At 38.0% G+C, this 135,640-nt stretch overlaps 1 protein-coding gene across 1 annotated transcript; it reads right to left on the bottom strand.

The window, feature by feature from the left end:
- Positions 1-19,985: 19,985 nt before the first annotated feature.
- On the bottom strand, positions 19,986-132,218 carry LOC128742960 (neuronal acetylcholine receptor subunit alpha-7-like). The gene is made up of 14 exons (XM_053839460.1): positions 132,125-132,218; positions 98,300-98,439; positions 83,608-83,652; positions 74,142-74,251; positions 58,711-58,891; positions 56,496-56,571; positions 35,898-36,092; positions 35,153-35,239; positions 34,730-34,839; positions 27,236-27,381; positions 27,055-27,177; positions 27,019-27,021; positions 26,805-26,943; positions 19,986-20,138 (listed from the first exon to the last, which is right to left on the bottom strand). The coding sequence occupies exons 1-14, from the start codon at positions 132,216-132,218 to the stop codon at positions 19,986-19,988; spliced, it is 1,602 nt and encodes a 533-aa protein (XP_053695435.1).
- Between the last annotated feature and the right edge of the window lie 3,422 nt (positions 132,219-135,640).

The following is a 135,640-nucleotide window of genomic DNA, read 5'->3' as shown; positions in this document are numbered from 1 at the left end:
TACACGAAGATCTCATTTTACGTCCACCATTATGGGACGTAAGAACAATCGGTCGTAAAAAGGGTGGACGTTAATTTTCAAATTTAATTTTTTTCAAATTTTAGACGTAAAAAAGACGACATTAATTCAAGTTCCGTACGTAAAAATATTGACGCACAACGAAATCACGTAAAATAAATAGACGTAAAAAGAGATTCTAGTGTACCTTCGCCGCTCTCCGCTTCCAGCTTTTGCTCCGTTAAATATCGTTCGCAAGTGCGGGCATGTCCTCCGTGAGTATCGTCAAATCCATAAAAAATACCGGTCTAATAAGGGCTATGTACTTTGTCAGCCAGCATCGTACGGTGGCTATCGTTTTCTAGCGGATGAAAGCGTTTTTCGAAGGGCAAAGTAGGCTCGATATTCTGCTTAAATGCGCCGCAAGATCTCCTTATTTGTGTTAACCGCGGCCGCCAGCGATCCCAACGTCCACCGTCCACGAAAAATGCACGTTCGTCTCTTTGAGCCTCTACTAATTATGTATTTGGTCTGCGACGCATTTACTTTTAGCCCAATCCTACTAGCCTCCGCTTTCAGTCTACCGCAGGTAGCCTCCGCCGTTGCGAAGTTTCGGCCTACAATATCAAAGTCATCTGCGTAGCCAAGAAGTTTGCTACCTTCACTGAAAATTGAGTCTCTCGTTTCGTTTTTACTCGCCGGATCATCTTCTCAAGGGCGATGTGGAAAAGCATGCAGGATAAGGTGTAACTTGTCTCGACTTTTGCCGTGCCTGGAAGGGACTCGACCCTATTGACTCTAATAATCTCTCCCAGTCAAGATTAGAATATACAACGTGCATGTCAACTGTGAGGCGAGTGGCGAATGAACTTCCAGGTTTAAAACCACTCTCTAAAAAAATCAATACCAACCAACCAACTGTGAGGCGAATTTCAACATTTTGACTTTTTTGTCAAATGAAGAACCCGGTGTATAAACCAAAATAGCTTATGATGATTGAAAATAATTCCCCATTTTCAGAATAAACTCCTTAAAGGTAGGCTATGTCATTTTTTTTGCAAACCCCCCCCCCCCCCCTAAGAAAAATTCCTGGCTGAGCCCCTGTGTAGCACTCAGAAACCTCTTCAATAATCCGTGCAATAACTCAGACCACTTGCAGTATAAACACTACCCAGAAGTCTTCTGTTACTGCTCAGTATTGCAGAATTGTTCGACAACATTCTGGTTAAGACCATAATAACTATCGCCGCCTTCTCGCAGGCATAATCAACGTGATTATTGAAGCTTAATCGGTCGTCGATAATTACGCCTAAGTGCTTTACCTCACGCTTCGAGTCGATGGTCAATTGGTGTTTATCTGTATCCAAAACACGAAAAGCGAATCTCGAATCGATCTACACAGGCGAGAAAGCAGCCTTTTGTCATGTGGTCCACGATTTTGTTTTGTTCATAGTTAAACAGAAAAAATTAGAATGGCTAAGGTAATTTCTTTGGTTTTCTATTGGACTAGGACTAGACAGCGCACAGTCGAGCCAATTCTACAACAGGTCTGGTGTCCCACAAGGAAGCTATCAAGGACCAGTGATTTTGTCACTATTCTTCATTGATGTATGCGCAACGTTACCTCGAGAACTCAAACATCTGTATGCAAATGATCGAATCTCGGCTGGGTGGTGCTGCTAAATCAGTAGGATCATTGCACTAGTCCCGTAAGTGTTCTGTACTCTAAAAACGGGCAGCGAAGTCTGTCGATAAAGAATGGTTATGTCTTGAAGCACGGTTATACCCAAGGCTTTGCTTTGAATGCATTGAATGAATGCATGATTTGAAGCTCTGAACCATTCTCAAGCACATTGAAGACTGCCGCTAACTCTAGCATTTACTCAATATCCTCGTCAACTAGTACAAAAAAACGAGCACATCATACGTAAATATTTAGTCACCCTATTTAACCACAAAATAACCCGATCATAAACAAACTACATTGATGAGTATCTAAATAAACTTTCCGTCCTGAAAAATGCACCATACTATCTGCGAGCTCTCCACTAAAAGGTATTGCGATCAACATTTTCAATTGTAAAATTTTTCTTTAAAAAAATTCATCTATGCTTCTGGTTGACCGAAACCGAATTGCCATTTGTTTAACTCCTGTTATTAGATTCTACACCGCCCTCGTCCACTTTATTCGCCACAGAACGCGTGTTTGTCTTAAACTTGCCCGCACGATCGTGTTGCTCCAAAAAAGGTAGCAGAGGTGTATTCAGTCACTCGTTTTACCTGGTTGACGGTCCCAGTTGCAATGAAAATGAGTGTTGCTTTTCGAGCCGCTGGATACAGATAACCAGCCAAACCAGATATTTCGTAGCGAACTTCCACAGTTTCATATACTTGAAAATATTTGCCACCTTTCCTTCCGGTTACTGTTTGAAGTCTACCTTACCACGGGTTTCATAGTCGATTACCTCGTCAGCATCATCCTGTACAGCTTCCGGGATCGTGTTTTAGACCAACTTTGTGATTTTTTCTTGACCTTTGTAATGAAGTTAAGCATTCATTTTTTTATAATAGCAACTTTTTACAATCGACGAAGGGAACGCTAGAAGAAAGTAATGAAACAAAGGTGTTGATAGTATCTCAAGGGAGATAAGGCGTGAAGGAGAGGGTCATTGAAGCAATTCTATAGCGGTTCTCTGTACACAACCTGCGGAATTGTATTTTCTTTTTCATGTCCTGTCTCCACTGAGATACTATCAACCCATCGATTATATAAAAAAAACTACCGTTGTAAAAAAAGTTTTATTTTGTTTAATGTCGCAATTTGGAGTAGCTACCCTCTTATAAGTCGACATTGCAGCTTATTTTTCATTAACTCGATGCACGGTTGCAGGCGATAATCCCAACTATTTTTGATGCAGAATTGATACCCTCCCCTCTTGGAATTTTTTAGCGCACTTTTTTGAAATACAGGTACAAGTAGGGTGATTTATCTATTTTGGACATGCGTTACGCGTACTCTGTATTGGACATTTCCGTTTGATTTTGCCGTAAATGTCCAAAATAGAGGACGCGTAACACCTGTTCAAAATAAATAAATCTCCCACATCCGGCTGTTTCTTGCTGTTTGTTCTACTGATGGATTACTTGCTGTTTCACAGTTCCACTGACATTCCAAGAGTAGAATCCTTGGACGCATATTTATCAAAGCTTCAGAATTGTTCGAATAATTCACTAACAAGAAGATATTTTGGCGTAGTTTCATACATCGTACAAAATTGTCAATATGTTACCAAAGAACCACTATAATCGATTTCTTAGGTTTAACCAATCATCTGGTAAATCGTTAAATTTTTGGATTAAAATCTACGCACGTTTTGATAATACATTGGCAGATAAGACTCGTAAAAGATGTTCTAGTATTAAGTGACAAATTTTACAAAATAAGCAAAATGCGAGAACAATTGATTCAGATTGACAATGGAAACTATAGAGTATTGTCGCTTTCAATTCCCTGTTTCTACCATGACACTCAACAGATTCATCACAATCTCAGGGAATGAGTAAATGTTCCATACGTTTTAGGGGGCGTAATTTTTGGATTTTTGCCTGGTCATTTTGGATATCTAATTGCTTATTTTTTACAAAAATATTTCAAACATTGTGCCAATCCTGTCTCAATAGAAAGAACGAATTGTTTTCCGAACGAAAATAAAAGCAAACCTGAAATATTTTTCATCTTTTCAATATCTTTCAGTAATTATTACTCTGGTAAAACAATTTAAATTTGAAATTCATGTGAATTTCAATTTTCAGTAAACGATTTTTATTTTTGAAGTATCTGACTTTCAATATATTCAAAGGGATATAACAAAGTTCAGAAACATGTTTTAGATAAGCCTTCAGAAATAGAAACTTACAATCGATTTTCGATGAAATCAATCATCAGTCACTTTCTACCATTCGACATTTCGTTGTCATACATGTCATTATCCACTTTGAAGTGAATTCAAAACACCTAATTCGTAGCCCACGAACAGTCTACCAGTAATTTATCACATGGCTCATGTACACGGACCCAAACCGATCATCACTCAAGCAATCATTGGCACGTTCAATTATGTTACACTTCTCCAGTTCCTCCCTGGTATAGGACAATCCGTCTGTGTGGGAGGAACTGTTATCAACCATCTTCGAGCGACGATGAGCTAACCTCCCGAAACCGGCAGACGGACTGGTTCAACACAATCAACCAGTGAAAGAATTGTTTGTTTGGCCGGCCAAAAGTAACCGTCCGGTTTGCCGAAAACATTATCTGCTCTAATTATAGCCGATAGCAAATTGACTCTAATAGGAGTTCTGGACCGACCGGCTTGGCTGGCGAGAAATGAGACAACCGATGCCACACCAAAGAGAGGGAAGGGGACTGTTTCTCAAAATGATTTCCAGAACTTATTTTTTTCGATTTTCATTATATTTTCGTTAATTGTTCCTCTGCTTTATTAATTACAAAATTTGTCAAAATTAAGTCCTAAATAGAATTTGGCTAGTTTTGCTCCATTTTTGTTTTTATTTTCTTTTATTTATTATTATTAAATACAACGTGTGTGTTCTGCATTTTATCTCTCAATGTTCGATTGGTTTGAAGTATTCACAAAAGAACCTAAAACAACGGTGCGCGTGATTGATGGGAAAATCCACATCCGCTTCACGGATGTAAAACGTTCGGCGAACGAGATTGCTACGGAGCCTCAATCAATGACAGGTAGGGGACAAGGTAGGGAAAGAGGGGGCTCGATTGCAGTTCTAAAGAGTTTGACTGAAATTCGCTAGTTTTTTGTTATTGAGCGGTAACCGATAATTTGTTAGATCAGATTATCTATTTTATGCTTCTTGCCTGTTTCTTGATTTGAGCTGAGAAAAGAGAGAAAAAGAAGTTTTCTCTCGTGGGAGGGGAGTGCACGGGTTCTTAAGTGGCTTTCGCGCCTCGTTTATTTTTTTGCTGATAATTTCCTAGGGCCGCCTTTTGCTTACGCTTACGCTCCTGTTTTGATACTTTTTTTCTCGTTTTGTCTATGAATTTTTCATTAATGTATTCTATTTGATACTTTATTAGCGAAAAATGATTTGTTTGTATTATGGAACAGACCACTTCTAGTGTTTTTTCATTATTTTCTTCTCTATTTTTTTGCTAGTTATTTTATTTTTCTTCTGAGGAACAGTACAAATCAGTTTGAGGCTTTGCTGTGAGAGAACACTAAACATCCGAAAACCAATCGAGGTGAAAAGTTGGAAGATGATGAAATTCTACTCGCTGGATGAGCATGTCAGGAAATTAAGCCACGTTTTTCGCGCTACGATTTGCTTCTCTTTCCGTCTAAGTTTTCTCATTTTTTTTATCAAGTGCTCCGATTTGTTTCCTAACATTAGTTATTTTTTAATATGTACAAAATCACAATTCTTGAGACTAAGTCTTCTCAGCTAGAGTTCGGAAAATTGCCATCAGTATTATAGCCCTTTAACTCTACACCAGAAGCGAGTTTGGTTTTATTCTTTAGTTTTAAATCTGTCTTCTTTTACTTTTATTAGGTAGAATTTTGAAATGGAGGAAAAGTTTCAGAATGAAACACGTTTTGCCTTTTTTTATCGTCAATTTTTTTTTTTGCGCTGCCGTTTTGGTTCAAAAAGTATTCAAAGGGGCTCTGCTAGAGGCTCGGTCGCTTTGAGGCCCGCTCCAAGTACTATGCGGCCCCTCTTCGTTAGTGCTTAGATAAAAGTTTGAAGGTAGGTTGTTTAATCGCTATGTTTTTTTCCATTATTGATGTATTTTGCTTCATCTAAATTTGATAAATGTCATATCTACAAATGTGTGTGTGTTCGTGTTTGTGTGGTTTTGGCTACGAGAAATTTAGCCATTTATGGCCGAAAATGATCTGCTAATGAGCTGCTGGTGAGGACTATCGTTGTGTGTGTTAGTCTTGAGCTGATTTATGAAGATGAGTTCGCTGCTGGGTGTATCCCAAGTAACAATCTGGGTTTTATTGAACTCTTATGATGGCATTTAAGACCAAAATTGGTCATTAAAACCGCCATAAGATTATAATGAAACTTACATTGTTGCTTGGGATGCTAGTATTGCTTGATGAGATTTTGAGAGAAATCGAAGGAGGCGAGGGAGGACAAAAGATAAATAATTGAGAAAGGCATAACTAAAACCTACAAATATTTTACTCTTTATTTTCATTACCGAAAACAGGTTTTCAATTTGCAAATTAAACCAATGTTACACTATAAGCGCCTTATATTATCTGTAACCAAAACCAGGTCCTTGACAGTTCCTCATGTTTTGGTAGCAAGAATTGCAGCTTACTGCCTAAATGCTTTACCCAAAGCTGAGACGAATGCATGTGCACCTAAACTATAGCTGGATCGAGCACTTCACGAACACTCTCTTGTCCGGAGGATGATTTCCTCTGGGCCCGAAAAACAACCAGAAAATTGTACTATTTTGGTTATGGAGGTTATGAGATGGGGAGAGTACGTCAACATTGCTCTGGCTCTCTCAAGCCCCTGCCTAGAGCATCCTCAAAAACCTAAGTCAAACGATGGCAATCGATGGCCATGCCTGGAAATGCCTCACGTACATAGTGGAGCAGCCAACCAAAGGCTGCCAGGTTAGGGGCGGCTCAAACAGCGTCTGTCTCGGAGCGAGTAGCTGAATATGAAAAACTATATCCCGCACACTACGCTGGCTGGCTTGCTTGTTCGAGAGCTACATCAACTCGGAGTTCGCTGCTATTCAGAAAGTTCGGTGACCAAATTCCGGAAAAAAGAGATTTCGTGCAGGCACTTCTTTCCACTACTACAGTGATGGTAGAAAAGCAAAACATTGAAACGGTTTCGTAGTGTTGGAAAAGCAAATGCGACGATTTATCCAGTGAATTCGTAGATGACCGCCCAACAAAAATTTTTGCTGCATAATTGCTTCTTAAGCGTTTATTCAGCTTCTATTCAAATAAAATGTTTGTTGGGCGTGAGTGTTGAGAATCAAGAGTAAATTCTTTAACTACTACCTGCTAAGGACGCGCTCTGTGACACGCTAGAAAGGACCTATGTAGTGTGCCCAAAACTTAACGAAAAAATCTTCATCGGAGATACAAATGCGCAGATCGGGTGGGAGGAACTTTTCCGTCCAGTCATTGAAAGACTGCCCTCATTTGTCGACCAATGATAATGGTCTGAGGCTCATACATTTCGCCGTGGCCAGAGGAATGGCCATCTGCCACCTACTTTCCACGTTTGAATATTCGAAAACACACCTCGAGGCTTCCAAATGGAGACTTTAGTTTTCAGATCAATCATGTCTTGATTGACGGTCGACACTTTTCAAATGCCATCGATGTACGGTCTTTTCGGAGACCAAATATCAACTCTGACCAGTATCTCGTAGTGTGTAAGATTCGCGCAAGGTTGTCGAACGCGGCGAAGACTCGTCCTTAAAAAATAGTTTTTCATTTTCCCATATGTTTGAAATAAAATTTCAAGCTTTCAAAAACGGCCAAGTTTGATTTTTTTCCGTTTGGCTCCCTTCTGAGATATTCTATTCTGAAAAAGGCTAAATCCACAGGAAAAACGTTAGAACTCATTAAAAGTATGAGTTTTCAACATACAGTGTTCTACAAAAATATGTCTTTTGATAAGAGAAACAACTTTGTGAAACATTATGATCCAATAAAACCAATAAATTTGAAGTAATAAGCGAAAAAGCGATTTTGGGGAGGTCTTTATATAAAACACCTTGTCAGCCAATAACTATAAAAAATACGCCTACTATGTCTTTGGCAAAGTTAATTATATATTTTTTAGCTACAACTTTGTCGAAGAAATTATTCTTCTATCTCTTTTCTACAAAAAGTTATTAAGTGTTAGGTGTTTACAAGCCAAACTGGAACTTGCTGAACATTGTGGGAAGCTATTTTGAACCACAAAACACTTTCCACTTAAGTTTCGCTTCTGGACCACTGTGCAGTGATTGACGGCAAATGGCCTTAGCAGCAGAATACGCCAGAAAATTTTATCAAAGAATCGTAGAACAGCTGGAAAAAAGGGAAGAAGCTATAAGTGGGCTAAGGAGGAGCCTCCATGGTGCGATTAAAACAACTGCGATAGAGGTGATAGGCATAACGCGTGCAAAACAGCGTAACAGCTGGTTTGAAGCCGAATCCCAGAAAGTGACAGCTGAGAAGAAACAGGCTAGCTAGGAGTCGCATGCTCACTGCGGCTACACGTCAGAACAGAGAAAGGTATGGACAGACTAATGCTGTGGAAAAAAGCCCACCGTCTTAAAAAACGCGAATACGACGAGTACGTGCTCGCCGACGCAAAAGAGAGATTCGCCAGCAACGGCATGCAGAGTTTCTACAAAACGGTGAGACGGAGGAAAGGTACTCTCCCGTTTCTTTTTCTGTGGGCTGAGACCGTTAGCGGCGAGCACCAAGCTAGTTTTCGTGAGGTTCGCTCATCGACGGATCAGGTGTTTACCCTGCGTCAGTTACTAGACAAGTGCTCTGCTTGTGGACTTTAAGGCGGTGTACGATTCTGTCAAACGAAATGAGCTGTGGCACATATGCTAGAACGCGACTTTCCGATGAAACAGTGGACCGAGCACGTGGCCAGAATTTCTCCAATTTTCAGGGGCGTGTCGGAATTTTGAAATGAATATTTTAAAGACTTTGGTTTCAAGTATGTACAAATTCCATATTCAGGATTATCGAGCAAGCTGGAGGGAAGAATTGCAAGTTTTCCGAATGAAATAATTTTAAGTTTTGGGGGAACGAAAAAACGACGCACTCCAACGGATTTCTCACATCCTCTCTCTTTCTTATTGTTTCTCGGGTGGGGAAATGTCTGACGCATTCAATGTTTGTTCACTATGTAGTCCTAGTTTAGTAATAGTAGTCTTAGTGACGTGAGTGTCTGTGTGAGTGAAGTTTATCGTAGTAGCGCTCTTTTCGCATAAATGACTTTCATGCTCAATTTTAATAGGAATTCTATTCAGTGTTATTAACTTGTTATTTAACCTTTCTTTTTTCATCTTCTTCTTGGTTTTGCTATTTGACTGGTTGCTTTTGCTTTACTAATTAAAATATTCACATTTATCAAATTGATGTAAATTGCGTAGAAAATTTTTCATTCCCGTTTTAAGTTCATTCATTTAATGTACTTTTTTTAACTGGTTCAAGGATGATTTGCACAAAAAAGTATGAATGAAAGTGGGGGCATAGCTCAAACAGATCTCGTTTAGCATATTCGTTAGGGAATTTTTACTCAATGTTTTTTTTTCATTCTGTGGCTAAGCAGAAAGAGGGCGGGTGTGTGTGTGGGTTTTGTGTGGTTGGTAAAATGTCCTGTAATGCCATATTTGTAAAAATTCGTAAATTGAACGTTCAGGTTTCGTTCGGACTAAACTAACAGATATAAAACCGGTGACCATCGGCGGATTGTTTCAATCAATCAATAATAGTAGTAAACTTTTTCTCTCTAACTTGGTAGGACAGTAAAGTGGGATCAGGTTACAAACGTTTTTTTTTTTGGTGTAAAATTAGACTACCTATAACGTATCTCTTTTGAATAAACTTTGATTGTTCGTTGGGTGTAAATTAGCGGTGTTTTGATGCTTTTCACACAATTCGAAAGTTAAATAGTAAATATATAGAACAAGCTTGAGCTTTCCATCTCTTCTAAAGTTCTAAGCTAGCTTTCACCTTTCCCATTCCGTTCGAATAATATCAAACATCAACTCAAGATTCTTAAGGATAGGCAAAAACCAGTGCGCGAAGCAAATTTGACCTTCAATTAGTTATTTTTGTTTTCCTTTTGTTTAATACTGATATGGTACATTTTATTATCTCTCCGCGTTTGCCGCAGAGAATGATTCAATTTTTGGTTTTATTTTGTTTTTTATCTTTCATTATCGGTGATTTTTTTATTATTTTACGTTGCCTATCGTGGCATCCTTTTTTTTACGCATTTAATCGCTGGATTATTCGCTTGCTGAACCTTTTCGGGGGTGTGTGAAGCTTTCGTCCTCTCCGTTTGCTGGCACAGAATCACGTGTGATTCGTATATGGTTTGGTCTTGGCTTCCCGCAGGAAAACGCCATCGCAGTTTCGTAATTTCGTCGACGCAAAAATCGCTCACTCAATAACGTTCGTGTGGTTTTTTTTTTTGGTTTGCTGTTCTGTGATCATAATTGATTTTATTTTTATTTTAAAGATTTATTTAATTTACCCCTTAAAGTATAATCAACTTTACAATTTGGTTTACTGTACTATTTGAAAATTCATAGAATTTCGTAAATACTCCATCAGCGACACTTTTTTGCGGGAAACCATCCGTGTGGGTCGACACTGGCGACTCTAGTCGGCACTTTTTATTCGCTGCTCATGCACTATTTCCGTTTTTGTTCCTTCCATTCCGGGTTCCGGTTCCAGTTCCGGTGCGGGTACTTTCTCGGTTCCCCCCGCCCCACCTTCGGTTCCTTGGACTCCAGGGGTCTCCCGGATGAAAAAGTATTACTTTCGCTGATTTGTTTTTGTTCGGTTTGTTTGAAATGTGTCAAAATATTATCTCTTTTTTTTCTTCTTGTTTTATCTAATCACTTACGGTCTTATTTGTTTTCAATTAACTACGACTTAATTATTAATTGATTTAAATTGTATCTCCTTTTTGTGCTTTCAAGTTCGTGATTTAATGCTTCAATTTAGTCAACACTTTCCTACTGCGCCTTTTCTCCAATGATCTCCGCACTCTCTCTCTCTCTCTTTCTGTCTTTTTCACCGTGCAGCGAGAGGTTTCAGTGTTTTTCGAAGATTTCAGCTAGAGTTTCTCTCACTACTTTTCTTGTGAACTATCGAAACGGGAAGATAAACATATTAACGAACCACCAAACAATGCTGCAAAATCTGTCTTTTATATTATTTTTTTTTACTAATCCGATAAACTTCTTTTTTACTGCACACAATAGGAAAACGGTTCAGTACATCTCTCTGGTTCATGGCTTCCAACGTAAAACCGATGAAGAAACAATAAAGCATAGCGTTTATAGGACCCTTCGGGATGCTTCCAGCACTTGGGTGAAAAAAGAAAAACTACTCGGTGACCACGACGACCGTCTGATAACTGATATTTTGATAAATTTTGAACTCGATTTTTCACTGCCGTGCTTTTTGTTTCTTTCCAACCTTTTCTGCAAGGAATTTAGTTCGTTTACTTTTTTTTAATAAGAAATGCGACTGATTTTTTTTAGGTTTGTTGTTCTTGTAGCTGCTTTCTTTACATTTTGCTGGGCTGCTTGGCGTTACTTGAGCTTGGCTGGAATGCGTGCGTTTTGCGTTGTCCAATAGCTTGAATTAAGGTTGGACGAGAAAAAACTTCTGCGAAATATTCATGTATTAGGAAAAAATTTTCCTCTATTATGCTCTTGTTACTCGAATTTCAAGTGCTAAGCAAAGAAGATTATATGAGAATGTTGTTGTTTAAGTTGCCAACAGACGCTTACGAAAATGTCTAATAGAAATCTGGTAGCCATTTGGTCTGATAAAGAGGGGCAGTTTTTGGGAATCGCTTTGGTGGTTTTGCTCACGGCAGATGTAAAATTTTTCTTGAAACGAAAGTTGATGGCTAAAGGCTGGAAAATCCAAACAGATTTGGGAGCTTTTTTTTTTTTTTTTTTTTTCCTGTATGGACTCATCACTGCGACCATTATGGTTAGATCTATTGTGATATCGCCCGGGTGTTTGTTGTATAACCCGCACTGCATTTATTTTGGCTATAGTCGCTATTGAGTGAGCGATATGCTTATTGATTTTTTTTTTTTTTATGCGTGCTTGTGTGTAATTGGGTACCCTTCTATCAATACTTTACTCTACTTTACCCACCTCGTTCCACATGACAGCGCACAGTCCCCAATTATAGTCATCCCTGGCGTAGCAAACCAGTGCATTTTTACTATAAGGGTCTCATTTTTGCACTGTCAATAGGCCATATCGGGATAATATAGAACTCAGCATGAAGGAAGGGCGATGAGGGGCCTGAGAATAAACCCATGCTAAAGTCACTTTGACATCGAATGGCCTGATTCTACTAAGATTCGAACCCATGACCATTCGCTTGTCAAAGCAGACTCGGTAACCTTGCGGCTACAGAGCCCCTCAGATTTGGGAGCTTGGCAATGCTGATTGAGGAAGACACGATGTCGAAAAAATATATCATTTCGTACAGTGAGCTCAAAACTGTCAGTGATAAAGCCTGCAAATGGGAGGCGAAGTACGTATCTGTCAGAATAAGGAATAAAAGCAGAATTAGAAACAAATACGTGTCATATCATTTGCCTCAATTATTAGATTCTACTAAGTCGCTCTTACTCGGTAACCATGATTTTTTTCTGTTCAAAATCTTTAAAGAATGTTACATGAAATGAAAAAAAAAATAAGTTCATATATTTTCATATATATAATAACTGTCAAACCCTTATCCGCAACTATAAAAATTCAATTCCAAAATTTCTTATTGCATTGCTAGCTAAACTTTCCGATATTCTTTTGTATTAACCTTATCAAGCAACAAAAACAGCCGATCGCAAACTTGGTTTTGAACGTCAATGAGATGATTTGTTTTTTGAAGGAAAGGTAAACGAACAGATATTTTTTAAGCGTATTTTTAATAGTGAGAAGCTGGTTGAGCGTAAGGTCAACTCAAAGCTTCCGAAGTTCTTCCAAACCATCATACCCTCTCTGCTCAAAAAAACCCAAAACCCCCACTCCGGCAGTCAAACCTCAGTAAAACCAACACGATAGAACTTGCCAATAGCATTCCGTACATTATTGTTTGATTCAGACAAAAAACGACGACCCCGACGTCGCAGAAATTATTGCTCGAACTGCCTTCCATTGAGCCCAAATGGACCGCAGTTGCGCACTTGATAATGACTCTTCCTTCCAAGTTGAGTTGTGCCCCTTAAAAACTACTATTTACAATAGGTCCAAGCTTAGCCGTTCAAAATTGTAAATCAATCAATTCAAGCATGCCGCAGGTGAGGCTGCACGGAGTGTGAAGTTTCGGAGCAGACAAGCTCCCGAGTTGATGGTTTGAAAGCTTTTTATTAATCATTTTATTCCACTTTCAAAACTCCACTCTGCTTCAACCGTGGCATTTTTATACCTATGGTTGACTCAAACAATTTTTCAAATGCAGCTTGTGATGTGTGTGCTCAAACTGGAAATACTCGGGTGGAACGTGGAACGATGATATGCCTTCCCAAAGCATTACTTTCAAGTAAGTTGAAAGTGAAAGACAAAAATAAACTAATGGTTTTCAGTTTGATGATTGTTGTATCAAGGTAGATGATTTGTGTTTCAAGGTAGATGATAATAAATAATTAAATAAGTTGCAAATAAAAATTTTAAGATGAAAGTCACCTTTGCTCAATAATCCAACTTAATCACACTTTACATAAAATAAGAGTTATCAGAAAAGTTTAAACTTTTCCTGAATTATAGTATGAACCCTCTAATTCCATGAAACATACATTAAAAACATTACAACATACATATAATCTCAACTGTAAAAGATTTCTTAAGGAAGCAAGAATAATTTTACTGTGTTACCTCATTCTTTGTTAATGCGGAGGGTGTATTATCCTACTATAATCAAATAAAATGCGTTCGCATAATTATCTTCAATAATCCTCAAGCGCAGTAGAAAGTCTTCATCGTCATACAATTTCTCACGTTCAAACAATAATCGCGTACAAACATGCGCATAGATCTTTTCTATAATTCACACCAAAACCTAAACTTCTCAGGTGAAGCAGAATAGTTCCTACGAACCCCCATTACGTTAACCATTTCTGGGTTAACCTAAGTTCTTCACACATTAACGCGGATGGTAAGCGTTCTTAACCCACAGCGATACTTGGTCGTCGCGTTGTTATTAAACAAATGCTACGACGACTAAAATACGTATGGTAAGTAGCATGAAGCCAAACTTCGGCTGATTGATTGTTCTTATGAACAACACCATTCTAAGTACTCTGTTTAAGAATGAGGCCAAATTACCAGCTCTTTTTGGCTAAGACACTTAATGTGTAGAGTTTAAGTTGGGTGTAAGTATACGAAATAAACACAAATTATTCTAGTGGGTCAAGTCAAAGTGTAAGCACTCAAAATTTATTCTTCATTAAACGTCGACGTTGAGGTCGACAATCGTAATATTTCAAATGTCGTTACAAACAGGAAACGTTTACCGTTATGAACTAGAAGTTATTTTTTGGGGAATTCATTTCTTCCAGGTGTATGCTTCGAGTCATGTGTCATTTTCTCAATAAAAAGACTGACATGCAAACAAAGATTATTAAACTCATTAAACTTTTTTATAAAATGATCAGCTCGGTTAAATATGTGTTTCGCAAGCTACGCCCATTTTCAGGTCGTCATAGTTTAGGATGACGTCTGACGTGACATCTCGGAACTTACGAGACAGTCCAGACTTTGACGACTCCTCGCGGATGACCCAGTGTCCCGAAAAGTCTCTTGCATTGATTGATTTCATTATCGTGCCATTTGAATGTTGAAACGTTCAGAGAAATATTACAGGTGAGACAGAATTCTTCTTACAATTGCGAAGAGTATTTCAACAAGTATTTTATTAACAAAGTCAGGTTTAAAATATATACATCAGCTTTTAAAAAACATTCTTTCTTAACAATCAAGGTTATATTCCCGGACCACATGGAGTAGTTTACGAAAAGTTCTTGGCCGACATGAAATCGTATAAACTCGTTTGAGAACAGAAGCCGAATGACCTGCCACAGTGTTAAAGTTTAACGAAAAATTTTATTCAACGGCAAAACTCTTTTTTGATTGTTTGAATGGGTGCATTAGCGATGATCGCATTTGGTGTGATGAACAGCCACAGGCAACACAGTTTATGGGCTGACGTAATCCACATTACAGTCAATAGATAACGCTATTGGTCATTAAGTATTGCATCTGGCAGATAAGTGAGTTCAACAAGATGGCGCTACTAACCACATAGTGCGCAATTTAGAGGCGAGTTTGGTAAGCATTTATTCCCTCGTTTTGAAATTGCAAATTGGTGGCCTAGAAGGTGTGATTTAAATAACTGTCAGCTTGCGTAAATTACACAAGCTACACACACACACACACACACACACACACACACACACACACACACACACACACACACACACACACACACACACACACACACACACACACACACACACACACACACACACACACACACACACACACACACACACACACACACACACACACACACACACACACACACACACACACACACACACACACACACACACACACACACACACACACACACACACACACACACACACACACACACACACACACACACACACACACACACACACACACACACACACACACACACACACACACACACACACACACACACACACACACACACACACACACACACACACACACACACACACACACACACACACACACACACACACACACACACACACACACACACACACACACACACACACACACACACACACACACACACACACACACACACACACACACACACACACACACACACACACACACACACACACACACACACACACACACACACACACACACACACACACACACACACACACACACACACACACACACACACACACACACACACACACACACACACACACACACACACACACACACACACACACACAGATTACAATTCGAGTCTTTGAAAAACAACTCTACAAGGGTCATTGGTGATGGTCAGCCGAAAGAAATGTTCGACAAAATGGTGCAAAATTGGATCATTGGCATAAACCATCTCTAGCGTAGTTTTGCGGAGAAACTGCAGTGTCAGTTGTCACTTTAATCGAAATTTATCAAGTATGGGTTTAATTCCCAATCGAATTGTTATTATTTATTGATCTTTTTTTCTGAAAAGCATTATTTTCTGAAATTCATAAATAACATACTTCGAATCAAGTGTACTACTTTGCACTTGTGGATTAACTTTCAAATGTCAAATAATTTCACAGGTCTTCTGTCGAAAAATTCCAGGCAACACCACTTGTTGACTAATTCTGATGTAAGGAATAACAGCAAAATTCAAACTTCTATTCCAAAATCCAAGATTTCATACATCAACAGTGTTGCCACTGCAGTTTCTACAATGTTCAAATCGCAATAGCATTTTCTATCTCTCTCTAATCTCTCCAGACTCTAATTTACTCATGACAAGGATTTACTTTATTCCGACAGAACGAATTTGACCTGCGACCTGCAGGCTTCATCAATGACAGAAGTAAGACTGAAACAACGGTCTTACAATAAGTATAAAACCCAGTAATGCACATTTTTTCATTGGAGAATGAAAAATAAAGTGCATAATTTCATTCTAACAAGATTTCCGTGTTGAAATTATTTTTCAGTTGAACTTTTTAGTAAAGGCAACAACAGGAAGCGAATTCCCTAAATCCGAATTGGTTTGGGACAGTTGTCTCCTCTCAAACAGCAGTCTCACTCACCTTAGTGAGAAGAAGCGGTGGATCACTATTCACTGAATTGTTACGTTCCTCACGTATGAATGCAAGCGAGCATAACATTATTTACATCTTGAGAGCATGTATTCTGTAGTGTGCCGGCAGAAAAAGGAAGATGAATTAAAATCGATGCTCATTGGAAGGTGGAGTAAAGCTGCAAAGTATTGCAAAAGAAAAAATTCTCCTCACTTTTTGAAAGAGGTAACATCCTCCTTCTGTCGGAGCAAATCAATTCCTCTTCTGCGCTATGCAGTGAAATGCTGAGAATTGAGATTATTTTCAGAACGCGGTAAACTGGCAAGCATGGCCAGTCAAATGCAGTGAATTAAAATCCATATCAGACATCAACGTTGATCAATCAAACATATTTAAAATCTGCAATTATTTAACCCTCTCGCGCCCAAGAATCGTGCCATACCATTGATGTGCAATGATAGGGCTGGCAACTTGCTTACTGACACAACGGCAGTAGCTCGAGATGTTGTTGAATAAAGAGGTAAACACGGAGATCAGCAGAAACAGGATAAGAATTGTGAGCAATGACCAATCTGTGGAACCACCAACACAGAAGGAGGTTAAGAACGCAATGGTCCTATTTTTATAAAAGGGCATCAACTCGAGTGCTAAAGCTATCGAAGCATTACATTGCTCAATTCTGCTTATAAGGTGCTTTCACGTATCCTGTTCTGCAGACTGAAACCGTTAGCGCAGTCCTTCGTCGACGAGTACTAACCTGGTTTCGTGAGGGTCGGTCCACGACGGATCACATGTTTACCCTGTGTCAGTTACTAGACAAGCTCCGGGAGTACAACTTGCAGACTCATCACCTATTTGTGGGCTTTAAGACGACGTACGATTCAGTCAAACAAATTGAGCTGTGGTAGATAATGCTAGAACATGGTTTTCAGACGAAAGTAATTACGCTGATTCGTGTGATGCTGGATGGGTCAAAATCATGCATCATGCGAACCGCTTTCGTGACGTTGAATGGAATGAAGTAAGGGGATGCACTCTCTAGCCTGCTATTCAACATTGTCTTGGACGGTGCAATACGAAGAGCAAACGTGGAAAGAAACGTCGATATCATCGCAATCAACTGAAAAGGCCTTTAGGCCTTTTAAACGGGAAGCAGCGAGATTAGAACCATTCACCATTGACACCGCCAAAACGAAATACATGAACAAATACTCGGCAGTGGCCATCTCAGTCAACAGCTTTTTTTATTTTCTAGAACAGTATATGAATGATTCCGGAACCAAAATAGGTTCTACCGAAATCGGTTCTAAAACCTATCTCACAGATAGAGTATGTATATTAAGTTCGCCAGATCCATCAATTTTTGACAACTAATTCACTGGTGTCCACAGAGGTTTCTCAAAAGAGTTGTTGGTGCAAATTTTAGGTCTTCCAGTTCCGGCTCTTAGAATGATTCTAAACCGGTTTCATACCTAGCAAACACTCACAAATTATGTGGCATACCAAATTCACCACCTCTAAAACTTTGGAACTCCGCAAGGTAGTCACCTGGGATCGTTGTTTTCTATTGTGTTCATGATCAATCTAGCTGACATTATCGACTAGTAAGTATAATGAGAATATCTATTATCTGATGAAGATTTGTGCTTATCGGGACTCCCGATTAAACAGAAGTGATACACGTTCCTTTGTATACTGAGAGCCACTCATTCTCACGCTTTTTACCTTTGTTTTAATATTTGCTCTGCTTTTGCGCTTGAGAAAATTAAGGACTGCGCGTAGTGACTTCCTCAATAAAGTAGTAATCTTACTTTTTCATTATTTTGAGTTAATTTTTTAAGTCCACCTCCTAACCAAGAAGTACAGCCAAGCTCCAAGCCCAGTCTCAGTGTGTATTGCCAATTGCGTGATCCTTTTACGTAACTCTCGCTCTTCTCGTTAATCAATAATTACAGTATTTTAATTAATAATTAATAATAATAATTTAAATATACTTTTTTATTATATATCACAGTCGTGCCGCTGTTGATAAATTTCTTCTGCTCTCCTTTTGCGCTTTCTCTCGTTCTCGTCTCACATGTTCGGCCTTATTAATACCCCGTTTATTTCTCTCTCTAATTTGTGCCACTTTGTTTTGCGTCTTCATCCAGTTTTTCACTATTCTGTACACAAGCTCGATCGAAGCTTCCGCGACGTATCTCCGGTGTTCATTGCCTTCACTCGTCGCTTTTTTTCTCGTCAATCAAACACGCACAATTCATCATTGTACGGACCGCGTTTATTTCGCCATCTTTTAAACATCCGAACTGCATGCCGCCAACAATGTGTGTGTCCAGCATCATCAACCAGTAGCTCCGTCAACAGCCGTCATCCGTCATTTCATCCGTCTGCTCCATCCTGGTAATGATGATTCCTACCACTTGACGACGCTCAATGAATAATTTAGAAATTTCACTTTACTCGCTTGCGACCTTTTGGGTTAGCCCTTCGGGGCGACCCCGGAATTTCCGAGATCGACGGGCTCCAAAAGGCTGCAATTCAATAATAATCGCTCGAACTGAAGGAATAAAGAGTTTACATTATTATTAAATACGGTTTCGTATGATTACTTTTTTGCATGCTTGCTTGCTTGCTTTTGCACTACAAACAATAGTCGAAAAAGATTATATTGTTCAATTTCTTGACTTGTTCTTAAGCTTAGATTGGTTGTGTCTCTGTTTTTGTTTTTGTTTTTTTTTTTATTCTTTGTCTTCGCTTGCTTTCGTTTCGGTGCACAGATTATTGCGAAAAATTAAATCGTTCTAGTTGTCAACTGTTTGAGCAATATGCGTCTTCACCTAGCGACTGAAAAATTAGATTTTATCAGATTGAATGGTGAAATTTTTTTTACTGTTAAATGCATTATTTTTTACTAAACTATCGAATTTCAAAGACACCTTACGATGAAACAAACGCTCACATCGAACCAAAACGGTGTGGTGAAATTTATTTGATGACAACTATCCAATTCGAAAAAACTAGTTTTCAACCTTTCAACTTAAAGGTTATTTGCAATAATCGTCTAAAATGTGTTCCCCTCTTTTGTTTCGTTTTTTTTTTTGTTTTTTTTTTGGTTTTCATTTTTTTCCTAGCGCTTTTCTTTTCGGCTAAACATTCGTGCTTAATCTTTTCCGAATCTTACCGATTCGTTTCAGGCCCCGTATGTCCTTTTTGCTTACCGACTGAATGTTTCGCTTGATTTTGTTTGTTTCTTTTGTGTATTTTTCTTCTTCTCTACCGCCCTTGGAATTCATTTAAAAAGTCTCGACAATAATTTAATGAATAACAAATTGATTTTGTGATAAAACCAATAACAATAACCTTTTCCATATGGCTACGAAACGATGATGTGCGGTGCCGAAAATAGAACAGCTATGGTTGCCACTATTGTGAAAAATGTGAAAATTATAAGGCACAATCTATCAACTACCATTGCTGCGAACTTCCAATCCTTGGCGACGTCGCTGTCCTCGTCTTCTTTCCGTATCTGAAAGACAATGGTGGAGAAATGTTAGTTTCACGGCATAACCAAAATGCTATTTATTTGCCAAACTCCGGAAAAAGTAGGCATTTAAATCTAGTTGCAGGCATTGGCGTACCCAGGGTGGGATGTTCTGGGGTATGTGTCACTTCTTCTCTGTCAAACTTTTTAATTTAATTCTTAATTGAATCGGCCACAATTTTTGCGATAAGTATCAATTTCAGGTTAAAATTAAATTCTAATTTCATGCTCAATTTTAACACCGATTTAAAGTCCAATTTTAAGTCTAGTTTTAAGTCCAATTCCAAACAACATTTCAAGTGCAATCCAATTTAAAAATAATGAGTTGTGCAATGGAAAGTGAGATTTGAACACGGCCAAGTAATTTTCCTTTAAACTACTGTCGAATACTTAGTTTCGTTTCAATCTCCTAATTTCACTCACACACCACACACGCCTCGATGGTGATATTATTTTTATATAACTGCTCTTTATTTCTGCCGCAGAGAAAATAGTCTGTTATTTACTCATTTAGTGCGATAGAAACAGGCAGTTCGTTGCCGTCAGTCGCTCCGGCAAATCTATGTTCATCGTCAAGTCTAAATAAAGCTTCGATTTCAGATCCAACTTCAAGTACAATTTCAAGTTGAATCTCAAATCCACTTTCAAGTCCAATGTAAAACCAATTCATTTCCATTTTCAAGTCCAATGATAAGCGAAGTAATGGTGGAAAAGTCTTAACCCATTAAGCCCCACACTTTTTCCAGCAGAGATAAAAAGCTGAAACTTTCAGAAAAGTTTTGTTTTAGATCAACTAAGAAAAAACCGCAGAGATGTATTTTCAATTTTGTTCCTATGTCCCGCAACGCTATGCTGAAAAGATGCAAAAGCAAGGACTTTCAGAAGGGTAAGGGAGTGGTATGTAGTTTTCTCATAGCTTTGTCATTGTGGAGGGGTTAGAACATTAAATTCGGATGGAGAAATAATGACATTGACGTTCCCGCTTTGACCGGTTTCGCCTTTTCCATCCGAGGGTAAAGTTACTAGTTTGAGCTGACTGAAAATTAGCAAGACCTGTTAGATTTACACGGCTGTAAGTTTATTATACGTAACATCTAAGCTTTGAGCAAAAACAGGTCGATTAGATTTTTTCCTAATCTTTCTTTGTTTCTTAGAGTCCAAGTTGATATCTCAAACCTAGTCTTCTCTAGAATCAAGAGTAGGGTACGTTACGTTTTCGCAATGCTGGGAAGAAATTGGTTAAGAAAAGAAGCAAAGAATGCGACAAAACGAGAAAAAACAATGGAGAGCATTATGAATGTTTTCCTTGACTAAATCTGGACAAACAGAATGGAAAAAGAGAAAAAATGCAATATAGAGAAAAGAAAGAAGAAACGCGACCGAATGGGAGGGAGAACGGGACATGAAAAAAAAGAATGGGGAGAAGAAAACCCGAGAGAATAAGATGGAAAACTTGGCAAAAAACGAAGAGACTGGATAGAAAAAAAATGAAGAACAGTAAAGAAAAAAGGAAAATTAAGGGAAGGGAAGGAAAACTCCTAAAGAAGATGAAGAAAATGAGGGATAAACTGGACAGACCAAGAGAAGAAATGGGACAAAATAGAAGAAGGTACCCGGATAGCAAGTACGGGAACAGCAGATTAGATGAACATGAACATAAACAAAAAGAAAGGAAAAATGAGACAGAAAAGAAAAAATGGGAATAGAAAAATAAAAACGGAATTCAAAAGAACTAAAATGGAAATAAAAAATAGAACGTGACATAAAAAAAGGAAAAGCAGGAATAGACGAACGAAAAACTGAACGAAAAACGGGATAGAAAAGTAATGTAAAATGACGACAAAAATAAGACGAAAACAGGGACCCAAAAAATTCAAAACGGGACAGAAAATCACTAAAATGAGGCAGGAAAAATCAGAAAAATAAGGACGAAAAACGACACAAAAGAAATTTAGGACGAGACGACGAAACGGGACGAAAAACGGGACAATAAAAGGAATAGAGAAAGAGGAAAGAGCGGGCAAAGGAACAGAGGAGGTAAAAGGAAAAATGAGGGAAAAAAGAGGGAAAACAAGACAATAATACGGAAAACGGAACAAAAAACAAGACAGTAAAGAACTCAAAAGGGAAAAAACATTAACACGAGAGAAAAAAACAGATAGGATATAGATAGGAAGCAAGGAAAACAAGAAAAGCGGAATAAAGAGGTCAAACGGGATATAAAAGATGAAATATGAGACAAAAAACGGGAAATAGAGATCGAAACGAAGGAAAATACGAAAAACGGAAGGAAATAAAAGTAAATCGAAAAAGAAAAAACGGAACCAAAAGCAAAATAAAAAAGAGCAAAAGTTCAAAAAACGGAAAAGACAAAAAATGAGAAGGAGAAAAATTGAAAAAAGATGAAAATTGGAAACAAACAATAGACTGCAAACGAGAAAGAAAATAACAAAAAACAAACGGAAAGCATGAGGAAAAACAGGTCTGAAAATAAGAACAAAAAAGAGGAAAAGGTGAAAAATGAGAGCAAATAGAGTGAAAACGAGATTAAAAACAAGGACAATGAACAGAATAGACAGAAGAACAATGAAAAATAAGAAGGAAGAAAAAGGAAAAGAAAATGAGGATGAACTGGACTGAAAATGAAAAAAATGAGACGAAAAATAAGAAGAAATAAACAGATAAAAAATACGGACGCAGTGGAATGGAGAAACAATAACATAAGAATTGCAAAATTGGACCGAAAAGAAAAAAATGAAGAGAGAAAAATTTAAACGGGCAACAGGGATAAAACGGAAGTAAAAACCAAACGTGGCAGAAAAGAAAGAAAAATGGGATATGATACAGATACAGGGAGAACGGAACAGACGAACGAAAAAAACGAAATAGATAGAAATGGAGTTAACTAAAAAACACAAAAACCGGGACCGAAAAAAAGAAAAAAGTCGAGTAAAATGACAAAAATGATAAAAGAAAAGAGAAGAAATGGAGAAAACGAAAGAAGCGAGACGAAAAATGAAACAGAAGAAATTTAGGACTCAAGAAAGGGGCGAAATGGGATAGGAAAGGAAGACGAAAGGAAAAAACGAAAAAAGGGAAAACTACCAGAATTCGGAATATGGAACAGAAAACAAGAAGGAAAAGAAGAATAACGTAAGAAAAAAAACAGATAGAAAAAGCATGAAAGTCGAGAAAAAGACGTCAAACGGGATATAAAAGGAAAAATATGAGACGAAAAATGGAAAGCGGGAAAGAAAGAGAACAAAAGAAAAACAGGTGAAACGGACTGAAAAAGGACGGAAGATAAAATAAACTGAACCGAACTGGTACCGAAAAACAGAAAATGATAAACGCAAGAAAGGAAAAGAGGAGAAACAGAGAAAGCGGAAGACTAAAAACGAAACAAAAGAAATTTAACACTCAGGAAAGGGGTAAAAAACGGGACAAGAAGCGAAGAGAAAAGTAACAGAGAAAGAGAAAGCAGTGGGCAGAGGAGCAAAAAGAGAGCAAGAAAAACAAGAAAATGAAATACGGAACAGAAAACAACACAGAACAGAACCCAAAAGAGAAAGGAAAACAGAAACAAGAAAAACAAGAATAGTGGGAAAGAAGGACAAACGGAGCAGAAAACCAGAAATATGAGTCAAATAACGGGAAAAAGGGACAGAAAAAGTAGAAATGAAGAAACTGGAAAAAACAAACTAAAAAAAGATAGGAAGAAAAATACGAAAAACGAAAAGTAAAAAAAGAATCGAAGAAAAAAAGGAAATAATGAAACCAAAAACGGAATAAAATGGTAAAAAATCGAAGAAAAGACGAAACACGTGAAGAAAAGCAGATCAAAAATACAAAAACAGGAAACGAAAATGAGGGAAAAAGCGGAGAGGAAAGACAGAAAACGGGTAAAAATATGCGAAAAGTATGAGGAAAAAAGGACTGAAAATAAGACAAAATAGAAAAGAAAACGAAGGAAACCGAAACAATGGAACTGGAAATACGGGGCAGAAAAAAAGAAAAGCGAGATAGTTTCGGATAAAAAATTAGAGCAAATAAGGGGAAAACAAGTTAAAAAACGTAGAAAGGGGACATAAAAACGAAGAATAGAACAGAAAGAAGAAAAATGAGAGAATTGAAGGAAGAAAAGGAGAAAGAAGCTGGACAGAAAAAGAGAAAAATAGGGCCAAAAAAGGGGGAAGGAAACAAGATAGAATATACGGGAACAACAGAATGGAAAAAAGAGGAGCAATAGGACAGAAAAGAAAAAACGTTTAGAGAAATAAACGGAAAACAAAAGAGATAAAAAGGAAACATAAAACAGGACGTGACAGAAAAGAAGGAAAAACAGAATATAATAAACAACGGAAGAACGGCACAGACGAACAAAAAACAAATGAAAAACAGGATAGAGAAGACGTTAAAATGCGACGACGATGGGAAGACGAAACCGAGTCGAGAAAAAGGAAAAAGTCGAAACGGGACACAATGACAAAAACGAAACAGGAAAAGAGGAGAAACAAGAAAAAACGGAAAATGAAAGACGAAACACGGAACAGAAGAAATTTAAGACTTAGAAAAGGGGTAAAAAACGGGACAAGAAAGGAAGAGAAAAGTAATAGAGAAAAAGGAAACAGCGGGCAGAAGAGGAAATAGAGTGAAAATAAGACCAGAAAACGGAATACAGAGCAGAAAATAAAACAGAACAGAACAAAACTCAAATAAAAAAAGAAGAGTAACGCGGAAGAAAAAAAACAGATAGAGGAAACAAGCAAAACGAGAAAAGCGATAAGAAGAGTCAAGTGGGATATAAAAGGAGAAATATGAGACGAAAAATGGACAGAAAAAGAAGACGTAAAACGGAAGACAAAAAAATGGAGAGGAAAGAAAAAAACGAAGCGTAACACAAAATAAAAAGGAGGAAAAGACGGAAAAACGAGGTATAAAATTTTCCTCTTGTTGATGTCCACAAAAAAGGAGAAGGAAAAAAGCGGAACGTAAAAAGAGGAAAAACTGGACTGGGCAAGAGGAAAAGCGGATCAGAAAAGAGTCAACTTTTAAATGTGAAATATCAATTTTAATTGCAAGCAAAACTTCCTGTCTAACTTGAAGTCCATGTCCAGTTTGAAGCAGAATTTCAAGTTCAATTATTCCAAATTTCAGTCTAATTTCTAATCCAATTTTTAGTTCAATATGAAGTAAGTGTTCAAGCCTCTATTAATCCATATTCAAGTTATATTAAATGCCCTATATAAGCCCGGTTTCAAATGTAATTTCAACTCTAATACTAGGAATTGGAAAGACTGTTCTAAGTTTAATTTCTAGAACAATTCTGTTGCACACAGAAAGTCCACAATTTTCAAACTAATCGGCTGGAATTTTGTGATAAGTAATAATAGATTCGCCATTCTACGATTACTCCGTTTTTCCAGGCCAACGCATTGAAAGATCAGGCGCCCCACTTTATATTTATGTCTGGGCACGCTAGTGGTTGAAAGTGATTTGTAAACTGCATTATTACGGACGTTCACACCATCTATCGACGCGTGTCAACACTGCAATTGCCACGTAGTTCAATTAATTGATTTCCTGTGTAATTCGTCAGCGCTCATGGACGTAAATCTGCCGCTTTCCAGTTGCAATTAGTAACGGTTCCGTTAGTCTATCTCGTCGGCTCGTTCATTCGTTCGAAATAGAAACACTCTGAGTAAAACCGAAAAATATATTTCACGTGCACTCTAGCGCTGATTCCGGTTGACCTCCGCAGTAAATTAACTTTAAACTTTTCTTGTTTCCGATAATAGCGTAAAATTCGAAAAACCGAGAATCACCATCGAACCACGTTTCCGCAAATAAACCAAGCTTTAGTTCCAGCTGGGAAATTTATTCTCCCGGCATACACTGCCTGACCGACTGCCAGTCGATTAATTGTTACAACTTCTGCAGCAGAAAATCGCGACTTCAAAGCTCTCGAGCAAATCTTGCCACATCATTGTTTTCGGTCGAAAATTTCCCCGTAAAACCAGACAAGCCCAAACAAAATGACGAGAAATTGAATTATATTTCAATTCTATGTAACAAACAGATAAAAAGTCCCGCAATAAATAAACCAGACTTTCCGGTCAAAATCGGTCTCCTTCTACCGGTCACAGACTGTGGCTGTATGTAGAGGCACAGGCAGGCTGTAGTAGATTGAAAGCCGAAGTAAATCAACCGAGATCAGGCTAATGAATACCAGATTGCTGAATAATTAACGCGCAAGTACAGTCTCGTTCCGTCCGTCGAACGCCCGGCGCCGTTATCGCAGATTTCGTTTTATCTACCCCACCGCAGCAGTGGCGCCCAACGTCATGTAGAAAAGGCCACCCCCCCCCCACCCCCCTCCGGGCAGCAAAGACGATCTGGGTGGGAGAGGGTGGGGCAATCAGAAAGTGTGGCCTATAATGAATTCTAGCTTCAGCAGTTTTTCTTTCGTTATCCTATATCGGACGTACTAGCCGGGCGCTAAGTACTGTCTCACTGTGGCTTCGATAATTGGCCATTTAATTATTTAGCCCTTGCTAGCGACGTCCGGCCTCCGTCCGTCGACCGGTTGCTTTTTTACGCGTACCTACCTACTTTAGAGGACAGCTTACAGATGAGAGGAACATTGATTACCTGATCGGTGATAAAACGTATCTCTTTTAATATTAAAGCTAGTTCGTAATCAGCGGATGATGTGAAACACGTGTGTGGTGGCGCAATTGCATCTGGCATTCGATTGCTTCCGATCGGTCCCATACTTCCATCATCGCTACTGCAGGCGGTCGGCGAGGCAAAAAAGGGATTTCACGATGATGAGAAAACAACGAGAGGTTAATGTAAATTTTACGAGCTCCGCTGAAAGGGTTGCACGGGTTTTACGTACCTATAAACAGTCCTGAAATATGTTGGATTATGTGGCAGTGTACCTCCGGGGGTTAGTGGTCTACAGTTGTGACGAAAGTCATCATCTATATCTAATACGTTCGCTAGTAACGACTTCGATGATCTGAAACACATAGGAAATGTGATTTTGTGCGCCAACGCTGGAGGATGATTGGACTCACCGCTCTTTCAGTTCGACATCCTGTATGTGCGTTTTCCGTTCGGAACTGTCCGATGTCGGTGTAGGCGGATATTCCATCGACAAGTGTCTACCCGGTCGACTCATTCTTAAAATACATGGCAGCCAATATAAAAAGATGATTCTAACCTGTCGAAAGCAATAGAACACAGATTTATTCATTGGCATTATTTCGAAGCACAATTGTTCAGAACCAAACCCATCCGGTTGAAAGCTAGAGGGTGCACCAAACCGAAGAATCGATATCCAATTAAATGCGTCCGCTTGAACGGAATTCCAAATTTATTTTGTGACCGACTATGCATTATTGACATTAGTTGCACACCACTGACTCGAATCTGTCTGGAATCCGAATCGATTGATAGTGAACTATACTCTGAACAAAAATAGTTTGCAACAACTATCGATATTTGTTTTAATCACCTTTACGGACAATAAACTAATAGCACTTTTCGAGCAATAAACTAATAACAAAGCAAAGCCACCAAAAAACATTGATGGACAAACACTGATGCGTTATACCGTGACCGGGTGCATTCTCATATGCAACAAATTTAATTGCCAAATTGATGCCACAACGACAACAACAACAACACCAACAGCTAGCGAATTGAGAGTGACTGCTGCAATAAAGTCTCCGGCCACACTCGATGCCAGATCATCAAATCATACCATAAATACCCGGTACCGGTACGGTACGATTCGATTCGATTCGATTCCAAACTGATGAATGGCTTTTCCAGTCGGGTGGTGCAGCCGTGAAAAGAGAAAAGCCCACCATAGTTTGTCGGTTTGTTTCCGGAAAACACGTAGGCATTCCACTCCACCGGCGAATTCGTCGGTCGTTGGGAGCTTTGTTTTTCGATTCGGTAGAAAATTTTCAAACTCATTATTCTACTCGGCAGCCGCTGTTATCCGCTGGTTTATCAAATGAACACCGCTAAATTCCCGTCGACCGTTGTTTGCATTTATTAAGCAGCAGTTTGAAAATCAGTAAAAACGGACGGGAAACCAGGGAAACCACCAATCTGGTAACACTGCTCGCTAGCCACGGCCAATAAAATTTCTGGCTGGTTAAACGTTTTGAAGTCAATTTTATTTAACTTTCGTGTGGACAAGTATTTGGTCAACAAAAACCGTTTTTCACGTGAATATTGTGATTATACCAAACTTCATGCTTATTAAAGGCTGTCCAACAGAGGCTTTTTTACGCGTCTGAAGAAACCTTCCACGTGAATAATCTTATTTAAATTTGAAAAAAATACATAACGTATGTAAGATCATTACAAATATTTTACGAATACGTTATTATATTCCATGCGAAATCCCACCAAATAAGAGGATAAATCAAACAAACATTTTTTGTCGATTTTCGGAAACTAGATTGTTTGAGCTTCCATTTCGTGCTAGAAGCGTTAACACTCTGTATACTCATTTCTTTAGGCGAGTTCTTTAGACTACAAAGTCAACGGACAATTAATTTTATTCGAAACTTTTTGCTTGAAATGGAAGTTTCTAAAACATACACTGATGAAGCCTGCAAGTCGTATGCCAAACCTTACTTTCTTTAATTTCAGGTATCGTATCCTAAGCCGAAATAAAAATCATCGTAGGATTACATTTTACCGAAGGGAGTCATCTTTCATACATTTCCATTGCTATTGCCTTTCTTCCCAAGCACAGATGATACTTAGATACACATCCAAGCTACTGAAATTTCGGTAATTTCCACTTATTACGAAATAAGTGACGATGTTTTTCCGTTCCAATAGAACAGGGTTGCTTGAAACTAAATCAATATAATGTCCAGAAAGTAGGTTTGGAAAAGTGTTATACGACACAACTACCTCTAACGATTGTATGGTTGGAATGGGGAATTATGTTCCTATTTTCGCTCTGGATGCGCTCTAACACTTAAACGATGAAAAAAAAATACTTAATGGGAATAAAACCGGTCGCTTGATTAACCTGATTCTTCTACCTGTTGGTCCAATTGCGGAAATGAACAGTGATTGGGTGAAACTAGATCTAGAGTCCAAAATCCGCAGTCCGGAGTCCAGAGTCTAACGTCCACAGCTCAGAGTGCAGAGTTCAGAGTCCAGAACCGACACTGGAAGACACTGCAGAGAACGACCGAAGTGGTGATGGCTCTCGAATCAAACAACGTGCTCGGAGCTGAATCATCAGACAGAGCTACTGGCCAAACTAAACACTCTCGTTAAGCGGTGGATTCAAGATGTTTCGATCGCTCAGAATATGCTGGAGGCAGTGGCGGAGAAAGTAGGCAGAAAGAATCGTACCGATTGGGAATTCACGACAAGAACGCGGATATTGATGCCCTCTGCGTTACTCTGCGTAACATCGAGGGGGCCGACTATTTCGAATCTTTCTTCGATCTAGAGCCCAGAGTCCAGCAAGCAGACTCCGGAGACCGAAGTCCGAAGTCCAAAATCCGAAGTCCGAAGTCCAGAGTCCGGAGTCTAGAATGCAGAATGCAGAATCCGGAGTCCGGAATTAAAAGTTCCGAATCCGGAGTCCACATTCCGCAGTCCAGAATCCGGAGTCAAGAGTTCGGAGTCCAGGATCTAGAGTCCAGAATCCAGAGTCCAGAGTCCGGAGTCCAGAATGCTGAGTCCAGAGTCCAGAATCCGGAGTCAAGAGCTCGGAGTCCAGAATCTAGAGTCCAGAGTACAGAATCCAAAATCCAGCGTCCAGAGTCCAGATCCAGAATCCAGATCCAGAGTCCAGAGTCCAGAGTCCAGAGTCCAGAGTCCAGAGTCCAGAGTCCAGAGTCCAGAGTCCAGAGTCCAGAGTCCAGAGTCCAGAGTCCAGAGTCCAGAGTCCAGAGTCCAGAGTCCAGAGTCCAGAGTCCAGAGTCCAGAGTCCAGAGTCCAGAGTCCAGAGTCCAGAGTCCAGCGTCCAGAGTCCAGAGTCCAGAGTCCAGAGTCCAGAGTCCAGAGTCCAGAGTCCAGAGTCCAGAGTCCAGAGTCCAAAGTCCAGAGTCCAGAGTCCAGAGTCCAGAGTCCAGAGTTCAGAGTTCAGAGTCCAGAGTCCAGAGTCCAGAGTCCACAGTCCACAGTCCACAGTCCACAGTCCACAGTCCACAGTCCACAGTCCACAGTCCACAGTCCAGAGTCCATAGTCCAGTGTCCAGAGTTCAGAGTCCAGTGTTTAGAGTCCGGAGTTTAGAGTCCAGCATCCAGAGTCCAAAGTTCAGAGTTTACAGCCCAGTGTCCAGATTCCAGAGGAGTACAAAATCTAGAATCCAAAGTCTAGAGTCCAGAGTCAAGTGTTATGTACCCAAAGCCAAAAGTCCAAAAGTCCAGAGACTAGACTCTAGACTCTGGACAGGTTACAGAGAACTACGAATTCTAGAGGTCAGAATCCAAAGTCTGGAGTCCAAAGTCAAGAATCTAATGTCCAGAGTCCAAAATTTAGTGTTTAGAGTCCAGATTTCACAATCCACAATTCTGAGTTAAGCATCCTAAATATAAATCTAAATCCAAAATCCAAAATCAGAGTCCAGAATCAAGACTCCAGAATCTAGAGCCCAAAGTCAAGAATCCAAAATCCAGAGTCTAGAGTCCAGAGTCAAGAGTTCAAAATCTATAATTCAGAGTCCAAAGTGCAGAGTCCGTAGTCCAGATTACAGAGTCCAGAATTTAGAGTCCAAAGTCCAGAGTTCAGAGTCTAGAGTCTAGAGTCCAGTGGAGTCGAAAGTACAGAGTAGTTCAAAATCTAGAGGCCAGAATCTACAGTCAATAGTCTAGAGTGTAGAGCCAAAAATCCATAATCCAAAGTCCGTAATCCAGAGTCCAGAACCCAGAGTCCACAGTCCAGGGTCCACAACCCAGACCTCGTAGAATCCAGAGTCCAGAATTCAGTGTCCATAATTCAATTTCCAGGGTCCGAAGTCTAAAGCCTACGGAACAGAGTCCAGCAACCGAAATACGTAGATATTAGAATCTATTATTCAGAGCACTATACAGAAGTCCTAAAGGGCAACAAGTGGAACTTTTTTCCTAGTATCTTTAGTTTTCATTTTATTATTTATGGTCTTCAGAACTTTTGTTCGTATGAATATCCCCCTTAATCTAAAACTATCAAAAGTTAGTGATCGCTTACTATAATGAAAATAAAAAAATAACTTTTTTGTGTTAGGAAATACAGACATAGTTTCTTCGGCAAAGTTGTAAATATTATAAAAATAAGCAACTTTGCTGAAGAAATAAAATTTCTATCTTTATCGAGTGCAGAACTATTGCGCATATTCTTTAAAACTTTTTTAAAAATTGGTTTTTCATACTTAGCTTTGCTGAGTTGCATTTTACAAGAATACAATATTCTAGGCAATTATTGAAACTCTCAAAACACACGTTTTTGCAGAAGACCGCAGACTGGGACTTTTACTGTTTAAATTATCATATATTCAAGCTTTAAATTTCTGTAGCTTCACGAGCCTATGGGGTAAAATGGGGCAGGCAAGTGGATTTATGAAATCAGCACTTCATCTTAAAGCTTAAGTCGAGTACTATAAACTTGTGTGGGTTCCGCTCGTCTCCAACTACCCAAGTGAGAGTCGGGCAAACATACATTTTATGTGTTTCGCGTTCGCTAAAGGCTCGTTACACGTTCATTTTTGTTGTGTTAGCAGATAGACACATGGTTACTTCGGAAATGTTATGGAAAATATAAAGGCAAACAACTTTGCAAAGAAATGACATTTCTATCTATCGAGTGCAGAGCTATAGAGCATTTTCCTTGGAAATTCTTTAAAAATGAGTTTTTCACACTTAGCATATGTTGGTTGCATTTTACAGGAATATATGGTTCTAGACAATTATTGAAGGACTCAAAATACATGTTTTTGTAGAAGATTGCAAATCTCTAGGACCTTTTCTTACAAAGTTACCGCATATTTAAGTTTCATTTTTCCCTAACTTCACGAACCAAAAGCGCCAGTAGCCTAACAAGTCGCCGCTAACAAGTAGATTTGTGCAAATCTATCAAGTCGGTTTTATGGACAGACGATTAACAACGGAACAAATCTTTGTGTTACTGCAGATTCTCCAAGAATGTCGCGAATAACAAGTCGCTACGCACTACCTACTCATCGATTTTAATGCCGCGTATGATAATTTTGGCCGTGAACAGCTATGGAAAATAATGGATGTTTCAGACACTTGCTGAGCAGTATACCAAGCTTAAACGGGCTGTAGAAAAGTTTTATATACGTTAGGTTAAAGGTTTAAAAGGTAGTGAAGCCGCACTGGAACGCTTAGGTGTTCGATCGTTTTTCGACCATTTCCCGTGGTCGGATCATCACAATATTAGTTTCAAAATAAGCGTAAAAGACTTCAGAATAAAAATCTGAAATAAAAAATATAATTTTTTCAAAATTTTTAGTCGTTAATGTCTCCTTGAGAAGCAAGTACCTGTTAGCAACTGAGCGCGATAGAGCTCGAATAGACAATTTAGTATTATAACTTATGGGGACGAGTTTGAAGTGGTAAATGAGTTCAATAACAACTGTAGCAGGGAAATCCGCCACGTATTCTTGCCGGAAGTCGTGCTTCAAAAATGTCCATATTGTCCGCCGTCCGCCATGCGTAGAATCATCCGCCACCATGGAATTAAATATGGCGTCCAACTTTGATTATTAATTTCTAATCGTCAATTACCACTCTTTCCAAAAAAGCTCACATTGTAACATTTTCGATTTTATCGACTTATAGTTTAAAACGGGTGTTGAAATCTTACCGACGTTTCTACTCATTTTGCAGTCTTCTTCACGAAACATCCTTCAATGCATAACGCTAATCCAATCTACATACCAAAACTTAAACTATCAACTCAAACGTTCAATCCGTATTGCAGTACGTCTGCAAAACGTGGTGAATTTCTGCGGAACAACGCAAAAATTGCAGGTATTCTTTAACGGCTGCCTGCAATATATTATTCTATTCAGGTGGCCTGACAACGGAATAGCCAACGAGAAACTCCACCGTAGATATTATCAACGACCAATAGCAAAAAAAATTCGTGGTGGAAATGGATCGGACACACCTTGAGGAAAGGAGCGAATGAGATCTACAGGGAAGCACTTGACTGGAATCCGCGAGAACAGCGTAGAAGAGACAGACCTAAAGGCTCATGGCGACGCAGCTTAGCCAAGGACATTCATTGAAATGTTCAAGTAGCGTTGTCCCTCAATTTTTACTAAAACATATTTCCCTTTTATCAATGGTTTCAAGGAGGATTAGCTCCAATTTTAGAATCTAAAGCAATTGCTCTGGTGAATAAACTAAAATTAAACATGCTTTGCGTAGCTTCGAATAAGTCCAAACCAAGTTCATTTGCCAGCAGGAGTCAACAATTACTTACCAGGGTTTCTGGTCAGATTTTCTTTCTATTATCCAATGTCCGAGGATATGAATATCAACAGAAAGAACAATTTCAAAAAATAATCTGTAGGTACATTCTGTTTGCTCGAGAATCCTTTGGTAAACTAATAAATAACCAACACCAAGAATACGGAAAACATAATTTCAACCGTAGCTCGCCCACCGTCCCCTAGGAAATTTATCATCATCGGTACTTGACCGTGGCTCTTTCTCCGGATTATTGCGGCTTGCTCATTGTTGCACCGTTTCACGTCATAGTGCAGTCGTAAGCTGATATGTTCTGAAAGGCGATTGCAATTAAAACTTTCCCAAAGCTGATGCTTCCTTCTGCTGTTGCGATAGCTACGCTCGGGGCGAAATGCATAGCCAAACAATTGGAAACCGACTTTGCTCCAACCAATTCGAACCACTCTCAGTGTTATAATGCATGCTAATTGAATAACCACATTTCGTTATGAAGCAGTTCGGTGGCACCATGAGTTCCGGATAGCTTTTTAATAAGTGGGTAATATTCGCTTCTGGTGGAAATTCTACGGAAATAATTGCTTAATATTTTTTAAATTTTTAATTAAAAATTTCGAGAAAAAAATCAGGTTCCTATAGAAATATTTTTGGCTAACCTTTAAATCAACCAAAAGATAAAAGCAAAGCTTTAACGAATTGGACGACAACATGTATTATCCTGGATGATGATAAATTCATTTGCAAAAAAATAATTTGCTCTGGGCAACAGATTTAATCCTGACACACGACACGAATAACACAAATGAATACATGAATTCGCCATGCCATCGGCGAAGTTTAATCAACTTAATCCCATTAACTCGGAGACCTGGTGTAATGAATGCAACGAACATTTCCGCTGGTGGCTAACTATCCACAAAAAAAAAAGAAATCCACTGCTAAATCTGTCGCCTGCGGTCCTTTGACCATTCATTTTAAATTAACCCACTTTCAACCCCTCAAAGGCGGACGCCTACGTAGTGAACCTCTCCTAGCTATTCATTAGCACCGTCATATCCGGATGATTATGGTCCTGTCTGTCGTCCCCGGACGCAGAAGGTCCTACTTACCCAATCAGACATTTCGTGTGTGTCCGCATTTCTATGGTGATAATTTAAAATTAAAATTGTCGACACAACGGATGAGGCAACCATAAACATGATGCAGTTAAAATATGTGCCTGCAAAAGCGGAAGAAAATTTAGAAAGGTTACAACGTGTGTTCGGTGCTCGAGAGCTGCGGGCTGCGGGTAGAGTGGATGGTCACATCCTCAGACAATGGATGCAAATCGCGATAAAAAAGAACTACTAGATACAAAGAGATTTGAGTTAAAACAAACTAAACCCGTTTAAACCTGTTCCCAATTTGGTGCTGCGAATCGAATGCCGTAAATGATAATTTTTGCAAACAATGCCGGAGAACTGCACCACCGCCCACCAGCCAGCCCGCATCAACCTGCCAAGCCCTGCAGGGCACACACAAATAGTACCTACCTAAAAGTGGAACAGCGTCCGACGTGGCTGGCATTGTTTCAGCAACCATGTTTAAAAATACAGTCAATGATAATAAAATTGTTACACCTGGTTGGTCACGGCCGGCGTCAGAGATAGGGCCCGAAATCCCACGAATAAACATGAAATTGAAACAAAGGCAGAGCAGAAAATACGGACAATTAATCCTTGGATTTCCACCGGTGCGGTGCGGTACTGGCTTGCACTCGCCGTCCTGTGGGAAGAAGCCATATGGTGCAGAAGGAAAGAGTCTGAAGGCACTAGGCGGGGTAATCGGCCAATTATTGCCGGTTATCGTTCAGCACACGGAGCTAAATGCGGATTGAAATCCCTGACCCAAAGCATGGGATTGAAAGCGGAGAAAATCTACTATCTGCAGTGCCGCAGGATGGAAAAGGATATTTCAAAATAATGTGTGTGTAGTAAGAGGAAAAAAACGAACGACTGCAGAACTTTGCTTTCCTCCAAGCGGATAATTTGATATATCCAAAGATTAATATTAAACTGAAAAGAATCCTACAGCATCGCAGAGAAGAAACAGCGACAAATCACTAGTTCAAGTGCGAAAAACGAAATCAAATCAATCACAGTTCAAATCGAATCTAGCTACAACGAATAAAAAAGCAGCAACACCAATATATTAGCTCAGATTTAAATCCGGTCAGCTCTGGGGGGATGCTCGCCCCACCCCACAGCCTCCGGATCGATTGGATTCCCCGTGTCGAACCTAATGATAACTTCTCTCCGGAATCCGGCGGTAGTGTGAATCCGAGCAGTGCCATCGACGCTATCAGCACGCACGGAACGATCAAATTAAAAAAATAGTACAACGTCCGCCGCCGGATGATGATGGCGAATGTGATATCTATGTAAGGCTCCGGACAGCAGTTGTAGTAGATTTCGTTACGCTTCCCGGGGACACCTGCGGGAAAAGGGGGGAAGAGAAGAGCAAAAACAGAATGGGAACAGTGAGAATGGATCATACATGTGCACACACACACACAACGTGCAATCAGCTGCGAATTTATATTAAATTTGTTGAAATTAGGTTTAGTCGACAGTGAAGCTTTTCCAGATGAAGCTGAACCCAAGCGAAGAAGCTCTGATTCGCAGCGATACGATGTAGGTAGTTTCGTTTTCGCCAGATTGCACAGAACATTTTATAAATCGCGCACAAAATATTCGCTGTTCACTGCTGTGAAAGGTTTATTAAAGGTTAATTCTGTTTCTTTATTAAATACGCTAGAGAATGTATTTTATTTACATTGATAGTTGCTTGCAGATTCAGGTATCACCATATAAGCGTAAATTTACACATAAATTTCTCACATATTACATCTTATGTATAGTTACATCTGGACTGAACATGCTGTGAACATTTAGTGTGTCCCGTTTTTCTGTTTTTAGATCAACTTTGTTTTAGGTCGCAAATTAATTGATATTTTGTTGTATTTTTGTTTAAATCGAGAAGAGAAAACAATCTATCCACAGTTGTTGAAAAGTCTAACAAGGACAAACGTTCTTGTGATTTCTGGCCTCGCCCTTGCCAGTTTTACTACAACCAGTTTAAGCAGCAAAACAGATTTGGAAACAATACAGTAGAGAGCGATAGGGATAAAAAGCGTGATCAGAGGTCTAGAGCGAATCGTGCTCAGGCAGATCGTTTATGAACATAGCGAACAAAAACGGTCCCAAATTGATCCCTACGGGACTCCACTTGTTACGTTGAAAAAGTTTGAGTTTGTACTGAATGGTGAAGGCCCCCCACGGTACACAAATTTTTAAGCGTTGCTTCAATGACCCAAGAGAGGGCCAGAAGGTAAAGGAGGGCTAGGAAAGGGAACCTAACTTTACGCTCTTTCCACTTCACGCTTTGTTCCATTCTGTTTGAACACTATCCACATCTTTGTTTCATTATTTTACTCTACCGTCCCTTCCGGTTTTATAAGAAATGAATTTCAATTGTAATTTCAATAAAAATATAAATATAAATGTACCTTTAGACCTGAACAAGATGTAAACGATGCTTCTGGGGGTGGCGAAAACTGGAGGCGACAATTGGGTCCTGGGGGGTCGAAAACTTGTGCCTCAACATATTTCACAAATTTACCGTTTGCTTTTTCAAATATTTACTCTTCATTTTTATACTGAAAACATAATAAAAATCTATTTCTGTTTATTGTATGCTAAACAATGCTCGTCGATATGGAACCATACAGCAAAGAATCTCAGTTTTCTTGTTTTCTGTCTATAAAACTGGCATATTCTTGTGCCGTTACCCTATTTTAATTTCGTCTGTCGTAAATTAGAGACAAGATGATTGGCTGAAATTTTTTGAAGCGTCTGAATAGAATACGAAACCCGAAATCTTTTATTTCATTTCAAACAAAATGATGTGAAATGTGTTGTAAGAAGTCCTGAAAAGAGATTTATGTATAGCAGTTTATTTAACACGTCTAGTTTACTCTGCTAGCATTCCCAGACAGTCGGTAGAGATAGAATGTACGAATTGTACACTTGAAGAGAATATTCATAATGTACGTATTTGGAGTAGCGTCCCTGATCGACGACCTATAATATTCACAAAATGGGAAGAAACTAAAATCAAAATTTAGAGAAAACTGAATCAAAATTTTCGGAAACTTTTGACAGTACATTGAAAGAAAATCCCTAGCAGACTACTTAGTGTCAGAGAGTGAAGCAACAATCTGCCTTCAACCGCATTGACTATACCAACTTCTACCTCGAAATTTTGTACCGAACTAATGCATCAAAAGACTTCGTCTGCTGGCTTTAAACATACTCAACAAATCGTAATCTCTCCGTTAAGCTTGGTTTTACCGAGTCAAGTTACTTCTGCAACATGTCCAGAGTTCCACAGGGAAGTAATTTAGGACCATTACTTGTTATCATTATATTTCAACGACGTATGCTTTGCAATTCCACCTGGGTGCAAAATGCAACCTTGATGTAATATCAGCAGAGGACTGCAAACAGCTGCAAGAATTGGTAACCCGATCAGGAGGACCTAACAAAATTATAACAGATCTTGTTATTTTGTTATCAAATTTTCTAACAACAGTTATTATTAATATGATATATTTGATCATATCATAACAACTGTTGGTATAAATTAGCCTCCGTAAGTGGTTAAAATATCAAAAATTATAACTAAACCGCCTCTAATTAATACCTGATTTATAGCAATACAGTGGTATTCCGATTATATCTACACCTGGTTTAATCTACACCCGAATTTAGGTACCCCCGATTTTGTCTACCATTTAGACCCGGTTTTATCTACCTTTTTTTTAAATTGTCATTTCGGCATGAAAATTTGGAAGATTTCATGAATTTATGCATATCAGGGACTATTTCTCTGTATTTTATAGTTTACTATATGGCATCTGTGGTATGTAATTATACACAGAATGGGTCAAATACGCAAAGTAACTTCCATTTATATTTTTAACATTTCATAATGATCCTTTGTGATTTTCTATACTGTAACGCTAACGGGCACACCCCGTCTTCGCTAGAAACTATGGTTATCACCTTTCTTTCCATAAAAATTCTAATCTTTTGAACCATTAAACCGATTTTAATAATTTTATTACCAACTAAAAGGAATTTTAATGAGCTTTTCAGAAAAAAACAATAAACTGACGTTCAAAGTTTTTTTTATGATTGCAAAAACATTTTTTGTAGGAGCCTTGAAACTCTTAAAATCGCTTAAAACATTTAAAATATTCGTTTTTGCCTTTCTACTATATAAATATATAGTATAAAGGTATAGCAATCACTCGAAAACCCGGAAATGGAAAGAAGGTTTTATTTTTTCATTATGCTTTCAATGGCAAGCTAGTTATTTACATACGATATCAAAAAACAGATATCTGACATTTTTAGTTTTTGAGATACTCTTTTTTAAGAAATAAAGATGCGAAAATGCAATGGACTCGCATGGCGTTTTATTTTAGAGACGCATTTCTATGTCAAAAACCCCTTTTATTACAAGTAAAAACAAAAACCATGCGTCTCCATTGTATTCTCGATTCTTTATGAAAACTTTGAATTTCTTTGGTCTAAACACCATGGAAACATTAAAAGTGAAAGTTTTCAATGTTTTTGCGATAATAAAAAAAGTTTGGGCTTTAGTCCAATATTTTTTTTTCCTGAAAAGCTCATTAAAATACTTTCTATTTGGTATTAACATCATTGAAATCCGTTCAATGGATCAAAAGTTATGAATTTTCAAAGAAAAAAAAGTTGGAAAAAATGGTAACTTTTGGGACCACACTGACTCAGAAAAGAGAACCCTAAGTACCAAATAAAAATACGGATCTCAAATTTACTGTAAAGGATTAAGTACACAAAATTTAAATAAAATCGGAGCAATTTTGAATTTTAATGTCTTTTTTCATAATATTGCTGACTTGACATGCATTATGGTTAATGGTTGATATGAATAAAATGAGCCCTATGCGTAAAATTACGCTAAATTAATACATAATTGAAGAAAATGATCAATATTAACAATATTTTTTGTTCATTTAAATTATTTTGGAGCAATTTATTTTTCCCCAAATTTGTCTACTTTCCAAATATATCTACCAAAAATTTTCGGATGGGTAGATAAAATCGGTAAACCACTGTATATACAAGATATATTGACAAGTATTAGTAACTGTGAAGTGACGTATTTAATATACTTTTAAAATGATGATGGTAATTAAAATAAGTTTTGCAAGTAACATATTTTGTTATAAAAGTAATTTGCAAGTAACATATTTTATTATTAAAGTGAAATATCTGAATATTCTGAATATACTTATATCTGAATCCGTTACAAACTTAAATTTGCTTCCTAATTAGTTTATTTTCAATTTGTAACATAATATGTTAAAAATATCAAAATGTGTTATAAATCAGATATAATCTTGTTATGACCTCATGATCGGGAAGCCAATTTGCTGATTGGTGTTACTATAAGCGTGCCCAAATATTCAGCTAATTCTGTTACCAGAAGCAAAACTCCAATCTTATATGCATATGAGCTTGATGAATCTATTCTGCAACGTGTTCCGGATATCAAAGATTTAGGAGTGGAACTGGACCCCAAGCTGACGTTCTAAAACTACTTTTCGGGCATTATAGCGAAAACAAACCGCAAATTGGGAATCAAAATGCGCTTAGCTAAAGGCTTTCGTGAACCGTACTGTTTACGAGCGCTTTACTTTTCGTTAGTATGCTCCATTCTTGAAACAGCCTCTGTAAATGGTGTCCCACATCCAATTGCATCACGGAAGAAACGCTGTAGAAGATTACCTAATTGACCTATCCTTTTCAAACTTTCAGACATTAACATAACCCATTAGTAAGTTTTTGGCATACTCATTTCATTCAACTTCAATACCATAACCGTATGCTTGCACCTTACGCATACGCTTAACTCCATTCATAAGGTTCTGTACAACATCTCGCTGCAGCTTCTTCTGTACCGAAACCCACTTTTTCTTCATGTCTTCCTCCGATTTGACCTCCTTGGGATACTTCCGTAGTGGTAGTATTTTTCATTGGGCCTTAGTTCCGGTGCGTTGGGGGGGGGGGGGGGGAGGGGGGTCATGTCCTTGGGTACGAAAATAACCCCAGTCACGAAGCTAGATCCGGTGTGGAGCCCATCTACGCAAATATAGATATGTTGATTTCAGATAATCGCCGCCACCACAATGTTTGTTCGATTTAATCGACGTTTTTCGGCGAAATAAGTATGAAGATTTAAATTACCAGTTAGTCCGGACGTTTCGAGCTACTACTGGTCTTCGCTCATCATCTGCGGACAACTTTTTCGTCCATTAGGAAAGATAAACGAAGTAGAACCTAATGGACGAAAAAGTTGTCCGCAGATGATGAGCGAAGACCAGTAGTAGCTCGAAACGTCCGGACTAACTGGTAATTTAAATCTTCATACTTATTTCGCCGAAAAACGTCGATTAAATCGAACAAACAAATATAGATATTTAGAACCGAAACCGTGCAGCGTTAGGATCTCTCCCATGGTCTAATCCGATAAATCTGTTATTATATGAAGACACATGTTAACTGCTAAACGTTGACACTGGTTAAAAGAAGAAATGCTTCTAGAGCCATGTACATTGCTGAAGTGAGAAATCGATGCTCCAGAAATTCTCGCTTTACTGAACATCAGTATCGCGCCACGAAATCTCAGAGCCAGAGACCTCTTACAACTCACATTTCATCGCACCCTATACAGAAACAATAAACCAATTGAAACCATGTGCCGTACCTTTAATTGTGTGCAAAGGCATTAACTGAATAAAACAACCAATTGTTTGCAGCAAGGTTCACAATTATTATCACATATAATTATTGAGATATTTCCAAAAATTTGTTACGAAACAAACTACAAACGACACGGTTTAGTAAAGAAGAGAGATAGGGTCTATAAACGAAGTGGAAAAAAATCGGCGGCCATCTTGGATTTGACCCCCATGTTAGATTTTATCGAAAAATCGCCGTTTTCGCCATGATCCCCTCAGCCCATCGAAAAGCAGAGAAAAAATTCTGTAAAGAACATTCATCAAATTACATGTGTAGTGGCATTAAATAAACGAAACAATCAATTATGTATATCAAGGTTTACAACTCTCATAAAATAGAATATCTTGCAACAGAAAATTAATAGTTTTATTCAGTTAATCCCATTGCACACCTAACTTGATGAATGTTTCTTATGGCATTTTTTCTCAGTTTTCCAATGGTGGTCTTGAAATAAAAATCGGCTGGGGGCTCATGGTGAAAACGGCGATTTTTTTATAAAATCCAATATGGCGACCAAATCCAAGATGGCCGCCAAAAAATTTTTTACTCCATTTGAAAGCCCTGTTCTTCTTCTTTACACAACCGGGCCATTTGTTAGTTCTTTCATGACAAATTTATGGAATATCACATGATATAGATCTCAAGGCTTGTTCAAAATTCAACTTTTATTAAAACTGGTAGACCCCTTGGCGAACGAGGGGTCCACTATTTCGAGGTATTAAAAGCGTAATTCTCGTTTTTTAACCATTTTCAACCAATTAAGTGCAATAGTGCCAATATTTGAAGACCTCGTGTCAGTAATGGCCCAATTTCAGCGAGAATTATTCACCCATTTATTTATTTGAATAAAGGGAGGAAGGTCCCTTTTTTACCAACCCCCCTGCACTGATTCTTTTGTATCAAAGAACATGGTTGTCAAGTTTGATGAAGAACCTTCCAGGTGTACTGGAGTTATAGCCATATTCTGCTTTTTTTTCAGATTTACTAATCGAATATATTTAATTTGTTTAACAACTGGCTTTCAAAAATTGCAAATGGCGCGTTAATAACAAATACCGGTGACGCGTTAATTTTTGCCACCATCATTTCAATATGCACGATAAAATTTAATTCGCATATGGTGCACAACTACGGAAACTGCTGAAAATTTATCATACTTTAGTTGGTTAGTGGGTTTCGAGGTACGACGCTGGTCTAATAAGCCAGTCGTCGTATGTTCGAATCTCGGCAAGGCAATGCAGCTAAGTAAAGTCAGTAGGATTGTTGCACTAGCCCCGTAGCTGTCCTGTACTCTAATAGCCGGCTGTCAAATCTGTCGATAATAATGGATCAAGTCTTAGACAGACGTTTAAGCCCAAGGTTGTTTGGCTTTAAGATCTTTTATTATCGTCGATTAGGATGATCTAACAGTAAATAACAGTTGATTATTTACCTTCTGTGCGGCGAAACAAGAGCAACCACACAGAAACAAATATTTTCGCTGAGTGAATATGTGGGGAATGGTACAGTTACAAGAGCGCCACAAAACTAGATTGAATAAACCAATATATTTTTGATCTATATATCGAAATGTCAGGAAATGAACTACAATGGTACTTGGAATGTCATGACTCTACTTGAAGCGGCACACGCGGGTCTCCTGGCACGAGAGCTACAGAAGATGAAAGTCGAGGTTGCAGCCATCTGAAAGTGCTATGGCCAAAGACAGGAGAACACGAATTTCGCGCAGTAGATCCTATTGCGGATACGATATTCAAGTGTCACATACAGTGGCGGCCATAAAGTAGAGCATGGAGTCGAACTCGTACTACATCGAAAACAAATGAAACTTATCATTAGGTGGAGGCCCATTATTGACTGTCTATACGTGTTGAGGATTAAGGGCAAATTCTTATAAATTTGTACACATCAACGAACGACGAACCCGATGACGTAAAAGAGGACTTCTATGATCTTTTCGAGAGGACCTATGAAGAGTGCCCAGGACATGACATAAAGATAGTCATCACATAGTCGTCGGACGCGTAGAGTTCTCTCCCGCGTACTGCTTCTCAGACTGAGGTCGTAGCAGGAAGTCTTTGTTGGCGAATATTAGTGCGGTTTTCGAGAGGGACGCTCGACGATGTACCAAATGTTTACCTTGTGACAAATTCTCGATAAATTTCGGGAATTCAACTTGCTGACTCACCAGCTGTTTATAGACTTCAAGGCGTTGTACGATTCGGTTAAACGAAACGAAGCTATGGCAGATTATGCATGAACATGGTTTGCCAACAAAACTGATTAGGCTGATAGGTGACGGGCTATCAAATCTGGTGTTCAACATTGCATTGGAAGGTGCAATTCGAAGGGCCGGCGTGCAGAGAAGCGATAGCATCATCACGAAATCTCATATGTTCCTAGGGTTTGCGGACGACATCGGTATTATCGGTGTTAACCTTAAGCTTAACGGTGTTAATGCTACCAACACGAAGTATATGGTGGCGTGATAGCCCTTCCGGCGTTGGAACTACGGTGGTGATAGACGGAGATACTTTTGAAGTGGTCAACGAATTTGTTTACCTTGGTACGTTAGGGACATATGACAACGATGTGAGCCGTGAAGTAAAAAGGCGGATAGTGGCTGCCAACAGGGCCTTCTGCGTAAGGCGACCTGCAAATCCGTATAAAACTCGTAGTCTATAAGACGCTAATTCTTTCGGTGGTACTCTACGGCAACGAAGCGTGGATGTTGAAAAAAGCGACCGACGAGTTCTTGGCGTTTTTGAGCGTAATATTGGCGGCATATTAGAAGAAAGTGTATGGCGTAGGAGCGTGAATCACAAAATCTAACGAGCATATAAAGATGCGGATATTATGAAGCAACTAAAACACGCCGGGCTATGGCAACGTAGCAAGGTTGCCGAATGAGAGATCACCGAAAATAATATTCAACAGAGAACGCATATATAAACACAGATAGTTATTCGTTCGAGACGTTAAATCGAATGATGCCTAACCTAATATACATTAGCCGCGATCTACCGTAAATCGTTCGGTTGAGGGAGGTCAATATCATTATGCTAACAGCTCCAGCTTGTCCGCAGAAAACACAATCTCCATTAGTTGCGCTCGAAATCCCTTCAATGTGGCTTTTCATTTTCGCCAGTTCAAGTGGAAGAAACTGTGAAAGCTGCATCGAACCATATTACTCATATGGCGTTCTGCAGGAACGGAATCGAGTGGAGCGGAGTGTATTAGTTTGCAGAACGAGCAAACAACCTTCTTTGCAGCTCGATGAGCTTGAATGTGCAAAAACCGAACATTATTCCTATCGACTGGAAGTCAATTGGTGAAACTCAAAACCCACCAACCAGCTGCAGGTGGCTATAGGAGTTTGCTACCAGCCATTATATCGTACACCCGTGCAGGCAGGTGCACAGCAAAGTTCAATGGATTGTTAACGACACAAAATTACGTCGAGTGTGCGGGAGGAACTCCGAGATAGCAAGTGTGTGTCTTGGTTTTCCAAACTAATACCATAAATACTACATTCTCATCTTTCAAGTACCCATTTCACAGGACTAGCTCAAAGTTGGATAGGATAGGATAAGTAACTTTATTCCAATTTAAAACTTGCTTTAAGACCAATTGTTTCAAATAGTAAATTTTTCCTAAATCCTTAGGATTATCACAGCTATTGATGCATATTTATAATACATCAAACGTCCCCTTTTCCACTCGTCGGCACAACTTTTGCCTTGCTGAAAGGAAGTAGTTCTTTCGGCAAAGGGATGCCTGTCGTCGATACCAAGACATAAGATGGAAGAGAAAACATTTAGCTTGCCTTCCAGCTATTCGTCTACCTTGTGCTGTGGGGTGGGCTGGGTGTGGGGTGGCAGCCACCCGCATCCGAAAGGTTTATTGATATTTGACAGTAACTACATACAATAGTGCCACTACTAGTCGAAGGTGTTCCTTTTGTCCCTGTCAGCACACTTCAAGCTAGCACACTAATGGCATGGAACTTGAACATAACAATGACGATGGTAAACAATAAAGCGTAGATCAATTCGTAACGTAACGACATAAAGTTCGTACCAACTGGCTGTAGGGCGTCGTTACGTAGGTACGTAATCTGGGACAGAATTCTGCACTGGCTGGACTCATTGTGTGAAATATTTGAATAAGGAAAGTCTGCTCGGAACAAAAGCCTAGGAAGGCTCGAAGGAGGACCGTCTATTTTCTCAGTTCTCCGGAGACCGATATCAATACTGTTGCTGCAATCGTTATATTTGCTTGAAACTAATTTAATTATAATGAGTCCACCGGGATGGGGGATAGAAAACTGGCTGAGTGGCTTGCCACCAGGAGGGTAGCGGATATCTTTCCATCAACCGAAGGGACAATCGTTAGTTTTCATGTGTGTGACTGTGTAGACTGCTGGAGATTGCGTAGATTGGTTTGCTCCCCTTCCGGTGGGACAATAATTAGACTCTTTTTCCCTCATCTTTCTCCGTTTATCGTACAATAAGCGTTGTAGTTTAAAGCTAAGACAGTAATTTGTGTTCATGGGATGAGTGAAAATGGGTTTCAGGAAATAATTATTTGAATGGACGACTTGAAAAGCGAATTTTAGGAAACTGCAATCCTTGAACCACCCAAAACGTAAAAAATACAATTAAACGTACAGCACCAGACTTTCTTTTCACCGAATTTCATTGAAGTGAGTGCTCTATTCAGCTTCCAATGCAATAGTTCAACTTACAAACCACTCGACGTTTCGAAACCAAAAATGTGTAAAGTTGCGAATTTTTACAACCGCAATCCATTAACTGCGCTCCAAAAACAACACACCGAGAAAAGTCGACCCACAGGCAACAGCTCAAAAAACACACATCCAACCCAAGCCATGCCACTGTAAAACACCACTTGTCAAAAGTTTTACAGCGTTCTGGCGGAAACAAACCATTTCAATTGAATTCGCTTTTCCACCCAGAAAAGTTGTTTGCTGGTGTCAGATTCGGGTCCAGCAAACATGATCGAGTTGGTGCGGATTGAAAACATGCTTTTGGTTGGTTGATGAAGTGTTTTTTTTTTGCTCCCACACTCCGACTTTATCTGTGGTTTGCTGTTTCCAACAGTTTGAAAGCTTGAAATTCCAAACCAGTAAAATTACGAGAAAAATTTCCAGTGATGTCAAATGTTATTTTTTCCGATGCGGTACGGCTGCCGCAGCAGTATCGAAATTGGCTGTTCATTGTAACCGAAACTCCCCGCCACCGCAAACGCAAACCGAAATGATAAGTCCCATTACAATAAAAACGAAAAACATGTGGTTTCCTGTGCCATTATCTTAATTTTATTGCCATCAACGAGGAACATCGGTTTTATTGAATTTGTCCTCGCTGGAAACGGGTGACCTTCAAACGTCACTTCTCTGCCGTCGGTCGGTCGGTCGGTCGGTCGGCTGGAGCTGGATGCAAGGCTGCTGCTGCTGCTGGCTCGAATGCCTGCCCGTGACGAAGGTGAAAAAGTGCTCTGTCACAACCGGTCCATATCTTCTGGGTAAACTTGTTCCTCTGTGCTTTGATGCTGATGGGTTTCGCCCGTACCCAAGACGTACTTTTCACTCTGCTTTCCGTGCTACAAAGCTACAGAAGACGATGCACACCGAGAACATCCTGTCAAACCGACTGCCGATCTCCCCCATCGTTTAGATTGAAATTAATTAAATTAAAAATGGCTTCCGCCTTCACCGGTTTGCGTTAAACATTTTATGGGCCGGAAAATGAGGTTTTCTCAATGTTTTCGATTTCCTTCATGCTCCGTTCAATCAGTATTCGTCGAACATATATGGTTTGAGATTGTCAACAATAATTTCTTTCGACAACTAAAGAATTGAAAGGTTCAAAATAAGGGCGCAGTTTGATGCCACGTTTACTTGGAAGATTGAGAAGAGTTTGTTTCTTTCCAGTCACATTACGACTTATAATTTTATCTCGAATCCATTGTCAACCATCTAACCGACCAATTCCATGGTGTAAGATAAACCCACCCATCCCCAACCAAGACAACAGCAGCGATTTAACTAATAGAAGAACATGTTAAATTCATTCATCCGAGATGACCGCCGCCTATAGCCTGATGCTGGTGCTATGATGATGCCTAGCGCACAGAACCAGACAGAGCAGTTGTCCCCGAAGCACACCGGATGACAGGCCGGATCCGAAATGAATCGCTCCGGTAGGAGCGAAGAATAGTTAGGGACCGATTTAAAATCATTTTATTATTATCACTTTAATCACTTGCTCCCCGATAATTTCTTCCTCCACCTATGATGACGACGGGATGCTGAAAATTTTGCTTTCTGAAAGGATACGATCCCAAACCCAAGTACCCTTCTACAAACAAACACACACACACACGCTCACACTCACACAACCAGGTACACGCAAAACGTGTTCTTTTGCACAGAGGCCATTCCCTACCGGGATTCCTCGGTTCCGATTACCCGCTTCGAACGAAACTTAGAAGGAGGTTTATTGTACTACTTAGTAGTTGGCATAATTTATGACCGAAGCAGCGGCACCAAACGAGATTATTCCCAAGTTGCTTACTACTGCTGTGTATGGCGCCAGTTAGGCTAGGCTTGGCTCGGCCCGACCCGGCCGTCTCTTCCGAAGTGGAAAATCTATTCAAACATCGCTGCCAGTCTGTGCCCACGCAGGCCGCTCGCCGCCTGCCTCCGGCCGGCCGACCGACCGACCGGGGAGAAAATGAAAGAATCTTCATCCGACCGTGAGCCGGGTTTGGTCCGAGCCGAAAGCCCAAAGCGAGAACCATCGATATTGTTATTGGAAATCCCATTCTCCTTCGCACCGCACCGGCGAGCCCGATGATGAGGTGGGATGATTTTTGACGAGCTCATCCGTAGGTTTAGTAAAAACAGGTGAGTTGTTTTATGTGGATTTTCGGCGGTGGAAATCATTTGATAATTGGTTTCGCTTAACAAGCCTCTTTCCTGGTTTGGTTTTTGTTTGGTGAATCGATGAAAACGATAGCAGGGAGCAGGCTTATGGTTGGCTGTCCACTAGGTTTGTGGGCTAATTTGGACATAAATTAATTTCCAATTTCATTAGCGTAATATCGCTATCGCTTAAAGATTAATAATTGTTCGTAAGAACGTGAAAAAAATATTTTGAAAATTTTCTATGTATTGTTTAGTTTCTTTGGAGTTTTTCACCGCCGTGGAAAATTACGTGATAAGCTTTCTGAATGATATTATTTGTGGATTTCTAAGACAATCATCAAATTCTAGGACCTTACCGCCAATTTGGTACGATAATTTGGATTGTTATTCCATTGGACTTGTTCATCTAGAAAGAACCAACCAAGACTGTCGCCTGAATAAAACATATTGCACGAAAAATTATACAATATAGACTATTTCGAAATTTCAATGGGTTTCAGAAGGTAATAATCGATGTTTGTTTTCGAGTTAAAGCTAATAACTGGTTGCTCACCATTCCTATCGTAAAGAGATTCATGTATTTTACTCAACGATTATCCGCTATCTTGAACTTTAAATCGAAATCATTTCATACAATACGGTCAAGCCATCATGGATTTAAAAATAGCGTCACAAATCGATTTCCGACTTCTGGCCGACTAAGCTTTGTGTTCCGAAAAAATCCATACGCTTGGGGTTTTCAAGCAACATTCTGAACCTCGATCCGTCATTGTGGATTCCAAAATACTCTTTGGCACCACATTTTAGATTTTTACTTTCTGACCGAAAACAAACTTGTCACTTGACGTGGAATGACCCAACTGCTTTTTTTCGATAAGCTGAGGACAAAATCGTTGGCTTTCTAAAAAAATTTCACTGAGCTGAGATTTATTTAAAAGCCTTTTTCATTAAAGAATTCCTAAGCAGCCAAATTTCCTACGTTTTTTCGTGCGACGAAGAAGAAAATGATGACTAATTGTTTCAATTTCCGTCATTCATAAAATGAAAACAACTGACGCAACGCATTGTCGTTATTCTGCAGCCGGGAAAACTTGCATGACCAGCACAATTTTTTGCAGAATAACATTTGTCATGCCGTCCTACACAATAACATGCGCGCTAATTTCGTAAACAATGTTATAATTTTTATTTCGAACGTTGAAATATTTTGATGGGCGGATTTTAAAACGGTACGACGAATTTAAGAAATAAAGTCAGTCAGGCAGATTTTTTCATCAATAGATTACGAAATCGATTATGAGAATTATATATTTTTCGATTTTTATTGTAAAATAAATAATAACTTGAAAGATTATGTATTCAAAACTTTTAGCGAGCATACGAGTACTGTAGTATATCAGTGTCCATTTGCAAATTCGCAATGTTTCTTAATGCTCTAATAACCATTTGAATGTAGTGCGAGTTGAGTTTTGGTGCAACAGTACCCGCCCAGTTAGACTTCGAAGCCGGTTATTAGAGCACAGGACTATTACGGGGCTAGTACAACAATCCTACTGACTCTAGCAGCACCGCCCAACCGAGATTCGAACATACGACGACTGGCTTGTTAGAGCCGTATCGTACCTGAAAACTAACTGGGCGTGTACTGTTAAACCAAAAATCAACTCGCACTACATTCAAATGGTTATTAGAGCATTAAGAAACTTTGCGAATTTGCAAATGGACACTGATGAAGACTCGAAGGCATGAAGTCCGGCTCGCTTCATTGTCTGCTGGATGAACCAGACGGAAAAATTGACCTTATTGGCCACGTCCCGATTCGAAGGGTGCTGACTGTGCTTGAAATAATCCCTCACCTTTGATGCTTTCACGGGGTCGACCGTCTTCGCTTTTCTTCCGCTGCCAGCTCCTCTGGGAATTCTTAAACGATTTTACCCCACGAGGCACGGTCGGACCATTCGATTCCCAACTTTATCGTGATTCACATATGGAACTGGCCAGGATTTGCCAGACTGCAACCCATAATTTTTTGTTAAAGCGCTTCTTGCTTGGAAGCCATCTCGTTAACCACGAAATTTTGCACATGTAAACGTTACACTCTAAATTAGTTTTACCCCAAATTTCATCAATTTTTACCCATGCAATAAAAAGTTACACACAAAAGAGTTGCGTTTTTTCCGAGTGCAGTTTTTCATTCTATCCCATTCGCTCTCGGTCTCTCTCAATCTGTCTCATTCTTCCTTCTATTTCATACTCTTTCTCTCCCACACACCCTCTCTCTTTTCTTTGCCAATCTTTTTTCTGCTATTCTCTCTTTTCCTCTGCCGATCTTTGTTTTTTATAGCACTTTTTTTCTTTTGCTCTGATATTCTCTCTTTTGCTATGCCATCGCCTCTTTCTCTTAGTCTGCTTTTGACTCTTAGGTTATAATTTCTTAAAAATATTATGTAAATATATAAAATTGCGTGAAAAGTTTATAGTATCTGGCAAAGTTATTAGTTATTTGCGAGCGAAGATGAACAACGGACCTTCTTACATATCAAACGTGTCCCAAATCTGACATAATAGATATATTATAACATATGACACATACGCAGGCTTCTTTGAACATTTCACTGCAAAGTGCAGTGAGGAATAGATTAGTTTATGCTCTCTTTCTCTCTCTGAGCGGACTCATTCTCCGATTAGCGAAGAACGTTTTTGTCACTTGACTTTATGTACAATGAGCGTGAACATCTTTATGGCGCCGCTTTTGGATTGGAAAATTGGCTCAGATGTCGTTACCAACTATATCAAAGGAATTTGTCTTATATCGAGGAAAAAATTGTCTTATATCGAATTGTCTTATATCGAGGTTGTTTTGTTACGAGGTTGACTTATATCGAGGTATCCCTGTATTTGTGATCTTAATTTTCATAATTATTGACTACAAGTACACTATTAAATATACAAGTTAGTTTCAAATAAATGGTGTTTACATAACGAGCCTCGTTTCGTATGACAATTTAGCATTGTTTGTTTTTGTGCCTCATTTGTTGCATCCACATCGAAACCGCGCATTGTTTTCGACAAATTACATTTCAATTAAATTGGATCTTTATCTAGCTCCCCCTTCTACTAACAACAATTCCTTTCCCGAAATGCTCGTGAAGATGCAGAGGATTCCCTGGTCTTTGGTAGCAACAAGTATTGGACTAACATTCCTTCCCATCCCACCAGGACCCACATTCGGACATGCTGGCGCCGGTATTGATTAGCATGCAGGGACTGATAAGGTTGCACAATGAGGAACAGTGTGTTGTCCTAAGTATGCTTTTTCCAGCCATCCAGCCATCCTTTCGCGCGCCGCATTTTTCATTAAGAATTGTAACATTCTCAAAAATAACTACATGTACAGCGGTCAGTCCCGGCGTAGTGGTTAGCATTCATGCCTCTCATGCCGAGGACCCGGGCTAAAATCCCAATCCCGCAGAAGTCACGAATGACCCAAGCTGGTTAAAGTGACTATAATCGAACAAAAAAAACTACATGCTCACAAATTTTCCTAGTTGTGTTAATTAAGGTAAAAAATTGCAGGAATTTAAACGTTTTGACAAAAATGTTGAGTGGCAGACTTAGGGGCGCTTACGGTACATTTTTTCTTCTATCTTTTCCTGTTGAAGCCCCACAGAATGCATGATCTTAAGTTCACCTATACCATGCCCCACCTTCTCTATTATATTTAATGTAAAACAAAATTATTCTTTTGTGGTGTAACCTGAAAATCCACCTTCAAGTCCAATTCCATGTCCCATTTTTTGTCCCATTTCATGTTTGTGCCGTTTGAGGTCAAATGTACACTACCAATTTTAGCTTCTATTTTAATTTTAATTTTAGATTCTATTTTACATCCTTTTTTAAGTCTCATTACAACTATAAATTCACAAATAATGTTAGTCCAATTTTAAATTCAATTTGATGTAAAATTTCTAGTTTGGTTTCAAGTAACGTAAGCCTAAATTGGTCCCATATAAGTTCCCCGTACTTTGATTTCTAACTGCTTCAATAATGCCAACTGATTCGGAAGAATTTATGACGGTCACGAAAAATATCTGACAAAAAATTTCCAACGCGAAAAACAAATGATCCATTGCAAACCCAACTTCATGTGCTATTTAACTTCAAGTAAATGTAAACTTAAAATTTAACTTCAAGTAAAACTTTAAGTCATATTTCAAATCCCATTTCTTGTCCCATTTAGAGCACTGTTGCTTCAATTTTAACACTATTAAGTACCATTTCAACCTCAATATGAAGTAAAATTTTTAGTTCTATTTGAAGTAAAGCAAGTGCAGATTAGTCCCAATTTAGGTTCAATTTCATGTCCAATTTCAAACCCAATTCAAAACCCATCTTAAGTCCAATTTCAGGTCCAGTTCCATGTTCGATTTCAACTGGGCTAGTTTACTTCGAGGTACGCTACTGGTCTAACAAGCCAGTCATCGAAGGTTTAAATCTCGGCTTAGGCGGAGCTATTAGAGTCAGTAGGATCGTTGCACTAGCCCCACTAATTATCCTGTACTCTAATAACCGGCTGAGCAGTCTGGCGATAAAGAAGGGCCAAGTCCTCAAGATGTTTATAACCCAATGCTTGGCTTTTTTTTTAACACTTTTTTTTATGTTTCATTGGAAATTCTGTATGAAGTCCAACTTAAAGTTCAATTTAATTTCAATCTATTCCAAATTGCCAGTCCTATTTAAAACTTGAAATCAAAAAAAGTATTCAATTTCAATTTGAAATCTAAATTCGAAGGACAGTATCCCGCCTTCTGATTGCGTCTGGGCAACCTAGCGAAGGTCACTAAGCAAACACCTTTCCTGGTATTCTCCTTAGCATATGGAGAGAAAAGTTTAGTCGAGATTTAGTTTGTGTTTTGTTTAGTATTTAGTTTGTGCGAAATGAGTTGTTGTAAGAAAAATTAAGATTTGACAATTTTTCGGAGATTTCTTTGTCTTTTTACTATAAAGATGAGCAAACAGAAGCCTGCTCATATGTTTTCCATAATTGCGCTCTTTTGATACAGAGACAGGTATTTTCGTATTGCAGGTTTTGCCATAAAAATATTATTTAAAGAAAACAGAATGAGATGAGAGTGGATGCTGATTACTAAAAGATCGGAAGTAACCAAGCGTTAAACAGAACATTCCGATGCACTGTTGAGTGACGAGGAACTCTCAGTCGTTGAATGGTACAGAATGGAGATTGAGGATAAGGCTTCGTGCACAAATTACGTAACGCTTGGAGGGGAGGGGAGGGGGTCGAGTTTGCGTTACTTTTTGTTACATAGGGGGGAGGGGGAGTCAGAAGAACAGTTACGTAACAAAATTATGAATACCAAAAAATATCTGCAAAACGAAGAAAGGACGAGTTGATGGCGTGAAATAGTGAATTGGTTTAGACTGATGGAGATTCAAATTCAAAATTATAGTTTGTAGCTGATGAAGACGTTCCTACTACATTTCCGAATGTATTGTGCAACCAGGACAAAATTGGACTTCCGAAAAAACGGCAACAATTTTTTTCCGTACCGTGCATTAAACCTAGTGTCGGAAGTAGTGCGCTGTGCTGTGTATCACGTCTCATTTGCTATACAGCGCACTACCTCCGACACTAGCGTTAATGTACGTACCGTACCGGCAGAAAAATCATTTGCCGTTTTTTTTCGGAAGTTCAATTTAGTGCTGGCGACACAATATTATGGTTGAAAACCAATTGACCTCAACATGGATCAGTGCCTGATTGTTGTTTTTAATATGATTTTCTTCAATTCGTTAAAATAAAAAAATATACGATTTATGTATTTTTTTAATGTCAAGGGGGGGGGGTTTGGTCAACGTTACGTAATTTATTGGGGGGGTTATACCAAGCGTTACTTATCGTTACATGGGGGAGGGAGGGGGTTCAAAATCCAGAATTTTTGCGTTACGTAATTTGTGTACCACGCCTAATGGACAATCAATGGAAAAAAGCATCAGCAGAATTTTTGCTGAACTGCTTAAACTTGACAGTGAAAGGCTGTATTGTGCTGTCCATCTGGTCAATCTATTGATATGGTCTGCAGGAAAACTACCAACGGACTAATTGAAAATCTCGTATGCTCGACCTACCTGCAAGGCCGTCCACTCAGAAGCAGTAATTGTCGAGGTATAATTCTCGTCAAGGCGGTATACAAAAATTCTCTCCGTCATCTTGCTCCGCGGACTAAAACCGTTAGAGGAATCAGTAGTTTTCGAGCGGGACGCTTCACAACAAACAAGATAGACTAATCTCAAGTTTTTAGTCTTGACCTTGAAATGCGGTCATACATAAGGTTTTTTTCTAATTCCCGTCGTAATATGTAAAGCCATTCTAATTTTCATCATTTGTTGGATGGATTTAATGAATACTCCAAAAGTTTTTGTGCTGATTTGACTAAAACACACTTACCTTCCGCTCCGTGAACTTTTAAATCACTGAAAAGCGATTATTAAAGCATATTATTGAAATTGCGCAACTGACTTTATTTCTAAAATCCGTCGTACCGTTTTAAAATCCGTCCATCAAAATTTTTCATCGTCCGAACTTAAAATCACAACAATGTTTACGAAGCTAACGCGCATGTATTTGTGTAGGACGGCATGACAAATGCCTTGCGTGAGTTATTTTCATTTATGAATGACGGAAATTAAAACGATTAGTCGACATTGTCTTCTTCGTCGCACGAAAAAACGTAGGAAATTTGGCTGGTAGGACTTCTTTAATGATAAAAAGCATTTAAATAGATCTCAGCTCACTTTGATTCATCGCGTATGATAGACAACAAACTAAAATATTAGGGAATAACTAGTTTTGCATTGTGTGTCATAAAAATGCTGATATTTTTGACAATTTGTGTTGGATAGGACGGGAATAGGCAATTACGACGATGTAGCAACATACCCTATATATTAATATTTTTTGAAACGATGGTTCTACAATTGATGAAGGGACGGTAGGGGAAAGAAATGAAAATTTTTTGGTGAAGGAGGGGAATAGCGGAAAGGAAGGGGGGAGGGGGTATTGGTAGCTATGCTTGACAAGTAGTCATTTTGACTCCTACCTTTTGTCCAATGCTGGAAGGTGCATGAGTCGAACCAAGCTGTAATCTGAGATTATAACCGGATTCGAACCTCAGTAATCTTTGTGATTATATTATACATCTTAAGAAGGTTTAATGGATGACACTTGGTGGCTCAACAGCAGCCTCAAATTTACTTTTCTTTATACTACTGATATGCTAAAAGCTGCAATATTTACGTTTGAATGAAACATTTTTTATTATATTCGAGTTTTCAAGACAGTAATGTACCTACAAAGAGACGACAACAGTACTGAACAAAGCACCTTCTTTGTTTTGGAAAAAAGGCGGCGCATGGTTGTTTTTCAATTCGGTACCGGTTCAAGTGGTACCGAATTTACGATAAATGTTATAAATGTTAGATATCTTTAATTTTTTTTAATTTGATAAATTTGTTTAAAATTGAAATTGTTCGTTTAGAATTAAAATGCCATAAAATTGTGTCTGCGCTGCTCAGAGTTCGTGAGAGTTTTCCAAATATAAAGGTAAAAATTCATATATTGAAATCTGAAATCTGATTTAAAAATCCAATACAGCCAGAATGCTTTTACCCAGAATCTGCATTCTGAGTGGTTCTCCATTACGGTCTGACGTTTAAAAATTAAAAGTGCTAATGTTACGCATTTTTATGCTAACAGTTTTTAAAAATTTACCACCGACTTTCCTTTAAACAGCAAGTTGATTAATGCAGATTATCACTCTCCCGAACCGCTTCATCAGCAATGCGGTTCTCAGCATTAAAATTCATTACAGCAACTCGCTCTCTCGGGCAACCCCCGCGAGGGCACAGCTTCATCGTGCTTCACAGTATAGTCCTGTGTCCTGTGCGTCGTCATTGCCGTCGTCCGAGCTTGAAACCCAACAATGCAGTTCATTAGTCATTCCTGGTACTTACCCAGCAGGTCCCATTCCCCGTTCGTCACGAAACTACTGACGTCCCCGCCAGCTTCGTCTTGCAACTGCAAGTCTAGCTGTGATGTGGCCAGAACGGATGGTCCAGATAGTGGTGACAATTTCCCGATGAACACAGTTGAAAAAGAAAGCAGGAAAGAAGATGAAAAAAATATCCTTGTTAGTGGTCAAAGCACAGTCCGCACACTCACACTCGGGCGCAGGTTCGATTCAATCGGGATGGTGAAGACAAAGGTTGTTTAAAAATGCATAAAGGAGTTTACTTCGAAAGCGAAACACATTTCGATGCTTGGTTCTAGAGAGGAAGCGTATGAAAACCGCATGCATAACTAATGAGTGTATTGCTGTACAAAGTAAAGAACACGCGGAAATGGTCGATTAGTTGCCGTTGCCGATGTGAGAACCGTCTAATACGTTGCAAACTATAACTTGATAACGGAAGGGTAGCATTAAAACGAATGCAAATGGTTCGTGGGTACGGGTGTCCTCCGGCACGGGGGGAACTCGACTCTGGCTCTGTGTGTAGGTTAGAATTAGCGCAAAAACAAAACTTGTCAATCTCAACGAGGATTTGCGTCAACGCGGGGTGTTTGTTTTGTGAGGGGCGGGCGGTGGATGCAGGGTGATCCTTACGGTACGGGCAGGCACTTTCTGGACCTGGAGATCATTCCGGTTGTTTATTTGGAAATCAATCGAAGTCCAGAAATCGTTAAGGATGTTCACCACCTTACGGAGCTACGGATTTCGGTTGCTTGAAAACTTGGGTGCAAGTCTTTTTTTTGTATACGCTAAGAGTGCAAAAGTGAGTCTAAAGTAATTCACCGCTTTGGTTCTCTGAATGAGAAGGATACATTTTTTTATGATTTATTTATGTAGATTTTTTTTTGGGTGGGGTTAGTTCAGAATGGCGATGATATGATTCATTCGATAGTTTGTATGATGGTTTTTCCTCTCATTGGGGTTTGGTTTTGCATGTTTTTGGATGTCACCACTGCAGGCTGATCATCACTGGATCTAGCGCGCTCATTCGATAGTCATGCGACGGACTCCGATTCACCGAAGTCTTTTTCGGAGTGCACCCAGCGCGACTGCCGACGCAATGTAGTCTGCTACGCGTACAGCGCCCGGAAGCGAAACCGAAAAAGTCTTTCGAGCGTCGAGGACCCGTCGTCCTGTCGGCGACGTGACGAAGTGTGACGATTGTGGATATCGGGCTGTGCGTGTTCTGCGATGGTTGTTTGTTTCGGAACAACAACAACAACATTGATTTCGTATGAAACTGATAACGGATGATTTGATGGAGGCGGGATCGGTTCCGGTGAGGAAGAAGGGACTCGAGAAAGTATTTACAAAACTAGGTGTACTAAATCAAACCAGTCTAGCAAACAGAATTGTGGCAGACAAAAATTGCAGTTAAAAAAAATGATGATAATAATAAGATATTCCAGACTCTAAAACATACGCCCTAGCCTTAGTATTATTCTAGAGCTAACAGAAGCGACTCTTTTTGTACGGAAGCGCAGCGGCTAATTTGGATTCTTTTAACTTTAGCTACACCACTGCCAACCAATTCCAAGTAACAGCTTAAGTTTTATACACTCTTATTGTTGTTTTAATGAACAATTTTGATCATTAGAACCCTTATAAGTATACAATAAAACCTGCAGTGCTACTGGGATTAACTAACTGTCATCTAAGCTCCAATGAACGAAACGCGCTCGCTAACATTCGGTTTTTTGTTATGTACAAAACGAGAAAGCTCACTCGATCTAAAGTTCGGTCTAGAAAAAAGTTCAATCAAAGCGCAGCGCTAGCAGACTGCCTCTAGAGATGGCGGCTGGAAAAGAAAACGAAAAACCTAGCACGGATCTGAAAGGCGAAATTTCCTAAGGAAATTTCCAAACATTGCTCGCAAGTGTGTAGGCAAATCATCATCAATCATTCAGGAAGGCGAAAATCCGCTACTGAAAGTAAGAAAAAAAACGAAACAATCTCTAATCGAAGAAAAAAGTATAATGCAAAGGAAAAGTCTCGGACAAAAAAGAACTCTAGGTGAAATCATTTGCCGGAAAAAAGAGAAAGACTGAAGAAGAACATAAGAACATCACTTCGTTTTTTTTTGGTTTTCAAAACATAAAATTCACGCAAATTGTTTTTTTTTTTTGGTGTGTGGGTGTGTTCATAGTTTTCAAATTTACCTGGAAACCATCATATGTCCAACTACCAAACTTCATTTCACATCTTTGATCATCAAATGGAAACCACGTTATATCTATTTTACATGTTGATTTGAAGATTCCTGGTGGCACATACAAACAAGAACCATTACTACGTACGACTACATTTGTTGGATATGTGCCATCAAAGCCTTCATCAGCACTAAAATATAAATATACGGTAATGATGAATTTTCCAACTGCTGCTCACTTTCATTTCTTTTTCGCTAAGAGTAACAAGAGGTGTGTTTAAAATCTGTCTAGATTAAAGTAAGATTAGTATATCGGTTAGGTTAATTTTTGTGTTAGGAACAGTTGTTAGTTGGTGGTTATTATATCATTCTCATGGAAAACGAAACGAAAGAAAACTCAAAAGACGAGATAGAAAGAGAGAGAGACAGAACAAAACAGTTTTGCACTAGTATGTGTGTATGTGAGTGAAGTGTATGGAAAGTTAGCTGGTAGAAGCATCTAAGCGATATATTTTTTTTATTAACAGTGATGGGTGGTGAAATGTGTGTTGGTGTGTGGTGGTGACGTGTGTAACGGTGCTTTCCGGCGGTAGTGTGGTGATTAGTGAGTGAGATTTTTTTTTGTGACTAAGGGGTGACGGGCAGAAATGGACGGTTCCTCTGAATGATTCTCGTACGTTTGCTTGTTTCGAACGCAACAAAACTCGCTCGTCGTCAACCGGAAATGGGGGCGCCCGGTCAACGGAGGGATAATTCGCCGGAACCAAATCGCGGACGAACGGCAGAAATGTGGTGCTCAGCTACAGTGCGAAAGCGATAGTAGCTTCGAACGATGACAGTAAAAAAGTGAGTGAGAGAGAGACAGAAAGATAAACGAAAACAATGAGACAGAGATGGTGGCCGAGGAATTTGATGCACATTTTCCCGAGCCATCTCTGTCTCCATGCACAGCATACTCTGATGTTACTGCACGGTAGCATAACAAGAATAGAGAAGCCGGACGAAAGATGGGTATTCAGTCCTTTCCGGAGGTGAAATCTACTCGGTGGCCGTCTGTATGCGCCGGTGTGAGCGGAGTGTATGTGCATTCGTCTGTATGTGTGTTTGTTTTGTGCGTACGGCCAGCGATCCGGTGCTGGTTGGGCTGGTGAATTTCGGAAATTTTTGTTCGACCGTGCGGTTCCCTGAAATTATCCCTCGGTCCACCGCGCCCCAACGGTTTCGGACAGCCATCTGTCCGCTTTTGGTTGTGTTTTATTGTTTGGTGAGCAACAAGCGAATTTCCTTGCGCAAGGGGGGTTTTGGCATAACTCCAATGTTTGACGATCACACACAGGTTCCACTGGTGGTGCGCTCCTCGGCCGTGCACTGCTCGCCGGAAGTGAAGCGTGTCCCGTGCGCCTACTTCACCGGGGGCGGGTCGGTTTTGGTGCGGACGGGGCCACACTCTGCAACGTGACAACCCGGGGGGTCGAGAGAGGGTGACCTTTAAGGGGAGAAACGCTTGATTGGGGGTTCCGTTCTGTTTTGTTGCTTCGCGGGATTGTTAAAGCAATATTATCGCATCAATTGCTGGAAAAATCCAACCAGCATGTAGCGTTGGATGGCTTTTTTTCGCAGAAAACATGTTCATATTTCGTGTGCCCAACACACTTGAACCACTTTTTTGTTCTTCACATTTGGACGAATGTGCAGAAATTAGTAAGTAGAAGTAAGATAAAACTCCAGCAATTTTGTAAATTTGAACCAGCAATTCCGAACGAAATGCAGAATTTGTTTAAACTTTAAGCTTTCCTTCAATTACGACTGATTTTCACTACAACGTCATAGTGATTCGAATATCTGGCACCTGATTGTTTAGACCGACATAATAACCAGTCCAATCTAAAATAAACATTTTAAAACAGTATTTATTTGAATAAACTTCAAATTTTTAGCTCACAAGCCAATTTTTAAAATATCTGAAATTTTGGCAGCACTGCCAGATGTTTGCTCCTGACGTTGTTCTTTGCTACTTTTATATTTTAAAGTATATTTTAAGGAAATTAGCTGCTGAGATTAGTTAAAAGAATTTTCGTTAAACTGCAATGATTTGTACGGATTATCTTTGAAAGATTTCTGTTTTGTGCACAGTTAGTAACTGCACGACTAATATTGAAGGTTTTATCACACCCTTATGATGGTTTTCGTGACCAAAATTGGTCTCAAATGTGTAACGGCAGAGTGCAATCTAATTCAAAATTGTTATTTGGATAGTAACTGGGTATAACTGAACACAGTAATAGCGCTGACGGACAGACCAAACTCTTGCGTCCAAAACGCACAATTTAAAAAAAAGTGTGCTACATAGCATAACCGCAATTAATTAGCAATTCTATGAATCATGTCCGTTTGCTTGTGATAATAGTCAAACCCATATGATTCTATTTAAGTATGTCATATTAGTACCATATTAGAAAATTTCTAAGAATACAGGTAAAGTTGGAATTAGGGAATACAAATCCCTCCTACTTTCCCTCTATTTAGTAGGTTCGCGTAATGGAAGGCTAACGGGAGCGTTTGCTGATTCGTCGGTGTGTTTAATCAATCGGCTAGACCTGACTAGGTTGAATATTTAGTAGGGTGATAAATTAGAGCTAGCCTATCCAACCAGACGAAATAGGTTGATCAATCGGGAGATAAAATTTATTTAGTTCACCCCCGACGATAAGAGATTAAATTCCCTAACGCGTCGGGTGACTGAGACAACCTATCAATACAATCCGACGAAATCAGTTGATTAATAAGGGCTCTTAGGCGCGCCCTATTTCGTCTGCAGGTACGTAAAGTAACACCTTTCAAAGTGAAGGTGAGGTGATTACCATTAGGTAGATTTGAACGGGTATTAAGATTGAGCCGAGAAAAGCCCATGGCCAATTTGTCTTAAAGTTGAGTTGACGAGAGAGCCATGGCCAATGAATGTTATGGCCAACACGCAAAGGTGAGCCGGGAATAGGCCACGACAACTGTAAATTAGGAGATTGTGTAGGGAAAAGCCCCTAACCAACACCTATGAAGATTGAGTCGAGATGAATCTAATGTCAATGGTTTGAAAACACTAAAACGCTGGATAGGTAGAATATTATGACCATTGACTTCAGGAAAAAAGGCTCGTAGGCGTACAAAATCAATGATAAGATATTGTTCATTTACGCAGGGGGAGGATGTAGCGTTCTGGCATTTATACCATGCAAGAGGATTTACCTAGAATATGTAATGTACGTTATTTACAAATTATTTGGATAGTTGATGATAGCATGTAACTGACACAGAGAGAAGGTGACGATTGACATCTTCCAGGAAGTCGGAAATTAGTCGTGGAGATGGCGAGTCCCCAGTAAACCATTTGGTTTGTATATCTCGATTGCAACTGAGAAATATAACATCATATCTGAATGAAAAAGTTATATTTCACGCCAGATAAGAACATATAAGTACCAAAGTGGAGGCAATGTACGTGCGAAAGTTTTGAAAATTACTTGTAAATCTATCTTGCATTTTATACAGCAGTTTTTATAACACGCAACTTAATACTCCTGGATATATGATTAAGATATAACTTAATATTGCAATCATCTATACTGCTTTATAATTCATAGTCATGTGTTGTAAATACACGTACAACGGCAAAACAATTTATTATTTACTTTGTTTTGACATATTCTAATCATTATACAATTCCAATATAAAATTTCACGTTGAAAACGATTCAACGTGAACTTTCTATTACGATGTTCTGTTATCTGGGTCACAGGATATCACAGTGAAGGCACATGGGGAAACTTTGCAAAATCTGGAGCGTTCCCATCGTGATTCAACCATCTCAAAAGTGATGTATAAGTTCAAGGATTCATTAACAGTGAAGTACAAACCAGGAAGAAACGGCAACCAGAACTAGCATGCAGGAAGATGGAGAGAATTTCACCCGAAATCCGAACATTGCAACACGTGATGTTCCCTAGAAGGTTGGCGTTTCAAAAAGCTACGTCCAAAAAGACAAAGGCAAAAGCTGAATAACAGGCATACAAAGTTCAAAACTTTCCAAACCGTGATGGACATCAGCTAACTGTATGTGCCAAAACCCGCGCTAGAATGCCCTACACGGTTATGTTGACCAGATACAACTGCTTTTTGATGGATGATGGAACATACATTAAAGTTGACTACCATCAAATCCCAGAACAGGGGCTTTGCAATGGAAAAGATGGTTAAAAGTGGATAATCGTTTCATAAAGAAGGAAATGTCCAAATTCATATCGAAATATCTCATTTGGGGGGCTGTATAGTGGCAAGCGAAGAGAAATTTTTGTCACAAAAGATACCATCAATGCAATCAAAATTTACAAGATTGAGTGTCTCCAAAAACGTCTTTTGCCATTTTTGAAGCAGCATAATGGCTGACACTATTTTGGCTGGATTTAGCTTCATTGATTTATTGTAAGGGCGTATTGGAATGGTGTGAGGCTAATTCAGTATGGACCACCGAACTGCCCTGAACGACGGAAGTGGAAAAAATTATAAAAAGATCAACTGTCGAATTTCGTGATAGCTAAGCTACATTTGTGGGAAGTTTGAATTTGTTATTTTAATTGGAAGTATAGATAAGCTTGTAGAAGTTTATGGAGTACACCAGGTGGAGTGAGATCTGGCGGAGAGTACTCGGTGTCCGAGGAATTGGAGAGCGGTAGCTCTCAACCGAGTTACATGGAGAAACTTTGTTCAACAGATTTTGTCTTAGGACGGCAAGTCACCTAAGTAAGTAAGTACACCTACTGGTAAATCATGTAAAGAATGTTCAACCTACAACAGATAATGATTTCGCTCTGGACAGCCTAAATAATTCGAAGACGTAGGATTGGCTTTAGTCATTGTAAATCCAAGTCAAGTGCCAGAAGAGATCACGAGAAGAGACTACGTATCTGATGGGACTAAAAGGGTGTTGCGTATTCTGAGTTACTTAAACCTGGCGATTCTATTACGAGTGCTCAATCTATATTAACGCGTTTGAGTATATATTGCGTTACGCGAAAAATGGGCAAAATTGCCAGAATAGGCAAAAGTCGCAATAACATTCTACTGCATGACAATGTATGGCCTCTTGTCGCAAAAGTCATCAAAAAATATTTGGAAACGGACGGATACAGCACGACTTAGCTATGCTACTATACCGTAACTATATCACTTCACAAGACGAAACAATATTTTCTAGACAGAATTTGAAAATCGTCCTACGGGAAGGACAATGAGTAACAAAAAGTAATGGAGAACATGCCACCTAAGCTGTTACTTCCATTTGTTTTTTTTTTTTTTTTTTTTCAACTTAAAACGTGAAGTATTTGATCTTAGGCAAGCGGCCCCAATTAATTGTTGTACTCCCAATAAAAATGTCACCAAATTTTTTCAGCTGCCTGCAAAAAAACCTGAACCTTCGCTTTGAAGAATGGATGTTTGATCAAAAGGTTCATACCTTGCATCAGTCTTTAACAGCTGTCAAAATTACTGCTTAATTGTATGCCTTGCGCAGGCTGTAAGTTTCCTGCTGTTAATGTTATTGTGTTCACCTTGGTGAGCTTAGATGTTTATTACGGTGTCGTTAGCATAACGGGAAGAACAGAGCACTTTCAAGCGAGTGTTTCAGTTAAGTAGTTTTCTTTTTAGATTTGCGAGTTTTAATTGTGCTGAATGCTGATGGATATATTTAAAAACTTTACGTTGCTTATGTCGCGTATTCAATATGGATCGAATGACTTCTTTCCACCTAGCAGGCACCATCGTAAAAATGCTCGGATCAAGCCAATGATATATTTTCCATGTAAGTTGATGTTTAGAGGTTGAAATTGTGCTTTACATAAAAAATTTATGAGAACGAATCCTAACCGATTGTACTATTGCAGCCAATCGTTTTATTATAAATGGGCGGCCTTACCGGTTAGGGAGTTAATCGTACTCGAACTTTCGTAAAAGTGCAATATTTTGCTAAGCATTATTTATCTGCGAGAGAGACTCTGAAGGTCCGGCCAAACAAACTGCATGTTTCCGTTTCGAGCCTCAAACATGCAAACAAGATTACTACTTTTGAGCTCTTTGTGTGGGAGTATAGATCCCTGCCCATGTAGTGGAGATTGACAGTATAGTCAGCGATGCTAGTCTAACCGTCAAGGACCTTCTGGACTTTGGAATTTGTCGTCTCAAGGTTTCAAATATCTATCCAGCATTGACTTTTAACTGCAAGCGATTGCATAAGGTATCGTTTGACAATGATACTAAGGAGTATACTACGTATGCAGCCCCGTGCGGTCGCTCTAACAGGATTTTGTTTGAAATGTCTTATAATAGGAGCGATCCTAGTGATCCAATATCCATGAACTCCCATGAAACCTTTGTCCTCTGACGGGTCTGAAACTAGCGATCCATTTGAGTAGTCTTCTTTTGCCATTGCTAGAGAGTTTTCAAAAAAAAGGTGTGCAAGGCTACCCAAAACGGGCTTAACATATCCATAAATCGAATGGCGAATCAAGACTTGCTAGACTTGACGGAATTTAAGAAGATTCTAGCACGTTAAGCTTTAAGCACCGGAAAATCTCGTATGTTTCAATGCGATGACAGATTCACAGATTGTGAGTCAGATTTTTAAAACTATCACCATTATCACCTGATCGCCTTAAATTATTTCTTTTGGCGTTTTTGGTATTTAGCCTCCTTGCAATGGATGTATTCTTCAATGACTAATTCATTGTTGAGGTGGGGGACTCAGACAATGTAATTTACAGTTCGAAAAATCTGCCCAGCCTTGCTAAAAGACGCTTGATGTATTTATTCAACAACCTTAAAAATATAGTCTAATGTCTAGAGGCCATTGGGTCTAATCAGACAGCTTATTATTAGATACACAATTTGGTTTTAGGCAGACCAAAGGGAACAACGATTGTCAATTTAGGATTTCAATTGATTTTTGACGATTTTGATGCTTTTTACTGTGCACAATTAAAATCGAAATTCCCATGAACTAATAATAATTCCTTTGAGCTTTGTATGTATGTTCTCAATTAACTATCAAATGAACAATTTTCAAACAGATTCGCAGAATTAAAATCCAATCAAATAAATTGACAAATTGTGAATTCTGGAAGTCCTCCGAACCAATACCTTCCGAATCTCAAAAGGCCACCCTCCCTCGGACCTCCCGGCTGCCACTTTAACACAACAAGCATATAATTTCATAAACCTAAACCTGCAAAAATTCGATCAACGAGAATTGCTAGCTGGCCAATTGCCGGGGTGATAACTTCAAGCTTGATACCGGCTCAGCATCAGCAGCAGCAGCAGCCTAGCCTAGCTGCTTCCCCGTCCAACCGTCCGTCGCCGTCCGGAGTCGTTGCCGTGACCCACAACCAACGGACGAACGGACGGTGGGCGTGCTTCGCAGCCAGTTCCGTACGCCGCCGGTTTCCTGGAAACCCGGTACCGAGCTTCAAATTAATTCGATTCAATTGTTACCCCTGCGCGCGCGCCCAATTCTCGCATCACCGGAGAAGACGGCTGCTTCTCTGAAAGAGAGCGGCGCCGGTCCTCATAATCCTGCGGTCTGCTAACTGTTTGTTTCGCGGGATGGTGGAAGGTTGTGTGCTGGAAAATGATGTCGAGGGCAGGGGGTGGGGGCGTGAGGGCTGTTTGAGGGCAGAGCAAAGTGCGACCCGAACATCGACACCAACCCGACGACGACGGTGGCGGCCGCCTCCTTGAGCGATCTGTGGAACCCGCACACAAGCGCTCGAACCGCACCACCTTCCGAGCCTTCCGGTTCGGCTTTCTCGATTGTTTGTTGGTTTGTTGTTACTGTTTTTGTGTAAATAATTTTGTGTTTTGTTTGAAGGATTGATTGTTTTCGCGCATTTTTACGAGAGTACTTCTGTATATGGATGAGAGTGATTTTAATTAGAGAAAGAGAGATAGTGAAAGTTGATGTTATGTTCTTTTTAATATTGTTTTGCAGTAAAATACTGTAGCTGGTGGTTTGTCGTGTAGCAAGTGAGTTAAGTTGCTGCTGCGGAGGCTGCTGCGTGATAGCGTGTGTACGTTTGAGCGTTTTCGATTGACTAGGCAGACAAATGCAGCTCAAGATTATTTTACTTCCAAACATCTGCTACATTATATTATGTTTCGGAATGCTTTTCGAAACCATTTACTTGAGCTGATTTTTTCTGCCAATAAATTCAATTTGATTAGTTCCATCAAACCTTGGTTGTATTGTTGATTTAGAGCTAATTTAAACAACATGACACTTGTAATTTAGAGTGTGTAATTACAACTCATGTTAAATTAAGTGATATATTTTGTTTTAACTTATGGCTCAATATTTAGGTTAGATTATTTAAAACTACTTCTGAACGCGAAAATAAATGAATATGTTCCTACCCTTGTCATTAGGTCTAGCCTATTGGTTATCCATGGCTCTAATCAAACAGAATAATCAGTTCGAACAACTAGCCCGGTTTTAATTCACTAAACAGATAAATATAACCTCAGCCATATTACAATCATATCAGTAACGTCACCGAACCCATTATATTTGCCGATTGAATCAAACAATCACGGAACAAACAAATACGTTCCATCCCCTAATTGAGAGATTGTATGCTGTAAAGGTTTTATAGGAGTACTCTTGACCCTCGAAACTCACGGGAACAAACCGCGCTTGCTCTCACGCTCTAGTCAAATGCCCATAATTGAGGGAATACGTTACTTTCTTCAAAAAACCTGTACATAAGTTAATATCTATTAAAACTGACAATTGAAAAGAAAATCGCTAAAAAAGTATTTTTTTCATTTCTCTACTTTCTCTGATACTTTCGAGAATAGTATTCTAGTTTAATATTGGATGCAAAATCATAAAAAAAATGTATGAATCGTAAAAATCTTATATGAAGCCGATATAACATTATCTGAATAGCTTAAGAGCACGCAAATAATGCCATGATGTTTTCGTCACTTGTTTTTATGTAAAAAAAATTCAAAAAGTCGTTTGGCGTTGAAACTCCAAATTCAGCCATCGAACGCGAAGTCGTAGGAATTTTTAAGATATCACCGAATTTTTATCTTTAGATTTTATTTCAAGCAATTTAGCATTACCATTTTTATAGTATTTAATATTAATTCAAAATTACGTTGTAACAATCATAGTTCTCTTTAGAAATTTAATAATAACTGCCACCGTATATTTTAGTCAGAAATTTCCCAGCCAACGGAATATGTTGGTCGAGTAAAAGCCAAAGTTAGGTACCATTCATTTTTTAATACAAGCGCTTTCACAGAATTTGAAGCGCAAAAACTCAAAAGTTTCAATTCCAAGTCAAATATAACAAGCCAAAAATCAAAAGTCACTAGCACAAAGTCACAAGATAAAAATATAAACTTTTGAATTCAAAAATCAAATGTGTGACATTAAATATCAAAGGTAGAAAACCAGAAGTCAAAACTTAAAGACTAAAGTCAAATATAACAGTCAAAGAGAAAAATGTCTAAAGTCAAACTCAAAAATCAAAAGTAAAACATCAACATTAAGAGTCAAATTTCGAAAGCCAAATGTTAAAAATCAAAAGCAAAAAAGCCAAAAATCAAGACAAGAAATCAAAAGGAAAATCAAGTGTCAAATATCGGAATGAACGAAAATCAAAAATTAAATAATAAATGTCGAATGTCAGTAGTCAAAAGTCCAAAATCAAAGGTCAAAGGCCAACATTTTGGCCAAACTTGAACAGTGGTGCAAATCAAAAGATGAAGACTAAAAGTTCAGTCAAAATTCATAAACCAAAAGTCAAACGATAAAAGTCTAACGTCTCAAGTCTCAAATCTCAAGCCTCAAGTCGCTAGCCTCAAGCTTTAACTCTCAAGTCCAAAGTCTAATGTCTAAAGATTATCGTCTAAAGTCAAACTTCTAAAGTCTAAAGTCTAATGTCCAAAATCTAAAGCCTAAAGTTCAAAGTATAAAGTATAAAGCATAAAGTATAACCTAATGTCTACAGTCTACAGACTACAGTCTAAAGTCTAAAGTCTAAGGTCTAAGGTCTAAGGTCTAAGGTCTAAGGTCTAAGGTCTAAGGTCTAAGGTCTAAGGTCTAAGGTCTAAGGTCTAAGGTCTAAGGTCTAAGGTCTAAGGTCTAAGGTCTAAGGTCTAAGGTCTAAGGTCTAAGGTCTAAGGTCTAAGGTCTAAGGTCTAAGGTCTAAGGTCTAAAGTCGAAAGTCGAAAGTCGAAAATCTAAAGTCTAAAGTCTAAAGTCTAAAGTCTAAAGTATAAAATCTAAAGTCTAAAGTCAAAAGTCTAAAGTCTAAAGCCTAAAGTCTAAAGTCTAAAGTCTAAAGCCTAAAGTCTAAAGTCTAAAGTCTAAAGTCTAAAGTCTAAAGTCTAAGGTCTAAAATCTAAAGTCTAAAGTCTAAAGTCCAAAGTCTAAAGTCTAAAGTCTAAAGTCTAAAGTCTAAAGTCTAAAGTCTAAAGTCTAAAGTCTAAAGTCTAAAGTCTAAAGTCTAAAGTCTAAAATCTAAAATCTCAAGTCTAAAGTCTAAAGTGCAAAGTCTAATATTTAAAATCAAAAAAAAAAATCTAACACAGTTATGTTCCGATTTTGTCAGCCATTTTGGTTTGACAAAATGACAAAATGGGGAAACTGACAAAATCGGGAAATTTTTTTTTCGAAATTTTTTTCAAAATTCAAGACTTACGACCTTATCGAAGACTTCTACTAAAAATTAAATTTTAACCCTCAATTGGTCAACCGGAAGCTCAATGAACCGGGCACAGTACGCTGGTCCAGACCCTTTTTTGGTGCACATTAGCTTTGGGCGGGAAAACTTGGGTTTAGGTTTATGGAACCTTTGAAAGACTTTCTTAAAATTAAAAGTTCTATCGTCCAACGGAATTTAAATTTTGATTAATCACCCTAAAAGTGCAATAAAAAATTTATTTTTCTTCAGTTTCAATACAACACATTGATGTGTTCTACAAAGTTTTACAGCATACTATTACTAGAAATTTTGCTGAAGACAGTAACCTTCTATCTCTTCACCAAAGATAGAAAAATCCTATTGCTGGGTATGAAATGGGGAAGGCAACTAGGAAGAAGCGCCCAACATAGCTCTAGCCATCCCAAGCCCCTACCTAGCGCCTCCACGTGGCCATACCTGGAAATACTTCAATTTGTATAATTGAGTAGCCAAGCTGGGAGGTGCGGGGTCGTGCGGTTTTCAGTTCCTAACCTTACAAATGTAGTTTTAGGCAACTATTAAACCACACGACTTTATTTTCAAGTATTATATGATTTAAACTAATATTTTTGGCAAACTAATCTATTTTCAGAGAGCGAAATAGGGCGCTATATCCTTGGCCAATTGCAGCCTGGCTTCTGGTCTAAATACCATTAGTTCATCCCTGAGGGTCCGGAGTATCACTTAACCTTTATTAGCAAAGATACTCCCAACGATTGTAAATAAATCATTATCTATGTGTACGGGAAGCGTTTGGTACGGGAGGTCCACGCTTTCTTCCTTCCCCTTGATTTCAAGGAGTTAAATGGAATTAGATATTTTTTCTGGTTCCACTTGATTCCTTGGAATTCTCTCTGCGGTACATGCTGCGCAGTTGGCCTGGCCGTTGACAAGAAAAATGATTGATTCAAGTAATCGTCATTTTCCAGGATGCCTTCAAGAATTGGCTGCGTTAGTGTGAGATAAAAAAAAAAATTTAGCTGTTTTTGTAGTTTTTGTACGACTTTTTCTTGTTTCACAAAGTTATACAAAAAGTAAAAATACACAACATTGCTGAACATAGTATACCTCCATCTTTGCTTGTTTAGGAACTATAGAACTTTTACTTTAAAAATACCCTGATTTTGAGCCCGAATTACTCGCAAGAAGGCATCATTTTATTCAAAAGCTCTCCCCAGAGAATCAGAATAGTTTCAAGCAGGCTAAAAAGTTTTATAAATCATGTTTAAAAGCACAAAAGATAACCAAAATTTATAGGCTGACAAAATAGAAATAAAAAGCAGATAAAATCGGGGGTGGACAAAATCGAGAGCTGACAAAATCGGAACATTACTGTATCTGAAATCGTAAGTCCAAAGGCTTAAGTATGAAGTCAAAAGTCAAAAGTCTAATATGTAAATAGACTAAAAAAATATCAAGAAAATATTAATAATATGTAAAGCCTAATGTCTAAAGTTAAAAGGCTAAAGGCTAGAGGCTAAAGTTTCAAGCCTCAAGCTTCAAGTCCAAAGTGTAAAATCTAATGTCTAGATTGATAAAGCCTAAAGTTTACTGTTCAAAGTATAAAATCTAAAGTCTACAGTTCAAGATCTAAAATCCAAAGTCTTTAGTCTAAAATGTCAGAAATCAAAGTATAAAATCTAAAAAGTATAAAGTATAAAGTATAAAGTATAAAGTATAAAGTATAAAGTATAAAGTATAAAGTATAAAGTATAAAGTATAAAGTATAAAGTATAAAGTATAAAGTATAAAGTATAAAGTATAAAGTATAAAGTATAAAGTATAAAGTATAAAGTATAAAGTATAAAGTATAAAGTATAAAGTATAAAGTATAAAGTATAGAGTATAAAAGTATAAAAGTATAAAATGTTAAGTATAAAGCCCAAAGTTTAAAATCTTCAATCTGAAGTCTAAAGACTTAAGTCTGAAGCCAAAATCTAAAGTCTACAACCTAAAGTCAATAGTCAAAACGCTAAGGTTAAAGGTTAGATGCTAAAGCCTCAAGACTCAAGTTTTCAAGTCCAAAGTCTAAAGTCCAACGTCTGATGTCCAAAGTCTAACGTCTAAAATCTAAGGTGTAAAGCCAAATGCCTAAAATCTGAAATATACAGTCTGAAGAGTAAAGCTTAAAATCTAAAATCTGTAATCTCAAGGATGAAGTTATAGTCAAAAGTCAAAAGTCTAATGTCTAAAATCTACGCTGTAAAGTCTAAAGTCAGAAGTCCGAAGTTTAAAATCAAAAATCTGTAGTCGAAAGGACTTAGTCTGGAGCCAAGCTCTAGTCTAAAGTTCGAAATCTGAAGCCTAAAGTCAAAATCCAAAAATCAAAAGTTAAAAGTTAAAAGTTAAAAGTTAAAAGTTAAAAGTTAAAAGTTAAAAGTTAAAAGTTAAAAGTTAAAAGTTAAAAGTTAAAAGTTAAAAGTTAAAAGTTAAAAGTTAAAAGTTAAAAGTTAAAAGTTAAAAGTTAAAAGTTAAAAGTTAAAAGTTAAAAGTTAAAAGTTAAAAGTTAAAAGTTAAAAGTTAAAAGTTAAAAGTTAAAAGTTAAAAGTTAAAAGTTAAAAGTTAAAAGTTAAAAGTTAAAAGTTAAAAGTTAAAAGTTAAAAGTTAAAAGTTAAAAGTTAAAAGTTAAAAGTTAAAAGTTAAAAGTTAAAAGTTAAAAGTTAAAAGTTAAAAGTTAAAAGTTAAAAGTTAAAAGTTAAAAGTTAAAAGTTAAAAGTTAAAAGTTAAAAGTTAAAAGTTAAAAGTTAAAAGTTAAAAGTTAAAAGTTAAAAGTTAAAAGTTAAAAGTTAAAAGTTAAAAGTTAAAAGTTAAAAGTTAAAAGTTAAAAGTTAAAAGTTAAAAGTTAAAAGTTAAAAGTTAAAAGTTAAAAGTTAAAAGTTAAAAGTTAAAAGTTAAAAGTTAAAAGTTAAAAGTTAAAAGTTAAAAGTTAAAAGTTAAAAGTTAAAAGTTAAAAGTTAAAAGTTAAAAGTTAAAAGTTAAAAGTTAAAAGTTAAAAGTTAAAAGTTAAAAGTTAAAAGTTAAAAGTTAAAAGTTAAAAGTTAAAAGTTAAAAGTTAAAAGTTAAAAGTTAAAAGTTAAAAGTTAAAAGTTAAAAGTTAAAAGTTAAAAGTTAAAAGTTAAAAGTTAAAAGTTAAAAGTTAAAAGTTAAAAGTTAAAAGTTAAAAGTTAAAAGTTAAAAGTTAAAAGTTAAAAGTTAAAAGTTAAAAGTTAAAAGTTAAAAGTTAAAGGTTAAAAGTTAAAAGTTAAAAGTTAAAAGTTAAAAGTTAAAAGTTAAAAGTTAAAAGTTAAAAGTTAAAAGTTAAAAGTTAAAAGTTAAAAGTTAAAAGTTAAAAGTTAAAAGTCAAAAGTCAAAAGCCATAAGACGAAAGTCCAAATTCATAGGCCAAGAGTCAAAAGTCAAAATTTTACTCAAAAGCAAAATCTTAAAAATCAAATGACGAAAGCCTTAAGTCAAAGGATAAAAATGATAAGTCAAAAGTCAAATGTAACTTTACTCACAGATAAAAACTCGAAAATCAGAACTGGCAGAAAATTGTGTTTGAAACTGGACTAGAAAATGAATCTGAAATTGGAATTTATATGGGACTTGAATTTGGATTAATTTGAGCTTGATGTTTACTTGAAGTAAAATTCGAACCGGAAATTTGAAATTGGACTTGAAATGGGTTGAAAATAATGGGCTTAGAATTGGACATGAAATTAGTAATGAAAGTTTACTTGAAACTAGACATCCAGTCGGACTTAAAAAGCTAAATTTTATTTGAAACTATGACTTAAAATTGAACTTAAAATTAGAGATGAAAACGGGTTTGGAATCGGACGTGAAAGTAGACTTAAAATTGGACTTTAAATCGGAGATTAAAATAAACTTGAAATTTCAACCCGGACTTGAAATTGGGCATGAAATTGAAAGTTAGGCTTGAAAAGATTTGTAACTGCATCTACTTTTACTTATCACAAAAATACCGGTTGAACAAATTAACCTTTCCGAACTTCCAGGTTAAACATTTTTTTTCGTTTTTTTTTAATAAATCTTATAAAGAAAATGTGTAAGCACTAGATTGTCTTTCCTTAACAATATGAACCGAAAAGTACGCATAGTATTAGTTAGTTACAATTAAATTTAATAATTCAAGTTGATTGGAGAGAAATCTCTTTAAAAATTATTTTAAGGTAAGCATTTAAAGTACTGAAAAAACCGATAAGCTTCAGTACTTTCCAATATTTAATGTATCTTGCATTAAATTGATAACAATTTAATAATATTTAAACTCGAATTTCGGGATTTCGAATTAACTCGATTGAAGGTTTAGCAAGAAATCTATGATGAAGTTTGCAATTTGTACCTATACCAAGGTTTGATGGTCGACTAAGTTTAAGCAGCGCGAGCAGGTGCGAGTGTTTGCAATTGTTGTTGTTCAGAAGTGTCCATTTGTTTCAGTTTTTTTCTGTAAATATGTTTTCGTATATTTGTCCGTGTCGTCTGTTGGGTTAGTTGTGCGAAAGTAATTCAGTATCTCTCGAGTCTGAGGTGAGGTTGTTTTTTTAAGTTAGTGTGGTGTACAGCGTACGTTTAGCGCTTTTTTAGGGGATTCTTGTTTTTTTGTAGTTTGTTTTTTTTTATTTAGATAAGAATGAATAACAACCTGTTGTACATCAAAACATCTGGTTTCCAAATTCGATGCGGTGGTATCCGTAGATCTCGCACACCACCATATTCCGATGTGTTCCACCTTAAATTCATATCATTCCATTCCTTTTTTTGAGAGAGTGTGTAATATTTTTAAGGGGGGTTTTTGTTTGGTTGGTTGAGGGGGAAGGCGGGTCATAGTTGGAGGTTTTTTAATCGATTTTGGTGTCGATGCAGTGAAGGATTTTAGTTACAATTCGCATACAAACGTTTTTGGTTTTTTGTTTTTTTTTCGGTTTCGAGCGTGGCGATTTCGTTCGAAGACGCGCAACATGAGGTGAAGGTAAGACAATAGAAAAAGAGAAAAAAGAAACATATTTAATTCAACGACATACACATTGATATTAGTTTAAAAAACACACACTGAAAAAGAGTAAAAGTGAATTAGAGTAAATAGCTTAGCCGACGTTGCGACGTGTTACATCTTGGTGGTAAATTCGTTCTTCTGTGGGCTGGTCACGTTTCCTTAGAAGATCTTTTTAACAGTGTTCAAAAAACTTTACTGAAACTCATGCATCATGCATCAAGTACCTCCCGAAGTTTACCCTTTGTACATATTTTAACTTCTCTCCTACCCTGCAGCATTCAATTCACCCAGTTTCCCACCGGCATTCAGCAATAAAAGTGTCTACTTCTTTCTTTATCCCCGAGAAAGTAGATCACCGCCTTCCAGCTGGGGGACTGCAATAAATCAATTATTGACCGAAACTGTGCTACTCGAAATTCACAGCCAATTTTCCAATTGCTTTGCTCAAGCTTTTCACCTGATCCAGGATATGATTAACCGAGCCAAGCGCGTCTGCAAACGAATGGAATGGAATTGAGAAAATCCAGCATGGCAAACCGAAACAACCGTGCTGGTGCCCCTTTCTTATTGGTTCGCGCTGAAGTGCTGTCTCTCAACTTTTATAGATCCCAGACTGGTCACCACTGGTGTCGGGGGATGAAACAACCGTCACGAGTCGTTACTTTGTTTCCCTTTGAATTTATTTCCCACCCATAAAATGGCTTCCAATCTAGCAGCAATTTATCGGACTCGGCAGAAGCAGTATCCTGCACTGCAGTGCCCATAAGCACGTATCACAGATTCGACAGCCAAAGTAATCTGCACTGTCGTTCCAGATGGGATTCAGAAGCACGGATACATGTCTTACGGTCCGTTTCGAATCGCGGAGGCGGGAGCGAGGGCGTTGAATCTCATTCAGAGGTGTGCGGGTGGATGGAACGCTCTTTAATAAATAAAATATGAACTCCACAATCGATTCGGACAGTTGACGCTCCTAAATTGGAGGAACTGCTTGAACCTTATGGCGGCAATATGGCCAAATGAGGGCTTTCAGCGGACAGGCCAACTCTCGAAAGTGATTGATTGACGAAGCAAAGTTAATTTTTTTCCTAGAGGGCTTCGCCTTCGCGGTCCTTTTGAAGTATAGGAGAAATCGAACAGTGCGTTTGTAGTTGAGAATCAAAAAACTTGCCTTGTGAAGCAAACATAAAATGCAATATGAAAATATATTATGCTAAAAGTCTCTTCCATTCTTGGAAATATCCAACTCTCGGATGTAAACTAATTTGTTTTCGCTAGCAATGGGTAATCCTAGAAATTAAACCATGCATACTGCCCGACGGAGCGCAGAATGAGATGAAAACTGACTGGTAATCCATGTTCTCGCATCTTATTTGGTAATATACATAATAATACAGTATCATAATTCAGGGAATCCAATTTAAAACTACAGCAAAATTAAGTGCAGAACGTAGGGAATTTCCGGATCCCACTCTCCAGCGGGCGGGCAAAAACAATATGCCACTACAATCTTGCACAGGATAAGGAAATATGTCAACTGTTCCTGTTCCTGTCTCTCGGGCATGAAAGTATGCCAACTAGTCACGCTTCCGTTCGTTCCTTCCGCCTAACTAGGACCGAAGCCCTTCGGGGCTGCTGCTGATGCTGCTGGTTCTGATGCAAAAGCAGCAGTCATCTCGGAAGCCAGCCGGCAAGCCAGCCAACTGGTGCTGGGTACTGGTACTGGTCAGGCACCGCAAAGGCAGATAATGCCTCCGCAAAAAAACCACAATATGATGAACAATTTATTTCCTTTCATTTCAGAACACGATATAATCCTATTTGCTTTATTTTTATCGTACTTATGTGGTTCGTCTTGTACTACACGCAAAGCTGGGAGCGAACTTTCGTAAGAAAAGCGAAACGGAAAGCAACGTTCCTTAAAAGTCCAATCCACCCCAAACCGAGCTGCACATTCTTGTAGGCGAATCACATTCGGGAGGCTCCTTATTCTCGAGTGACTTCCGGTTCAAGAAGATGCTCGTTAGGTCCGAACGGCTCTGCTCTGCATTTCCAGCCATGTATTTGCCTGCGGAAAAACCCGAATGCCAATTTCTTCATGCCTTTTTATGGGTTACAGTCATGCCTTGGCAACATCTGTAATTGCGGAAGAGCCTTGCATAGCATTTTATTAGCAATTATGTGGCTCTATCGGGATCATTCGTTGGTGGCGCCAAGTAAAAATAAAGATATATATTTCTCCGACTTCAGTCGAACGGTGTTGGGGTGAATAAAATCGGTAAAATCATTAAATTTATCGATTGGTAGGGAGAAATGCCAATTTTCTCAAATCAATTTTGTGCATTTTCTCCGGTCGCTTTAATGAAATTCCATTTGTTTCAAAACCAAAATTTAAATAAACATCATTACCTGAAATTAATTTCTTCTCCTTTGCCCTTGTTCTAGCGGCGAATGTTTAAATCATGTCTCTCTCTCTCTTTCTCTTTCAGTTTCCGCTTTCCCCAGCATAAACGACTGATGTCGTTACGCGATTGCAGCAGCCCCTTGCTGCTACCACTGGGTATAATTCCATTGCTACTCACAGGTCGACGGGTCGACACGGGAAAGGAGGGCCAGCAGAAATTGAAAACCAGAGTATAATGTATTTTCAATTTTCCCTCCCTGCTTTTCCTGCTTGGGTTTCGCGGCGAAACGCGACCAACTTTCGACTGAGCTCTCGAACGAAAATGCTAATGAACGCCGCGGATCGAACGCGCGGACGCCATTTGGCCTCCGCCAGCACCGACTCGAACCGACGACCGGGGCAAGTTCAAAATTATCCTAGAAAGGGCGATAGTTCGAAACTCAACCCGCTTTTTCCGCGCTTTCTCCGCGTTTGTACGCGAAAACTTCTTGCTTGATATTTTTCAATTGGTCCACCACTCGGTCACATTATTGAAATAATGTTTGATCTTTTGATGGCTGCTGCTGCTTCGTTGCTTTTTTTCGTTGCTTGGAGGCCGTTTCGGCTGCCGCGAATCGGCACAAAATTTAAATTTGACATGGCCAAAGGCAAATTTAATTCATTTGAAAGAATTGCTTTTGCGAAAAGACATCAGTTTTGCCAGATAGGCGCTATTGGCAATCAAAATTATTGAAATTCTTTTTTTATGCGAAGGAAAGAAGTGAATTATTCTAGTGACAATCGAAAGCAATGTTCTAGCGCATAACTTTTTGGAACGCAGATTCTCCCCGTTCAACTCCTGATAAACTGATGACAAAAGAGGCGACCCAGCCGCAGGCTGAAAACCTCTCTAATATAGAATTAAAAAAAAAAACTGATGACAAAGGCTGTACTTTACTTTAAAAAAGTGAGAAAATGCTATTAGAATAACAAAATGACTAACAAGAATAACAAAAAAATATAAAAAGACTGAAAACAAAAAATCAAGTTTATTCTGCCATCTTGAATAAACTTTCGTATAACTATCGCAAATTGAATAAAGTACAAATTAGCTTAAAAATAAATATTTCAAAAATTGATTAAAAGAACCAAATACTAAATCTTTTTTTCCTCCTTCCTCTCGTTTTCTCTTTACTCACATCTCTCTCTCTCTCTTCTCCATCTCCTCTCTCTTCTCCATCTCCTCTCTCTTCTCTATCTCTTCTCCATCTCTTCTCTCTCTTTTCTCATTTCTCTATCACTTCTCTCTTCTCCCTTTTCTCTTTCTTCTCTTGCTTCGCTCTCTTCCGTCTCTTCTCTATAAAATCTTCTCTCTTCTCTCTATTCTCTTCCTTCTTTCTTTTTTCTCCCTTCTAACTCTGTGCTAACTTTCTTCTAACTTCCTTCAAAGCCAAGCCTGGGTGCTAATTCCGTTATCGAAATTTGACCTTCTGTTTTTATACGACAGACCAGCTGTTAGAATACAGGATAGTGAGGGGTTAGTGCTACGATCCTATTGACTCTAACAGCCTCTCCCAGCCGAGATTCGAACATACGACGACCTCGACGCCAACTAGGAGGTCTAACTTCCTTCTTAGTTTCTTCTGAATTTCTTCTAACTTTTTTCTAACTTTCTTCCAGCTTTCTTCTAATTATCTTCCAACCTTTTTTCTAACTTTCTACTAACTTTTTGTTTACTTTTTTCTAGTTTTCTTCAAATTTTCTACTCTCTTACTCATAGCTTTCTTCTTATTTTGTCAAGCTTTCTCTTTACTTTCTTCTAACTTTTTTCCAGCGCTCTCTTTTCTGATTTCTCTATCACTTCTCGCTCTCTTTCTTCTCCCTTGTCTCTTTCTTCTCTTCCTTCTCTCTCTTCTCTTTCTTTTCTCTCTTCTGTCTCTTCTTTTTTCTATCTTGTATCTTCTCTCTATTCTCTTCCTTTCTTTCTTTTTTCTCTCTTCTAACTTTCTACTAACTTTCTTCTAAGTTTCTTTTGAATTTCTTCTAACTTTTTTCTAACTTTCTTCTTATATCTTTCTTTCAACTTTTTTATAACTTTCTTGCTGTTTTTGCTTTCCCACTTTTTTGCTTACTTTCTTCTAACTTTCTTCTAGTTTTCTTAAAACTTTCTACTCTCTTACTCATAGCTTTCCTCTTTTTTTTAATCTTTCTACTAACTTTCTCCCACCACTCTCTTTCCTCATTTCTTTATCTTTTTCTTCTCCGTTTCTGTTTCTTCTCGCTCATCTCTCTCTTCTCTATCTTATCTCTCTTCTGTCTCTTCTCTCTCTTCTCTATTTTATCTTTCCTTTTCTCTCCATTCTCTCCCTTCTTTCTTTTTTCTCTCTTCTAACTTTCTACTAACTTTCTTTTAGGTTCCTTTTAAATTTCTTCTAACTTTTTTCTGACTTTCTTCCAGCTTTCTTCTATCTTTCTTCCAACCTTTTTGTAACTTTCTTGCTTTTTGCTTTCCAACTTTTTTGCTTACTTTCTTATAACCTTTTTCTAGTTTTCTTCAAACTTTCTACTCTCTTACTCATAAATTTTTTCTAAATTTTTCAAGTTTTCTACTAACTTTCTTCCAACTTTCCACTAATTTGTTTTTAACTTTCTTCTATTCTTCTTCTAACATTCTCCTAACTCTCCAATAACTTTCTTCCAGCTTTCTTCTAACTTTCTATTTACTTTCTACTAACTTTCTTTTAAATTTCTTCTAACTTTTTTCTAACATTCTTCCAGCTTTTCTCTAACTTACGTTAACTTTCTTCCAATTTTCTTTTAACTCTCCAATAACTTTCTTCCAGCTTTCTTCTAACTTTCTATTTACTTTCTACTAACTTTCTTTTAAATTTCTTCTAACTTTTTTCTAACATTCTTCCAGCTTTTCTCTAACTTACGTTAACTTTCTTCCAATTTTCTTTTAACTCTCCAATAACTTTCTTACAGCTTTCTTCTAACTTTCTATTTACTTTCTATTAACTTTCTTTTAAATTTCTTCTAACTTTTTTCTAACATTCTTCCAGCTTTTCTCTAACTTACGTTAACTTTCTTCCAATTTTCTTTTAACTTTTTTCTAACTTTCTTCCAACAATCTTCCAACTTTTTTCTAACTTTCCATTAATTTTCTTCTAACTTTTTGCATACTTTCTTCTAACATTCTTTCTGTTTTCTTTAAATATTCTACTGACTTTCTACTAACTTTCTTCCACATTCGCTCTAACTTTTTACTCATGTGCTTCTAAGTTTTTTCCACTTTGCTCCTAACTTTCTCCTAATCCTAATCCACAAAAATATTTTTCTAACCATTTTATAATTTTTTTCTAACTTTTTGCTAATTTTCTCCTAACTTTCTATTGACTTACTTCTAACGTTCAACCAACTTTCCTCTAACTTTGTTCTAACTGTCTTCTAATTCTCTTCTAAATTTTTTCTTCTCTCCATTCCAAAAAATTTACATTACTTTTCCCTACCGTCCCTGCATCAACTGTAGAATCACCGTTGCAAAAAATATTTCTCCTAACTGTTTACTAACTCTTTTCCATTTTTTTCTAACTTTCTTTTAATGTTTTCTTACTTTCTTCTAACTTTTTTCAAACTTTCACTAAATTTCCTCTATCTTTCTTGTAACTTTCTTCCAATTCTGTTCTAATTTTCTTCTAACATTCTTCTAACTTGTTTCTAACTTTCTTCTAACCTTTTTCAAACTTTACACTAACTTTCTTCTAACTTTGTGCTAACTTTCTTTAACTTCGTTCTAACTTTCTCCTAACCTGTTAACTTTGTTTGGCCTTTCTTCTGTCTTTTTTATAATTTTCTTCTTACTTTATTTTATCTTTCTTCAAACCTTCTTTTCATTTGTTTTCTTCTAACTCTCTCATTTTTTCTTCTAATTCGATGCTCGTTGCTTCTGCTAACTGTCGTGTCATTTTTTCTTCTAACTCTCGACTTCTTTTTCTATGGCTCTCTTTTCTAATTTGCTCCAACACTTGTTTCTTTTTTCTTTGTCACACGTCCCTTTTTTCTTCTGTAACTCTCGTCTGTTATCTACTCTAACTTTCTTTTTCTTCGTCTCTCGTCTCTTTCTGCCTTCGTAAAATCATAGGAAATCACTCATTTATTCAATAGTTTGTAAACAAATATTTTTGATTACCGTAAACACACCTAATTCTCATCCAGCTTTTCAATCAAAACTTGTAAATTCCTGCAAAAATACGCGGTGTGCAGAATTAGGAACCATGCGTAGAAATAGGTGCGTTTGCGGTACCTTGAAAATGCCATTTAGCTTTTTTTATTTCAGCAATTCCATTACGTAAAGTTGGACAGAAATTTAATATTCTTCAACAATGTTCAAACCTTGTCTTCCTTTTCGGAAAATTTCGTACTCGTATTTTTTACCTATTTTAGAAGGTGTTTCCTTCTAAGTCAGGAAGATTTCGAATATTTTCGAATCTGCCCATTTTTGTTTTTAAATCTTTCTTTTTAAATTCATACCTTTTGAAGCAGTAAACCGATTTTAATGAATTGCAAATCAAATAAAGGTTAGTTGCTTCTCACAAAAAATGTTGGATTGAAGTTCGAATTTTTTAACGTAGGACTAAGTTTTATCGGGTATCATTTCAAAATTTAAATTTAGTTACGCCAGTGTCATGGAATAATGAAAGACGACTGATCGCTAAAACCTCCTCCAATTCAGAACGGATTTTGTGGGTTCGCATACCATCTGATTCAGGAAAGATGCAGCAATGATTTGGTGCTTATTAAACGACTGTTATTTGATTTGTAGATAGTGGATTTTAATTAAATCTTTTGAGGTAAACTTTCGCTGCACATATTTGATGCGATAATTTTGCTCCCCAGGCAACCCACAGCAACCGTTATTCGTGGTCAAGCAAATTTTTGCCATTTGATTTCTTTCTAAGCAAATAGGAAAAAAACTAAATGTTTTGGATTTGTTTCTGCTCTGCAAATGAAAGAAGTTGCTTATGCTAGTGGCAATTCAAAGCTCTGTTCTAGTGCAGAGATTGTATCTTGTTTCGGTAGGGAATAAGAACAAACTCGATTAGAATAATATTATCTTTTAGAGCGCAGATTCTCCCGTTGACATCGGGATAAACTAGTAGCAAAAAGTGTCGCAAACATGCAAGTGATGCAAGAATCTTGTTTCAAGATGCTCTCCTCTAGCATTTGGCGGAGCAAAACTACGCGTGAAACTTAAAAGTTTGAATCATCTACCATCTATCGGATTTTATCTCAAGCATTGTGAATGACTTTGAAAAGTGTACATTCCACAGATTTAAGCCTCCAAATAACCCTAAATTTGCTCGAACTGAGAAAACCGAATTGACGGCAGTCAGTTTGGTCAACAGGCGTCACGACAAAAAAGTCTCTTATTTAAGGCTTCTTTTTCAGCAAAAACGTAGTCCTGCGTCAACCATGCAAACTTGTCTATAACATAACTCTTCTGATTTTTGAAGCAATTAAGTTTTGATTATGCAATGATTTTTTCTTTTCGACTACAACTAAAGTGCCAAAGGAAAACGAGGAAAAACGAATATTGCTTTTCCAGCAATATTCCAGCAGTTTTTGTTTTCTATCGAAGGATGTTTAGGTTTCGTTCTATCTATATTTTATGGAATTGCTGAATATGTAATCCCAATATTTTGTCTGCTACATGCTCGTTCCCACAAAAACCCACCTATGCTACTGGATTAACTTGTAAAGGTTGCAACCTAAGCGGTAAAAATCGATTTTCAAAAACCATCGAAAGAGGGAAAACCAAAATGCTGATTTATACGAGTTGATTCACTGCTTCCAGCGATAAATTGTATGCTACAAGGGCCGCTGAAACCTGGGACTGCTGCGGGATACAGCTCCCCATCTAATGAATTTTGGGTAAAGTTACGATGATGTATGGCACCTCCGTGTCGGCGGTAAATAATAAACGACGGCTAATGGCACCGGCAAAAAACCGGTTGAAAAAAAATCCAGCGAGCTACCATAAATTACAGTTATTGAGCGACCAACCAGCAGCCGGAACCCTCGGTGAAACCGACGTGTTTTGATCGTTTCACATGATTAAACTTTTCTGCAGTTTCTTTTTTAAGTTTTGAGTGAAAAAAACAACTCATCAAATTGAAGTGCACTACTTCCGTCGTAACAGAGCAGCACACTGCTGGTGACCCGCTTCCCTCCCCACCGGAAGAACGAATTTCCAGATGATGTAACACGCAGACAACCCTCAACAGCTTTTCCCGTCGAACTCTCTCAGCAGCTCAAACGAACGTGATTTTTTCCATCGATTAAATAGTGATGGAAGCTCCTGCTGGCTATCGAATTCCTGAAATCAACAAGGACGATGCAAACACGACGACGTCATCTGTTGACGATGCTGACGATGTCTTCCATTCGAGGTGTTCCTGTTGAGTTTTTTTTTACTCGCTTTTGCAATACAAGACAACCCAACTGCTTGCAGCCATTCGAAGCGCAATGCGATGCGATTTATCTACCCAACAACCAACGGACGAACCGTGTCTTCGGGTCACCCATTTGGTGGGAGATTAATCGCATCACTAAGCCCGTCCGTCTGCAGCTGCAACAGTCGGACGACGACGCTGCTGTGGAAAGTTCCTTCATTCGTCGTTCAAATAGAAATCACACAGCAGGATGGATGGAGCCTTGAAGTGCCATACTTACTAGCTTCAGCCATATGTTTGTGACGAGCAGTTGATTTTTTTCGTCCTGCAACGAAACGGGGAAGAGAAAATAAATGATTAGTGGAGGAAGAAAAAAAAATGCTGTGCAATCTCACTCTGGCGATAGATAACCGCTCGCTGGACAGACGGACGGAACGAAGCCTTGTTGATGCGCTTCAGTTTTCAACTTTCGGTTCAAATGCAACGAAGAGGGAAAAAAAAGTTCCGATGATTTTCAACAGTTAAGCCAGAAAGTTTTTCGTTCTCTCTTTGCCAGCAAACTGTGGAACTATTTCGGAAGTGGAAGTCCAGATTTTTAATGAAATATTTATAACTTTCAGTGTACATTTTCATTCCCGTAGTCCACAAAAAAATAACAAACAAATTATTTTAAATTTAGATTTACAGTACGAAGAAGAGCTGCTAGTTGATTTTTGGTGATGAAACTAATTGTATTCAATGTACTGAGTAAAGGGCACTCAGTAAATTTACAAGCAAGCAAACCAACTTTATTGGATTACCGAAAAGCAACATTTTATGTAATTATTATGATAAAAACACGAAATAAATTACAAATTTAACCACCACCGCTGCGAGATTGCTTTGTTTGATTGCAATTAGTCATCTAGAAGTAAGTTAATTTGAAGTAAAAGCATTTGGTTTTATGCTTTCAACTAATGAAAAGAGGGAAAAATAAATACAGAATGTTTGCGGTTGCGCAATTTTCAACTTGCTGACGAATTCAGTTCTTTTTTTTTTGGTTTTCTCCTGTTTACAAATACTTTTCATCTAAAAATGTAACTTGCTAATAGTTTTTGCTTGCCACATAACATCAGACAAAAAAAAATCTACAACCAGATCAGATAAGTAAGTAAAACCACGGCTAGCATCCACAAAAGGTGTGGCGGTATAGTTTAGGCAATATTTACAAAAAACTTTTGGAAATTTTGGACATAGTTTTTACTATGTTTGATTCATTGTAATAGATTTTTAGTTTGACCCAACATGGTATATAATAATTTATGTCATGTTGGTCTATATATTTCTATTGATCTTGTTTCATTTTTCCAGATTTCCCGATAGTTTTTCCGTTTTACCTAATTTTATATTATATTTGTTTTATTTTTATATTTTATTATGTAAACAGAGTCAAAAAACTTGAGCTTTGATTGGTTTTTAAAGATGGTATTTATAAAAAGAAAACTTCATAAAAAAGAAAGTCTAAAATTCAGAAAATTAGGAAGTAAGAAAACTTCAAAATTGGAATACTAGGAAATAAGATAAATGATAACGAACCCAAGTAACACACAAAACAAATTGGAAAATAATCTTTATGGAAAGTAGTCGTTTAAGAGTACTATAAACGTACTTTGAAAACATGTGACGTTATTATTAAGGGTTTGAGATGTTTTGTGATAACATGAATTTATTTGACAGCTCATATCAAATGAATAATGTTTGTTTTTGTCAACATGTCAGCACGAAGTTTTTATTATGTTTCCATTACTAAATTTAAACTAGTGGAAGAACAAGTTGTAGCTTATGCTATAATAACGTTTTAAAATGGTATGAATTAACGTGATACATACTTCTTTCAATTGTTGTTTCATTAGACTTAAATTTTTTGCGCTTTTCTGGTAATAGAGAAGTTCTGATGTATGTAATATTATACTATTCTATAACAAGCTGTGTTGCTTGGGAAGAAATTAGAAAGCTAGAACACAAGAAAACAAGAAATTTAGAAAATTACAAAACTAGTAAGCTATAAAACTATTAGAAGATAAAATTAACAGTAAACTAATTAGGAACAAGGAAGATAGTAATAGTTAATACATCAGAAAATTAGAACTAGAACACTGATAAATCAGAAAACTAAAAAACAAGAATATTAGAAATCTTTCATAAAACTAAAAAGCGTGAAAGCTTGAAAACAAGAAAATAACAAATCTATAAAACTAAACTATGTAATCAAAAAACCATAATATAAAACTAGAAAAACAAAAACTGGAAAACTAGAAAACTTGAAAACTGCATAACTATAAAACCAGAAAACTATAAAATAAGAAATTTAGAAATCTATCAGAAAACTAGGTACTAGAGAAACGTAGGTAGACTAGAAAAATAGAAAACTAGTTAATTCTTAATTTTAAAAAACTAAGAAAACTAGAAAGTTAGTAACTGGTAGCCCAGAAAGCTAGAAAACAAGAATATTAGAAATCCATCAGAAAATTAGAAAACGAGAAAACTTTAAAACAAGAAAAGTATAAATCCATCAGAAAACTATAAAAGAAAACTAAAAGCTAGAAAGCTAGCAAACTGGAAAACCAAAACACTATGAAACAAGAAAATTTATCAGAAAACTAGGAAACTAGGAAACAATAAAAGTAGAAACAAGAAAACTAAAATACTATAGAAACAAAAAACTAGTTTACTAGTTTAAGCAACTAGAAAAGGGATCATTCAATAATGACGTCCACTGCTTATGGGGGGAGGGGGTGTCAATTTTGTGACAGGTTATGACAGATGGGGGGAGGGAGTCTAGGCAAATGTGACATCCGTCGAAGAAAATTTATTCTCATAAAAACGCTACAAAAACTCATCGATTTATTTCGATTTTCGAACTTATCTTACTTCAGAAGATCGCAAGAGGACCCGACATCGTCGAAACAAATAAATGACGCTGATTCTCTCCTACCTTCTCTTCACTCAAAAAGCGACTTGTTTCATTTGTTGAACAGAAACTTTCAAGCAAGCTTCAATTGAAGCTGGTAATTGTTTCAGTGGACGGCACCGATAGTCGGGCACGATTTGCCTATGTTACACTAGCTTAATTATACCATGCGTTACATTAAAGGATATATGTAAATCAATTTCAGTTCATTTGCAATCAAAGTTTTTAGTACTTTTACTAAATATTTGATAGACAAGTACAAAATAAACTTTAAAAGCTATCGTCACGATGTAGTGAAACCTGCCTCGCCGATGCAGATTGAAGATGTTTTAAAGCGGAGCGGTTCTCCTTAATTGAAACAAATTCATTCCTGCATTGATTTGTGACGATTTGCAATTGAAGGTTGTTAGAACCTTTGTTCGCAGTTCATAAATCATGCCCATAAAAATATTTTTACTAATAAAATTACATACAGCAATTCTATAAAAAAATCTGTAAAAAATCAATAAAAGTCTACTCGCTGGGTGAAGAAAGTTAGCAAAACGTGGAATCTTTTTATAATTTTGTTAAAAAGATAACTTTAAGATTAGTTTATCCGGAAAAATCTAGAAATTTAAATTTCTATTTTTCGAGAAAATACGCGACTGTTATTTTCTATGACTTTTTAATCTTACACTACTTCTTAAAAGATTAAGCTATTTTATAAACCACCTTTTCTTTTTACACGCTATTTTAGGTTTGTGTGACGTCCAAAGGGGGGGGGGGAGGTTGAGTTTTGTGACACAATCGGACAGAGGGGGGAGGGGGGGGGGTCTAAAAAAGCAGAAATTTGGTGGACGTCATATTTGAATCGTCCCAAACTAGAAAACTGGAAAACCAGAAAACTATAAAACAGGGATAGAAATTCATCAGAAAACTAAAAAACAAGAAATCCTTCAGAAAACTAGGAAATAATAGAACTGAACTAAAACTAAAAGCAAGAATCCATCCGAAAACTATTAAACTTCGTTTATTTAATGCCACTACACATGTAATTTGATCGATCTTCCTCATAGCATTTTTTCTCAGCTTTCCGATGGTGGTCTTAAAATTGAAATCGGTTCGGGGAATCATGGCAAAAACGACGATTTTTTGATAAAATCCAATATGGCGACCAAATTCAAGATGGCCGCCAAAAATTTTTTTACTTCATTTGTTCTTCTTCACAGAACCGGGCTATTTGTTAGTTGTTTGATGGTAAATTTATGAAATATCTCATGATATAGATCTCAAGGTTTGCTCAAAATTCAACTTTTTTGAACCTGGTGGACCCCATGGCGCACGAGGGGTCCACTATTTCGAGGTATCAAAAGTGTAATTCTTATTTTTTAACCATTTTCAACCAATTAAGCACAAAAGTTCAAATATTTGAAGTCCTTGTGTCAGTAGTGGCTCCGTTTCAGCGAGAATGACTCCATTGCAAATTATTTTTAAAGTTTTTTTCACACCCCTCCTTTAAAATTGGCTTCAAAAATCAGGGAGCAAAATCAAATTTTTGAGCGGGAGTAAAAATTTTTGGATAAAATCACTTGTCTGTGGGCTCTATGGCTTAAAGAACTCGAAAAATCAGTGTACGGATTTTTACCGCTTCTAGCACGAAACAGAAGTGCAATTTAAACAATCAAATGACATAAAAATTGACCGAATTTTTTTTTTTTTCTTCAATTTTATCTCTCTTTTAGCAGGTTTTCGCATGGAAAATAATAACGCATATGAAAAGCAATAATACATTTGGTTTTCACAATGAAACTTGAAGTAAAAACGCTTAAAACGTTTAATTTATTTTTCTCAATATAAATAGATTCTTTGTTTTTTTTGCGCGCTCCGTTCAGTTGCCTATTCAACATCGGAAGGACAAAAACTTTATAAAATATTTGTAATAGCCTAATCTTTATATACAAAAGTGAAGGTATATTTATATGTTCCGCCATAACTTCAGAACGCCTTGCTCGTTCTCCACCAAACCAGGGTAACATGTTTCTTGACATAAGAGAATCAGCACTGGCTGACTGAAAAAAGGGGAAAGAACCCTATCAACGGGGGAGGTTCAAATAAGTAAAATGGTTAGCCTAACTCTTGCATTAAGACCTATTGTAGTTGCGCAAGTGGCTGGAAGACAAGAAGGCGGGGTATTTTGAAGGGAGTTAGGAAGAGGTGGCCACCGAAGAGGAATATTTGAAAACAAAAAGGTTTTGTTTCAAACAATACAGCAAACATCAAACAGATGCATAATTGACTACGTGACAGAAGGGTGAGCTCACTGCGGGGGACCAACAAGGGAGAGGAGCGAAAAACTTGAGTATGAATGTATGCTCCACCATAACTCCGACACGCCTGGACGGTTCTTCAACAAACTTGGCACACATGTTTCTTGACATAAAAGAATCAGTATAGGGGAGGGGCTACAACTAAATTCAATTTTAACTAAATTTACACACATATTTTTGGCATAAAAGAATCAGTGACAAAAGGGGTCTCTTACAAGTGGGGGGAAGGTTCAAATGGGTAAAGGGATGCGTTTCTCTGAAAAGGGAGAAGGGAATACGGTGGCCACTGACAAAGTTCAAAAACGTAAAAAAGGCTTTGTGTCGATTTATAAGTATTACCGAAAATAACACAGATTTACGAGTGGCTGGAGGACAACAGGGGGAAGAAAAAGGATTTTGTTTATTTATGAGAATTTTCGTTATAATAACAGATGAACAGCGCCTGAGAGACAAAGGGGTCAGAGTGAGAGCGGGCAATCGACTAGTTTATTCTCAAATTTTGAATTATTTTACGAAAAAACGATTTTGTCACCTTTCCGCTTTTGTCACCTTTCCGCTTTTGTCACCTCTAAATTTAAGACGGGGCTGACAGTATTGGGTCAATGCGGCTTAGATAGACAGGTCGTTTTGGTACCATTTCTTTGTCTATCTAGTCCTGGCATTAAATGTTTTATATTATTTAAAAAAGGCGATTTAAAATTCCGTTCTTATATTTCGTTTTTATGCGAATAAAATCGGTCTATTTTTAAATTGGTTGTGTCTTTTTGCGATCTTTACGATTATCATGATATGTTATTCGTTTGTTATTCATTATTATGATATTTTTGAGTTATTTCTTGTGTCATTTTGCGCCATTTTTGTACAATTTCTGTATCAGTTTTCTATCCTTTTTACATTCGATATATTTTAATATCATTTTTCTATTTGACTATCGCGGTAAATTTTGTGAAAAACTTTATCCTTAAAGGCATAAAGTTTTCTGAGCAAGCAAGAGACCTCAATTTTTTGTAATGTTTTAAATTTTAGTCAACAAATTCTGCCCTTGTACAGAATTTCATAAAATTTTAGGACCTTTCGGCCCATTTTATACGATAATATCGATGCATAAATATTCCGCGCTCGCACGCTCTTAGATGCAGGCCTGCATCCTCGTTTTGTGGAACTTTTTCTGGAAAACAATTTTTGACCTAGTTTCATCACATTCTAAGTTTTCCAAAATATCAACCGCCGATACTATTTTTCACAACTGTAGAACTACCAAGTTAATTCCACTTTCGTCCATTGTCGATTTACAGAGCTGCTCCATCTTAATCCTTTTTAAATTCTTTCTGCACTTCCAAAATTGGAATAGAAAAATTTGTGTAAGGAGTGCACGAACATGAACTAAACATCAAACGGGTACGAAATTCAATAGAAAACTTTTCTCAGGGTAAAATGTACTGACTGAGCTGGAAAACATTTTCTTTGACAGACTGACAATACTGCCCGTACCAACTGCTACTTAGACTCCAATCGATGTGATGAGCTATTTGCGGCAGACAAACAGTACGAAGTTGCCAGCACATGACGCTTGTGAATATTTGCATCATTTATTTATTCACGGCTTCGTACGAAGTTTGATTAAAATTTTTATTTAACTTCCAGCCGACGCCGTACTTCCGTCGCGGCACAGAATCTTTTTCAACTTATTTTCAATTCTTCTGAATGTTAACACTATCCCTTGCGAAAGTAGCAGCGCCTTCGGAATCCGAAAACATTCTTGCCAGAAAGCAGTTCGTTTCCTCGTTTGAATCCGAGCTTCAAGTTCAAAGGGTTGTGTGCTGGGAGTTTTTATCTCCCCCAGTTCAAGTTCCGCATTCCTTTAGCCGTGCATGTTTTATTCAATGGTTCAATTCGGAATCTGATCGGATCCCTAAAAACCAGTTGTAGCAGATATGCTTCCAATCTATTACCGTTTTTTTTTCTAGTGAAGGTACTATCTGAAACTATGCTTTCTGCACGCTGTTTCTTTTTTCATAGAAGTTCATTGAATAGTATAGCGTTTACATCGTTGTTCGGAAGCGCCACACAATCACTGCACTGCACCTTCCAGTATAGCCACAATTTATCAGGAAATTCCCGTGCTCTCACGTACATTTTGTTAATGCATTTTTTAGGTTTTTCCGTTCCGAGCTTTCTTTTTAGCCGGATACCGGCAAGATAACCCGCCTGACCCGCGAATCTATTCGCATGTCGTTCGAAACGAGAATCAACTTGAGGGACCGTTTTTCCCGTTCGCAGCGCCAAACCAAAATCAGAGCCGCCCGCCGCCGAATATTGCTTCGGCATGATTTAGCGTTATTAGTTTTCTCATAAATTTTCGGGTACTTCCTGCTTCCGGCTAACGCAATCTAGCGGGGTCCGACAACCCGGGAAGGAAAGGCATGATGGTCCTCTCGTAGATAATAGTATGGCGATTGGAGGTGTTGAGGGTAATTTGTTTAGCACTGTTTGCAGTGCAATCTTGCTTTTGTATTGGGTAGCTGAGTCAGGGCTGATAGCCCTGGCAGATTTTATATGTTTCAGTTAGAAAAAATCAACCCTACATTATTGGAACAGTAAATGTTTGTTAAGAAGATTGCAAAATAAATGAACTGAGAAGTATTCATTTTACAGGTCCATTCAATCCTCATTACAACACGAACTGTCTCAATAAAAATAGTTAAATTAACCTAACATCCTTTATAGTAAAAACAAAAGAAGAATGTAAACTAATATTATCTGAAAGCAATTTTATCTGCGGTTTTGCAATTCGAAAACGAAACCGGTTGCTTCTGCCATCGCCGACGACCAACCGAAGAGAGCTCGTTGCTGGTCCTGATCACATAGGAAGCTGAGCTCTCTTCATAAAAACTACCCCACAAAATGCAGAGGCAGAAGACACAGCGGTGGTGCAAAGAAGTATTGCCATAAAATGGTAAACATAAACCATGTTATCGCCATTCTATCGAGGAATGGTTATTCATGAGCTGAGAGCGCTAATAAAATCTGCAACGACGTTGTGTCGTTTGGCTGGCTGCTGCTGCGGCGGTCCATTCTTTGCCATTGTTACTGAACTACTGCAGCGCAGCATTACGGTGCAATTCTTTTTGCTACTTCGAAGCTTGGTTGAACAAAAAACCAACGGTGCAATAAATATGTTGCCAGCTCAAGAAAGTTGCAGTTCGGTTTGCCAGTTGCCAGTCCGTGGAGAGTTTATACTAGTTTTCTTTTCTTATTTATTGTTTTTTTTTTTTACTTGGAACATCAAAGCGCTAAAAGAACAATTTGTTTTTGAAGTTTCAATTGCTTTTAAAGGTTGAGAAATAACATATAGTTTAGTTCACATACTCGAATCTTCGAGGAAGCAATTTTCTACTGGTTCCAACACCCCCGGTATGCCTAAGATGTGGGACGCGACCCATTTTCTGTTTCAAGTTTGAAGTCATAACGACCTGCCCTATGTTTCATTAAATTAACAGTTTCTATGTTCAATATGATAAGACTTTTAAAACTACAAAATATACCTGGTGACTGTCTTTTTTTCAACATCTGTGAAATTGCCACTAATATAATTGGAGATTTTTTGAGAATACTCAGAGGGAGAGAGGCACAAAGCTGAGTATGATAGCATCAAAACAGAATGGCAAAATAGGGAATTACCGGAAATTGAAATAGTTGATGAAACAAATGGTTTTTAGAAATAATGAGCAAGAAAAAATGACGGTGGCATAAAGCGAAAACAACAACAACAAATAAGATCAAAAATAGTCAGTGATATAAATGCGAAATTCTCATTGAAACGAGGCCACTGCTGACACGGGGTCTTCCTATATTAAAATTTTTATACCTGATTGGTAGAACATGGTTTAAAATGAGTTTAAAATTTTACTTTTATTATCTCACAATTGTTCGCCAAAGGACCGGACAGATTAAAAAAAACGTTGAAATTTGAGCAAAATTTGAAATCAATTCCATGTTTTATTTCCCAAATTTGCAATAAAACAACTAACAAATGACATGGTTCTGCAAAGAAAAACAAAGCTTTCGAAAGAAGTAAAAAAATTTAGAGATTTAGAATGGTGGTCGTAAAATGAAAATCACAACGAAAACAGCAATTTTCTGATAAAATCCGATATGGCGACCAAATCCAAGATGGTTTTATATATATTAGAGATTCACTAGATGCTGGACGTAACCATTCATTTTACGAGACTTTTTTACGTCTACTTTTTTACGTCCGAAATTTGAATTAACGTCCTTTTTTTACGTCCGAATTTTGAATTAACGTTCTTTCGTTTTACATCCTAAATTTCAATTAGCGTCCTTTCCTTTTTCGTCCGAGATATGAATTAACGTCCTCTCGTTTTACGTCCTCTTTTTTACGTCTGAATTTTGAATTAATGTCCTCTCTTTTTACGTCCGAAATTCGAATTAACATCATCTCGTTTTACCTCCAAAATTTGAATCCAAATATCCCGAATTCAGATTATGCCATGTTTATTTCGTCGGAATTTTGAATTAACGTCTTTTTGTTTTGTGTTAAAAATTTGAATTACCTCCTCTTTTTGAATTAACGTCTTCTTGTTTTACGTCCAAGATTTGAATTAACGAATTCTCTTTTTACGTCCAAAATCAGAATTAACGGCCTCTCTTTTCACGTCCTCTGATTTTACGGCCAAAATTTCAATTAACGTCCTCTCATTTTACATCCAAAATTTCGAATAACGTCCTCCCATTTTACGTCCAAAATCTGAATTACCGTCCCCTCTTCTGCGTCCCCTTTTTTACGTCCAAAATTGGTATTAACGTCCTTTCTTTTTACGCCCAAAATTTGAATCAACGTCCTTTCGTTTTACGTCCAAAATTTCAATTAACGTCCTCTCATTTTACGTCCGAAATTTGAATAAACGTCCCCTTTTTACGTCTCAGAGTTGAATCATCGTCCCCTGTTTTTACTTCCAAAATTTAATTTAACGTCCTCTCTTTTTACGTCCAAAATTTTAATTACGTCCTCTCATTTTACGTCCAAAATTTAAATCAACGTCCTCTCATTTTACGTTCGTAATTTGAATAAACGTCCCCTTTTTACGTCCCAGATTTGAATCAACGCCCCCTTTTTTACTTCCAAAATTTAAATTAAGGTGAAATTAGTAGTCATCGATTCTGCCAATTTCAAAAGCAGTTTATTTGTTTGAAACAAAAATTTTGCTCATGAAAATATATTCGCTGTGTTCAGATTGACAAGAAGAATGCAGAATTTACATTTTTACAAACAGAACTCCGTTTTTGGGTCCAAAAACTGCTTCCGTAACTGGGATCTCCAACGAAAAATCAATGACTGCTAATTTCCCATTAACGTCCTCTCGTTTTACTTCCAAAACTTTAATTAAAATCCTTTCATTTTACGATGAAAATTTGAATTAACGTTCTTTCGTCTTACGTCCAAAATTTGAATTAACACCCTCCTTTTTTATGACCGAATTTTGAATTAACGTCCTCTCATTTTACGTCCAAAATTCGAATTAACGTCGTCTTTTTACACGTCCAAAATTTGTTCGCTTTTTTACGCCCCACATTTAACCCATTATGACTCGGGTATACCTAAATTTGGACCAAATGAAGTGTAACTGTGTAATCCATTATATTATGGCTCGAATGTGTTGGGAAACTCAAAATCGTCATTTGTAATGGTTTCAAGGCCAAAATATCGCAGGTTTTATATTTCATACGCTCCGTTTCAAACAAACAAATTACAACGTTGTTTACATATTTCTTATCGAATTTTGTGATAGACTTTACATATAAATACCATTTTATATATTTATCAGGTAATGTTTCGTCACAAAATGGAGACTTTTTCATGCGTTTTGGAGACAAAGTTTTTTCCGCCATTTTTTCAACTATTTTTCTGCCATTTATCACAACTTTGCACTGTTGAAAATAATGTATAAGGGAGATAGAGGGAGAGAGAGAGAGAGAGAGAGAGAGAGAGAGAGAGAGAGAGAGAGAGAGAGAGAGAGAGAGAATGACAGCAACATCTCTTGTACTCATATTGAAATTGGATTTCAGACTTGACTTAAACTTTAAATTGAACCTCAACTGGGATTTAAATTGGACATAAAAAAGGACATTAAATTTGACATGAATTTGGGCTTGTTTTAGTGTAAATTAAAGTAGCTTTTTAAATTAAAATAGGACTCGATGTTAAACTTGCTATTGGACGTGAAATTTCACTTGAAATTGAATTTTCGCATTTGTAGCTGAATTTGGCCTCCCGGTTGGCTTCGAGCTTTGTGACGCTGCACATAAGAAGGACTCCATATAAAGTAGCGGCCAAAATAGCCGAATGTAAAATTTCACATTTTAGCACATGCTTAAACGCGGTTTTGTAGTAAATTGTCTATATTTTTATGATTCGCGAATAAAATTTTGATAGAAAAAAAATATCATGTAGAAATAAGCCGTCAAAGTTGCCCATTTCAAAAGTTTGAAAAATAGGTCATTTTATAAAAGTCAAAAAATTTAATACTTATCGCGGATGTAAATATTATTGTTATACATATCATTTTAAAACTGATACCTTAGCCTATTAAAAAATGAAATGAAAACAAATATAAACTCAATGCAGTGCGCGACAGGCTACTTACAATAAAAATGAAATTCTCACAAACTTTAATAAAAAAAAAACAACTCTTGTCGCCTCTTGTCGCCGCAGTTTCTTACAGTGCGTCTAAAAGCTCGAAGTATGTTGTATCAAAACATGAATTAAAAGTTTGCTATAATTTGACATTTTCCGAAAAAAAATAATTTTAAAATTGTCATACTTTTAGCAAGTCTTCAAAATTTTAAGTACTCTTTCAACAAATTTGATTATCTTTGTTACTAAATTTATTTAGTACCTGAAGAGAGTTTCAATGAGAAAATGGGAGAGTCCCTGCGAGAAAGAAAATTTTTGTTTGTCAAGCAAATGTTTATATCGGACACATTTGATCATTTTTCCCCAAATCACCCTAAATATGAGTTCTTATAAGTTTAAATCATTTCTTTTGTAACAAATATAATCTAGAATCAATTTGAAACTAAAAAATAATTTTGGCCAAAAATCGCAATTTTCCGACTATTTTGCGCTGGCCTAATAAGCCATAAATTGAAATTCGAAGGATGAATTTTGAAGAATTGATTTGAAATTTGAAGAATGATTAATTGGATGAACTGGAAAATTTCGATATAGACCAAAAATATATTGGGCTGTGCATTGGCAGGTGGGGCTCACATCCACGGTATTTCGGTTGGTGCCCGAATGTTTTACGCATTAAACCACTGCCGCTAGTAGTCTAAACGCTCTGATCGAGAAGATATCAGTCTTTTTTCTCGGCCATAGAAACAAAGAGCTGTCATACACAAATAATATCATCGCATACCAGTTTGAGGTGTGTATATAGAATGATAAAATGGAGAAAGTAAAACAATTTATTTTTGGTCTATATCGAAACTTCCCAGTTCATCCAATTAATCATCTCTTTCCAAAATTTTAAATGAGACATTCAATGGGACCTAAAATGGAACATAGAAATGTGGACATGAAATTGGACTGCAATTGGGACTAATTTGGCCTGGCTTTACTTCAAATCGAACTTGATTTTTTACTGAAACAGGACCTGAAATTACACTTGGCTATGGGCGAAAAATTAGACTTGAAATCGGAGATTGAACTGTGCTTCAGTTTATGAATTTGGTGATTAAATTTGTCTTGAAAAGGGACAAGGAATCGAATATAAAGTTGAAGTTGAAATAGGACTTAATATTCGATTTAAAATTGAAGTTGAATCGAGACTTTCAATGGGACATGAAATAGGTATGAGCAGTTGTGGCTTCAGTGGCACGTTCTGGCCACAAATGAAATAGGACATGAAACTGAACCTAAAATTGCATTGAAATTGCAGTTAAAATAGGACTTAAAATCGGACTTAGAGAATTGAAAGACTTCCATTTGTGAATAGGTAGTTGAAATTGAAATTAACCCTTTGTAAGGTCGTGGCAACAACACGCAGAATGAACACAAACTTCGATCAAATATAATGTTCACATACAGGAAAACTTAGTATTAATTTTTTTGTTGAAAAATACCTAAAAAGCTCGAAAAAATTGGTAGCAATATAGTCGCCACTCCCCGTTAAGCCCAAAAAACTTTTCCTCCAATATTTCGTGCTAATTTCTGAGATAAATCTCATTTTCTATCACAAGCTAAAATAACGGTAAATAGAATATTATCATCAAAAAAGTTACCAATTTAATGGTTTTTATATGAGATTTAACTAAATTTACTGATAATATTCAAAAATTGTTTTTTTTCTATAAAAGTGGCTCCCAAATTATCATTTTTAGTAATTCATCGGTCTAACACCATTAATAATATTGCCAAATGTTGTCAGAACCTATTAAGTAACGATATTGTTAAGTAAAACTGTATTGGTTATAAAGGCTTTAAAACACCGTTTTAATAGAATTTAAAATGGGACATAAAATGGGACATAAAATGGGACATGAACTGAGACTAAATATTAAATATTCTTTTATATTCATGCCGCAATATGCCCTAGCCCGGCCAATGGCTAAAAGCGTAGAAAACATCGAATAAAGCTAATCGTTTTTCCATGAGAATAAATTGGAAAGGTACTAAGTTATGATTTTTATGCAAAAATTAATATCTGATCGAAGGTCAGGTAAGCAATAGTCTACAGATAGTCATTCATTTTTGATAATTAACAATTACAGCTCGAATACAATGCATATAATTTTAATTACGTTTTAAAACTTTGGTAATAATGCAACTTCGCTTTTTAAATTTACTTAATGCTGCTCAATCCTTGTTCGAAGCCAAACAGCACCCGACAGCAAACGTTAAATTTCGAATAACGATTTATTACACTCATCTATCTTGTCCGGCAAGAGCATAGCGAAAACGATAAAATTGACGACATTCAATAAATGTCATTCTCATTGAAAAATTGCTTCGAATTATCTATCATGATGGCGACTTTAATATTCACGAACAACTAAATGATGGATTCGATTGCTGTGTGAATCGTTTCATAGCTTTGCAATATTCATTGCATTCATGATTACAAACTGACTTTTTTATAATTATAAATTTATAATTCGGTATTAATATTCTGTTTTCTTAAAAAGTGGAAGTGGAAATTGATTCAATATTTTCTGAACATATTAAAAGAACATTGATCAGATAGAAAGTACACTAAAATTCGCCAGCAACGAATCTTCCGCCTTGAAATTACTCCTTCCTTTACAGTCGGCAGTAAAATGTTACATTTCACAATCTCATGTGGTTTCCACCTTAGATTCGGTTAGCGGCAGCGGAAAATTTACCGATAAAAACGGGCAATAAAATAATATTTTTATCACCATCAGCCCAATATGGTCATAAACCGGCAACACTCTCTGCCAGATATCAAATTCCACTGCACAAGCTAGCAAATGCTTGCCGAACATTTCAAGTATAACCCCGAAACCGAAAACGCGGGGATCATCAAAACTGATTTTACATAAACACTTGAACCGGGAAGTGAATTTACCGAAAGTAAATTTCTGATAAGAGGTACTTGAATCTCGGATTTTCAAGGGAGTTACCGGAATTAATCAACCCGTAATTCAATTTTCTGAGAAGCTCTACTTACCACGTCAATAATTTGCATCAGGGTTAAGCCAAAACTCAACTGCAGGGGATCGGATTCGTTGACCACTGGCCGCTCCAGCGTGTTGTATGTGTCCAGAAGATCGTGCAGTAACCGCTTCTCGTGGTATCCAGCCAGGCACACTGTAAAGTGAAAAAGCAAAAACGAAACACAATTAATACTTTTTGTGACCAAAAATCGATACTCTCCCAGCCGCAGACAGAGGGACTTTGTAGCGAAAGAAAAGAAGCGGAAGTTAAACTTCATATTCAAGTCGGAAGGACAACGGGGCCCACCACACCCCGCCTTTGTGGTGTTTGTTTATCTTAATCGAAATCGCTCCGCCTCTCCTTCACGAGAACGTTGGCGCTTGGGGCGCAAAGTCAGAAAACGGAAAAGCTGTCGTTTATTTTAACTTTCCCTACACTAACAACTCTGCCTTCGGTGACCCCGTGCGTCGGTCGTAACCAGAATGCGATCCCAACTAAAGTGGCCTTCGATTTAAGTGTGGCAAAGAGCACACCAGAAAAAAAATCACCCATGAAATCATTCAAGCGGAAATGTCCACACGTCGTTGTCGTTTCCGAAGGGCCCTTTCCAAGACGATGGTTATTACCATCGACCCAATGACCCCCCGGAAAAACGTGAAAGGCATTCAAGTGAGTAGATTGACAAGACCTAGTAAGATACTCCGGGCCGCGCGCCGCCGCCGGCCGCCGGACTGTGGAAGGAACTGAACGGGACGGCAGAGGGTAATTTGAATTTGATACTTGTATTGCCGGCACGTTCCGCAAGGATGTGAACTTGCGGTGTGCATGGGCGGCTGGATGTGATATGCATGCGACATAGTGTGGCAAGCAATCTGTGACCGACGAGTAGCTGATCCGGGTCAGATCTAGGTAACAGCCGCGCAGCCACTCGAATTGATCTGCCCGGCAGATTTGTGCAATGTTCGATTTTTTTTGGCGAAATGTGTCGAAATCAAATGTTTTCCATAGCTTCAAGCAGAGTAAATTTCCATTACCTTATTTTCGTAATTTTCTTAAATCAACTTTCAACTGAGGTCTATCATCTTTAATATTATGACAACTGTTGCTCTGCAATAGACTTCATGCCGTACTTGCCTTTCTACAATCTTTCGACTTCATCCCCGTCACATGAATATGGCATCAAATAAAATCCCCTGGGGAGAACTCAATCGATATTAACCCAGTCATGCACTCGTCTACAACTGAGCCAACTGAGCGCACTCTAACCGATAGCAGATGCTTCAGCAGTCATTCGAGATAAACTCACCGGCCGATTGTTGCATCGGTTTGAAGAGTTTACGACTGTGAGGAATCAAGAGGAGGATTTCATGACAGCCACTAATGCTAGTATCACGTATCAACTAGAAAAAGGATACGGATCAGTTTCTCTAGCTGTACGTACTTACGTAAATCCCTTTTGAAATATACTCATTCGATATATTTTGTGATTCACTAATTCACTAAAAATTGACAGCAATCGGGAATGGTGCCCAAATTCAACGCAAAATTATCTTGCAGAATACTTAACACGTGCTGTCAAATGACTTGAATCAATGTCACTGAATTGAAGGAAACCTGAACGCACGTTTATCATCTAGAGAAACCTCTACATTACGTCACGTAGCCTAGTAAAGCTACCAATACAACATTCGAGGAAGAGAGCACACATAAAGGAAACAAATCGATCCCCCAAAGTAACTTCACTCAAATCATTCACTATAATTTATTGAGTGTCAAAGGCAGAGAACGAAGTACATTTTTTTCCGTAGCACAGCAAATGGTATCTACAACCTATTTTGTCGTACAAAAAAAAATAAAACCGGAAAGTAAATCGAAAAACGTCACACGTCTGTCGAATGAAAAGTCGAGTACTTCAAAGTAATGTTCACGTTGTTTGAATAATTGAAATTAATAAAAACGTTCAGGTCGCTCATTGGATTAAACGGGGTTTTTTCTCTCTGGAAAACAAAGTTTGTTGCAATGCCAGCCTCAGTTAGTTGCAAACGGAACTGCGACTAGTTCCGAGCAACTGCAATCAGTCCACCATCGCATCGCTGAGCAAAAAAAAAGATGACATAAAAACGACTCAACTGACATGACGTGTAGATTGCATGTCAGTCAGCTTCTCCTAGAGCCGTTCGGTTTCGGTTGAGGTGGTAGCTGTTGCTCCTGGCAAGTGAAGATGAAACCATTTCCTCACCGTTCCGTTGCAGCCTCCACCGACCGGTAGGTAGGTAAATTCGAACGAAACACGATTCAGGTTCAGGTTGCTTCGGCACACTACTAATAGGTGGCCAACCGGGCGGCCGCGTCGCAGGTAGTTGAGTGAGGAGGAAAACCAGAATCCGAACCGAAGACCCGAGGATGATAGCATGACAGATAGCGCACAGGACGAGAGGCAAAAGTAACTAATGACTTTAGCCCTGCCTGCTGGCGATGTACCCGTACTGTACTGAATTGCTTTCGGTGCACCGACCGACCGATGCCGGTGCAAATGAGAGACGAGGACACAGGAAAATGGGACAACACAGCGTGGCCCGTCGTACATCATCGGGGTCTACAACAGTGTTGCGGATGGCAAATGGACCGCGCGGTAATGAGGTATGAGTGTGGGTGTGTGGGTATGTGTACGGTGCGGTTTCGGTTTCCCCGCAGACCGGCAGTGTTTAATAATGCACCTGTCACATGTATTACTGCAGCAGCGTTATTATCTGTGACCCCCCGCCAGTCCTGGGATTGTTGGGATAAGAAATGAGTAAATACCCTACCGCTTCTTCGTCTGGCGCTGGCACGAGATTCAGTCAGTTGCCGAGCAGAAATGATACGTCCTGCTTAATAGGATGGGAAATGATCACAGGAGATTGTGAAAATATAGCAGAATAAATATTTCGAATTCATGTTTTACCATACAAACTGAGATATTCGTAGCAGAAATATTATTTTACGCTACAAGAACTTGTTATCATTATCTCATTTGCTATCCTTTCAAAATCCAAGTGTTATGTTTATTTTGCAACAACAGACCTGTGGCTCTTAATTCAAGTAATTAATCACAATAGACAACCGACAAAAGCCAATCAAATTAATTTTACAAATTGCTGAATAATGTATTTTGATATATAGCGACAGTGAGAGTGAGGTTGTACCATAAAAGCATACGTTTTTGTTTTTTAGCTCGTTATACACACAAATGAGACAAATAAGTTGATTAATAATTTGCCAGTATACAGGGTGTTAGGTAGCTTAGTGCAAATATTCCAGGGGGGATTGAGGACCACATTTGACGAAAAAAATCCTTCTACGCACATGGTCAAATCTCAATCGTTACAGAGTTAATAAATATTTTTAGTTTTTGTTGCAATTTAATTTTAAGTTTCGTTGCAATTTAATTTTAAGTGTTGAGTGTTAAATTTGCATCTGAAAACTGCACGAATTCATACATCACGCATAGCACAGTATATCATCGCGTGCAACGAACTCGGTCTGATCCTTATGGAAAACAACAGCGAAACAAGCTCCATAGGACGTTTCACAAAACGATTACAGCATCAAAATGTATTTTCCGGAAGAACTTGCGGACAGTCACCTTTGCTATTGTTTCGCTAATTGTGTAGCAACGATGTGTAGCCAAGCACGAGCATGATTGTAGATTTTCCGACCGTCAGCTACATAATGGAAGTTCGATTTGTCACACAATGATTTTAATAATAATAATCATTTACGACAACGCACCGTCGGCTTCCTCCAAGGAACGTTGTTTTCAACGAGGCTTCGAGGAGAGCACCAAGTGGCGTCACCAATTCAACATGAAAGTTTGCGGATCATGCGAAATGATCCCAGGACATGCACAAGACAAATTGCGGTACAGCTCCGTGTCACACTGGAATGTGGGGAGCTTGCTGAACCGGGTAAAAATGCATTCCAACATGTACAATAAAATTTACCGTCTACAAAAATGACACAAAAATTACCATGAATTGATCAAAATACTCCCAAAATAAAACGCAAATATGACGCAAGAGATACAAACATGAGACAAAAACGATACCAATATGGCACAAAAAATGCTATAAAAATTAAACAAAATAGCTTCAAAAAACAACGTAAAAATGAAATTAGGTGGCGAAGCGTTTGGCGAGGAAGAATGCTAGACTGAATGATATTCCGAAACTTCGATGTTAGGCCAAAAATATATTGAGTTCAATTACTGAGTGGGACTCTAACCCAAAGAGTAGTCTGGGTCTGTCAATAAAGAAGGATCAAATTCTTAAGGACGTTTTATACCCATGGGCCATGGCTTGTATTAGCACAAAAATAACACAGAAGCACCACAAAAAAGTTCACAAAATCATTTTTTTTTTTTTTTATTTTTACTGGTACTGACTTTATCGCGGTCAAACGTAAAACTCTTTTGATTAAAGCAGAGGAGCGTTTGGTGCGAAAAATGTTAGACTGAATACTGGGCAAGTTTCGATCTGCGGCTAAACCTAAATGTGTGCGAAAGATGGAACGCTTGGACTGGTAGGACAAAAACTAGATCTGAGACTAATTAATATATGGGTGTGGTATAGTTTAAATGCGTAAAGCACTCGAGTACTAATCGAGAAATTCCGGGTTGGAGTCCCGGTGCCACGCTAAGCGGCGGCCACGGCGAATGGCGGCCGAATAAGGTGTGAGATCCTCATTATAAGGTGAGTAATAGTAGCGAGTGTTTACCGGTGACCAGTCGTCGGAAGCGCCAGCCACTGCGAAGAGTCAGCTCCCATGCAGCAGTGCTTGCAAAAAAAAGAAGAGTGCAAATATATTTCTATGTGTTACGGTTATTCGTGGTTCGGCCATTCGTACGTAAATGGAATGCTAAATGCTCCTAAAAACCTCTTACAAGCCAACGGTTGGGCTGGTACCGAATGGCCAAAACACAAATGGTCGAATAACAAATGTCCGAAATCCAAATGGCCGAATTTTAACGGTTATCATAGAAGGGCAAAATTATATTTGGTCGAATTGCGAAGGGCCGAACCTTAATTTAGCCGAGCCACGAAAGGCCGAACTCTTATTTGGTCGAATAACGATAGACCGAACTCCTATTTGGCTGAGTCTCAAAAGGTTCATGAAAAGACGAATTTTTTCCGGAATGCCTAAATAATTACTCAACAAAAAAAATTAATTGGAAAGCCGTTTACAAATGAATTTAGTCGAACAAAAAACAAAATAAACAACACAACGGGCTGATACCGAATGGCCGAAACATAAATAACCGAATCACGAATGGTCGAAAACCAAATGGCCGAATTTTAACCATAGTCAACGAAGTCCGAATCATGAAAGACCGAATCACGAATGGCCGAATCACGTAAGGCCGAGTTTTCTTGGAATGCCTAAATAACTATTCAATACAAAACATGAATTGGCAATCAGTCAACAAATAACTGTAATCAAACAAAAAACACAATAAGCACCAAAACCATTTACTATAGAGTATAGATGATTGAAATTTCTTTCTTCTCCTAAGCGCAAATGGTTCATGACCTATTTGCCGTGTTTCCTAGTTGATATAGGGCGAAACGGCCCCATGCTGCGAATGTTCGCCGGTAACCCGCAGTCGAAAACGTCGGCCTCCTCCCACAGAAACCACTTCTATTTAGGTGCATGCATTCTCCTAGGTTTACTGAATAGTAGGGGTTATACCTAGGTTGAGTCCGAATGAGCGGTAGCGAGTAAGGGCAGCATATACCCAACAATTGTGTAGGTTGAAGGCCATTTGAGATTCGGCCATTACATCTATTATGCCATTTGTTATTTCTGCCATTTGTATTTCGGCCATTCGTGATTCGGCCAGTTGCGTTTCAGCCATCCGTAGGTAATCCCGGCAGATTGCCTAACGTCCATACCTAATTGGGTACACCCCTAGAAGCGTCAAATTACACGATCAGGGAGGTTAATTTACTGGTCCAATATAGGATTTGCTCATCAAACTTACTTAGTTAATTGATCCATTGCTCCATGTGATGTATGTCAAAAAGAGCCAGCTTGCTGAAACCACATATCGGCCTGATCCAATGCTTGCAATCTTGGCAAAAAAAATCCCCGGAACGAAAAAGAAATTTAAAAGAAACACGACCAATGATACCGCCGGCTCACAACCGCATTGAAACAGTACATTGTTCTGAATCTATTTGTAGTTTTTGTACAATCTATCACACTGTATGCGAAAATTGCTGTCAGAAATCAGTGTCTCTTCACTGTACTCAATTTTTCGATAAAAACGGATCTTTCTCAAACCAATTAAAGGCACAATTATCTTCAGCTAAGTTGTAAGCTAGCACGGTCGTTACAAAGTAGTTGTGGTAACCGAATTATGATTAATTTCAGTGGTAATTCGGTTGCTTCAACTAAATGGACCTAATGTGTGCTACTTGGGTTACTAGAATTAATGATTTATGTCTGGGAAACACATTTTTCCCGAAGCACTAAGGTATTTGTTAACCATGAGGGTTTTCCGCAATTTTAAATAGTAACGTTGCAAAACAAACAATTATGCAGTCGAAAGTTATTCCTGTTCGTAACGCTTGAATTACAAGGTGCAACTAATTGAAATACTTCGCAAAATCGCTTCTCAGAAATTCCATTCCTGTTGGAATATAAACTGAGCTCCTAGCCTGATTGCAAAGAATTCAGCTTAGAACGTAGAGCAGTGTTTACCACTGTTGTGGTGGACGCTCATGATTGAAATGGTTCAGCGCGACGCGGATCGGTTATGCTGTATAAGCGTAAACGGACTGTACCGCGTCGAACGGTGACAATTATACGCTGACACAGCGCATAGCGTAAAACGTACGACACATAGCATAGGAAGAAATATTTCAGTACAATATAGTCGAGAACGACACGTTACGAGGACCACATCTAGTATTCTTACTCCAAACCGAACCGCCATATCCCAAGAATATTGCATGGCGATCCTCGCCAGTATGCAGTGAAAGCGAGTTTCGATACGGTTAAATTTTCTGATTCACGCGTTGGAGATGCCCAAGTAAAAAAAAAAAAAAAAAAAAAAAAAAGTGGTCGAGTTTTGTTCCGGAAGTTATAGTTTCAGAAATTGTGCAATGAAAAACGTCCTTGTTGGTTGCAAAGCGAAAAAGCACGCTTCGAACAGTGTTCTGGAAGAGACCACGTAATACGTGAATCGTAGAGTGAAAAAAAAAAAAATTACAATGGGATGGTTTAGTGCGGATGAAATCATCGCACCGGCCGCATCAAATAGCGTCATTGAACAGAACCATACCGCACAAACAATTGCACTGTGCGTGATAGCAGCGTTGGCTGTAGGATACATTGTAGTGCGGATAGTAGCAAAACTGCACCGCCAACAGACAGAAAGTGTCGCCCAAAGAGCTATTAGTATGGCAAATTTGCCAAACGTGTAAGAAACTACCAAATGTTGTGATTCAAAATAAAAACAATTAAAACAATAAACAATTGCTTTAAAAAACAAACGTATAAAAAAAAAAAAAAAAAAAAAAAAAAAAAAAAAGTGTAGTGCTGTCCCAAGTAGCTTCCACGTTGCATTCGTACATCGACATACATTCTACGGATAAAAGTGCTGATTCAGTTGTACAACTGGAAATGATTTCAATCAACCAGACGATGACTGCGAGAGAAAATTTCGTTCGATGATTCCAGCTTCGGATGGATGGAAAATTTCACACTAGCGAGATATGGGAAATTTCGGCTGCTGCGGGGAAAAAATGTCAAATGTGATGACCATAGAACATCTCAAATATAACCAGAGAAATAATTGGGAAGTATCCATTAGTAAAAAAAGAAGAATATAAATTACTTTACAAAAAAAAAAAAAAAAAAAAAATTTTGTTTTAGGCACTATCACTGGAATGGAAGAATTTTTCAAAGCAGGAGATGCGTTAGGGAAATTACATGCTAATTTAAAAAAACATGCCAATTATAAACCAGGCACTAAGGTAAGGAAAATAAAGGAAATCCAAACCATATTAGAAGAGCTAAAAAGGGCCGTAAACAAATGTAAAGCAATAGAGACTAAAGCCCAATTTAAAAGAAGATATCTACAACTGAAGTCTGTTGCTAGGCAGTGCTATAAGCTGCTTGGCTCAGTACCTGCTAACCTAGACGACACCTTAGCCCCTGAAGGCACTAAAGGGGGTGAGGGTGAAAATTCGAAAATACAAGATAACGAAGAAGACTCAGAGGAATCAAACGACGACGAGGAAGTTCTTCAAGAAGAATTTTCAGACTTCGAAGAAGAAGAACGCTACGAAATGGCGACCAAACTAGACCTTAGCTTGGCCATGAAGGTAGTCGACAGATATAATGGCGAACCATCGAAACTGTCCATATTTATTGAAACCGTCGAATTGCTGGAGGAATACTCCAACGGAGTTCCACCAGCAGACGTCCTGAAATTTTTAAAAACAAGACTAGTAGGCGCAGCCCACGGGGCAATCGATAATGCCCGAACAACCGCCGAGGCGTTTGATGCACTGAAAAGAAAATTTTCGGTGAAGATTACACCGAGAGCGGTGGAAAAGGAGATGGCATTGCAAAAACAACATTCTAAACAAATCGCAGAGTTCGGCGCGGACATAGAAAACCTGTCCGCTAAATTGGCAGCCGCACACGTTTCAATGGGAACTTTCCCAAGTGAGGCGGCAGCCCTAAATATTGTCGAACCTGTAGCGGTTCAGGCATTTGTCGAGGGATTGAAAGATCCCTCAACACAATTTTTCGTAAAAGCACGGAATCCGACATCGCTAAATAAAGCGATATCGGATGCGTTGGAGTGCCAAAGTACTCCAAAAACTGAAAATAGTTTAGAAAATATGATGGCACTATGGTGCACATCAGGAAGAACGCCCTATAGGGGCAACGATCGAAATAATTGGAGAAGCCGAGGAAGCTCTAGAGGTCGTGGTGGTTACCGAGGAAACACTAGGTACCGTGGTAGGGGTACACAACACAATAACAACTATGGTTATAACAATAACCACCAAACCAACCAAACCTACCGAGGAAATAACAGTCGCGGGAGGAACAACGGACATGTGGCACATATGGCCGAACCTCAGCAACGACAACAACAGCAACAACAAACACAACAACAGCAACAACAACAACCTGTAGAAGAGGCACATTTAATCGATCTTTTTCGTTAATTTTAGTGCGAAGAAGGCTCTCAGAGCAAAATTTAAATTATTTGGCAGAGTAATAGAACTCATAATTGACAGTGGAGCATCTTGTTGTATTCTGGACAAAAGATGTCTTCCCGAATTTATCAATATCAATAATTCACACACATTAGAAATCAGTGGTGTAAACGGAGTAACCCGTACTCTGGGATCCGTTGACACTTTTGTGGGGTACAAGTCTGTGGAATATCCCATTAAATTTAATATTATAGAGAGCTTGCCGGATGCAGTTAACGGCTTGATTGGCACAGATTTTTTGAGAGAATTTGGAGCCATTGTTGATTTTGTGGGTATGGAGATGAGATTGCAACAACCAAAAACTGAAACATGCTACATTATACCGGCTCGTACTGAGGTGGTAAGGTACGTTGATACCGGTGTGACGGGTACTTGTGTGGTACTACAACAAGAAATAATGCCGCATGTTTTCATAGCAAATTCAATATCAGTTCCAAAAGAAGGGAAATTACCCGTAAGAATTATTAATATAGCAAATAAGGAAATTTGCATTGAAACAAAAAATATTGAAACAAAGGATCTAAGGGATTACAATGTGGTAGGAAAAATTAAACTGCCAAAATACGATACTAATAGAGCAAGTAAACTTTTAAATGAGTTGAACTTGAAACATTTGACAAAACAAGATCAGGCAGAGATGCAGAGGCTATGCTTAAAATACGCTGATGTGTTTTGCTTGAAAGACGATAAATTAACAGTAACGGATAAGTACACATCCAGTATTAAAATAAAGGATGGCACAACTCCAATATTTTCTAAACAATATCGCCTTCCCCTGGCGCAAAAAAGGGAAATAAATGACCAGATTGATAGGATGATGTCAGATGGAGTCATTGAAAAGACTAGTTCCGAATGGAATAGCCCAATTTTACTAGTGCCAAAAAAGTCGGCGAATGACAAAAAGAAATGGAGGTTGGTTGTTGATTATCGGAAACTTAACAATGTTCTTGAGAACGATACATTTCCACTCCCAAATATAGAGGAGGTCATAGACTCATTGGCAGGAGCGAAGTACTTTTCGCATTTAGACTTGTCCCAAGGGTACTACCAATGCAATTTGAAGCAAGAGGATAGGCCACTAACAGCTTTCTCGACGTCGTCTGGACAATATCAGATGACAAGGCTTCCAATGGGACTAAAAATAAGCCCAGCATCATTTTCAAGACTAATGACCATAGCGATGGCAGGTCTTAATGGAGAGAAGTGTTTAGTATATTTGGATGATCTCATCATATTTGGTAGAAATCTAGAAGAGCATAACAAAAATCTCTCGAACGTTTTCCGAAGATTGCGAGAGGTAAATTTAAAACTAAACCCCGAAAAATGCAATTTTTTGCAAGAAAATTTAGTATACCTGGGACATTACATATCTGCTGAAGGCATCAGGCCTGATCCTGCTAAAATCGAAGCAGTGAAAAAATGGCCGATCCCTTCCACTGCGGATGAAGTCAAGCGATTCGTTGCTTTCGCAAACTACTATCGGAAGCACATAAAAGACTTTGCTAGGCTTTGCACACCGTTAAACAAGTTGACCAGAAAGGGTGTAAAGTTTGAATGGAGTAGCGAATGCCACAACTCATTCGAGAATTTAAAACAATGTTTTATAAATCCACCAGTACTGGATTACCCGGATCTAACGGAGACCAACAAATTCAACTTACATACGGATGCGTCTGGATATGCGATTGGTGCTGTGCTATCTAATAGCAACGGCAAACCGGTTGCATATGCCAGCAAGACTCTGAATAAAGCCGAATCAAATTACAGTACGATAGAAAAGGAGTTATTGGCTATGGTGTGGGCTATCAAGCATTTTCGACCATACCTGTATGGAAGAAGATTTGAAGTCTACAGTGACCATAGACCATTAGTTTACCTTTTTACTTTAGCTGACCCCTCCAGCAGATTAACAAAATTCAGGTTAGCTTTAGAAGAATATGATTTTGAAGTAACTTTCAGGAAAGGAAGCGAGAATGTGATAGCGGACGCGTTGTCACGCATTTCGATTCAAGACCTGAAAACACTTCATGGAAAAACTGTTCTAGTCGTTACCAGAGCTTCGAAACTTAAAGGCGAAAAAGCGAATGACGATAGGACTGATCAACCTTCGTCTAAACAAGACAAATACGTTAAAATGGTAATGAAAGATAACATAAAAAGCATGCAAATCTCCACAGATGTAATTGAAATTCCCCTCAAAAGGACACAAATTGACCTACGGGCAATGTTGTCGAAGGTGGCGGAATATTCAAAAATTAATAATATAAAATATATAATCATCAAAAATAATAAGGAGACATATGACGTCATTAAAAAATATGAAGAACTACAGATATATGGTCGACCATCATCAGTAAAAACATTACCAATTTTAATAAAAATCGGAGAGCAAATAGAAGAAGTAACAGACGAAAGGTCAAAGCTTTTAATACTAAACGACTACCATATATTACCGACAGCGGGACATGCGGGTATTAGACGCACACTTGCAACTATAAGCAAAAGATATTTTTGGAAAAACATGAAATGCGATGTAGAGAATTTCATTAAAAAATGCAAGCAATGCCAGATATCAAAAGTTGGAAGATGCGGAAAAACTCCAATGATCATTACGACAACAGCAAGCACAGCATTTGAAAAAATCTACGTAGATTTGGTTGGTCCTTTGATACCTACCAATGGATACGAATATATACTAACAACGCAATGCGAGTTAACAAAATTTATAACCGCAACACCGATACCTAACAAGTCAACAGAGACAGTAGCTAAAGCATTCGTGGAGCATGTTATTTTAAAATATGGTGTTCCACAACGAATTGCGTCGGATAGAGGAACAGAGTTTATGTCGAGTTTGTTTACATCCATTGCCAAATTATTGAATATTCAAAAACTAAATTCTACAGCTTACCATCATGAAACTATAGGTTCTTTGGAGAACACACACAAATGTTTAGGAAACTTTTTACGCATCTATTGTAACGAAAAATTATTTTCTTGGGTACATTGGATACCATTTTACACATTCGCATATAACAATACCGTTCACACTAACACTGGATACACACCTTTTTATTTAGTATTCGGAAAAAATAGTAACATGCCTTCAAATTTAACAAATGATAATCCAGTGCCTATTTATGACATAGACAACTATAGCAAGCAATTGACGTTAAAGTTACAAGTATGCCATCAAGAAATAAGAGAAAACCTTCTTTCTAGCAAGATGAAAAGAACAATGAAAAATAACTTAAACATTGTACCAAAATGTTATAACAAAGATGACTTAGTCCTAATTAAAAATGAAATAGGTAAAAAATTGGACAATAAATTTATAGGTCCATACAGAGTAGTAGAGGACATAGACTCAAATATAAGGGTAGAGATCAATGGTAAAGAGGATATAATACATAAAAATAGAATAAAAAGTTATAAGGAATGAAAATAATAATACATATAATTTGAAACAATAGGACGTGTGGTGGACGATTGTTTCATAATGAGTTCTTTCAAATTACATGGGAATAATACGCATTATATAAATCCTAGTTCATATTTCCTTGTTTAGTTTAAAAATTCTTAACTATAGATAACAATTTTTAAAAAAATGTAAATAGGGCGTGTGGTGGACGCTCATGATTGAAATGGTTCAGCGCGACGCGGATCGGTTATGCTGTATAAGCGTAAACGGACTGTACCGCGTCGAACGGTGACAATTATACGCTGACACAGCGCATAGCGTAAAACGTACGACACATAGCATAGGAAGAAATATTTCAGTACAATATAGTCGAGAACGACACGTTACGAGGACCACATCTAGTATTCTTACTCCAAACCGAACCGCCATATCCCAAGAATATTGCACTGTGAATGGAATTCCTTCATTCCTTCGAACAACGAATCGTCGAAATAACATTTCCATCCAGGTAGATGCGTCACATGAGACAAGAACCCTGTGAAAAGGTATAACGCCTATGAGCGTCGCATGGCATGCAAGCCACATTTTTCCTCAATATTTTATTCAAAACAACCGATATCAACTTCATCAGATCATTTACTTTCTGGCCAGCAAGGTGACTTCCCCTAGACTAGACTCACACATTTGTTGGTTGGTGGCAGAAAAATGTTTCATAGCTTGAATCGAAAAACGGTAGGTACGCACGTGAAAAGACTAAAGAAAACTTGTTCGTAAATAAAATATGGATATGGTGTGTGTACGGAGTGAATGCTTTTGCGCCAACAACAAGTATGAAAGAAACTAATCCCATCGTCATCATCAGCCAGGATAAGTTGACGACGATGATAGCGACGTCGATGATGGCTGACGACGACAACGTTATATGCTGCTATACATTACTCGAACAACGGCCAGACGGCCGTTGACCAATTTATTAAATAGTGTGGGATGAGGGATGTCGTTTTTGGCTCATTTTACATTATTTTCAAATTAATAGAAAATTTAAATAAAATCGTCAAAATGCCTGTTGGACTTAACTAGAAAATTTTTCATTTAAAGATCGTTCGTTTAGAACATGTGGAAAGTAAGTAGAATCTAAATAGGTCAGTAAACATCGTGGCGGCTCGTTAGATAACCAATTTGTTGAGAAGAAGGACCCCTCTACTGCAGCAGCATCCCATCCCGAGCTGTTGCTTTATACTACATCACGGCCGTCTGTGCCGGGAAATAATGATCATGTAGAAGCATCAGTTTAATGACCTCATCCCTGTTGATGTTTTCTGAACGCTCGTACTTGCCGGCAAGTCAATATTTTCTGCTCCTAATATGAAATGCAGTGTTGCTGTAGTTTATTGTTTTCGGGTAAGAAAACGTTCCATTGAATTTTAAAGTACATTTTTCAAATTGGTAGGTATGTTATATTTCATTCGTATTACATCCCCAAAAACCAAGAAAATATGAACCTTCAGTGAGTTTGAAGTTAAGAACTCTGAGTGGTGATGGCAACACTGAGATGGTTACCAAAAGCAATAAGCTTAGAACTGAATGATGGGATTTCCGCAATGACACATAGCCACCGGGAGCCGTCTGAATTTCTTTCTTCCTTCCTTTCTTTCTTACATACTCGAGCTGAATGGCCGATCTGTCCAACCAACCAACCAACCGAGCGAGTGAGTGAGTGACTGCTGTCATTCGTATTGAGGATAGTTGAGGACGAGGAACGGCGGAGAAGTTGGTGGCATTTCGTCAGCAACAGCATCAGCCAACAACTGCCGCACCGCACCAACCGGTACGGATAAGCCGGTAGGTGGCACACAAGTCGAAGAGCCGACTATACCAGCCAAGTCATGAATACATAGAGTGTTAATGAGGCGCAGGATGAATTACTGTTTACCTTCGGGTTTGGGCGGGAAAAGATTTTTGTTCTCGGCTTGCCGCCCACTGCAGACAGAGGGTGGGGGTGAACGAGATAAAGTTTGTCGTCCGGAAAAGTTTTCCGGAACGGCCAATACGAGACGCTACATTGTGAAAGAAGTACACAGATAAATGTTTCCTAGTTGTAACTTCTTTTTTTGGGAAAGACAAAACCTGTTTTTCCTGAATCAAACTCATCGTATCTCAGCTCCGATCACTGTCTGATCGGAGATCTGAGTTTTAGTTATCATCATAAAGAATGATAAGTTAAAAAAGGCGTAAAATGCTTACCACAGCTCTTTAGTTCCCAACTGGCACCGAGTGAGCGAGCCAAAACATTCACCTTCAACCGAAAAGTAATTTCAGAACTGCCATCATAATATGTTTTGATAGAGCGCTGAAGTATGTTTTCGTGTTATTCCAGCTTCAAACAGCTTTCGTCATTTAGCCCGTTTACATAAGGCCGGACATAGGCCATACGTTCGTCACAGACACGGTCATCAGAAGTGATACAACCGATAGTGGAGCTTTTCTCCGAAAGCGGATAGCCGGCGCACAAAGCCGGTGATGATTGATGAGTACAATTAATAATCACTCAAATCCAGCCAATGGCCCAACCAGCAGCAGGCCGGCAGACAACGACGGCTGGGACATTTAGAGCAATTGGTCAGGCTTTCGAACAAACGATCGCCATTAGTTTGGTTTCCGAGCCGGAAAATGTGCTCAAATTTGACGAATTCTCGAATGAAATGACATAATAAAAATTATCGCAATCATATGGGACCTCATTTGCTCCTACTCTTAATCGTGTCACGTTGCGTAATTGTCACATGAAAGAAGTATAATCCAATTAAAAATGAAAACCACCATTTTCCGATGTTCCCCGAAGCTTGAAACGGGGGAAAAATCGATTATCTCTTATCGCTGGAAAAAAATACGTCCACCTCGCTCAAAGCACCCTTCCAGAAAACGATATCATTACTTCACAACTGTTGCCTGCTGCTGCTGCTTCCTTTTGTCATTTCAATGGACCTAAAAATGACTTTCCCCACAAACACAATCCTTTGAAACAGATGCTTATGCTCTTGTTGTAGTTCTTGTCGGCCTCGGCACACGGCCCAGCGCAAGACAAGCACAAAACACTGCCAGCATCATCGATTGGCTGTGTGTCCTATAAATACTCTTCAAGTCTACATCGATGACCCTTTTCAGTTTCGCCGCCCCATGTCACCGGCAGTGTTCGGCCCACTCCCGTCCCTCCTTTCTTGGCTTTCAATGCAATGTGAGAACCTGTCTCCGTTGGGATTTTGCCAAGAACTCTTACACGACACATTTAGCGATGTCTACCGTAGTTTACTTCTGCTCCATTGAGAACACGCTGTACGGTCGTTTGAAATGCGATACCCGAAGAAATGCAACAGGTTCGTTTGTCTGTCTAGTTTTTTAATCTGACCGACTAGAAAAACACGTCTATTTTCAACCCGAAGGGTTCTAGGGACTTACATTGTGTGTCCTTTGTGACACACAACAATTATTTCCAATTATACAACAGTGAATTCCAATCTATCCCGAACAAAAAGAAAGGCGAGAGCACTTGAATATCCAAAATTCAAGCCCCCTGGATCCGGAACTCGGGTGATGTAAGTAAACATTGCGCACCGAAATAACTTCGTCGGGAACATCGATGCCTTCGGAAAAGGTCTCCGCTTCCCACTCCGATAATCAGGTTCAGGCAAACTAGTGAACCCATTCCAGCTGGAGCATGGAACGAAGGGCTTTAAATTAACTTTAACTCGAGTCTAAATTGGATTTTGAAAGTTTTCCAATGGGGAACATTTCTGGGTTCATTAAATTAACTATGGCGGGTTGCATCCATTCTGGTGAGTTTCAAGACTAATAAGTTTTCTGAATTCGACTTCGTAGTCGAAGTGTCCGAAGCATTGCTGTAATATTAGCATAGTTGTTAAGTTGGATGGAGAGTTAAATTTCGTTGTAGTCGAAAGTGATGAGGGTTACAAATTTGGCTCACAAAACAAGAGAAAATCTATCAATACAAAACTGGTTCACTGGAATATCTACTGCCATTTTTGTTACCATGCTGTTAATGTCAAAATTTAGGCAGTAGTCCAAGATATACAAAAATTGAAAGGCAAAACATAAGTGGGATTTATTTTTAACTGGCCGCATTATTGGCAATTTGCCAAGAAAATCGCTAGCTAAAAAATCAAGTGCAAAGCATATCTATTCTCGGAGGTAGAATAAAAGGTTTATCGTTGTACAACTATATTTTAATTGATACGTTATTTATGCTTGGATACTGACAAACAAACGATCCATAAGAAAAATGATTCAAGCCTTTATCTAGAATGTTTTTGGCAGGAACCGTTTCAGCCGAGTGAACAATTCGATTGTTATAGAGAAAACTATATCTTATCAATTTAAATAAAAAAAATAGTCAAATAAGCAGAAAGTACTTTAATGAGAAAGTTAGAAGAAAATTCTAATTATTTCTACACACTGGTATTCCCAGGTTAAGGCGCACTGGGGCAGGTGCCCCACCTTTTCTGTTAAATTTAGTGTAAAACAAAATAATTCGGAAATCCATAGTTTTTAATTGATTTGATTTGATTCTTTATTCCAGAGGTTTTCAGCCTACGGTTGGTTTGCCTCTTCAAGAAAATTAATTCTGTAAAAATATCAAAAAACGAAAATTAAAATTCACAAAAATCAAAAATCTTTAATTGAAAATCTAAAATCAAAAATCAAAAATTGAGATTTGAGATTTAAGATTTTTCTAAAACGGTTTTGGTACTATGTTGAAACTCTATTGAGATTTTTTAAGAATCTTTTACGATGCTTTTGAGACGCTTCTGATACCCTTTCGAGATTCAATCGGAATTTATTCGAGATTCATTCGAAGCTTTTTTGGAACTTTTTCAAGAATCTTTTAAAAGAATTAATTATCTCGTTCTTGTGTATCCTCCTTTATTACACCGTTAAAGAACTTTTGGTATTATTTCAAAGCTGTTTTGAGATTCTTTGGAAACTCTTATGAGACATTTGAAATTCGTTTGTGATTGTTTGGGTGCCTTTTGAGTTCCTTTAAAGACTGCTTTGAAACTTTTGTGAAACTCTTTTGAGACTCCTTTGAGATTTTCTGCGACATTTTTAAAAATCTTTTGGGAACTGTTTGAACTCTACTGACTTTCGTTTGAAACTCTTATGCAACTCTTTTAAGACGCCTCCGAGACTCTTTTCAGTCTCTTTTGAGATTTATTCGAAAGTTATTGGATAGTTTTACAATAATCTTTTACGAATCTTTCTCGCTCCTGAGTCTCCTCCTCTGAAGCAGTTTAGAGACTTTAGACTTAGCAGTTTAGACTTTTAAGACTATGTTGAGGTTGTTTAAAAACTCTTTTGAGATTCTTAAGAGACTCTTTTGAAACTCTTTTCAGACAGCTGTGAAACAATTTTGAGACTATGCTGAGTCTCTTTTAAAACTCTACTTAACTCTACCTTAACTAAACTTAAACTGAACAGAACCATTGTGTGCATATAACCAGTATGCAGTAGCACTTGAGGGGTGCCATAAAAGGGCATGAACAAGGTAAGTTTTGAGTTGAGTTTTAAGGTTCGTAAATGTAATTTTTGAGGATTAGTAAACCGAGGTTACAACATTTTATTTACGGGAGCCAAAATGTTACGGCTTGTTAGGATATGGCTTCGCTTATGAGATTACTTGAAGACTTTTTTGAAACTTTTTTGGATTGCTTTGAGTTGTATATTGAACTCCTTTAAGATTTTTCTTAAACTCTTTTGAAACTTTTTGACTCTTTTGAGACAATTTCACGACTCTTTGACACTTTGTCGAGACTGTTTTTTAACCTCTTATGTATGAGAATCTTTCAGAGTGTTCTGAGACTTCTTTATAAATTTTTCTGAATCTTTTGAGATTCTTTTGGAACATTTTTAGATTCTTTTGAGAGTCTGTAGGAACCCTTTGAAGACTCTTTTGTAATTCTTTGAGGCTTTTAAGATTGTTTTAGTTGTTTATTTGTTTATTTGATTGTGAAATTCAACTGACACAGTTGTCTTATTGAATATTATAGTCATGCTTATAAAAAAAAATCTATTAGATAATTTCTGTGCAAACTTATGTGAAGGTTCGCCGAACTCAAAAAGGGTTTCAACTGCAGAGAAAATTTGAATGCAGGTAGTTATTGGTTCGTTGCATGCAAAAGTTGTTCGGTGAAAACTCGGCTGCAGCAGTCCGGTTGATCGGAGGGAGCGTTGCGACGCACGGAAGCTCAAAGCAGATGAATCGTTCTCACCATTTAGGATCTTTGCTTCACATACAGCTTGCTGAACCTTTCTATGCCGCTCGAGTGTTTGAAGACCCAGAAGACGACAACGTTCGGGATACGGTGGTAGATTTGCTGGATCACGCCAAGGTAAGTCTTGTAGCGCAAGCCGGATAAAACGTTTTTGAACCCGTTCCATACACAGATTCCATGTCAGCTGATAAGGACACCAAACTATGCACGCATTTTCGATCAGTGGACGTACTAGGATACAGTATAGCGCCTTCAAACAGTGAGGATCACTGAAATCACGAGCAATCTTAGCGATGAAGCCTGGCTGTCGGGAAGCTTTCGATATTGCAGTGGAGCGATGTAAATTGAACCTCAGCTTGGCATCAAGCAGTATTCCGAGGTCATTGACTTGGTCGACTCTCGAAATTATCTCTTCATTTATTTGGTAGTTGAAGAAGATTGGACTAGCGATGCGATGGTAGGTCATTACTTGGCACTTCGGGTTGCTGATGACTAGCCAGTTTTTCCTGTCAGCGAATATATCCAAAAGTCTCTGAAGCCCCATGCAATCATCTATAGACCGAACTGGGGAATACAATTTCAAATCGTCAGCGTACATTAGCTTGCATCTAACTCCAAGCAGCGGGGCGATATCGTTAAAAAACATCACAAACAGTAGAGGTCCCATGTTGCTGCCTTGAGGCACACCCGACAAATTAGTAAACCGGGAAGAGAAACAGGAGTTAAGCTGTACACACAGAACTCTGCCGTGTAAATAGGAGCTGAGCCATTTTGTGAAATTCCGAGATGCGCCAAGTCGCGAGATTTTCTGCAGTAGTATTTTATGGTCAATACGATCGAACGCTGCTTTTAGCCATAAGGTTCGTGCTTACGGATCGACCAGGCGTAAATCCGTGTTGGGCGGTGGATACATAACATTTTGTTCTAGCAACGATAAAATGAGGGAGTTTTAAAACACTTTTGTTACTCTGTTTAAAGACTTTTATGAGAATCCTTCGAGACTCTTTTCAGACACTTGTGAAACAATTTTGAGACTGCGATTTTTTTTAACTGCTTTAAAACCCTTTCGAAACTCTTTTGAAACATTTTGACTCTTTTGAGGCTATTTCACGGCTCTTCGAGACTCCATTGACACTTTGTTAAGACTATGGTTTTTGAAATTTTTATGAATACGAATCATAGTTTTTGGAAATTCTCTTAACTTTTGTGAGAATTTTTGAGATTTTTTTCGGGATATTTTTAGATTCTTTTGAGACTCTGTTGGAACTTTTTGAAAACTCTTTTCAAATTCTTTTGTAAGTCTTTGAGTCTTTTGAGATTGTTTGGTTCTTTTAGGACTCTTTTATAGATTATTTCACATTTTTTGAGACTCTGTTGAAACTGTTTTGAATTTATTTTAAAATGCTTTAAAACCAGATTCCTTTGAAACTTTTTCGAGACTCTTTTGAAACTTTCTTAGATTCTTTTAAAACTCTCTTGAGATTCTCTAAAAAAAAAATTTTGGGACTCTTTTGAGACTCCTGTAAGATTTTTTATGACTTTTCACAGAAGTAGCTTTTGGAACTGTTTGAACTTTACTAACTTTCTTCTGAAATTCTACAGCAACTCTTTTGAGGCGGCTTTGAGGCTCTTTTTAGTCTCTTTTGAGATTCCTTCAAGACCGAGAGACATAAGAGTTGTTCAGCAGAGCCTCAAAATTGTTCCACAAGTTTTTGAAAAGAGTCTCTAAAGAAAGTGTCGAAAAGTGCATGAACCAGGCAAGTTTTGAGTCAAGTTTTAAAGTTTGTAAATGCAATATTTTTCGAATTAGTAAAGAGAGGTTATAAAATTTTAGTTACGGGCGTCAAAATGTTACGGCTTGTTAGGTTATGGTTTCGCTTTTGGAATTCCTTGGAGACTTTTTTAGATTCTTTTGACTTGTATTTTAAACTCCTTTAAATCTCTTTTGAAACCCTTTTGAAACTTTTTGATTCTGTCGAGACTATTTCACGACTCTTTTGAGACTCTGTTGGACTGTCTTTTTTGAAATTGTTGTTGTTGTTGTTGTTGTAGAGTTTGAACTGTTTTAAACTTTTTTGAAAATCCTTTGAGATTCTATCGGGATATTTTTAGATCCTTTTGAGACTTTGTAGAAACTTTAAAGTCTCTTTTGAAATTCTTTTGGAACTATTTGGAGATTATTTCAAATTTTTTGAGATTCTGTTGAAACTGTTCTGAATTTCTTTTGAAACTCCTTCGAACAAGCCTCATTTAAAACTTTTTTGAGACTCTATTGAAATACTTTTGAGACTTTTTGGGATTGTTTTGTGATTCATTAGGGACTCTTTTGAAACTCTTTGCCGACACTTTTGAGACTCTGTTGAAGCTGTTTTGAGTCCCTTTCAAAGCTCTTACAATTGAGTTTCTTTTAAAACTTTTTGAGTCTCTTCTGAGGCTATTTCAGATTCTTTTGAGACTCTTTTGGGACTTTTTTTGAAAATCATTAACTCTTTTCAGACATTTCAGACCTTTTTGAGACTCATTGGACACTTTTTTGAAACTATTCCTTAAAATAAATTGATTATAAATTTTAATATATATAGAGATAAAAATAGCGTCACACGTATAAATTGAACAAACTTTTCTTTTCTGTAAAAAGTTCCGACACCATGAAATTGCTCTCCTTTTCAACAGCTTATGAGCCTTTAGTTTCTTCCTTCATTCTTCGTTTAACGGCCACGAGTAGTGACAGCAATTATGTTCATTCAAAGCAAATTATTAGGTGGATTAAAATTTGATTAGTGTCTACTGGATGCTTTTGAATGAGGATTGCTAGTTTTTTTAAATTAAAGAATATTTAATTTCAAAATCACTCAACTGCTTTAAGTTAATCCTCTTTTCTACATCTGATTCATCGCAAGTGAAGAATAAAATTTCCGAATTGCAGTGATACTATCTTTTCGCATTGCTTAAGTAATCGACATTTTCTTCGGTGGCGCCATGCTACTAAACCGTATTGCCGCCCGGACTCCCCTCCTAAATACTCATGTCTGCCTGCAGGCGGAGACGTTATCTTCCGCGTTCTCGTACGGAGCTGTCCCCGTAGTGCCATGTGCCCTTCCTGTTTGCTCAATGTCTAATATTTGTGTGCAAATTTAATCAACACGTTAGTAGCGCTCTTTGGCGAAAACGGGAGAGACAATGGCAAACTGTATGTATATGTGAATTGCTTCTACTTTATGCTTTGGCAGCGTCAAGTCGAATCAAGCATAGGATGGGATTAGGGTTTTTATGTTTCGTTGCAGGGAATATCATTTTCCCTGTGACATTGGAGCATTAGTGATACGTTGAGTGGAGCTTAAAATTTCATCCGGGCAAATGACAGCTTAATTAGCTAGCATTATTAAAGTGAAACTTTCCCGTTTCTATTCATGGCAGTCAGTAGAGGCGCATGATAGTTTATCGCTTGATGGAAACCAAAAAGCTCCAGCAAAATATCGGGCAATGAACTGATGCAATTTCTAAAGCATTACCTCATAGACAATTATTTATACGGAATTGCTTCACTTTACTACATTAGAATAGCTCATAAAAATTCAACGCCTGGTTAAACATCGTCTCGCTGCATTCTCCGGCATGTTTGTGAAACAGCTCTCCAGTAACCGCGCTTTGTTACTCATAATACTTCATAAACAAGCCACCCGTTTCAATAAAAGAAACCGGAAGGAATGTGCAAATCTTGCGTCCTGCTCTCATCCCTTTCGCATTCTTCCTCCGAAAAAGGGACTTCCCTAGTGTCGCCTTAGTGTGAAGCATACATTTAGCAGCAAAACACTTTAAGAAAGTCAACACCAGAGCACCAGCGTGTGTTTCGTTACTGACGAACCCCCAACCCGCACGTTTCCATCTAGCGGAAAATATCCAGCGAAACACCGAGCCAGCATCATCCGGAAGTTGATGCACAAGGCGGCCACACTAATAGCGCAGTATAAATTCGTCATACATATTTCACATTCCTCCCACACACAGTGTGTTAGTCATGAAGACTGCAGAAGAGAGATTAGTGAGCTCCGGGCTGATTCTGAGCCTTTCCGGACGACGACAACGACGACGGCGGCAGTCAGTGGCGTCGCAGAATAAATCAGGAAATGGCGACCTAAACTGATTTCCTACCTACGCGGCTGACACGGCAGAAGAAGAAGCAGCTCGGCTTGTGTGGAACAGTGGCGAAACGACAAAAAGCACATGGAAACCGGTATGCCACATGAGTATTATTACTACGGTTCAGAAATTTATGAATAAATAATGAATTTACTTAATGTGGCAGAAGATCAGAAGGGAGTCATAAAAGCAGCGATACGGCAACCGGAAGGCGTTGGAAAAAATCCGTTCCGAAGCATCTGGCAAGCCAATGAACGTGACGGAGATGGCAGGCTGATGAAACGACGACCGAGACCGACCGAAAGTGAGCGTGAGGGGCAAGGGGGAAACATCGTACATATACGTGTAGCAGCATATAGCGACCAGCCTAATCTTCCTCCCTGTCCTGTCCTGTTCTGTCCTTTGGCCACAATCCGTGTGGGAACGCGTGTGCACCGTTCCGGCACCGGTGGTTAGGTATTACGTGCGAGAATGAATCACGGCTCCGGCAGTATAGAACGGCACGGCAGTTATAGTAGCGTTCGCCTCGCAAATGGGAATCAGATCGTTTCGGAGTGGCGAAATTAAATCGTCGGCACAGGTCTCTATGGTTTGGCTAATGCGATTCCGGCGAATTCGTTTCGAATGGCACGACGCCGGTGCGGTGGCGCGACGATGAGTGAGTGATACTCCCGTGGAAGCAGTTGCCGTGGCTGGGAACTTATCAGAAAAAGGAAAGTTTATTAACGCAGTTAGAAGGTGAAATGGTTGAGATATTTTATGACGTACGACTAAGTACTTGGGAAAACCTTTTCGGGTGTGCCTGTACATTGTTAGTAATAAAATCATCATACGCAAATGTTTAACAATATTGATTACTAGCTGACCCGACAAACTTCGTATTGCCACAAATTAACCTGTGTTGTACATAAATCATGAATCTCGGATGATCTTTGTCACTTCTCGAGTTTTGCAAGCCCCCCAGTGGGCGGCGCTTCCGACGGCGGGTCACCGGCAACACTCGCGACCGGCTCGTCCTGAATGATCTAGTGTTACTATAGATAGTTTTTGTGGTCTTGTTATTGATTAATGTTTTATGGAAGAGTCTCGAATTTCTCGAGTTGGATTAGTTTTTGAGTTTCGCAAAAATTTCTGTTTTATTTGTATGAGAGTCCATATCCCCCTACCACAGGGGTGAGAGGTCTATAACTATCATAAAATAAATTCAAGACTCAAAAATCTCCTACATGCTAAATTTGGTTCCATTTGCTTGATTAGTACTCAAATTATAAGGAAATTTGTATTTCATTTGTATGGGAGCCCACCCTCTTAAAAGGGAAAGGGGTCGTAATACACCACAGAAAAAAAATTCTGCCATCTAAAACTCTCACATGTCAAATTTGGTTCCATTTGCTTGATTAGTTCTAAAGTTATGAGCAAATTTGTATTTCGTTTGAATGGGAGCCCCCCCCCTCCTAAAAAGGTAAGAAGTCCTAATTCATCATGGGAAAAATGGTTGCCTCCAAAAACACCCACATGCCAAATATGGTTCCATTTGCTTGATTAGTACTCAAATTATAAGGAAATTTGTATTTCATTTGTATGGGAGCCCACCCTCTTAAAAGGGAAAGGGGTCGTAATACACCACAGAAAAAAAAAATTCTGCCATCTAAAACTCTCACATGCCAAATATGGTTCCATTTGCTTGATTAGTTCTCGAATTATGAGGAAATTTGTATTTCATTTGTGTAGAAGCCCCCCCTCTTGAAGTGTGGAAGGATCCTAATTCACCGTAGAAAATATTTTTGCCTCCAAAAACCTCCACATGCCGAATTTGGTTCTATTTGCTTGATTAGTTCTCGAGTTATGGGGAAATTTGTATTTCATTTGTATTGGAGCCCCCCCTCCTAATGTGGGAAGAGGTCCTAATTCATCACAGAAAAAATTCTTGCCTCCAAAAACACCTACACGCCAAATTTGGTTCCATTTGCTGGATTAGTTCTCGAGTTATGATGAAATTTGTATTTCGTTTGTATAGGACCCCCCCTCCTAAAGTGGGGAGGGGTCCCAATTCATCATTGAAAAAAAAATTGTCTCCAAAAACACACACATGCCAAATTTGGTTCAATTCGTTTGATTAGTTCTCGAGTTATGAGGAAATTTGTATTTCATTTGTACAGGAGCCCCTCCTCTTAAAGTGGGGAGGGGTCCTAATTCACCATAGAAAATTTTCTTGCTTTCGAAAACCTTCACATGCCAAATTTGGTTGCATTTGCTTGATTAGTTCTCGAGTTATGAGGAAATTTGTATGGAAGTCCCCCCTCTTAAAGGGGAGAGGAGTTATAATTCCTCTTATAAAGAGGGGAGGGGTCTCAATTCACCATAGAATAAATTCTTGTCACCAAAAAAAACACCCACATGCCAAATGTTGTTCTATTTGCTTGATTAGTTCTCGAGTTAGGAGGAAATTTGTATTCCATTTGTACAGGAGCCCCCCCTCTTAGAGTGGGGAGGGGTCCTAATTCACCGTAGAAAATTTTCTTGCCCTCGAAAACCTTCACATGCCAAAGTTGGTTCCATTTGCTTGATTAGTTCTCGAGTTATGAGGAAATTTGTATGGAAGCCCCCCCTCTTAAAGGGGAGAGGAGTTACAATTCCCCTTATAAAGAGGGAGGGGTCTCAATTTACCATAGAATAAATTCTTGTCACCGAAAACACCCACATGCCAAACTTGGTTCTATTTGCTTGATTAGTTCTCGAGTTATGAGGAAATTTGTATTTCATTTGTATAGGAGCCCCCCCTTCTAAAGTGGGGAGAGGTTCTTATTCATCATAGAAAAAATTCTTGCCTCCAAAAACACCTACATGCCAAATTTGGTTCCATTTGCTGGATTAGCTCTCGAGTTATAAGGAAATTTGTATTTCGTTTGTATAGGACCCCCCCCCCACTTAAAGTGGGGAGGGGTCCCAATTCATCATAGAAAAAAATTTTGTCTCCAAAAACACACACATGCCAAATTTGGTTCCATTTGCTTGATTAGTTCTCGAGTTATGAGGAAATTTGTATGGAAACCCCCCCTCTTAAAGGGGAGAGGAGTTATAATTCCCCTTATAAAGAGGCGAGGGGTCTCAAATTATCCTAGAATAAATTCTTCACACCGAAAACACCCACATGCCAAATTTGGTTCCATTTGCTTGATTAGTTCTCGAGTTATGAGGAAATTTGTATGGGAGCCCCCCCTCTTAAAGGGGAGAGGAGTTACAATTCCCCTTATAAAGAGGGAGGGGTCTCAATTTACCATAGAATAAATTCTTGTCACCGAAAACACCCACATGCCAAACTTGGTTCTATTTGCTTGATTAGTTCTCGAGTTATGAGGAAATTTGTATTTCATTTGTATAGGAGCCCCCCCTCCTAAAGTGGGGAGAGGTTCTTATTCATCATAGAAAAAATTCTTGCCTCCAAAAACACCTACATGCCAAATTTGGTTCCATTTGCTGGATTAGCTCTCGAGTTATAAGGAAATTTGTATTTCGTTTGTATAGGAGCCCCCCCCCACTTAAAGTGGGGAGGGGTCCCAATTCATCATAGAAAAAAATTTTGTCTCCAAAAACACACACATGCCAAATTTGGTTCCATTTGCTTGATTAGTTCTCGAGTTATGAGGAAATTTGTATGGAAACCCCCCCTCTTAAAGGGGAGAGGAGTTATAATTCCCCTTATAAAGAGGGGAGGGGTCTCAAATTACCCTAGAATAAATTCTTCACACCGAAAACACCCACATGCCAAATTTGGTTCTATTTGCTTGATTAGTTCTCGAGTTATGCAGAAATTTGTGTTTCATTTGTATGGGAGCCCCCCCTCTTAGTGGGGGGAGGGGTCTCTAACCATCACTAAAACCTTTCCTGGCCCCAAAAACCTCTACATGCAAATTTTCACGCCGATTGGTTCAGTAGTTTTTGATTCTATAAGGAACACAGGACAGACAGACAGACAGACAGACAGACAGACAGACAGACAGACAGACAGACAGAAATCCTTCTTTATAGGTATAGATTTGATTCCAGTTGGCCTAGAGGTATTGATGTAACAAACTTATAGTACAAATACTTCTTTCCAAATCCCAGCTACCTTGTCTCGGACGTAGAGAATTTGTGCCTAAAAGAGTTTCAATAGAAACTTCCCAAGTAACAATTTGGGTCATATTACACTCTTATGATGGCATTTAAGACCAAAATTGACCTTCAAAACCACCATAAGAGTACAATAAAACTCACATTGTTGCTTGGGTTAAATCTCATAAAAGTCAAAAAAGACTCAAGATTTTCAAAAGAGTCACAAAAAAGGCTCATAAACTCAAAGATTTTCAAAAGATTTTTAAAAGTGTCTCCAAAGAGTAGCATAAGAATCTCAAAAGAATCTAAAAAATATCTGAAAAAAGTCCTAAAAGAGTCATAAGACATAAGCAGAACCATAGTACAAGAAGCCGTAACATTTAGGCTCCCTCGGATAAGGCATAATTTGGCATGTTTTTTCTCAAATTTATGTCTCGAACAATGATTTAAAATATAAAATATTGTTCCTCTATTTAACAATCTAGGAAAACTTGTATTTACTAATCTTAAAACTAACGTCATAGCTTGCGTTAGCGAGGTTCATGCCCTTTTTGATGCTGCTCAGTGCTAGCGCCCTCGACAGGGGGCCAATATGGTCCTAGACATATTACGGTTCATAAGAGAACCAAACCAGCCTCAACAGAAACTTCAAATTGATTCGCAAGTGTCCGAAAAGAATCCCTAAAGAGACTCGAAGAAGGCTCAACAGAGTCACAAAAGTGCGTTAATAGTGCGCCAAATAAATCTCAGAAGAGTCCCAAAAGAATTTCAAAAAATCTAGCACATTCTCAAAAGAGTCTCCAAAACGTCTTAAACGAATCTGATTCATAGGAGTTTCAACACAGATTAAAAGTGTTCCGAAATTTTTTGAAAAGAGTCTCAAAATGGTTTCAAAAGAGTATTAAAGCAGACTCAATAGATACTCAAAATAGTCTCTACAGAATCTAAAAGTTGTCTTAAAGATTTTTGGAATAATCTCAAGAGTCCCAAAAACTCGCAAAAGAATCAAAAAGTTTCAAAAGATTTTTAAGAGTTTCAAACGAGTTCCAAAAGAGTCAAAAATTTTTAAAGGAGTTCTAAAAGGGTCTCAAAACAGACCCAAAAAAGTCTCAAAGGATACTCAATAGAGTCTCAAGAGAGTCCAAAAAGTCTCAAATGGGTCGAATATTTTTAAAACAGTGTTGAAATAAATTCATGAAATAAATTTTTACAAACCTTAGAACTTAACGCAAAACTTGCGTGCGCCTTCGATCAGAGCCAGTCAGACCATAGGTACGCTACGTTCTGCTCATTAGAGTATAAAAACAGACTCAAACCAGCCTCAGCAGAGTCCCAAAATTGATTCACAGGTGTTTAAAAAGATTCTCAAAAGGGTTCCAAAGGAATCTCAAAAGAGCTTTAAAACAGTCTCAACAGATCCCCAAAAGTGCTTTCAAACTGTCTCAAAGGAGAAGACTCCAGAAAAAATCAAAGATTCTCAAAATATTCTTGAAGAAGTCTCAACAAAGTCTCGAATAACTCTCAAAAGAGTTTTCAAATCACAAAAAAAGGTTTAACCCCTGCGACCATTATTTTGATCTATTGTGGTATTTTTTTCTCCTTATGATTGAGTGACTTTTAGAAATTATTCCGAATTTTCATACTGAAATACTTGAAATATTGAAAAAACGATAAAAAATATTTTCTACATTAAAAAGAGGAATTTCAAAAATCAATAAATCAATAAAATAGGCCATCTCAAAAATTGGTGAATTTTTTTTTAAGATAGATAATTATGTAACCTACAAGTCTTCCATACATCGCAAAATGGGCATTTTTAAAGGAAAAAAAATTTCGTACGAAACCTCATACCTATTTATAACTTTTTTTTCAGTATGGACATGAGCAATTTTTTGTTGGATAAACTTTTCGTTTCAAGTGTCACAAAAGATTCAAAGGTTTTCAAAATAGTTTCAAAAAAAATCTCAAAAGAGACCCAAATGAATCCCGAAAAAGTTCCAGAATCATCCCAAAAGTGTCCCAAAAGAGTTTGTAAAGAGTCTCAAAAGAGTCCCAAAAGAGTCTCAACAGAGGCTTAAAACAGTTTTTCAACAAAGTATCAACAGAGTTTCAAAGAGACTTGAAATAATCTCAAAACATTCTACCAATAGTTTCAAAAGAGTTGCAAGAAATTCAAAAATTCTCAAATAAGTTACAAAGTCCCAAAAGAGTCTCACAAGTTACAAGAGTCCCAAAAGAGTCTCACAAGAGTCCCAAAAATGCCTAAAAAGAGACTCAAAAGTGTTTGGAAAGAATCTCAAACGAATCCCAAAAAGGTTCCAAAAAAGTCTCAATAGAGACTCAAAACAGTTTCAACAGAGTTTCAAAGAATCTTGAAATAATCACAATAATTTCAAAAATGTGCAGAAAGTTTCGAAGGAGTTTCAAAAATTTTCAAATAAGTTTCAAAAGAGTCCCAAAAAGGATTCAAAAGAACCAAAAATTTGTAAATAGTTTGAAAAGAGTCTCAAAAACGTCTCAAAAGTTTGGAAAGTGTCCCTAAAGAGTTTCAAATGAGACTCAAAATAGTCCCAAAGGAGTTTCAAAAATCTACCGAAAACCAGGTCTCTGACAGGACGTCAGAAGAGGCTTATCGGTAACTAAAAACAGGTCCCTGGGTTTCGTGGCAATGAGTTGTATTCTCAGTCACCTCATTGGTCGACGGCTGGACTGCTCGATTGCTCAACTGGTTGACTCGATTGCACGACTGGACTGGTCGATTAGACTGCTCGATTTGATTACTCGACTGGACTGCTTAACTGAACTGCTCGACTGAACTGTTCGATTCGACTGCTCGACTCAACTGATTGATTTGGACAGATCGACTTGATTGCTTGACTGAACAGCTTAATTTAAGTACTCGAGTGGACTACTCGACTTAACTACTTGATTCGACAGCTCGACACATTTGCTTGACTTACTACTCGATCCGACTGTTCGAATTAACGGCACGATTGAACTGCTCGACTGGACTGTTCGATTTAACTGCTTACTGGACAGCATGATTCATCTGCTCGACTCAACTGTTCGATTCGACGCTCGACTTAACTGCTCGATTCAATTACTTAATTCCACTCGACTGCTCGAATGAACTGCTTGATTCAACTACTAGATTGGACTATTCGAATCGGTTGCTCGGCTCAGCTGCTCAACCCGATTGCTCGATTCGACTGCTTGACTTAACTGTTGATTCGACAGCTCGACTTAGCTGCTCGATTCAACTGCTCGACTGGACTACTCGACTGAACTGCTCGACTCAACTGTTCGACTTAACTGCTCGACTGAACCGCTTGACCCGACTGCTCGACTAGACTCCTTAACTAAACTGTTTGATTCGACTGCTCGACTCAACTGCTCGACTAGACTACTCGATTCAACTGTTCGACTGGACTACTCGACTTAACTGCTCGGCTGGATTACAAAATTAGTATCAAAATAGGCAGAAAAGACTGCAGAATCAAAATCTGAAATAAAAAAATAATGAAATTTTCAGAAGTTTTAGTCGTTTATATCCTCTTAAATAAAATCCAATACGACAATAAAACTATTTGTTTCAGTTTCCGACTATGACTCTTTTATGTACAACATCTTTGAGCTATATTATAAAAAGTCTCGAATTAAACTCAAATGAGTGTAAAAGAACCTTTAAATGTCTTAAAAGCATCTCAGCATCTTAGACTACGAGTTAGTTAGCATGTAAGTAATACGTCTGTGTAATATTTATGTGTCGAAGAGAAAATAAACAAACAAAATACTCTCAAAAGAAGTAAAAAAATCTCAAAAGAGTTCCAACAGAATCTCAAGAAAAGTCTCAAAAGGGAAACTAAGAAACGCTCTAACAAATCTTAACAGAGTGTCGAAATAGTTTCAAAAGAATCTCAAAAAGATCTTGAATTGAAAGATCATATATTTTTTAAAAGTGTCTAAAAGGAAGACACTCAAAAAACAAATCAAAGATTTTTAAACGATTCTTGAATAAGACTAAAATAAGCCTTGAACGAATGTCTACTCAATCCCAAACGTACATCAAAAGAGTCTCAAGACTCTCGAAAGCACCTTGAAAGAGACCCAAAAGAATTTCCACAGAGTTCCAAAATTATCTCTAAAACGTTTCAAAGCAATCTCAAACAAGTCTCAAAAGAAACTTTAAAAAGTTTGAAAAGAACCTCAAAAAAAACAATGTCTTTTCGAAGACTTGACCCCTCTTTATCGACAGATTTCGTAGCCGGCTGTTTACTGGACAGGACAGTTACGGAGCAAACACAACTCTTCCTAGCACCGCCCAGCCGAGATTCGAACACACGATGACTGGCTTTTTACTCTTGATTTTGGATATTGGATTTTGGATGTTGGATGTTGGATTTTGGATTTTGGATTTTGGATTTTGGATTTTGGATTTTGGATTTTGGATTTTGGATTTTGGATTTTGGATTTTGGATTTTGGATTTTGGATTTTGGATTTTGGATTTTGGATTTTGGATTTTGGATTTTTACTTTTTGATTTATGAGTTTTGATTTTTTTATCGAGAAAACAGGATAATTGCAGGGCTAATGTTGATCCTATTGACTCTGACATCCTCCCCCAGTCTAGATTCGAACAATCAACACCCGGCTTGTAAGACCATTGTCGTACCTAGAGATCCATTGGGAAGCCAACTCGAACTAACCATCTAAAAAATAGGAAAAACTAAACTACATTTAGTACTTTGTATTATTAGATGAAGATTTCGTAACGTGTTCGATAAGAATGAAATGAGTGTTCAAACCTTCAAAAAAAATATGAAAATGTGCAACTGCAACACTGAACAAGTTTCGTTCTCTGCAGCGGTAGCAAATCACCACTAATGCAATGTTTAAAGAAAAACAAAGGATATTCTCCATTATTCCTTAATAAAATCAGCAAAAAAGATGTTAAGACGTCTCAGCTTCAGATTCCTTGAAGCTTCTCATTAGTTATCGTTATCCTCCCCGCTAGCAAGCCAGAGCAGGGATGATGGTCGTCGGCTAGCTTACTGAAGACGACGACAATGATGGCGCCCGTCTGGATAAAGCCGAAGATTAGACAAGTTTCGCGTTTTCTCTTGTCTCTTGTTAGCACGCTATCTCGTCAGCAGCAAGCAAGCAGGTTGGTTATTTTTCTTTAAAAGCTTGCCCTAATTTCGCTGGCGGCAAATGTAGAATCCACCGAACAACCACCGAAAGTGGGACATTTCTAATTAGCAAAACCACAAAAATTCACAACTGCTCGATCAAGGAATAACTAGATTACGGGCGACATTCCATTATTCATCCTTCGCTAATCCTTCTTCATAATGAGTTGATGTGAAAATGCTTCGCGCTGCTGAAAAGGCACGAGGCGAACAAGAAATCAATCACCCGTTCCGGGACTAATTGCTTGAGTCCCGAGTTTAATAATTTTGGGATTGAAGGAGGGACCTGAAGGACTGGATAATAGATAATACGTAGATAATAGAAAACTAGAGGTTGAAGTTAAGATAAATTACAAACGTTATAGAACTTCAGTTAGAATTCTATTTCAATTCCTGTCAGCAACGTCTCTTCCGGATCGGCATCAAACACAAGTATCCAGCATTAGAAATACACTGTGAAATAGTAAGCTACCGCCTTTCAACCTTCCCCTTACGGAAAATTGTAGTTAATTCGACGTGCAGCATACGAATGTGAGGCACGACACACCCGCACGGGACCAAATCCTGCAGCGGAAAATGTTCTCGCCACACACCATCCGGGAACGGTACAGTTGCTGCTGTTGTTGTTGCCTACGGGTAGGAACCTTCACATGAGAAAAGGGACCGGTTTTCATCGCACGACCATTGTTACTCACTGAAGTAACTAACTTCGTAGGGGGTTATTCGTAAAAGTAAGCGAAGCATATTTCTCCTCTCGAAAGGGTCGGTCCTTTACTGGCGAGTGAATGCAACCAACCTTCCGAGTAAAACGGTACTGCAGCATCGTTCTTCCTTCGAAAGACTCTCGCCGAAGTTGAAAGAACAACAGAATTTTCAATTAGGCGAAAGTATTTCTACATTTTTTTTTCCTTACTTTGCTCCTAGCCCAGGGAATTTTCGTCATACTGGCCGGTTCGGTATGTAAGAAAGTATGCGCTCTTCTACAGTAGCACTGTTTCAGGAACGAACCATTCGTGTGCATTCGTGATTATGATCTTAGGCTCCATTCTCAGGGCAAGCTCGAGACAAGCAAGAACGAAAGAGAGAAAAGTTTGCTTTGCGGTAACGCATTTCCACTCTAACTAGCGCCTTCAACGCCTAGCTGCGTACTAATTCAGGTGAGGCCCGAAAATGTTGATGTTGAGTGGAAAATTCGGCTCTGCACCAGGGGGTGCACACAGCAAAAGAGCTTGAAAGGTGGCAAACTCATTACGATAATTGAAACATAAGCAGATAACTAATTCACAAGCATCGTTCAGCCAACAAGTTTTACTTCACACTTTCGTAGGGTAAGTTAATAAAAGGATGAGGAAAAATGTTGTTCAAATTGAGTTCGTTTAATTGGCTGCACACGGTTATGAAGAATTTGAAAAGAAATAGAAGACTTACCCAGCGCCGAATTGGCTATCAGCATCAACACGATGATCCACTTGTACAGCCGCAACTGCTTGTAGCACCGAAAGTTATGATATCGGCTTAGCATGATGATCTTGGAGATCATCTTGATCATCTTGATCACGATCACCAAGATCTTCTGGTTCATTCTGAACCGGCCACCACCTTCTCGCTGCTGCTGTTGCTGCTGCTGCCGATGACGGTGATGATTATGGTGACGATAGTAGCTACGATGGCGATGATGATGATGGTGATGATGACGATGATGACGAAGACGACGACGACAGGAGAAACGCCAACGTTAACTCAACCGACTCTGGCGATTCGATCCCGTCCGTGACCGCACCGCGCTAAGGGTCGTGATCCGTTATTGCTTTTTTCAGGTGACACGACACGGTAGTTGGTGATTGTTGCTCCTTAAATCCTCTTGTGCCTACGTGCCTATCGGTTATTAAATTGTTCTACGGAGTGCTGCTTGCGTGTCTCGTCAGTGCCGCGATTTTATTCAAATTCGTTAATTCACACTAGGTAATGCTGTTCGTCCCTTAAGTGGGTGATGAGTTTGTTTGTTTGTTTTTTTCTTTGTAATTTAATAACAATATGCTATTAGTTGATGTTTATTCTTCATTGATAAGATTCACCGTTTATTACTGAGTTTTCCAAACATATTACTCGAATTTTTAGTTGTTTAATATTAAGATGGAGTAAACTTCCTGTCCCATTATATTTATCAATATTAATTCAATTTGTCGAAAATTTGTTAAAGTACTATTGATATTATTATTTTATTATTATTATTATTGAATTGCAGTAAACTGTGTCTTTTTATGAAACTTTGTATTTTTAATGTTTACGAGTAATAATACTATTATTGGTTTATTAATGATCAATATCAATTTTAAGTTCAATTTAGGTGTACTATACAACTGCTAAGAAGACGCTACTTATCTTAGCTTATCGGCAGAAAGTAGTACGACTTCTCTAATACGCATTATTTATTTCTTATTCTGTCGATTTTCGATTTGCGCGAACTTGGTGTAGTGAAGTTTTATCTATAATCGTGACGAAGTTACGAGACCACGATTGTTTTTTCCGTGCCGTTCGAATTCAGATGCTACTTGTTTCGAAGTGCTAAGGTGCTTTCCTCCTCCTCTCAGTAAGTATGCTAAGTAATCCGTTCCTCCGAGGAGCTAGTTCTGTTCGGTGAGGCGTATCGAATAACGCATTTGAGTTAGAGAGTATGTGGGTTTGTTTTTTTTTTCGTGAGTGAGTCCACCACCAGACTGGTAGTAGTTTCCGAGGACCAATTCCAAGTTGCTTACTTAGACGGATCTTGAAGCGTGGCGTTTTTCGATGGTCTGGCAGTAAGTGTTCGCGCGTTGCTTTCGCGTTCGATTTCGAAACAAACAACGACGGTCGTGCTGAAGAAGGCTCGTGGTTGCGTTCTTTTTCTCTATCTCTCTCTTCTTTTACTTCTTCCCCGTTTTCAATTTCACCCTGTATGTTGTCACCACGGCGATTGATCGCTCCAGGCAGTACTGCTGTCGACCACCGCCGATGCCGTTGTATCGAAAACTGTCGCAATGTTCGCTGTCGCTGCTGCTGCGGTTGTCGCTGTTGTCGCTTTCCAATCGGCTTGATTGAGTTCTCATGATTCCCAGCTGTGTCCTTCCCTCGATGACAGACAACCGGCGACGACGATGGCGACGAACGGCGACGAACGAGAACTGATTTTACCGCTGATTCGCCCGTTTCGGCTGTTACTTTCGCTGATAGGACTGCTACCGCTATTTCCGTTATTAATTATTTTCAGCCCCGGGCCACCCTCGATGTAATCGATGGCAGTGATACATTCGGTCTCGGTGGCGGTGATCCTACTGAGAGAAAATTTGCTACAGCCACTAGTGTTGCCGTGTGTGCCACGTGCGGAATCAATGATGGACATTGGAATTCGAAATTCGAACCGATTTTTTTTTTATTTTTGATTCGACGCTCACACAATTCTTTATCCACGTGCAGGTGTTACGATGCGTTCAATCAATTTTCTGTTGCTTTTCGATCAATTCGCCCCTTCAGTTATGTTTATGCTGGTAGTTAATTCCAGAAGCGATCCAAAACGAGCACCGTGCTGTGGTTGATAGTCGCATAACTTGGTGTGTGTGGTCTGAAAATACAATTAACGCAAATTCATTGTTGGTTGCATTCGAAAATTTATTATGGGAATTTTAATCAGATAATCAAATCAATTAAGGAGCTACAAAATGATTGTTTTGCTGTGTTCAATTACGCTTGCCTATGACAGCACCAAGAGAAACCATTAGAAAAAATCTTTTGCCGAACTTCAACAGAGAAGCTCTCGGATTACTATAATACATATATGAAATTTTGTTCATACAGCTATAGTTTTGCTATACTGCTCAGAAAACGGGGTTAGTTTTTAGGACAGTTTTTCATATTGCATTTTTCATTTTTCATTTTTCATTTTTCATTTTTCATTTTTCATTTTTCATTTTTCATTTTTCATTTTTCATTTTTCATTTTTCATTTTTCATTTTTCATTTTTCATTTTTCATTTTTCATTTTTCATTTTTCATTTTTCATTTTTCATTTTTCATTTTTCATTTTTCATTTTTCATTTTTCATTTTTCATTTTTCATTTTTCATTTTTCATTTTTCATTTTTCATTTTTCATTTTTCATTTTTCATTTTTCATTTTTCATTTTTCATTTTTCATTTTTCATTTTTCGTTTTTCATTTTTCATTTTTCATTTTTCATTTTTCATTTTTCATTTTTCATTTTTCATTTTTCATTTTTCATTTTTCATTTTTCATTTTTCATTTTTCATTTTTCATTTTTCATTTTTCATTTTTCATTTTTCATTTTTCATTTTTCATTTTTCATTTTTCATTTTTCATTTTTCATTTTTCATTTTTCATTTTTCATTTTTCATTTTTCATTTTTCATTTTTCATTTTTCATTTTTCATTTTTCATTTTTCATTTTTCATTTTTCATTTATTATTCCCATTTCATAGCTTTAGGAACTTTTCTTGCTCAGGATTCGAGGTTATCTAAAATAATAAATCATCTAGGGTAAAGAACTAGTTTTAAGCAGTCTAAGCGGGTCACTGATTGTTTTACCTTATTACAAGCGATGGGTTGTCTAAGTGGGGAATATCAGCATACCAATCTTCTTGCTATCTTTAGTTCTTCAAGCTGTTACCATTGGAAGACACTATTGTTGAGCTAAACTTTTGATTTTTCGCTTTAAAAGTTGGAGCGGTGGAACTAATTTTGAACACACCGAACCCATTTTCACCCGCAGGGTGCTGTTTTCAGCAATCCTGAAATCTGAATTTTTTTACGTCCCCTTAAAAAATCCCTCGAGCTTTTCCCCCTATTCAGTAAGTTCGCGTTCCTATCCGCGACCTACTAATCGGCATCTGATGCGTAATCGGCATAGCGTATCGGCATATGCGTAAAATGCCATCTGTCTAAATTGTTTATCGGG

This window comes from Sabethes cyaneus, chromosome 3, assembly GCF_943734655.1.
Source record: "Sabethes cyaneus chromosome 3, idSabCyanKW18_F2, whole genome shotgun sequence".
Lineage (NCBI taxonomy): Eukaryota > Metazoa > Arthropoda > Insecta > Diptera > Culicidae > Sabethes > Sabethes cyaneus.
This window is presented reverse-complemented; position numbering and strand designations above follow the sequence as displayed.

What these genes read in the sequence shown, in the direction of transcription:
- LOC128742960 (XM_053839460.1), bottom strand. Translation starts at nt 132,218, where the DNA reads ATGCTAAGCCGATATCATAACTTTCGGTGCTACAAGCAGTTGCGGCTG. An exon ending in GGACATATGATGGTTTCCAG is followed by an intron (nt 56,572 to 58,710) that starts GTAAATTTGAAA and finishes GCCACATCACAG; the next exon opens with CTAGACTTGCAGTTGCAAGA. An exon ending in CGGAGAGAAGTTATCATTAG is followed by an intron (nt 35,240 to 35,897) that starts GTTCGACACGGG and finishes GTGACCAACCAG; the next exon opens with GTGTAACAATTTTATTATCA.